At 46.0% G+C, this 144,179-nt stretch overlaps 2 protein-coding genes and 2 long non-coding RNA genes across 16 annotated transcripts in view; 1 reads left to right on the top strand and 3 right to left on the bottom strand.

Annotated features, from left to right (window-relative positions):
* Positions 1 to 16,277, bottom strand: part of SLC4A7 (solute carrier family 4 member 7) — a 194,608-nt gene extending 178,331 nt beyond the window's left edge. For 3 of the 10 annotated variants that reach the window (XM_075921993.1, XM_075921992.1, XM_075921994.1), the window contains exon 1: positions 15,951 to 16,277. In XM_075921993.1, coding sequence (XP_075778108.1) covers positions 15,951 to 16,112 — 162 coding nt within the window. In that variant the 5' untranslated portion in view covers positions 16,113 to 16,277. Of the gene's footprint in view, positions 1 to 15,737; positions 15,757 to 15,950 lie in introns of those variants that run through there. The other 7 variants (XM_075921995.1, XM_075921990.1, XM_075921991.1 and 4 more) reach the window with 4 other exon arrangements.
* A 15,048-nt stretch (positions 16,278 to 31,325) lies between these two features.
* On the top strand, positions 31,326 to 90,091 carry LOC112547623 (uncharacterized). The gene is made up of 5 exons (XR_012901958.1): positions 31,326 to 32,153; positions 36,199 to 36,256; positions 52,920 to 53,012; positions 63,804 to 64,008; positions 89,275 to 90,091. It is a non-coding gene; the product is annotated as an uncharacterized LOC112547623 (long non-coding RNA).
* On the bottom strand, positions 57,924 to 121,476 carry LOC102446248 (uncharacterized). 3 transcript variants are annotated; one of them, XR_012901959.1, is made up of 4 exons: positions 120,651 to 121,476; positions 117,561 to 117,655; positions 60,874 to 61,003; positions 57,924 to 58,122 (listed from the first exon to the last, which is right to left on the bottom strand). It is a non-coding gene; the product is annotated as an uncharacterized LOC102446248 (long non-coding RNA). The 3 variants fall into 3 exon arrangements; XR_003091380.2 differs by lacking the exons at positions 57,924 to 58,122; positions 60,874 to 61,003 and adding exons at positions 102,881 to 103,218; positions 116,120 to 116,203; XR_332801.4 differs by lacking the exons at positions 57,924 to 58,122; positions 60,874 to 61,003 and adding an exon at positions 102,881 to 103,218.
* A 3,534-nt stretch (positions 121,477 to 125,010) lies between these two features.
* Positions 125,011 to 131,146, bottom strand: EOMES (eomesodermin). Of its 2 annotated transcripts, none has more exons than XM_006134309.4 (6): positions 130,221 to 131,146; positions 129,273 to 129,427; positions 128,568 to 128,689; positions 127,976 to 128,134; positions 127,820 to 127,881; positions 125,011 to 127,150 (listed from the first exon to the last, which is right to left on the bottom strand). In XM_006134309.4, exons 1-6 carry the CDS (start codon positions 130,946 to 130,948, stop codon positions 126,472 to 126,474), a joined length of 1,905 nt encoding a protein of 634 aa, XP_006134371.2. In that variant the 5' UTR covers positions 130,949 to 131,146; the 3' UTR covers positions 125,011 to 126,471. The 2 variants fall into 2 exon arrangements, with proteins under 2 accessions (XP_006134371.2, XP_006134370.2); XM_006134308.4 differs by having other exon boundaries at positions 125,014 to 127,207; positions 130,221 to 131,145.
* Between the last annotated feature and the right edge of the window lie 13,033 nt (positions 131,147 to 144,179).

Here is a 144,179-nt window from a genome sequence, read left to right as displayed (position 1 = left end):
CCCAGCTGTTCTGCCTCAGGAGTCTTGATTCAGCCGCTGCTGAAACTGACCAGCAGCGGCTGAATCAGGACGCCTGGGGCAGAGCAGCTGGGGTGCTGCCGGGTTGGTCCAGTAGCGCCCAGAGCAGCGCTGCGGGACCAACCAGCAGCGCCCCAGCTGCTCTACCACAGGCGTCCGGAGAAAAGCCTGGACTGCTGGGGGGGGCGGGGGGGGAAACGTACTAGCTGCACCCCTCCTCCCCCCAGCAGACCAGGGAGACACGGGCAGGGGACCGAGACGCACCGCGGTCCCACCGCCTGGGTCCTCCGCGGCTTTGCTCCGCGTTTCCCTGGTCTGCTGGAGACCAGCAGACCAGGGAGATGGGGAGCAAAGCCGCGGAGCACGCCGGCAGCGGGACAGCCGCGGCGCGTCTGGGCTGTCCGCTGCCCGCGTGCTCCCCGGCTCCCTGGTCTGGGGAGACGTGGAGCAAAGCCGCGGAGCACACAGGCAGCGGACAGCCCAGACGCGCCGCGGCTGTCCCGCTGCCGGCGTCCTCAGGGGCTTTGCTTCCCGTCTCCCTGGTCTGCTGATCTCCAGCAGACCAGGGAGATGGGCAGCAAAGCCCCGTTTGTAACTCGGGGACTGCCTGTAATAGAATCTCAGAGTTATGAGCACATCAGGAATAGAGGTTGTTCATAACTCTGAGCAAAACATTATGGTTATTCTTGCAAAAGTTTACAACTGAACACTGATTTAATACAGCTTTGAAACTTTACTGTGCAAAAGAAATGTTGCTTTCTCTCTTTTTTTAGTAGTTTAACAAAGAATGGCATATGTTTTTTGGGGGGGGGGGAGGTCTCCACCTTTGCCCAATTGTGTACTTCCAGTTTCAAATGAGATGTGAGGCGGGTTATATCGTAACTCCGGGATTCTACTGTATTCTTCACAGAAGAGATTGCAGTTCTAGAAATAATCCCAAGTTAGTATACTAATTAACTGTAGCAGCAGCTACTGAATGCTAATTTATTATTTCTGTAGCATAAGCTAGTTGATGCTCATAATATGAAAGCTCTTTTTGGCAGTAATTTTGTTGGACATAGGGTTTTACAGTGGGAAAACGAAGTATATCTACATTGGTATGGTGTTTATGATGCTTCATCTTATCCATACCTATGGAATAGACCAAGTAGTAATGGGCTGTGTCTAGACTGGCCAGTTTTTCCGGAAAATCAGCTGCTTTTCCGGAAAAACTTGCCAGCTGTCTACACTGGCCGCTTGAATTTCCGCAAAAGCACTAACTTCCTACTGTAAGAAATCAGTGCTACTTGCGGAAATACTATGCTGCTCCCGTTCAGGCAAAAGCCCCTTTTTGCGCAAAAGTTTTGCGCAAAAGGGCCAGTGTAGACAGCTGAGATTTGTTTTGCGCAAAAAAGCCCCGATCACAAAAATGGCGATCTAGATTTTACGGAAAAGCGTCCGTGGCCAATCTAGATGCTCTTTTCCGAAAATGCTTTTAACGGAAAACTTTTCCGTTAAAAGCATTTCCGGAAAATCATGCCAGTCTAGATGTAGCCATGGAGTATGACCCAAAGGAAAAAAAAAGTTATTGAACTAAACGGAAAAAACTTTTTAAAAATTCAATTCACAAGTATGCATTGACATAAGTACCAAAATGGCTCCATCTAATGGATGAGACACCAGAATGCATATTTCAATATTTAAGACATCTGGATAGAGATATTATAAATTTACATAATCAGTAACGGATACTCAGATATAGTAACTACTGTATGTCTGTTACTGACTTTTTAAAATCTGAATATTTACTCGGTTGTTCATAATGCTTCCTTTACCCTCACAAGCCCATGAGACACATTCGATAGACTGCATAATATTTTAGGGGGCTTATTGCATCTGCACTGGAGATACTTTTTTTAAAAACTCCAGCAATAACAATGCTAGAATTGCAATGAGAGCACATAAACATTAACTGCAACAACAACTATACGTTGCTTTTGTAGGAAGAGTAAACGCTACCCAAGTACCCTCTTTAGCTTAATTTAATTGAGTAAGTCAGAAGCTTCAAGAAAAATGATAATGTATTCTGTTACATCCTAAGATGAAGCAAAGTACTAAACAGGCACAGACAGCAAGTAACTCAGCTGCAAAGTATGTCCCTCAAAATTAAGAGGGAAAGTACACAAACAGCAGAGTAGATTTGAGAATCTTGCATTATCACTGCTCATCTCTTCTGTAGGTTAATACAGAACTCCATCCCAGAGTCTGAAGCCTCCATCTAAACATTTAGGTCATCCTAGCTACATCTTCAGGGTTACAAAAAGAGAGTCATGTGCTGTACCATATAGTTAGGTCAATTTAATCCCCACTGTAGTCACATCTAGGTAAATGGAGTAATCCTCCTGTTGCCTTAGCTATGACCTCCCATGGTGGTGAATTTACTACAACCTGGAAAAAAAAATCCTTCTATCACTGTGCCAAGTGTGTAACTGCAGCACCACTGTACTGCCATGGTAGCACTTGCAGAGCGGACACACTAAGACAGTGGTTTTCAAATTTTCTCTCTTGTAACCCAGTTGAAGAAAACTGTTGATGCCTGTGATCCAGCAAAATTATATTTTTGACTGGAGAGCTGGCTCCAGGATGAGGCTGTGGGATGAACAGTTTGGGGGTGAGGGAGGGTGCAGGGGGCAAAGGCTATGACTGGAGGTGTGGCTCTGGGATGAGGCCAGAGATGAGGGGTTTGGGGTACAAGCTGGGGAGTGGGACAGAAGGATTCAATATGTGGGCAGGGATTTTGGCTAGAGCATAGGGGTGGTGTACAGACTCTGTCTGGAGGTGTATGCAGTGGGATGGGAAGAAGGTGTTTGGGATGCAGCAGGGGTTTCTGGGTTTGGGAGGGTTCAGGGATGGGACGGGGGATTGTTGGGGCACAGGCTTACTTCCAGTAGCTCCCAATCGGTGACACAGTGGAATGGTAGAGGCAGGCTTCCTGTCTGTCTTGGCACAGTGGACCATACTGCACCCCAGAAATCCATGGGTTTTCTCAACCTCAAGCTCCAGGCATTGCTGATAAAAAATGGATGGAGCTCATTTGGGGGCTTGTTTTGAAGTAGGACTGGCTTCATTTTTTAGCTTGTTTTGCATTTTTATCTTGTGAGAGTTGACTACTCGACTCCACTTAGAAGCCAGATCAGCTGCTGATTGCTTCCAGGGCACAATGTAGTCTGCAGTGCCAGGACAAGCAGGAAGTTGACCCCCACTGGTCACCTTGTCACTTAAAGCAAGGTGACCCAGTGCCTATCTTTCTGCAACCCAGTAGTGGGTCATGACTTGTACTTTGAAAATCATTGGTCTAAGCATCCAACAAATTTTGACAATTCACATTTAAGAAAATATGAGAAATTTTCCTTTTAGCTGCCGCTAAAGATGACCCAGACTTTCTAGATTCTGCCAAGTTAGGCAGAGGTAATATAAGGAGTATGGTTAGGTTTAAAATATACCAGAGAAATAAAGCAGCTCTTTCTATAAGAAATATTCACTTACAAATAAACACATTTTTTCATCTAAATCCTTGGATGGACAGTAACTCAAAGCAAAAAATGGATCAGCACATTGACAGCTGCAGACTCAGTTATTAAAGGTCCTATGCACACCAAAGCTCCAAGTCAAGCACTAGTTATGTGATTCATATGTTCACGCTACCAACCCACGTAGATCAGCAACTTTGCCTATTTGTAGTGCTTTTTTAAACCAACAGATTAATAGGAGCTTCATATGGATCAGGATGTTTAGACTTCATATTGCTATCTCAAAACATTAGCTTGAGTCCTATCTTATTTTGTAGAAGCTGATTAAAAAGTATTTCCACACTTATACAATAGGATGCACTAGCAGTGTATAGTTGCACAAGTATTTTTTTAAAGAGCTATTTAAATAACCACCTTTCATATCCCTAATCAGGGTAGCCAATGGGGCTGGAGCAGCTGCAGCCCAGCCAGAGTAGCCCGTTTGCAGCAGCGCCCCCCCACACCCATCCCTCTTTAATCATCAGTTAAAAATGTTTAACCGGTTAACCAATTAAACAGGATTTTACACCCCTAAGCCTGATAAACATCAAATAAAGCTATATATTTAGGCTGTACCAGTCACTTGTTTTGCATAGATACTAGGTATTTTGCAACAATAGATAACTATGTTGAAACTAAGCTAGAATTTGGTAACAGTTAAATAGCTCCCCCCCCAAAAAAAGCTACAACACACACACACACACCACCTTCGTTAACACAGAGGTAAGCCTCCCAGCCTGGGTAGGCAGATTCATGATAGATGGGCTCAAGCTAGAACACTATAAGAAGTTGAATGGTTATCACAGCTCTGCAGGAGACTCAGGCTAGCCAACAAAGCTCAAGTCCAAGAGGCCTTGAGCATGGGTGGCTAGCCCAACTCTCCACCAGAGAAACATCATCCACACTACTACTTTTAGTATGGTAGCTTGAGCTCTTTCAGTATTAATCTAACCAACCAGGCTGGGAGGCACACTCCCAGCTGCTGTGTAGACATACTATAGAATGAATCAAGCCTTATGTCATGAAATACCTTTTAGGGAGAAAATGACACTATATAATTAACACCTAACTAATAAAAATTATCAAGTAACAAGCCAAGACATTGTAGGTAGCCCATGAGGTAATATGGGACAAATTCTACAGGAGGGTAAGTAAATTACAGTAAATCAAGTCCAGAAGAGATCAAAGAATCTTTATTCTGACAAAATGAACAAGTCAATCACAACGTGTTAATTAGGGGGAATTTGAAAGCATTGACATATTTCTCAAGAAGCAGCAGGGAGTTTTTTTTTTTTTAAATCCAGGTCTCCCGTTTGGGTTGCCATCACCACAACCCAATTTAAACAAACCAAAATAAAAGCCACAAGTATATTCTTAGCATTTTGTTTCAAATAAGTGTTAGTTATCCAGTATGCATGGTAAGAAATCACTGTTTTGAAAATTATTCTGAAACCAAATTGAAATACATGGCAGCACATCAACAGTTTTGGAGGAGCCATTGTGAAACTATTTTATCACAATGATACTGTACTTCTTTACTATGAACTGATTTCATTAGTATTTCCATTTATACACACATAGGAAACACTGCAAAGACAAACCAAGGTATAGAATAGATTTAGGGCTTCTAAACCAAGATTTTAAACCCATGAACATCAGATTAAGCACCCCAATAGATAAATACCAGTTTCAATTACATTGTAACACCAGAAATTAATTGTATCAAGGGGCTTGTCTATGTGGAGCAGGGATGTGATTTCTAAAGCACACTAATCTACTGCATATGAATTGGTCTATGCAAACCCACCGGTGCACAATGAAGGCTCACTACTGCACAAAGTACTACTGTTTGAAACAGCAAAGTGCGCTAAAGCAGTGTTTCTCAACCAGTGATGAGTACCCTTAGGGGTACTCAAGAGAAGTCTGGGGTATGTCAACACAACTGAAATTAGGAGAAAACTGAATTTTTGTTTTACAGCGCTTTATTATTTTTGCACTTTTTACACCCAAAAATTCCATTGCCCGCCCAGTTACAATTAAGTTGTTTAAACAAGTGTGTTGCAATGGTAGCAAAACATTTGGGGTGTCTGAAAACTGCAGGTACTAAGGTTCGTTTTTTAAAAAAAAGGGGGGGTAACTTTATAAAAAAAGGTTGAAAAACACTGCACTAAAGCAGTAGCCCTCAGTGTGGGGTGAGCATGTGCCCCTGTAGAGGAGTGTGGAGGAATGTTTGGGGGACAAGCAGAAGGGCTGTTGCCAACCCCCACAGGAGGGCAAGGAGGGAGCTCCATGCTTTCAGCCCCACTCCACCTACAGATCAGCTCTGCTTCTAACCCCATTCAGCCCCCAGTCCTGCTCCACCCCTAAGGTAGCATTCCCTGTAAACTGTGCACTTGTGTGGCTGCTCAGAAGAAATTCAAGCATCACCCAGCTGATTAGCAGAGTGCCCATAGAAAGACTGCATTTTTATTGGTGGTGCACATTTGCCATGTCTTAGCACACACAAAAGTTTATTTTGCACAGGGATGGAAAAGATTAGAGGGAACACTGCCCCCAACCAGCCATTCCCTCACTTCCACTCCACATTGACCCCTGACCATCTCCAATCACAGCAACAGCTCCATTCTGCACCATGCTCTGGCCCCAACCCACCTCTGACCTCATTTCTTCTCTGCCCCAGACAAGCTCTGCCTCTAGCCCCAGCTCCACCACTGAGGAAGCGTTGGCCGTGCAGTAATAGAGGAACAGGGATGGATTTCACTGGGGAGGGGATCCACAGTGAATGGAAAAGGTAGATCTTCCTAGCCCCAAGAAATGTTAAAAAGATTACTTATGACTAAACAGTACTGTACTGTAACATACATTACTCACTACAGTATATACACGAAAGAGAAGGATCCCAAAACCCGATTTTTTGACCTCTGCATAGAACTCAAACCACCAAAACCAAATCCCTTCCCACCCAAAAAAAAATAAACCCCCAAAACCCCAACATTTAAATATCTGTTTCAGTAACTAATATAGCTCAAAAGTATGTATAAGAGCAATTGATACACAATACATACAAAGTTGCCAGAACTGTTTCAAAGTAAGATAACTCAGCTGAAAGCTTGAGTTTGATATTAGGTTTATTGGGATATGAGATTGAAGTCACTTTCCAAGAATAATTGACACTAACAAAAGTTACTTTCTAAAATAGACTAATGAAGATGATTGGGGAAACAGAACAAACATGGAAAGGAAGTATATCTGATTAGTTAAAACAATGAAATTAAGTAAGCCATTTCTTGCAAAGGACCAACATTAGGTAACATTTTGTCATCTATATATTGTATGTCAACTACCACCATTTTTCATTGTTACTTGATGACCTCCAAGCCCTTAAAATCTTTGTCACAGGCTTCAAGACTTGTAATCATAGTGATTTTCTCAAAAATATGTAAAGAAAACTAAAAAGAAGTCTTAAAAAGTATCAGTCTCTATTAAAGAGGCGACTGTCAGTGAAATAATCTATGAGCTGGTCCTAGCAACAGGATCCAACAGTGGAAAAGGACTCACTTACCATCCATGTCACCAACCATTCACTCATTACAGTAGATCTGCACACATGTACTCCAATAAAAGTCAGGTGAGATAAGACTTCAATATTTAAAATCAAGCAAACCAGCCAGAGACTCTTCAAACTCATTCAGTCCCACAAGAAGAACACTTTCAACCTCACCATCTTCCAACAGCAGGAGATGGGATGGGAACAGATTCTACAAAAACAAAAATAAGCTCAATAACTCTTACATGGAGCAGAAGAGGAAGAATGCCATTGGCCTGTACTCTTCCTCCCCTCCACCCCCCTCCCACACACACACACACACACTCACTCACTCTACAGCTTAAAAAGCCAAAGTCCTTAGAACACACAAGGGCATCCCCATTCCCCAACAATGCAGAAAGTAGTCAAATTCCCCCATAATGAAACCACACTACTGGTTAAGACATCACCTAAATAACTGCAAGCATTTTTAAGTAGAAAGTTACAGAGTTCATTTCCCCAACATTTGACTAAACATCAAAGCACATGAAACTTAAAAATGAATGGACTGCCTTGACCATGGGCCAGAGCAGAGTCAGCCCACGATCAAAAGTTACTGATATAGAAAAAACTCACCCCAACACAAAAAATGAAGCAGTGAATAGGTGCTAAGAAGAGCTTTTGTCTATTTAGATCAGCAAGATGCCCCTCAACTGATAGAAGTCCATGCAGATGAACTTGGGTCTCAAGTTTATTTAGCCACAGAAGGAATGTTTATTGGTAACTGCTGCCAAAAAAATGGGAAAATCCACACATCTGTGGTCAGTGATATCTGTTTGACTACCCAGAGAATCTAATAGTGTCTTCAACAAGGAGAGATTTGCTATTCCAGTACACAAAAGTATATAAGAAAGCTTGTACATAAAAATTAGGATACTGACTGGAACTCAAAGGCGAATTTTGCACTCTTAGGAGTATTCTTCTCAAGCACCTTAGGATAGGGATTTGGGATGTTAAATTTCGATTGACTAATTGAATAGTGGATGAAGTTTGCATCGACTATTCGATTAGTCAATAAAGACATCTCTGTCTTTCAAGTGTAGAAACAGCCCCAGGGGTATAGCTACACTTCAAAGGCGAAAGTACTGTGGGGAGCATGGTGCCAGCGGGGCAGTCCCCCACAGATGCCATACTCTTTGCGGCATTTCAAAGTGGCAGCGCCACATGAAGCCCAGGGTCAGTGGGGGCTTTGAAACACCATGTGCAGCCTGGGGACTCCCCAGCTGCAAGTGGGGAAGGAGCAGGGGACGGACAACTAGTCGACTACTGTGTAGACTACATGATAAGCATTTGCTTATTGGATAGTCGACTACTCTACTAGTCTATCACATCCCTAGTAGGGAAGCAATAGGGTAGTTGATTAACTGATAAGAAAAAGCTTATTGGTTAATGCTATAGGCTAGATGAATTCCCTCCCCACCACCACCCCGCCAGTAAATTTTTTAGCAGGCTGGCTAGCAGCCCAACTCAGTTCTGGCTTGTGTCAAGTCTGGGAGCTCAATGCTCCTCCCCTACCCCCCCCCTCCCGAAAGGGGCTGCTGCCTCCCTGCTCGGTATTAAGAGTCAGCAGCGTGAGGTGACAGGCAGCCAGTTCACAAAGGGAGATGGTTTTTAAAACTGGCTCCCCTCAGATCAGCTCCCATCTGACGCCCAGCGTGGTAGGAGGCTCCTCAGGGGTGGATCCAGAACGAACTGGCTGATAACCCCGCCCCCAAGGACTACAGAATAGTCAAGTAACCAACAAGAATTCATAAGGTTAATCGATTATTCAATTAACCAATATTTAACATCCCTACCTTAGAGAGCAATAGACAGCTCCTTTAGAAGGCAGTTACACTAAATAAAGGGGCAAGAATGCTCAAAGAGTGTTCTCCCTCCTTTCACAAATTCTCTTTGACACTCTCACCTGCCACTCTGACCTCAAACTATCAGACCTTACTCCTATCTTGCTAAGAGATTCTTCAGTAACAGTACATCTTACAAAATCTAACATCCCTACTTGTATTTTTAGTAGCCACAACAAGTTTTAACGATTACTAAAATGGTATCTGGGGTGGGGCCAGCATCCAGTGTGTTCCCAGCTGCCAGCCCCACTTCCAGAGAGCCCTTACCACCTCACACTGCTGCCTCTGATACAGAAGCAGCAATGCAGATCAGCAGTCTACTTGCAGACAGTGACTGCTCCAACACCCCATGAATCAGCCTGTCTGTGGCGAGCCTGGGCCCACCGCAGACAGAGGCTGCTCAGCAGCAGCCACCCCTGCTGCCCCTAATACAGAAGCAGCAGCATGAGGAGAGGGGAGGTAGGCAGCTCCGCAGAGCCACTGCTTGGGGGGAGCCAATGAGGGGGGTGGGAGGGGAGGCAGCTTCATGGGAACCAACACACATGGGGAACCAGCTTAAAGGCCAGCTCCTCCCTACCCCCTCCCTTGCTGCCTCTGAGCCAATGAGGGAGGTGGGGGGGGGGGGGGGGCGCGTTGCAGGCAGTTGTTTGGATTAACCAATAAACCCAGGATTACTGGCTACTGTTTAAATGTCTATACGCTTATACACTAACATTCCTACTTACAAGGAGTAAAGAAGATTGTGCATCAATTCTGAGATCTAATTCACCATCTGCACCTTCGCACATTCAGTTTTCCAGCTCAATCTCACTCAGCAGCCTCGGGAGGGGGGAGGGGAATCTAGGCATACTAGAATGCTGAAGGTATACCTCTCCAAGAGAACATTCTTCAGCAGTACATTTGCTAGTAAACAAAGGACAAAGTGTCCACCTTATGATAAATCTTCGTGACCTGAACTTTTATATAGCCAACAGTTTCTTAACTAGTAGATTACCTGTTTCTTTAAGATTCCCTATAGGAGAAAAGTATAACAAAAGGATGCCTACTTGACAGCTCAGACAAGTTTCTTTGGGAAACCACCTGTGTCAATTTAGACATGCTTCACTTTCTGCCATCACACAGAAAAACAAGGAAAACCTCACAACAGAAAAATGAATTACATTAGTAATTCTCAACCTTTTCCATACCATAACAGTATTTAATAATATTACTGTACAGCTTTATCATTTTGCACCCTGTGGAACAATTAGGTCAACTCAACGTCAGCTAAGCTGATGAAGAATTCTTCCACCAAACTTAGCTACCCTTTTCTCCCCACTCCTCAGAGAAATAGGTTAACTTTTTAATCAATGGAAAAACCCCCCCTCATTGAGGCAGGAAGTGTCTATACTAGGAACGTTAAATTTAGATTAATTGGCTAATTGAATAGTCGATGCAATTTGTATCAATTAGTCAATAAGGACACCTAACTTTAAAGTGTAGCAACAGCTCCAGGTCCGTTAAAACACTTCAAAGGTGAAAACGCCTTTGGGGAGCACGGGGCCAGCGGGGGATTCAAGCAGTCATCCACTGGCCCGGTGCTCCCCGCGGCGTTTCAAAATGGCAGTGCTGCATAGAGCCCAGGGCTCCATGCAATGCTGCCCCCAGGCTCCATGCAATGCTGCCTCTTTGAAATCCCACATGGAGCACAGGGTCTGGCCCTGAGCTCAATGCAGCGTTGTCGCTTTGAAGCGCTCCCTCCTCTTCCCCGGGTGAAAGCAGGCTCTTTGCTGGCCAGGCCTCTCGCACGTATTGCCATCCAAGCAAAAGGTCAACTTGCCCTTGATGAAAAACCTTACACTATGTAACTTAAAGATCAGCGAAGAACAGGAACCAAAACCAGACCTGAAAAGTTCATGTAAAGTTTGTGCTGGTTGTGCTGACTGTGCCATGCCCGATAAGGCAGAAAAAGAAAAACAGGAAACCATCTCACCCCCTTACTCCTGTCACTTAACAGACAGGGTCTGCTAGCCTATCACAAAAAGGCGCACAAAAGCTCTCTCTATAAAACAGCTACCCCTCCTCTATCAAATTGAGGAATCCTGAATAAACATTGGAAGGCAGAATACGAGCCAGGTCTGAGGACTAATCACCCGAGGGCCACCTCCCGCTCACCGAATCAAATGAGTTCCTGTAGAGCGTAACGTATACCAAACATAACGTACACCAAATATGTTGTTATTGTTGTAGTTTGTGTGTCTGTTAAATGTAAGTATTGTTATCTGAAATTGTTTAGAGGTATTGTTAAGTAGTAGTGTTAAGAGTTTTAGATAACTGATTAGTCTTAAGTAAGACTGATGTAAATGTAACTGTTAATAATCCCTGGTCCCTTGTTAACAACTATTGGGATTTAGAGAAACCTCAAGGAATTTTCTTTACTGTATTGCATTTTGCTTATTAGTCATTCTAATAATTGACAAAATAATAATTTATACGTAGAAATCCTTTAATAAAAGTTTAAAAGATATTTAGTAATAGTCCGCCTATTTCCGTGCCTCCCTGGAACTAGCCACATTTCCGAAACTTTTACTTTATTCCACACCCCCGACCTTTCCTGCCTCTTTCCAACACAGGTAGTGGCGCAGGGGCAGGGGACGACTAGTCATTCACCTCCCTAGTCTATACTACAATGTTATAGTGGCACAGTTCTAACACTACAGCTGTACTACTGTAGTGCAGACATGGTCACAGATGAAACGGGGGGGGGAGGGGGAAGAGAGGAAAGAAGAGTGCTTTTGGTGGTATAGCTTACATCATTTCATGGACTAAAATAATCTATATTAGCAAAAGTGTTTTTATACTGGCATTACGAAGTCTATACTATGATTTCGGCTAGTATACAATCATCATCCCAAGAAGAATCATATCCCTAACCAACCTTGCTATATCAGCAAAAGTTTCTAATTTACACCTGGCCTAAGAGCCACTTAGCTTGCCTGTGAACCAGCACTATACTATTCCCCTGCTCAAATCACTTATTCTACCACTGCTCCATGTTCTTGCCTTTACAGAAAGATATGATTTAGCTTTTGCCTCCTTTTTTGCTGGTCTTGTCATATACACTCTCCCAACCCTTTTTACTTTGCTTAACCTACACCGGGGTGGAGAACCTCTGGCCCATAGGCTGCATCCGGTCCCCAGCTTATCCGGATTTGGCCTCCAAGACTTAGGGCCACCTCCAGCAATGGGGAGCATGCGCTGGTGCACCCCCCCCCCCCCTGCTGCCTCACCACATGGCTGGAGCACACAAAATCTAGTAGGCTGGGCCCTCCCATCCTCTGATGTATGAGGGGAATGTGGAGAGTCTTTCTCCTTCTCAGTCAGTGGAAACGTCAGTGAGGGGTTTTTTTTCTTCACTTGTGTGCGGCCCACAATGATTTTTCTGTGGGTCAGCAGCCCCCAACCCTAAAAAGGTTTCCCACCCGACACCAACATCCTCTGCATACTCTTCTCTCCTGTACCCTCCACAACCCATATTTCTGAAACATCTTCTTTACCCTCTCTCACAGAAGGAAAAAGATACCCATCAGGCAGTCACCTTACTCAGAAATCCTCAAGTCTACTATGGCAAGCTCTGTGCGCAGGAAGCCCTATCTGTTTCTGCTTTCTCTCCAGATAACATTCACAAGCCCCTCTCCTGGTTTTCTGTTTTTAATAATATCATAGCTCAATACATTTGCAACTTAAGTTTCTCAAGCCACATGGTTTAGGGCAGTGTTTCTCAACCCGTGGTACGAGTACTCTTAGGGCCATGGTCACCAACGCGACGCCTCAACCAGTCGATCATGAGGCAGTCGGGCAACCCCACCCTCCATTCTCCCCCCACACCCGAGAAGCCACACTACCTACCTCTAGTGTAGTGCCGGCTTCCCGTGGGGTGGACAGAAGTCCTGTCTGAAGCATGCGTCACTTCCGGGGGTTCTGGAAGTGTGCAGGCTGCTCCCCTCCCACAGCTCTGTTGTGTGCTAGGGAAGGGGGTGTTGGCCCTGGAGGAGGAGTGCGGAGGCTTCCCTGCGCCACCAGCGCCGGACGGGTGAGTTGAGCGCAGGGGTTTCCCTGCACCGCGGAAGTGGAGGTTGGCCCCGGGGTTTGGCCGTGCTGCGGGAGGGGAGGGAGTTTGCTGGGCCAGGTCGCGCCACAGGAGGGGGGTTTGGCCCTGGGGCAGGTGCCTGCAGAGATTGGCCATACTGCAGGAGGGGGTTGGCCGTGCTGCGACACAGGAGGGTTGTTTGGCCCCGGGGCAGGTGCCCACGGGGGTTGGCCGCGTTGCAGGAGGAGAGGGATGGGCCGGGCCGCGCCATGGAAGGGAGGTTTGGCCCTGGGGCAGGCACCCACGGGGGTTTGGCCCTGCCGTGGGGGGGGGGGGGTTGGCCCCGTGGCAGGCACACGTGGGGTTTTCCTGTGCCGCCGAGGGAGGGGCAGGCCAGGAAGAGGCATGTGCTGGCTTCCCAATGGGGAAGTGGGGGGAGAGAATCCTGGAGGAGGCAGATGCAGGGGACTCTGCTGCCACTGGCACCCCGCCCCCTGTCCCCACTCCCCAGACCCCATTCCCCAGCTACAGAATTCTGTCCCTACTCCACAAACTGTCCCCACTCCCGTCCTCAGCTACAGAACTCTGTCCCCATTCCCATCCCCACTCCCCGAACTCTGTCCCCACTCCCCTGTCCCCAGCTACAGAGCTCTGTCCCCACTCCCTGAACTCTGTCCCCACTGGCACCCTGTCCCCTGCTGCAGAACCGTGTCCCCTGCCCTCTCAGCACCTTGTTCCCTCTCCCCTGTCCCCAGCTGCAGAACTCTGTCCCCACAAAATGTATAATTATAAATGCTTCATTTTAGATTTAAATAGCATGAATAAAAAAGACAATTTATTTCATAACTATAAACACGTGATTCTAATTTTATATATCGCATAATTTAAAAATAAACTGTTTATCAGAGTGTGAAAGTAAGGGCTGGGGATAGCAAGTGATGGACAGGAGAAGAATAGAGAGGGCGGGGATTCAAGGAAGGGGCAGGGCGGTAGATCTTCGCCTGTTCTGAGATTTAAAAAGTGATCTTCGTTGTAAAAAGGTTGGAGATCACTGCCTTTGGGGTACTGGAGAAAAATCTAAGGGGTATGTCAAAACCTGAAATTTGGAGAAAACTGAATTTTTGTTTTAAGTTTTACAGCACTATTATTTTTGTACTTTTTACACTCAAATTTTATAAGCCGCCTGACTACGATTAATTTGTTTAAACAAATGTGTAGAAATGGTAGAAAAAAAATGTCGTGGGTCTGCAAACTGTAGGTACTTTTTTTTTTTAAAGGGGTACTTAAAAAAAAAAAAGTTGAGAAACACTGGCTTAGGTCTAATCTGTGCCACTACAGAAATTGTCATGTACACCTTAATAAAAAGTATGTTTTTAACTCCTGTTGACTAACTTGCAGTGACTAATATGAAGTCAATGCCTACTGAAGGCAAAAATGGTTTGTAGTTTTAGTCAGTCTTGACCATATTACTAATTTTAAAAACTACAGAGTTTATTGCTCCAGAAGGCCATAGAAAAATTAGGCAAATTTCTTTACACTAAACTCTTAGGGAGAGAATATTATAACAATTCATTAAACTGAAACTAACCTAAAATATAAATGACAGGAATCTAGAGAAAAATACAACATTCATAGACTTCTAAATCACATCAAGTTATTGACACTGTTGTAATACCAGGAGAAATAGATAAGTATATTGACAGCAAGTTAGCACTTCACTGATTCCAATATTTGTTTTCACAGTGACTGTTACTTAAGTGGTAAGGACGATGACCTCAACTAGCTTGTGTAAAACCAAAATAAGATATACCAGTTTATTTCAGCTATCAGAATGTTACTTACACAGGTTGGAAACTACACATCCCTCCTCTTTTGATACTAAGAATGCATTGCTATGCAACCTGATTGGAGAAGGCATTAAAAGAGGACATCATAATAAGGAAAAAACTTGTTAATAAAACATTGACTTTGAGTCATCTAAAAGGAAGGGGGGGGGAGAAGAGGAAATTACAACTATTGAGCCACATGTATTTTTCAGTAGCGCAGGAAGTAAGGGAACACATGTCTGCCTCACTTCACCACCAACCGTGAAAGGAAATGAACCAAATCAATGTAGTTTTAGCCTTTCCCTCATAGCCTCACAGATATTGCTGAGACATCGGACTGGGAATCATACCCACCACCACCTGACCCGAGCATACGGCTGCGTGACATAAGAACATGAGGAGAAGTAAAATAATCTTTAATTCCCGTCTCTGAACACTTCTCCAACCGCTCTCTCCTCCCCCCCCCCCCCCCCCAACCGCCCGCAACTCGGCAAAGGGGCGGCAGCGGCAGCAGCTTTCCACTTTCCCTCTCTCACATACAAGGGCATGAGCCTGACGCCGGCATTAGAGACCAGGCTGGAACAAAGGAGCCAGCTCGCCCCGCTCAACCGCAGCCTCCCCCGTCCCACGCCGCCGTTTGCACAAAGCCCGGGCGGGGGGGGGGAGGGGGGAGCAGCCTGCCCACGCTCGGCGCACGGCGACGGGAAGAAAGGGGCCTAGAGCGCCCCCGCGCGCGTGCACACCCCAGGTGCGCCAGCAACGGCCGTGAGGGCACCTGGCGCGCGCGTGGCGCAGCCCCGGGGCGAGACACCTGTGCGCGAGGAGCCCTCACGCCGCCGCCGCTACCTGGGGGGAGCGAGTCTGCCGCCTCAGACACTCGGGTACCCGGTGGCGCCGCTTCCGTGTTCCTGCCGGGGGGGGGGGGGGGGCACATCCTCCCCGCCCGGCAGCCGTTGACAAAGGGCCGGGCCCGCGCCCCTTCCCAGCCGGCCGGCCGCTGCGCTCGCACAAAGCGGGCAGGGCTCGGCGAGTCCCAGCGCTCCCCCGGCGGCGCGTTACCGTGGTGAGTAGCGGTCTCATCTGCTCGCCGGCCCGCTCCTCCTCCATGGCGCCCCGGCGGCGAGGAGCGCAAGGACAGCCGAGGTTGCCGGTGGCTTTGCGCTGCGGGCGGCCGAGCGAGGCGAAGGAAGCGCCGCTGCCTAGCCCAGGACGAGGCTGCATTAACTCGCCACGCTCAGCGCCCCCTCACCCCCACCGGCGCCTCTCTCCAGCGGAGCCCCGCCCCCGAAGTCTGATAGGCAGCATCTCCAGCCAATCGGAGGGAAAGAGCAGATCCGCCCCGGTGCCGAAGCACGAGGAGGGAGCGCTGGCAGGCGGCAGGGGGCGCTGCGGGCGGGAAATCCCTCAGCCCCCGTGTCGGGCGCCTCCTCACCTCCCCTGATGAAACCCATTCACGTCATAGGGCTGCCAGCTGCCTAATGGCACAAAGCCTAAGATCCCTGCCTCTTTTAGGCCACACCCCTGTCATGCCCCTTTCCCAAGGCCCCGCCTCCCACTCACTCCCTTCCCCCTCCCTCAGTGGCTTGCTCTCCCCCACTCTCACTGGGCTGGGGCAGGGAGTTGGGCTACAGCAGGGGATGAAGGCTCTGGCCAAGCAGCGCTTACCTCAGGCAGCTACTGGAAGTGACCAACATGTGCAACTCCTAGGCTCACAGTGGGCGCTGGCCATCTGTGTGCAAGCACTGCCCCCCACAGCGCCCATTGGCAGTGGTTCCCAGCCAACAGGAACTACAGAATTACCACTCAGAATGGGGGCAGACCATGGAGAGACCCTGACAACCCCTGCACCCAGGAGCCAGACATGCCTGTTGCTTCCGGCAACCCAAAGTAGAGAGAGGCATATCCTGGGGCAACACAATGGCAGGACGGAGGGTGGGGCAAACATGAGTAGGAAGGTGACTCCTGCATAGCCAGGTCTTTGGGTGTCCCACTGGGAAGAAGCAGAAATTCCACCCCAGTCAGTTCTGGCTGAGAGCCCATGGAAGGCACCTAAACGCAACTACAAAGCACCCGGGGGCTTCTCTCCTGGACTACGGTACCACAATGCGCTTGAACAGTGCTCAGGAGCAGGGACAGGGCCTCTCCTCCTCCCCAAGGCATCTCTCCTCCTCAGACGCAATCAGCTGAGGGCTCCCAGCACTGATTGCCCCCCACCTCCTAACCACTCCTCCTACCCCCGCCCGGCTTCTGCATGCAACCAGAGGTTCCCTGGGCCAATCGCAGCCACCGCCTGCCAGCCTGGGAACACCCTCTGGTTGCGTGCAGGAGCCTGGCAGGGGTTGGGGGAGTGGCTGGGTGTCCCATCCACTCCCCCCGCCCCCACCAGGTTTTTGCACGCTACCACAGGCCCCGAGCCACTCCCCCTGCTCCCGCCAGGCTTCCATCTAGTGCCCAGCCAGAAAAACAAAATACCATTGCACATGTCCGGTATTTTCTGAATTTTTTTTACCAGACAGAGGGCACAAAAAATGGACTGTCCAGTAGAATGCTGGACACCTGGCAACCCTACATCTAGGTGGACCTAATACATTATACTGGAACATAACATTTCCACAGGCCACTGCTCCCCAATGAGAGCAACCAAAGCATGTCCACACTTCCTGTATGATCAATGCTGCCAGTTTATCTTCCAGGGTTCAATTTACTGGATCTAGTGAAGACCTACTAAATAAAACTCAGAGGGCACTCCCATCTGCACTAGTACTCCTGCTCCACAAGAGGAGTAAGAGAAGTCGATAGGAGCATTTGCTCCCATCAACCTCCCACTTTGTGGATGGAGATATATGGTACATTGACTCTAGCTACACAATTAACATAGCTGGAGTTGCATATCTTAAGCTGACCATCCGTTCTAATATAAACCAGGCCTAGGAAACTGTGTTGCAGAGCTGCATATGCTACAATTTTTGTTTTAGTTTATGTCCTGGAGCCCAAGGCTAGATACTTTTGGTGATGCAGTAACCTCCATCAAATAGAAAAAAACAACTATGTTATTTTGATAGACATTGTGACAGACCATCATTCCCATGCTTTATTAAATGGACTTATTGACACAAATATGCCTAACAAAGTTGCTTTGGATAAATTATCTCATATAACCTATCAATCTTCATGTCATAATCTGCTGGATCTCTATATCTTATATTTGGGCCCAGGAAGCTGGGCCCAAAACTGCATTCTCCTTGGCCCTGAAGAGTTTCAGTGTCTGTATTGCTTCTCCATGGGGCAGGGTGGAGCAGTGAGCAGCCCCAGAGAGCTTCTTTAACTTGTTCTTTTCCTATTTTAAGTTCTGAACTTACCCCATTTTCACTGGCATTCACTGTTAGGTGTCCAATCACCACCAACTTTGGTAAAAACTGACTCAAAGAAGTCATTAAGCACCTCTGCAGTTTCCATGTTTTCTTTTGTTGATTTTCATTGAGCAATGGTCCTACCCTGTCCTTGGTCTTCCTCTTCCTTCTAATATATTTGTAGAATGTTTTCTTGATACCTTTTATGTCTCTAGCTGATGTGAGCTCATTTTGTGCCTTGGCCTTTCTATTTTTGCCCTTACATACTTGTGTTATTTGTTTGTATTCATCCTGTGTAACTTGACTTAATTTCCACTTTTTGTAGGACTCCTTTTTGATATTTAGATCATGCAAGATCTCCTGGTTAAGCCAGGATGGTCTCTTACCATACTTCTTATCTTTCTTACATAGTGAAATAGTTTGCTCTTGTGCCCTTAATAATGTTTCTTTAAAAAACTGCCAACTGTCTTCAATCATTTTTCCCCTTAGGATTACTTCTTAACTACCAGCTCCCTGAGTTGAGTAAAGTCTGCCTTCTTGAAATCCATGGTCTTTATTAAGGATGTTAAGAGGTGGGTAATTGGCTAATCATGTAGTCCAGGGGTTGGCAACTCCCGGCATGCATGACACAGGTGGCATGCAAGCCAATTTTTACTAGCATGCAGGGTGGGAGCTCAGCCCCACCCCTCCACCCCCACACAGAGAGAGCCTGCACTGCTGCTTGAGCCCTTGGTCAGTGTGCAACCACAGATCCAGCTCCGGGGAGGTGGGGAGGCTGCTGATTGGGCAGTGGGAGTGGCCAGTGCACAGCCATAGCACCAGCTCCAGGGGGCAGGTGAGGGGGCTGTCAGAGTGGCTGGCGCGCAGCCACAGCACCAGCTCTGGGGGGCAGGCAGAGAGGCTGCAGATTGAGCTGTGTGCCAGGCAGAGGTCAGTGCTCTCCCTCTTCTTCACACACCCAACTCCATTATAGAAGTGATCTGATGAAAGCAGGTGGATGGCTAAGTACTATTCAAGGTACTTGCTAACTGTTAGCCTTCCAATCTTTCTCCTACATTGCTAGCTTAAAACTTTATTTTTGACTTTTTGGTGCACTTTTTTAACTATTTTTTAGTCTTTTGGTGCGCTTTTAGAAATATTGTCTTTTGAAAAAGTTTTTTATTTTTTTTATTTTTGTCTTTTTGGTCTTAAATCTAGTGTGTTTCAACTAATAATCCCAACATTTATTTTGATATGCTTATGTACTTTCAGCTAGACTGTTTTACAAAATATTTTTTGCACTAGGTATTTACATTTTTAATTAAAATCAATTGTGTTTAAGGCAAAGATAAAGTAATTGAGGTGATGGATCAATTGTTTTGTTGATTAAAAAGAGGAAGGCTTCGAAGACGCTATAATTTTTCTAAGGCATCTTTATGACAAACATTGTCACCCATTAATTTGCTTGGATCAATTTTGTCAATCTCAATGCCTTCCAAAGAACGGTATCAAATGAGCACAACAAATGGCTGAGCTGGCACAAAGTATTGAGAGCCAAGGTTCACAACTGCTCCATCCGCCATGGTCCCTTGTAGTTTGTGGACTGTGACTGCATAAGTGTGGATGATTGGAAGCATTCGCTGCTCCACCAAGCCATATCCAAAATTCGCTTGAAATTGACATGTGATTGGCATGATGATGTGCTTTGCGACATCACCTTTGAATTCAATTTCAACTTTAAGGGTATTGTTTTCATTAATTTGGTTGCAGCAGAAGTAGGGGCATATTATATTGGTGATGGTGCCAATTTTGCCATTGACTAAGCCTTTTGCTTGGTCAACATTGCACCGAAGCATGACTGTAGCGCCTAGATCTATGACAATTGTTGTTGGAATGCCTGCCGTTCGACTGATGTTTGTTGGGATAGTTTGATAAAGGAGTTGGGCACTCCTCTTTTCTGCTCAATGAGGGTATCTTGCACTTTGATGGTGAACATTTGGTGGTTTGTATTGTCTAAATTGGACAAAACTTGATTAGTGTGGTCATCTACCATTTTACAGGTTGGCATGATTCTCAAAGCTTTTCTGGGTGAAAAGTCCTCTTGTTGTTTGCTTTCCTCACATGTATGCAGTAAAATATTTAGTTGTTCTCGTATGAGTTTTTCCTCTCGAAGATTATTTAAAATTTGGATAAATGTTGTATACCCTCACTATCGCATGTTTTCAGTCAATTCACAAAAGCTAAAGAAGCACCAGAGCTGCACAGCAGGTCTCATTGAAACAGTTGCTTATAAATGGGATTGACTGATATTGGTGGAAGTTGAAGGAGATCACCAAAGAGCAAGATGTGCAAGCCTCCAAAAAGTTCATCAACATTGATCAAATATTTGTTTGCAGAAAATATTGCTACCCGTAGCTTCTTTCTCTGGATCTTCTTCTGGTGGATTTTCTGCTCCTTGTTTGTCTTCCTCTGGGGCTTCCTCAGGGTTTTGAACCTCTTCATTTCGCACTATGATAACTTTGTATTGAAGGTCAGGCTTTCTTGTATTAACATAAATGACTCTTCTCATGCTCCCTTTCATAGGCAGGCCACACAGACAGAAATCACACTCACAGGTGGAGACTTGGCGTTGATTTAACATTGCCATACGTATTTTAAACAACTTTTGAGAAATATTGCTTTCTTCCTCTCTGATTTGAGCAATAGTGTCTCTGAGGCGTCTTTCAAGAGTCATAGGTTCACATTGAGCGACGTGCTTGGCTATATAATAGGCGATGGCAATAGCAACTCCACATGGTTGAATGTCTATGTTTGCACTCCAGTGGCTTAAGATCGACCCTTCTTGAAGCCTCTGGAACCCATCCCAGTCAAATCGAACTTTCCAGAAGCCCTTCCAACCCTTGCAATACAAATACAATGCACACCCATACGTCTGTATACGTATATGCATGTGTGTGTGAAAGTTGAAAATCCCATGACAGACAGACAGACAAGAACGGTAGCTGTTTAATAAAAAGATTGTCTAATAATAACGGCTATGTTCTTGCTCCAATATTATCAAGCATCATGTCTGCAGCTGTTCTAGTAGATGCTCTCAGAGACTCTGCAATTTGCAAATGGGACTGCAGGACTGAAATCGGTCCTTGACCTCATCTCATCTCAGGACCCACAATAAATTATTGGAGTTCCTCCATTGAACTCAACTGGAGAGTACATCATCATCATCTTGCAGAAGATTATCACAAGTTGCAAAGAGGGCCTCATTAAATCCCTGTTAGCAAAATAAAGGTTTATAATAACTGCGTAGGTGACTTATTCACCATACTGCAAAAATTAGCAAGGTTTCTAAATTTGTGGTGTTCTTCCTGACAAGCTTTTCCTGGCTTTAGTTTGACAACCCTTGCCACACTGCTGCTTAAATCACACCCAACACTGTATTTACTGTTGGCAACATTTTTCATAGTTGTTGGCTGAGCTCAGTTGGTATGGTGTGGGTTGATATTAACCTGACTATATCTTTCACACCAGTACAAAACCAAAACTCTGAAGTTGTTTCCAGTAACATGTACACAGAGAACTGAAACATTAATGTCTGCAGACTACACCGCTACATGAGGGTATTCTTGTGAAGTATGTATAACAAAAAGTACAAGACAAGTATCTGCTTCATGCGATGACAATGGATGTTCTTGGTCTGTGACTCCATCTGAAGTGACAACACAAGCAACGAGGCCATCCATAAACCCACCTGCAATACCCAATTTCTGATATGGGCCAAGTAAAGTTTCTTCTATATCACACTATGATTTTGACAAAAAAAGAATGACCAGATGTGCTTTATTTGTGTAACTTCTAATTAACTTACTCCACTGAATTGGGATGGATGTTTTGAGACCATGGATTTTGATGTCATAACTTAGTAAGAATTGCCTTCATGCACACTCAAAAGCTTTAATTAAATCCTTGACATCCTATTGATCAAAGATAATATCTATTCTTTTGCTACTTTCATAGCTCTGTAGAGGCTGGCATACTATTTTGAAACACAGTTTAGCAAGTTCTGCAAATCTGGTTGCACCTCTTTGCCTGACCATCTGTTTAAGAGCCATGCCATCTATTGTCCATAATGTGATCATGTTGGATGCTGGAAGCTGATACACTGACTCTTTCTTTTTCTAATTCGGGCAAAAACTTATTCATTTTAGCTTCATTCAAGGTACCATCTGTAATCTAGGAACATATTCCGCAACTGATAGGCAGAAAAAAAGAAAGACACCTCACTGATGCAACTCGGGGTGCTAGGGTTCAGGGCTTCCCCCTGGCCTGGATTAACTCTTCTGGGAACCCAGGGCTAGTAGATTTTGTGGGGGCCCCTAGACTCTGAGGTGGCACCAAAAATGAGGGGTTCAGTGTATAAGAGTAGGCTGCCAGGGAGCAGGCTGGGGGAGGAGACATGGGGTCTAGATGGGTAGTATTGTGCAAGGTCTGGGCAGGAGGTAGGATGCAGGAGTGGACTGGGGCTAGGGGTCTTGTCAGAAGATAGGGTGCAGGAGTGGGCTGAGGATGCAGGTTCTGGGTGGGAGTGGTGTATAGGAGCAGGCTGGGGTGAATCTGGGCAGGAGGAGGTGCAGAAGAATTCTAGGGTGGGGGTGCTGGGTCTTGGAAGGAGGGGTGACAGATGGGGGTACCTACCTGGTGCAGCTCCCAAAGGGGTACAGGTGACTCTGAGCCACCCGGGCAGACAGTGAGTAGATGGTTCAAGTAGTTACAAGAGGCTGATTAGAACAATTAGCACCTCCGTTGGTTGGTTGGTTAAGTCATTAGGATGTGGAAGGTAGTATGTGAGCCAGCCAATGTCCCTGTTCATACCATTTGCATAAGAATTAAAATTTTAAATGAAGTTAAGTTCCAATTCTTCCCTGCGTACTTGGCTTGTGGAATTGGCCTGAAACAACACGGTGACTTGGAGATCCATTAATGTGTGTCCAGGCAGATTAAAGTGTTCTCCAACAGGTTTTTGTGTATTGCTTTTTCGGATATCTGATTTGAGTCCATTAATTCTTTCTCATAGAGACTATCCAGTTTGGCCAATATACATGGCAGTGGGGCATTACTGGCATTTGATGGCATAGATCACATTTGTGGATGTGCAGTTAAATGAGCCTCTGATGTGGTACTACAACAGTTTACTGCCTAAGTACCATGCCTCATGCAGACTCTGCTGAATTTATTTCTAGACCAACCCACTATCTATCTATTAGTCCTCTGGGCTCCTAATAGAGCATAAGGCCTCCACAATCATTCTCCATCTCTTACGATCCTTAGTGATAGTCTTGATTTGATCCCATGTTAAGCCAGCTGCTTTTACTTCATCCAGGCAGGTTCGTCGCCATGTTTGTTTGGGACATGTCAGACCCAGAAGACCAACCCACAGCACTATCTAACACACATACCTACTGGATGTGATGTACTGTCCCATGTAGTGGCACTTAGACCACTTACAAAGAGAAAGAATGAGTTTGCTCTACGGCCCTAGCTGACAGCTAGCTGGTTTTTAGATCAAGCTGTAGAGGCTCATGCACTAAGCTCCAAAGGTCCCAGGTTTGGTTCCATCTGCCAGTGTTACAATTGCACAAACTGTTCATGAATTACAAGGTCTTGGCTTATTGGTTAATCTAAACAACTATATGCAACCTTCCCCAATTTTCTGCCTCTATATCAGCAAGAGGAGAGAGGAGTGAGCCGGTGGCCATGGAGAGCCAGCTTTTAAGCCGGCTCCCCATGCATGCTGGTTCCCGAGGAGCCACCTCCCTCCACCCCGCTGCCTCTGATAGAGACACAGTAGTGTGGGGGCAGGCAGGAACTGGCTTCCCATGAGCACTGGATCCTGCAGAGCTGCCTTCCTTCCCATGCTGATGTCTCTGTATCAAGCAAGGGCCGATATGCATAGGAAACCAGTTTTTAATCTGGCTCTCCCCACGTGCTGGCTCCGCAGAGCCACCTCCCCTCCCTTGCTGCCTCCCACAGAGGTAGGGTTGTGGGGGAAGCAAGTTGGAGCCAGTGCCCTGGGGAGCTACCTGCTCCCCACCTCCCATGGGCAGCAGCATGGGGAGGGGGCTAGGCAGAATGCCAGCACAGCCTCCATCTGCGGGGAGCTTGGGCCACTCACAGACAGAGGCTGTTGCCCCCCTCACACACACACACACTGCTGCCTCTGTATCAGTGTGGGGAGCCGATTTTTAAACCAGCTCCCCTCGCGGACTGGCTTGTACAGAGGCAGCAGCTCTGTAAGGGAAAGGAGATAGTAAGGGGCTCCCCAGAAGTGGGAACAGGAGTCAGGTGTGCACTGGTTGCCAGATACACTCCCAAATTGTTGAAAATTGTTGAAAATTGCTGAAACTGCTGAAAATAGTTGTGGCTACACAATTACTAAAATACACAACATCTAGCATCCCTAGTCTATATCCATTTACAAAATCCCTATCACTGTCATATAGACAGACACTCTTTCACAAGTTTATGGGTCCACAATTGTATGAGTTGCCTTTAAATAGACTGTCCGATGTGTTGTTACCATACCCCTGCAACTTTCTGAAGATGTTTTCCAGAACACTTTGTTCATATTTCTTTCCAATTACAGCCAGGAAGTCTGTTCCACGTGGAAACCATTCGCAGGACTGTTTTTCACTGAATCTCTTTGGCCCAACAATAGATAGTCTGATCAAATGTCAAGATGCTGTAATCTTGGCTAAGTGTCTTAGATATTTTGCTGACATTTTTCATTACAATGAAATCTATTCAGTAGGTGATGCTGGCAGCATCGGACAGTATCCGACGAACAGTACTGTTTGTATGATGACAAAAATCATCACATTAAAAACAGTCCATCCTGATATCTGATGAGCATTCATCATTTCAAACTCAACCTCAAATAGCTTGGTTGGGCAGTGTCTTAACATTATCTATTGCAGATCAAGATTGGCAGCTTGTTGACAAGCCTGAACATCAAACTAAAATGAAAACACCTTTGTTCATGTTTTATAGCTTTTTTTTTTTTTAGAAATTATATCAGAAGCAAATGATACATTATAGATATAGACAAAACAACCAGCAGATAACATATTTCAAATATATTTGCCATAATGAAATCAATGTAGAATATAATCAATCTATAATTATACACCTATTAAAAAAGAGTCATTATTTTGACTTTTTCAAGAAATTTGTGAAGGCAATTTAACATGGATTTACAAAAGCATCCATAATTCTCAAATTTACCAATGCATAATATCCAACAAAAATCCATCTTAGAAGTTAAACCCTCATTAAAATGTGTTAAGCCTTTTCTGAAGTAGAGCTGCTACAAATTTCAAATTTAGACAGGGTTTTCCATTTGGCCAAAGACTATTAACCATCTTCAACAATTCTAATATTCCCTAGCTTTGTGATCCAAAATCCAAAGTGTGTGCACTTCAATTTTGAAATTTTCCTTTAAATATGATCCTCCTCAGACCCACTATAATTTGACATTTGCATTCGTTTGATAAGGGCAATAAAAATATTTGGAGGAATGCAAATGAGATAAGTTAGCATTCACAGCAGCATGCATTAAATTACTGACAGGAGATTATTTTAATTGGGTTGGTAGTTCTATATATTATTAAGATTTCTTGATCCCTTCCATTTTAATAATCTATTTTCTATTTTCAGTTGCTACAGGTCAGAGCTCCCTTGTCCAGCACCCTCAGGACCTGAGTAGTCCCAAACAATGGGGTTTGCCGGACGAGGGGAGGTCAAAGCTTCCTACCTGGCTATAGGCTCTGCTTCCAGATGGAGCTGCACGTCCTGCCACTGCCTCCAGCCCCCTGACCATGCCAGCCCTGATTGGGGCTCCATCCCCCACCATACCAACCCTAGACAGGGGCTGGCCCCACTGCCTCTAGTCCTGGCAGAGTCTGCGCCCTGCCCACCCCCCACCATGGTGCCAGTCCAGGCTGCACACCCAGCTCACTCCAGCCCTGGCCAGGGCTGAGCTCCCTGCCACTATCCCCAGCCAGGACTATGCTTCTCACGGCACCAGCCCTGACCAGGGCTGTGCTCCTAGGCACAGGCCCCGTAACTTCCAGCCCTGGCCAGGGCTGTGCTCCTTGCCACCAGCCCTGGCCAGGACTGTGCTCTCCCCACGCTGTCCCCACTGGGACTGAGGTTTGGAACGGATCTCATAAGAAGAGAGATTAAAAAGACTGACTTTTCAGCTTAGGAAAGAGGAGCCTAAGGGAGGGATGTAATAGAAATCTATAAAAACATGGCAGGTATGGAAAAACTGATTAATGAAAAGTTATTTACTTGTTTCCATAACATAAGAAATGAAATTAATAGATAGCAGATTTAAAACAAAAGGAAGTTTTTCTTCATGCAGTGCACAGTCAACCCGTGGAACTCCTTGCCAGAAGATGTTGTAAAGACCAGGACTTTAACAGGGTTAAAAAAGAACTAGATAAATTCATGAAGAAGAGGTTCATCAATGACTATTAGCCAGGATGGGTAGAAATGATGTCCCTTGTCTTTGTTTGTCAGAAGCCAGGAAAGGGTGACAGGAGAGGGATCACTTGATGATTACTTGTTCTGTTCATTTCCTCTGGAGCATCTGGCATTGCCCACTGTCAGAAGACAGGATACAGTGCTAGATGGACCTTCAGTCTGATCCAGTGTGGCCATTCTTATGTTCTCCCATTGTTTGGTGCAGAGACTTAAAAATGTGAGCAGGGCAGATATATGTGGGGTATTTATTTCCAAGAATGTGGCTTTTGCTGTCCCTATGAAAAAGGGCTCAAATTTGACCAACTAATAATCACTTGAAAAGTGGATGTTTACACATGATCAGCAGAGATTTCTTTCTAACTGTAACAGCGCTTTAATGTAAACTGTCATTTCTTTTTCTCCACTTGCTGGTTAGAATAACAGAAGTAGGACAGCTAAGTCTCAGTTCAAATAAGCATATGCTTAACTTTAAGCACAGGCTTAAGTGTTTTGCTGGGTCACAGTCTCAATTTAGCACCACTGACCACAAATTCATCAAAAGAAGTGACCCTCAAGTTTCTACTTTATGTGGCTGAGTCCTTCACTCTCATCCCAACCACTTAATGCTCTGTGTTCCCCATTGATTATACACATCTGCTATCCAATTAACATTTTAACCAAACATTTCCAGTGGCTTTCAGCTTTGGCTCTCTGTATGTAAATCATTAACCCTCTAAGATTACAGCTGTATCATAAAATTCAGGACAAGTTATTTAACTCTTTTTATGTCTCAATATGATCATCTGTAAAATAGGAATAATAAATCTTAACTCAATTTGTAAAGTGTTTGCAGATCCATAAAAGAAAGATACAGAGTATCTGAAAGGAATCGTGCAATTTGGGATTCTAATCCTTTCCAATAAGGCTGTTTTGGCAGATCATGTTCTTCCCACACAGTGTCCTTCCCTTACCCCAGGGAGTTAGAGCACACCCTGTTGCTGCAAAGCCAACCTCTAAATGTGTTTGGTCACCCTCTGGGCTCATTGCCAAACTCCCAATTAAGTATGTGCCAATTTTCTAAATGCAAAAAAAAAAAAATGCCTTCAGAGTTAGTATTTCCAAGGGAGTTAACCTCTGATGGTTTCCAGCACACAATTAGAACTCAATTCTATAACAGTCATAATCTCATTTTCATTAATTTCACTCTCAGTTGTTCAGTATCAATATAAATGCTTAAGATACTATCACAAACTTCATAGCAGGTGGATAATTCCTTCATTCACAATACTTTTAATTTTTTAAAATAAATAAAAATATTTAGAAATAGACATTGTTCTTGTACATTCCCTATGTTTCCAAATTAAGTATCTTTTTTAAAAATAACAAAGGCACCAATTTGCAATAGGTACTAAGATCTTTATTTTCAATACCCTAAAATGGGGACTTTGGCCATTAAGGTTAAAGCTAAAAAACACATGCTTCACTTCAAAAATCTATTCTTATGTGTTTGAAAAATGTCCGTCTTTGAAAAGTGTGAGAGGGGCAGGAGATTTGTATTAACACTACCTTGATTATACTCTTTAACCATACAAGACTCAAATTGGCCAAAAATCCTAAATTATTATTTAGTAGCTTCGGGGGGTAGCCGAGTTAGTCTGTACAGGTAAACTGAAAAAACAACAAATAGTCTGGTAGCACTTTATAGACTAACAAAACATGTAGAAGGTACCAGATGAAGAAGGGTCATCTGAAGAAGTGGGCTGTGCCCACGAAAGCTCATGATACCATCTACATGCTTTGTTAGTCTATAAAGTGCTACCAGACTATTTGTTGTTTTATTATTTAGTGACAGGTTAAATATTGTTTTTTTTATGGCTTACCAAGTCCATTATACATCGCCTTCTCTGTAGATTGGCACTCTGCATTTGAAAGAATTAGGAAATTTCTAAAGAAAATTTAGAAAAGTGTGTGAAAGAGGAACTGACAAATGTATCAGGAAATGTATCAGGAAGGCAGCTCCTTAGCTTGAGGCCAGTTCCCAGGAAACTGGTTTGAATGTTGTTTCCTGATGAGTACAGAATGAATAATTAAAAATTTGCCTGCAAATGAAGCTTCTATTGTGGCATCTAAGGGTGCATCTACACAGCACCATAACTCAAAATAAGATATGCAATTTGAGATATACAAACTGCATATCTTATTTCAATGCTATTTTGAAATAGTTTTTTTCATCATTCGGTGCTGTCTACACAGTGCCAAATTTCAAACTAAAGCTCTATTCTGAAATTTCCCTTACTCCTCATAGAAAAAGGTTTACAAGGATGTCAGAATAGTGAGCATGAAAATAACAGGCTTGCTGTGAAGACACGGGATAGCTATCTTGGGATACTCCGAAATCCCAAAAAAGCATTGCAGTGTAGACGTACCCAAAATGTCATGTACACCCACTTTTATGATCACCACTCTAAAAAACTTAGTTCCACTACTCTTACATTCCTAGTTCTGTTCTTTTCCACTCATGCCGAAGATTCTTCTCCCAGTATAAATCCATCATATGTTCTCTAATAAGAAAAAGCAAGACTGAAAGCGGGAACATTCAGAATGAAATTTCTTCACCCACTCCAAAATGCGCTCACAAAAGGAGAGACCTCAATCAACTTAATCTTTCTCCCATACTGAGAGTCTAGAAAGACATTCTGCCTCTTTCCTTTCCTTTGTAGGCATTAAAATCTCCAAGGACAGTGGAAACTGTATGGTTAGATTAGGTGGGTAGGGTCGCCAGGTGTCCGGTATTTGGACTTTGTGTCCAGTAAACAAATTGAGAAAATACTGGACATATAAATGTCCGGTGTTTTCTAATTACGTTTTTCTGCTTTTCCTGGGCCCAGCTCAGCGCCTGACAGAAGCCTGCTCGCTTGGAACATGAGGCAATTAAAGGGGCCACGGCCGCATTTCGGGCTGACCTCCTGAATCCCCTTTCTCCCCCGCCCCCAGGTCACTCCTGGGGGTTTTTGTTTCTCAACAAATTTTTATCAAATATTTGTCCAGGATTTATTTTAAACCATCTGGCAACCCTATAGAGGTGAGAAGCAAAGTATGGAAATGCTGGGCAGATGGATTTTACATATCCCACATTCCACAAAATATTATTCCATGTTTATAAGTCTCAGAGGGTTGCTGTGTTAGTCTGTAACTTTAAAAACAACTTTTCAATAACAAAACTTTTCACAAACATGCCTGGGCACTCATTAATGGATCTCAAAAGTCACCATATTGTTTCAGGCCAATTCCACAAGCCAACTCCACAGGGAAACCTTAGAACTTAACTTCATTTACAAGTTTGATTCCAAACAGAGGTATGAATAAAGATATTGGCTGGATGGCCCACTACATTCCACTTCCTAATGATATAAAACCAAACAATGGGTACTTAACAATTAGTACCTACTCTATCAACTTGATGTAGCATGGTCACTCTTATTGACTATTTCTTTCTCCTTTTTTCTATTTTTTTCCCTTCTCCCCCACTTTCCCTATGTATTTAGAAACTGGAACTTTAATAACTGCATTCCTCTGAGGAAGTGGGTTGAGCCCACGAAAGTTCATGATGCCATCTACATGTTTTGTTAGACTCTAAGGTGCTGCAAGACTATTGATTGTTTTTTAAGTTTTTCCAGTTACAGACTAACTTGGCTACCCCCTGAAGTTTTCAAAAACAAGCAGTCCTGTGGCACCTTAGGGTATGTCTACACAGCAAAGTTATTTCGAAATAACAGCTGTTATTTCAAAATAATTATACTAGCATCTACATAAGCCAACCGCTATTTTGAAATTAAATCAAAATAGTGGAGGGCTTATTTCAAACTTGGTTAACCTCATTCCACGAGGAATAGCACCTATTTCGAAATTGCTATTTCGAAATAAGTGCTGTGTAGACGTGGAATAGGGGCTATTTCGAAATAGGGGGCCTCCAGCCCTTCCCAGGGTGCCTTGCTGGCCACTCTGGCCCCAACCAGGAAAGCTCCTCTCCTCCCCCACTCCCCGGAGCCCTTAAAGGGGTAGAGTCTAGCCACAGTGCCTGTGCCAGCTCCACGCTTGCCAGCCCAGAGCCAGTACTCGCTGCCCCTGACCCAGTGGCCCCAACATGAGCCAGCAAGCCACTGCCACCCAGCCCTCCACTGCTCTCTAGGACCAGTCTGCCAGCTCCCAGGAGTCTACCAGGGGCCGGAAAAGGTGGGCTCCTTCCTGGTCCAGTGCGGAGATCAGGGTCCTCATGGAGGTTTGGGGGAATGCCTCCAACGTCCATGATCTTCACACTAGATGGAGGAAGGTGGCTGTTTACATCTGGATGGCTGCCAGCCTGGCCACCAAAGGCCACATCCGAACCCAGGAGCAGGTTCGAATGAAAATTAAGGAGCTGCAGCAGGTGTATGCCAGAGCCACAGGGGGCAGCTTCCAAAGAGGGGCGGACCCAGACACCTGCCTGTTTTGATGCCCTGGACAGTACCTGGGAGGCGGGACAGTCCGTGCCCCCCAGGTGGTCATTGACCTTGGGGGGGAGGGCCATGATCAGGGCCCGGGGGGGGAGGGCCATGATCAGGGCCCGGAGGAGGAGGGCCAGGAGCCGCGGGAGCCCGGAGGAAGCATGCTGCACAGCCAGGATCCCTGAGCCATCCCAGCAAGCCTATCACTGGTGTCATCTGAGGCCGGGGAGGCAACAACATGTGAGTGCCATCACTGTCCCCTTATGTGGGGGGGCGCGAGGGGAGGGAGACCAGAGACTGCACACGTGGGCCTTGTTGACCATGGATCAAGCAGCAACCTGTGCATGTGCTGTGCCACCCTTGGGCATGTGGCCCCAGCTGGCTGCCACACAGGGGCCTTGGCCTGTTACCCACACGCATGTATGTATGAAGGCACATGATGTACTCCTGATCACAGGGTGGGACACAGCAGAATGCCCTGCCTTCACAAGCCCCTTCTACACAGAGGCAGGGGACGTCTCCCCACCACCACACACAGACCCACACCACATACAGCACAGGGGCATGGATGCACTCCCAGGCCAGCTCCCACTGCCGGGAATAGCAGGACATCCCGAACATGGCTTCTGTGCTAGCACATCAGCTCTGATGGTGCGGAGACCTGTCATCCTCGCCTTGCAGAGGGGGATTGGGCTTCACCCACTGTGTCCCCAGGGATAACTGACCACTTCTCTTGTTCGTCCACAGCCGCACTAGCTGCCAGTGCAGGGCGCACCACCCTGCCTGGGACATCCTCCCACACCTGGGCACTGCAGGCTGGCCCATGCCCAAGAGGACTACCAGTGGCAGCACTGGGGGATACTGCGAGGCATGCACCGCACCCTCGACCACTGGGTGCACAAAGACCTGCAGCTCCGGCGGGAGAGCTGGTGAGAGCTACTTGCCGAAGGCTGTGCAATCTGCGACCACCTGCAGACCCTAGTGCAGAGATTGCTGCCTCCTGCTGCTCCAGCCCCTGCTGCCTCCCCAGCTATTACTCCTCCTCCCACTCCTGCTCCCCCTTCCGCTTCTTCCTCCCCACCCTTCATGCCCTCCCCTCTCTTCCCCAGGACGCCAAGGCCCCCGAAGCCACAGTGCTGGGAGACAGGTGGGCCGGCAAGACCCTGAACTTCTCCCCCCCTTGTCTCCCCCTTCCAGCTCCCTCCTCCCAGGTTTACCCCTCCCCTCTCCTACTCTTCCTCCTCCCCTCTCCCACCTTCTTTCCCCCGTCTCATCTGAGTTTCATTCCCCCACCCACCCACCTCAGTTTTGTTCAATAAAGAGAGTTTATTTTCTTGAACACGTGTCTTTATTGTACATCAGAAAGGGGGATTAGGGAGGAGTAAGTGGAAGGACGTGAGGGTGGAATGAAGCACAAGCACCCAGTGGGGCAGATCAGGGAGACTGTTAGTCCTCCTCCAGGTGGAAGCTCTTCTGGAGGGCCTCCCGGACAGCGGCGGATATAGGGCAGGGCGAGCAGGGTGGCTGCCCTAGGCCCCATGCTTCAATAGGCCCTGCACCCCAGTTCAAAGCCAGGACCTAATTTCTTTTTATAGTCACTGAATACCATAAGGTATATTAGAGAAATAATGGAAATCATAACAATTTCATTTTGTGTATCTCAGAGCCAACAAGAAATATAAATTAGAAGGTAGCTTTTGGCAGTCTTAATTATTAGTGACAACATATCTTAAATATTGCCAATAACCACTTGCTAAGTATAACCTACAGGGGACTAAGTCCCCAACTAATGGCTTTGTACAAGTGGCATTTATCATAGTCCATAGGCCATCAGAATTGATAAACAAAGGTTCTCATTAATTACTATCAGGTTTTATGATAATAACCAGAGGTATTATTTTCAAAGCTGCATAAATTATCCTATTGAATTAGGCTTGAATGCATCTGTGTGAATGCTTGAACTTACTCTACAGATAGCCCATGTTCTCAGAAGGCTGCCATAAGGACAAGTGTCCAAGAAGGAATATAAGTGGCAGTGAATATGTAATGCAGACCCCCTCAGGTGGGTCAGCAGCAATAGAGCTCAAAACTTTGACCTCTGAATTTTAATGCATGAGCCTCTACTGCCTGAGCTAAAAGGCCTCTCTTAGTCCAATCTATGACACACTCACCAAGCTCTAGTGGGCCAAACCTTCACTAGAGAGGGACAAAGTATCACACTGAGTGCATTTAAATACATTCACAATTTCATCCAATCCATAAAGAAATTGTACACCAATACATATTTAAAACAGAGGAACAAATTTATGTATGTTAAAAATGAGCTTGAAGGAGAGCTAGTTTAAGTCTATCCACCCTTAAGGACAACATGGAGACCGCCTGGGATATAAATCTGCCTTTGTTCTAGAGGTTAATATCAGAGGGTATGTCTACACTACAGCACTAATTCGAACTAACTTAGTTCAAATTAGTTAATTCGAACTAAGCTAATTCGAATTAGCGCATCTAGACTTAAAAACTAGTTTGAATTAGCATTAGTGGACCCTGAACTGAGGTTAAGGATGGCCGGAAGCAATGCCGGCAGGGCATCAGATTAGGACTTAGAGTGTGGAGCTGCTGCCTCAGGCTAGCCGAGGGCTGTGCTTAAAGGGACCCGACCCACACCCCGGACAGACAGTTCTCAGGGGTTCCCCGCTTGCAAAGCAGTCCTGGCTTGGAGTGCCCTGAGTGCCTACACTCGGCACATCACAGCACTCGGCCATCAGCCCGGCTGCACTTGCCGCAGGCTGCCATCCGGAGGGGGGGGTCAATAGAGGGGCTTTAGAAGAGTTTCCACCCCGAGGAGCCCGCAGAGCCAGCCCAGTCCACCCCAGCAGGGGCTTGTACCCCATTCCTCCCTCACCTCCTTCCACTTACCCCTCCCTAGCCCCCCTTCCTGATGTACAAAATAAAGGACACGTGTTCAAAAATAGAAACTCTCTTTATTGAACAAAACTCGGGGAGACTGGGAAAAGGAGGTGGGAGAGGGGAAGACAGAGGGTGGGAGAGGGGAGGGCAACTAAAATGATCAGGGGTTTGGAACAGGTCCCATATGAAGAGAGGCTAAAGAGACTGGGACTTCTCAGCTTAGAAAAGAGGAGACTGAGGGGGGATATGATAGAGGTCTATAAAAGCATGAGTGGTGTGGAAAGAGTGCATAAAGAAAAGTTCTTCATTAGTTCCCATAATAGAAGGACTAAAGGACACCAAATGAAATGAATGGGTAGCAGGCTTCAAACTAACAACAGATAGTTCTTCTTCACAAAGCAAATAGTCAACCTGTGGAACTCCTTGCTGCAGGAGGCTGTGAAGGCTACAACTAGAACAGAGTTTAAAGAGAAGTTAGATCAAGTCATGGAGGTTGGGTCCATGGAGTGGTATTAGCCAGGGGGTAGGAGTGGTGTCCCTGGCCTCTGTTTGTGGAAGGCTGGAGATGGATGACACGAGACAAATGGCTTGGTCATTGTCTTCGGGCCATCCCCTCCAGGGTACCTAGTGTTGGCCGCTGTTGGCAGACAGGCTACTGGGCTAGATGGACCTTTGGTCTGACCCAGTACAGCCATTCTAAGCTCAGGGCTCAGGGTCGGGGGTCTCAGTGAACCCCCTTGATTTTTATGCCAACCTGCTCCTGGGTGGCCAGGCTGACAGCTATCCTGCCCTAGACGGCCACTTTCCTGTGCCTAGTGCGGAGGTCGTGGATGAGGTCCACGATCTCTGCACTAGACCAGGTGGGCACCCGCCTCTTGCGGACCTGGGCAGGCTCCCGGGAACCGCTAGCCTGGTCCCGGGAAGAGCGGAGGGCTGGGTGGCAGTGGGTGGCTGGCTCGTGCCGGGCCAGGTGCAGGGTCTGCTGGCTGGGTGCTGGCAGGCTTGCACCTGGCACGGGCACCATAGCCAGCCCGTGCCCCTTTAAGGGCTCCGGGGCCGGGAGGGGGGCAGAAGAGTTTCCCTGGTGGTGCCCAGAGTGGCCACCAGGGAAATCTGGGGAGGGCTAGCCTCCCACTAGTTCGAATTAAGTGGCTACACAGCCCTTAATTCGAACTAGTTAATTTGAACTAGGCGTTAGTCCTCATAGAATGAGGTTTACCTAGTTCGAATTAAGCACTCCGCTAGTTCGAATTAAGTTTGAACTAGTGGTTTGCATGTGTAGCGCCTATCAAAGTTAATTCGAACTAACGTCTGTTAGTTCGAATTAACTTTGTAGTGTAGACATACCCAAAGAGAGGACCAGTAGGGAGGCTGGGAGGCTGAGAAAATGTAGCATTGGCAGAAAAGCATCGGTGAGTTACTTATTTAAAACTCATAGATGACTACCCCAAGTTTTGTCATATTATAATTAAACTTAGGAAGAAAGCACCTCTAATGAGCTGCCCATATTCCCTGAAGAAAGTCAGGCTAGGAATTACTGATGCTATCACCTCTTCACAAGGGGACTGTTGTTGTCAAAATCCCTTATTACTTCTAGAAAGTTTAAGACTTCCATTTGAGACTTGTTATAAGCAGAGCAAATACCACAAAGTGACATACGTGCAACGATAATCTAACATGTGGAAGACAGAAGGGACTATTACTGAATACTCACTCACAAGACAGAAGGGACTATTACTGAATCAACTCCTTGCCAGAGGATGTGGTGAAGGCTAGGACTTTAACAAGGTTCAAAAAAGAGCTAGATAGATTCATGGAGGTTAGGTCCATCAATGGCTATTAGCCAGCATGGGTAGGAGTGGTGTCCCTAGCTTCTTTTTCTCTGGAGGTGGATGACAGGGGAGAGATCACATGAGGATTACCTGTTGTGTTCCCTCCCTCTGGGGCATCTAGTATTGGCCACTGTCGGCAGACAGAATACTGGGCTGGATGGACCATTGGTCTGACCCATTATGGCCTATCTTATGTTCTTATCTTAGTGTCTGAAGTGTTATTTTTTGGTTACAGGCTTGAATCTTTCCTAAAATACTCAATGGAAATCTATGCGGAGCAATGACGTTTTCATGTGAGTGAGTCTCCTACCTACTCGCTGTAGGCCTGAAATAATTAAAAACAGCAATGAATGAAGAATTGATTAGAGTTTTTTCTGAGAATGCAGGAAGTCTCCTAAATATCAACAGGAACCAGATCTTAACCAGACTGTTAAGATAAACTTCCCGAGTCCATTATCAAAATGTATCATTTCAGTAACAATATACCCATATATATGTCTTTGTTCCAGTAGTGGCTCTCTAACTCCCAGCCATCCAAATGTGGAACTAACCTTACCTATTTACCTATTTAGAAATTGTTATGGACAAAGGTGGGGGTGAAGGGAACAGCAGAAATGGAAATGGCTAGCTAACAAGAGGAAAGGTCAGGTATAGTATGCATTCTCTAATTTGGTTTCCTGAACCAACCATGTTCTAGTTCAAGGAAGTTACATGTTCAACTGACAGTTTGCTTACAAGTGATAAGCCCACTCTATCCTGGTGAAAATTAAAACTGTTATCTACACTTTCTTCATAAGTATTATAATTCTTTAAATATTTATGAGTCAGTTGCTAACCCATAATTAAATGTTACCCAGAACAAACTTTCTGTCAACAAATTGAATATGAACACTTCTTCTTCGAGTGGTCCCCGTGGGTGCTCCACTCAAGGTGTCGGGTCCATCCTGGCACCACTGGTTGGAAGATTTTAGAGCCGTAGTCGGCCGGACCACACATGCGCGGCAGCGCTGTGTAGCATTCACGCCCTTTCTAATGTTGCATGGCCTACCTGCCAGTTCCTCTCAACCGTCCTCGGTTGCTGGCGGAGCTCCATATCTCTCCTCAGAGATATAGCCGTCCTGTGAAAAAAAGAGTTAAAATTCATTATCCCTTCTTCTCTTAGTTGATTAGTTAGCTTGTTAATTGTTAGTTAGTGTTGTTGTCATTGTTGTTAAAAAAAAAAGAAATTCCTTCGTTATTTAGTTAGAGTTAGTTAGATTATTAGGTTGTTTGGATTAGATTCCCAGCCAGTGGGATCTAATATGCCTGGATCACCAGGATTTAAACAGTGTTCCCAGTGTAAGGAAGCGATGCCGGCATCTGACGGTAACACTGCATGCATTCGTTGCCTGGGGGACTTGCATGTCCCGCAGAAGTGTATCCACTGTGCCAAGTTAATACCGAGGACACACAGGGATAGGGACATACGCTTAAAGCTCCTACTATGTGATAAGGCACTGCAGCCTTCAGACACTTCCCGCCAGGGAACACTCATGGGGCAAAAAAGAAGGGCGTCATCTCCTGCGGTGTTGGCATCGGAGAAGAAAAAAGCCTCCCCCATACGCTCCCTACCCGCCGTTCCCCTGTCTCGAGTTAGTCAAGGAAACAGGCCGGGTGCATCGGGAGTTATTCGGCAGCCCACTAAGACAGCTACACGAGCCATACCTGAGACAACTGCACCACCAATGCGAACACAGGTGGAGCATGATGGCGTCTCAACCGAGGCAATTGGCACCACAAGTGGCACTGCCAAAGCCACTTGAATCGGCACCGCCCCGAGAGCCACAGAATACGCTTGCACCAGAATCGGCACCGATGAGCTGCCAAGAGCCGGCACCGGAGCCGGCACCAGCGAGGGGCTCAGTTGTGGTGCCAGAGGGAACACAATGGACCTGGGAGGGCAGCGTTCCGCAGGGTACCGGGATGGCACCAAGAACGGAGTTAACACCAACGATCCCATGCTAGTTCGGCACCGTCTGCGGTGCCACGTAATCCCCAGCATACAGCATCACAAGCACAATGCCGCTGGGCTAGGGATAAATCGGCACCGGCGAGGGAAAGAGGGTCTCCACCTTCCTCTGCATCACAATCCGCCTTTTCAGGGGAGGATGACTATAACCAGACTGCAACAAGGGCCCACCATGGGCGATCAGGCAAGAACCTCTTCAGTCCCTACAAAGGCCACCAGAAAATCAACCAAGACTCCATTCCATCTCTCCATCACCAGGATTCTCGCTGGAACCTTCTCCATCACCATGCCGCTCACCAGAGACCAAAGATTATGCAGCTCCTTACAGGTGTACCCCTCAGTCACTGTGGCAGCGATCAAGATCTCGCCATTCTGATCGTTATAGGCGATATTCACTCTACCATCACGTATCATCTCACAGATCTCGCTCTCCAAGCTATTCTCCTCCAAGGTCCTACCATAGGAGGCATGGGAGTAGATACTCCTCTAGATGTTCGTCCCCTGACTACACCAAATGCTATCATGGGAGCTATCATTCCTCTTATAGGCATGGAAGATCACAGTCTCACTCCAATTCATGCTGCTGTCATTCTTCTTACTACAGATGGCAATCACCACCTGTCCAAACCCAACAGAAGGTCCAGTTTCCGAGACCCGCTCCGGAGACCCCTTCGGTCCCAATACAACTTTCTGAACCTGAAGAAGGGGAGATCTCTGATACAGAAGATCAACCGCATGACATTTCTCCAGAGGATATCTCATCATCCTCTCCAGATGACGCTGTCTTTGCTGGAGATACCTCACCCCCTGATGATGTGCGGGAGTTCCAAGATCTCTTTAGAAGGGTTGCACAATCGCAGGAAGTCCAATTAACGGAGGTGCAAGCAAAGCAATATAAGTTGTGGAAAAACCTGCATCCAAGACAGCAATCTAAGGTGGCTCTCCCAATTGATGAGACGATTTTGCAGGCAGCAGCAGAAATCTGGCACACTCCGGCCTCAACCACTCCAATGTTGAAGCCGGCTGAGAAACAATACTTTGTATCGTCTAAAGACTCAGAATTCCTCTTCACCCACCCCTAATGTAATTCGTGGACACAGCTTTACAAAGATAAAAAATACAGGAGAGGACAAGTAGGTGAAAAAACTTGACATATTTGGTCGAAAGGTGTACTCATCGTCCACGCTCCTCCTCTGTATTGCAAATTATGCGGCTCTGCTCGCAAATCACAGTTTCAACAACATCGCTAAGCTCACGGAACTGGCACAAAGAACTTCAGAGTCTGATAAGCTGCTGCTATGGGAAATACTAAAGGAGGGCTACACATGTTCTTGGGCAAACCTGCAGATAGCCATGGATGTGGTGGACATGGCGGCACGAGGCGTCGCAACAGCAGTGTCCATGAGACGGTCTTCATGGCTCGCCACAGTGGCTGTACCCAAAGAACTACAATCCAAGGTCGAGGATCTTCCTTTCGACAGAATTAAATTGTTCACAGAAAAAATGGACGACATGCTCCATACTGGGAAGGACTCAAGAACAACATTGCGCACACTCAGTATGTACGTCCCACCCTTCCAGCGTTGACGTTATTTTCCAATAAGACAGTATGATTACCAATTTCACAGACAGCAAAATTGTCTGTTTGATCAAACCCACTCCAAGCAGCAACCACAACGGAGGCGCCTCCAGACACGTAGAACAAACAACCCGTCGACATCCAAACAGCAAGTTTGACTCCCCTGTCGAGGGCATGCTAAATACACAGTTGTTGTTGCACACACCAATCCCATTTTTCACCACCAGCTGCGACCCTCTTACCATCAATGAGTCACAATAACATCAGACAAATGGGTATTGGAGGTAATAAGGTCGGGATTCACCATTCCTTTTACGTCTCTCCCCACCACCACCCCACCAACCCTGTCCCTTTTCAGGGACCCTTCTCACGAGGATCTTTTACAACAAGAAGCCTATCACCTCCTCACCAACAGAGCGATAGAGAGGGTCCCAGATCAGTTCAAAGGAAAAGGGTTTTATTCACATTACTTCCTAACGCAAAAGAAAACAGAGGGCTGGAGGCCCATTCTCGATCTACACCAGCTGAATCGCCATCTTCAAAAACAGTGCTTCAAAATGGTAACTGTCAACACAATAATTCCATCACTCGACAACGATTGGTTTGCTGCCCTCGACCTACAAGATGCTTTCTTCCACATAGCCATACATCCCGGGCACAGACGATTCCTGCGCTTTGTAATAAAAAACAAACATTTTCAATATCGAGTTCTACCATTCAGTCTGGCATCAGCTCCCAGGGTTTTTTCGAAGACCCTTGCAATCGTTGCAGCGCACCTCTGTCAGCTACGAGTCATCATATTCCCCTACCTCAACGATTGTTTGATAAAAGGTGCAACAAAACAAGAAACCACCCAGATGATGGCTGTGGTCAGACAAACGTTTGACTCCCTCTGGCTCCTACTGAATGAACGGAAATCAACTCTGACTCCAACGCAAACTATAAAGTTCATAGGGGCAATTCTGGATTCCCTTACAGCAAGGGCATACCTACCATTGGAAAGATTCCAGGCAATCAAAGACCTGATCAGCGTACTTGACAGGAATATGGCAATTTCTGTACACACCTGCCTCCTTCTCCTAGGTCACATAGCTGCTACCACCGTCGTGGTTCCCCATGCACAACTTCATTTAAGAAACCTCCAGCACTGGCTGACAACTGTATACGTCCCCACAAACCACGACATACACAGAATAGTATCTCTTCCACCACATGTCCGAATGTCCTTGTGCTGGTGGACAAGCATACAAAACCTTTTGATGGGAGTTCCGTTTTGTCGGCAGCAGCCATCCGTTCAAATAACGACGGATGCCTCGCTCATCGGATGGGGCGCTCACATGGACGAGAAACGTATACAGGGAAAATGGTCTCCCAATGGGAGATGCCTTCACATAACCTCTTAGAGCTCCTAGCCATTTTTTATGCATGCAAGTATTTTCTCCCGCACCTCAAAGGCATGACAGTCAGAATATTGATGGACAATACAGCAGCAATGTATTACGTAAAAGGGCAGGGAGGAGCAAGATGCGCCAAAGTGGTATGGTGCTGGAATTGGAGCATATGGAACAACATCACAATAATAGCATCTTACTTACCTGGCATTGTCAATGTCATTGCGGACTCTCTCAGCCCACGTTTTCCCACGAATCACGAGTGGGAAATAAGAATGGACATACTACAGACAGTTTTTTGGAAATGGGGAACACCTCTAGTGGATCTATTCACAACGACCAACAACAAGAAGTGTTGCCTCTTTTGCTCCAGAGCGGGGATCGGCAAGGGCTCCCTCGGAGATGCACTTCTAACCAACTGGAAGAAGACACTCCTTTACGCTTTTCCCCCAATGGTCTTCATTTCCAGGATGTTGGAAAAAATCACAACAGAGGTGGCAACTGTCATCTTAATAGACCGAGCCTGGCCCAGGCAAGCATGGTATCCGTTTTTACACAGAATGTCACTACGGCCACCGTGGCCTCTGCCTCTTCACCGAGATCTTCTCTCACAGGAACAAGGCTCTCTCCTACATCCCAGGCTCGATGCATTACATCTGATGGCATGGCTACTGACTGGCTCAGACAAGAGGAAAACCTTTGTTCTGAGCAAGTCAAAACAATACTGATACACAGTAGAAAGACATCTACACGTAATACTTACCTTGCAAAGTGATGTAGATACTCTCAGTGGTGTCTCCATAACAACGTCCAACCCTTCATTCTCCCTTGCACCAGGTCCTCAATTATATCCTTTATCTGCAGAACTTGGGTCTCTCATTGTCGTCCCTGAAAGTACATTTAGCAGGTATCAGTGCTTTCCATTACCCCATAGATGTTTCCTCACTGTTCTCTCATCAAACCACTAAGAGGTTCCTGAAAGGCCTGATGAACTTATAACCTCCACAAAGGGCACCTCCCCGTCTTGGAACCTAGATCTAGTCTTGGACACTATTCTGTATCCTCCTTTTGAGCCACTAGATATGCATCACTGCAGATGTTAACTATGAAGACTGTTTTCCTACTCGCGATTACATCAGCACGCAGAGTCAGTGAACTGGGGGCATTAATGGCAACTCCTCCTTTCACCTCTTTCTCCAAGGACACGGTAACATTACGACTACATCCTGCCTTTATTCCCAAGGTCTGTTCACCTTTTCACATCAATGAACCCATCGTTCTCACGGCATTCTATCCCAAGCCCCACTCCTCAAATAAGGATTCCTTGCTTCACACGCTCAATGTACAGCGCACACTATCCTTTTATATAGAGAGGACCTGTCAATGGTTGTGAACAGTCAGACTGTTTGTGTCAACAGCACAATGCTCCAAGGGCAATGCGCTTTCCAACCAACGCATTGCCAGACTTATTACGCTATGTATTGCCACATGCCATTCCATCCGCAGTAGACTCCTACCTTCTATACCTCGGGTGCACTTCACGAAAGCAGTCGCAACCTGCATGGCATTCGCCAGGGAGGGTTCCCCTCAGTGATATCTGTTGCGCGGCCACCTGGACTTCTAGCATTTCTTTCACATGGCACTATGCCATAGTACGAAGGTGGGCTGCGGACGCCACAGTAGCCTCTGAGGTTCTATCTACTGCAGAAAATAACTGACCCAGAGCGCATTCTTGGACTACTGCTTTGTAGTCACCTTGAGTGGAGCACCCACGGGAACCACTCGAAGAAGAAGAGGTTACTCACCATCGTGTAGTAACTGTGGTTCTTCAAGATGTGTCCCCGTGGGTGCTCCACATCCCGCCCTCCTCTCCACTCCGGGTCTTTTCTTCTTCTCTTTTTCAGAGACCGAGCAGTGAGAGGAACTGGCATGGGAGCTGGACCACGTGATGTTAGAAAAGGCGCGAACGCCACGCAGCGCTGCTGCGTATGCGTGGTCTGGCCGACTATGGCTCTAAAATCTTCTGACCAGTGGCGCCAGGATGGACCTGACACCTTGAGTGGAGCACCTACGGGGACACATCTCGAAGAACCACAGTTACTACATGAAGGTGAGTAATCTCTTCTTTTGCTGCTTCTGTAAAATACATTTCTATCATGGAGCCAGATTATAACCAAATGAGGAGCTATGTTTTCCCTTGCAACTTCACAACTAACCGAGTTCTTTGTGACAGTTTTGAGGTGATACCAATAGCTGTGCCCCAACGGAAAGCTGCATACCATAATTTGCATGGCCCTTCAGTTATGGAAAAATTACCTTTAAGAGCTTAAAATTTTACTCATGAACTCTATCTTAAAGCAGATTACAAAGCAGTTTACCCATGAAATGACAGATTAATCAGGGGGTTAAAATGCTGACAAAACTGCAGTAAAAGTTATATGTTAGTAAAAGTTAGTTAAGTCCTAAAGTCAGAACACATGGATCTTATTTTAAAAGATAGTACAACTTTTCAGTTAAGTTGCTGTCAAGGCTTTTTCCCTACTCTGGCACAATGAATGCAGAAGTGGGGACCCGCAAAAGTACCCCAAAACCTTATCTTTCCAGGTTTTGGTATAAAGCTTTCCCCCAAAATCTTAAAAACCTAGATTTTGGGGATAAAAAAGCTGCTGCCACCACCCAAGTAATAATAAAGAAACCAGTGAGAGACCACTTGGGAAATCTCAGCCCCAAAAGTAAAACCAGGACACAAAAATTAACCAATACCAGGTTAATAAAAAGAAAAGACAAAGAACTTTTATTATCACCACAATATTCCTGTTGCAAGCATAATGACTAGATGGAAAATGGATTTATCTAAACTTTAACCTACTTTCAGATAGTGAAGAGTCTTTTCTTGGAGGTAGACATATTGTCTGTCCCCCTCAGTAGCTGGAGAGAAACTGCCCGGGGACAAAGGAGGGAAAACCCCAAAATTCCTTTGACACAGTTTGAAAATCCTACCTACATTTCTATTGGCTGCTTGGTATCTGGTTAGGTAAGGGACATAGTCAACCCCTTAGTATCCAGGCTGCTGGCTAACCCTCATGATCATGACAGTTGCATAGACTTGGTTTGTCTACATTACTGCATAAGTGGATGTAAGTTACATAGCTCCATGATCAAATGCATCGAGTCCATTGCTAGACACGGGGGGGAGGGGGGAGGGGTCAAGTGTTCTTGCATATACTTGAAATTTCATCTTTTAGCCAAATCTAGCACCAGTATCCTACATAGGTGGGGAGGAGCAAGTTTTTATTTCCTGCCTTTAAACAGAGAAAGCCAAAGACAATATTTTTAATCCTGGACCAGGAAAAGAAAAAAGATGCGTCTTTCTGATGCTTGAACTAGGCAAAAACCAGAAATTATCAGAAGAGTTCTTAATTTAATACATCTTATTTAAATATTATTAAATAGGATAGAAGGATATTAGCTAAGAGTGGAATTTGCGAAGTGCCAAAATGCTTCAGAAACACAAGTCTCACTGAATTTCAATGGGATGGCTCTTTTGAATTCATCTGTATCTACAATTAATATTTTCTATAGTTTACTTTAGCTAAAACATTTGAATGTGATACACTTACAATTTACTAATTTATAATAATGAATAACAGCTATCTGTAACAGTCGGAATGGCTTTGTGGGACTTATTTTACAGTTTGGTCCAAAGTCTGCATGCACACCAAACTAACTCTAGAGACATCAGCGGAGTTGCTCCAGATTTACACAGGTATAAACTAAAAGCAGAATTTGTCCCTCTGTTTTTACATCAAATTCTCATAGCTACAAGAGTTCTACCTACAAAAATACTATTTTGGCTCTTAACTTTAAATTTCATCCATGCACCTTTTTTGTTGGGCTTTACAGACTAAGTCCTAGAAGCATCTAAAGAACATGGGAATAATTAGATAATCCCTAGTCAGCAATCTTAAAAATCTGGCTCAGAGTCTAATAATTGGCATTAAGAAAAGATGCCTCTGGTTGGTGTTACTTTGGCAGGAATGAAAGCATGCTCTCATTTACCTCCCTAACTTACATTGCAAAACTACCATATCCTCATCATGTCACATAACAGTCATCCCACAGACAGAAAATGAGCTGAGCCAAGTAATACTTTTAGTGTGAAAGACAGCAGGTAAAAGGATACACATCTTCTATTCTACAAAGAAAACACATCACATTCAAACACCACTGTCCAAAACAAACAGGCATCCCTCTGTTTCCATTCTCCTAAGTAATTTCTACTGTAAATCAGTCATCAGACACTAATGTCAACGTTTTCAAAAGTTGCTAAGTAATTTAGGAGCCTACGTCCCATTTTTAAAAGCACCTAGGTCACTTGTGCTCAGATTCTGAAATGTATTTATGCATCTAACTCCCTTCTACACGTAGGGGAGTTAGGCATCTCAAAACCTTTGAAGATCTGGCCTTGAAGGCATAAATTCCATTGCAAGTCAGGTGACTTAGCCTAAGTTTACCCCCTAGCAAACAACATTCTGGCTTCAGCCATCTTTAGGGCTGTGTAATTCACACCCAGATTCAATCCTGGTTTACTCTGGCTTCTGCTGGAGTAAAGGAAGACAAAAGACAGAGCTCTTGGTGGCATAACATCTAGAGGGGGAGACCATGGGCAGCGTCAAATAGGTGACCAGCCTAACTCTGTCTGGAATTGAGCTGCCAATGCCTCTCTGAAAGGAGTTTATAGCATATGGTGAGAACACACAGGAATTTAGGCTGATTATGTCAGCATCAGTTCTCTCCAGTGTTTCTCTGTATGTTTCACAGGAGATGATGCTGAGTAGTACGGACACTGAATGGTAAAACCTCCTACCCATGGTACCCCAAGTGTGTCATGCTTGTTTACGGGGTCTTTTGGGGAGTCAAAAGGGGAAAGATGACATAATATTCATTCACTTTATTTTGCACCATTTTAGTAGGTTTTCTGTCTTTTTTTTCACCCCTACTGTATCCCCAAAGTAGAGCGGAGAAGAGAGCTTGTTGTATCTAATTATTGTTGGTTAAGACATCTATGTTTACACTGTAATTAAAAAGCCAGAACTGATCTGTGCCAACTAACTTGGGCTCACAGAACTTGGGCTATGGCTTTGTTTCATTTGCAATATAGATGTTTGGGCTACATCTGGAGGCAGGGTTCTAGGGTCCTTTTGGGTAGGAGCACAGGCACAGATATCCCCACTAGCCAGGGGGTGCTTGATCCGCCCCCAGCCACAACCCCATTCTACCTCTTCCCCAAAGCCTCCACCCCGTCTCACCTCTTCCCTTTCCTACTCTGCCCTACACCACCCCTATTCCACCCTTTCTCTCAACCTCCACCTCCACTCTCTCTAACTCCTGTTCCATCCCAACTCCTCCCCCAAAACACGCCCCATCCCTGCTCCGCCCACTCCCTGCCTGAGCATCCAAACTCTGTAAAAGAGTTATTTTGCAGTGGGCAGGAGGAACTGGGAGGAAGGGGAAGGAGTTGGTCAGTGGAGCTGCTGGGGGTGAGAAGCACAGGTTGCTAGGGAGAACTTGGTTTCTGTTGGGTTCTGAACACTCACTATTTTTTCCCCAGAGCACCCAGGGATTCATCACCTATCCGTACAAGAGTCCTGTAGGCTGAGCCTAAACATGTACACAGCAATTAAATGGTCCCTTAACCATGGGTGTTGAGTGAATCTTTGAGTTATGGAGCCCTCCAGCCCTACCCCTTCTGGGCCCACGAGAGCCTAGCCCCCACTATGGCTGCTGGTGCCTGTGCAGAGCTCCTAGTCCCCCTCTTGCCTGTGGCCATTAGCCTCTGCCCCCAGGATAGCCCCCCCCCACACCTCTCCTCACCCCACAGCACAGGGAGGTGCATCCCCAGCCACTCCAGGCTACACCACCCAGCTTGATCCCCAGCCAGCCTGGCCCCCTGTGGATGAAGGTCCCTTGCCAGCCCCAGTGCTGGGCAGGTGGCACAGCTGGAGCAGGCCCAGAGCCAGAAGGACTGGCTGTGTGGGTGGCACAGCCCCCAACGTGCCTGACCTAGCCTCTGAAAAGGAACAGCAGGCAGGAGGGAGCATGGAGGTGGTGCATTGGCAAAAACACATCAGGCCATTTGGGAAGGCAGAACCTTGCCAGGCCTCTACAATATCCATTTCCAGGTTTACGATGGTGCCAGTGGGGCCATGGACTTGGGCCCATGTTCAGAACAGGCGTTGGCCTGCTCTGCTTACAGTGCACTCTGAGGGTATGTCTACACTACAAAGTTAGTTCGAACTAACGGACGTTAGTTCGAACTAACTTTAATAGGTGCTACACTAGCGCTCCGCTAGTTCGAATTTGAATCGAACTAGCGGAGCGCTTAGTTCGAACTAGGTAAACCTCATTTTACGAGGACTAACGCCTAGTTCGAACTAGCTAGTTCGAACTAAGGGCTGTGTAGCCCTTTAGTTCGAACTAGTGGGAGGCTAGCCCTCCCCAGGTTTCCCTGGTGGCCACTCTGGCCAACACCAGGGAAACTCTATGCCCCCCTCCCGGCCCCGGACCCCTTAAAGGGGCACGGGCTGGCTACGGTGCCCGTGCCAGGTGCAAGCCTGCCAGCACCCAGCTAGCAGACCCTGCACCTGGCACGGCACAGAGCCACCCACCCGATGCCCCCCAGCCCACCCCCTCTTGCCGGGACCAGGCTGGCGGCTCCCGGGAGCTTGCCCTGGACCGCAAGAGGCGGGCACCTTCCTGGGCTAGTGCGGACATCGTGGACCTCGTCCACGATCTCCGCACTAGGCACAGGAAAGTGGCCGTCTAGGGCAGGAGAGCTGCCAGCCTGACCACCCAGGACCAGGTGTGCATGAAAAGCAAGGGGGTCCACTGAGACCCCCGACACTGAGCCCTGAGCTTACAATGGCCGTACTGGGTCAGACCAAAGGTCCATCTAGCCCAGTAGCCTGTCTGCCAACAGCGGCCAACCCTAGGGACCCTGGAGGGGATGGACCGAAGACAATGACCAAGCCATTTGTCTCGTGCCATCCCTCTCCAGCCTTCCACAAACTTTGGGCAGGGACACCACTCCTACCCTCTGGCTAATAGGACTCCATGGACCCAACCTCCATCACTTTATCTCACTTCCCTTTAAACTCTGTTCTAGTTGTAGCCTTCACAGCCTCCTGCAGCAAGGAGTTCCACAGGTTAACTATTTGCTTTGTCAAGAAGAACAACTTTCTCTTACTAGTTTCAAGCCTGCTACCCAGTCCTTTCCTTTGGTGTCCTCTAGTCCTTCTTTATGGGAACTCAGGAAGAACTTTTATGAATGCACCCTCTCCACCCAACCCCTGCTTTTAGAGACCTCTATCCTGTCCCCCCTCCGTCTCCTCTTTTCTAAGCTGAACAGTCCCAGTCTCTGTAGCCTTTCTTCATCTGGGACCTGTTCCCAACCCCTGATCATGTTAGTTGCCCTCCCCTCTCCCAGCCTTTCTCTTCCCCTCTCCCACCTCCTTTTCCCAGTCTCCCCCAGTTTTTTTCAATAAAGACAGAGTCAATGTTGGAAGAAACGTTAGCTTTATTTTGTACATCAATAAGAAGGGGGGCTAGGGAAGGGTAAGTGGAAGGAGGTGAGGGAGGAATGGGGTACGAGCCCCCGATGGGGAGGACTGGGCTGGCTCTGCGGGCTTCTGGGGGTGGAAGCTCTCCTGCAGCCCCCCAATTACTCCCTCTCCCCAGATGGCAGCCTGCGGCAAGTGCAGCCGGGCTGATGGCCGAGTGGTGTGATGTGCCCAGTGTGGGCACTCAGGGCACTCCAAGCCAGAACTTCTTTGCAAGCGGGGCACCCCTTAGAACTGTGTGTCCGGGGTGGGGGTCGGGACCCTTTAAGCGCAGCCCTCGGCTAGCCTGAGACAGCATCTCCATGCTCTAAGTCCTCCTTTTATGCCCTGCCGGCACTGCTTCCGGCCATCCTTAAGCCCTGTTCAGAGTCCACTCAATGTGGACTTGCTAGTTCGAACTAGCAAAACGCTAGTTCGAACTAGTTTTTAGTTCTAGATGCGTAGTTCGAACTAGCTTAGTTCGAATTAACTAATTCGAACTAAGTTAGTTCGAACTAGTGCTGTAGTGTAGACGTACCCTGAGACCTCACAAGCCTGATGGCTCCATCCAATCCCATCCACCACTTGCTCCTCTCGACCTGCCTGCCAGCCAGCCAACCAAAAGCTTCTCTCCATGCCTTGGTCCCACCCACCAGCTTTTCTCTGCCTTCTGGCTGGACCCCCTGCACATTTATCTTTGGGCAGTCTCTGGTTCCCACCACTTGTGGAGCCCCACCTATTTTCCTGGGACTGAGTCATCTGGGTCTTGTGCAGAAGCCTGGCCTGTTGGGGGTGGCTGAAGCCCCCTCGGCAAGTGTGCCCTGAGGAAACTTGGCCAGGGTAAGCCCTGGCCTGGATGATCACACCATTCCCTAGGGGCCAGGGCGATTCCCCAAGCTAGGACCAACCCTGGCTGCAGTGGCAGCTCAGCCCAGCAGATACTGTCACCTCCCAAAGGGCTGATGAGTGTGGCTGGGAGGTAGGATGTGAGGGAGTGGGTCTCTGGAGGGCCTGAGTGAGGGTATTGGGCTGTGAGGGGCTGGAAAAATCTCTGTGTTAGGACACTAGGTGTTCTGTGTGGGGTGCTGGGCAGTGGTGAGACTATGGGCAAGAGGGTGCTGGACAAGGGTGGTGGTGTGAAAGATGCTGTGCATTTGTGGCAGGTCTGGAGGCGCACTGAGCATAGCAGATCCAAGGGCTCTGGCCATAGGCAATCTGGGGCGGGGTTCCCAGTGTTCAGCAGGGAAGATGTATGGCGCAGCATGGGCACCCCCAAGGGGAAGGGGCATACTGACAGCACAAGGCCGGCCACATCATTAAGTGTCTGATAGTGCCCTTGGACTGGGCTGGCTGGAACAAGGCCAATCTTGCCATGCCACTGGCTGGCCCGTTGCTCCAGGAACTGACCTTCCATTCCATGCTCCAGTGCCCCAGTGGGGGCCCACAAATATGGCAGCAGGCCCAGAAAAAGATAATTCGGGCCTGGCTCCCCACATCCTTAACCCAAGCTCCACAAGACTGAGCTGGCATGGTCCAGCAGTAGGTATCTAACTGCAGTGTAACCATATCTTTAGGCAACATCAACACTACACACTACTGGCAGTGATAGTGTACAGTGAAATGCAGATTGTATCTACACTGTATAATGTAGCTACATGTGTCACTGAGGTTACATCTAGACTATAGCCTCTTTCGAAAGAGGCTTTTTCAAAAGAATCTTTCGAAAAAGCCTTTTTTGAAAGAGAGCCTCTAGACTGCACCCACTTCTTTCGAGAAAGCAAGCCACTTTCTTGAAAGAGAGCACGCAGGTAGTCTGGATGCTCTCTTTCGAAAAAGCCCTGTTTGCATTCAAGAATGCCTTTTTTTGAAAAAGCAATTTCGAAAAAAGGCATTCTTCCTCATAAAATGAGGTTTACTGAGGTTGAAAAAACCGCCGCGTTCTTTCGATTTAATTTCAAAAGAACGTGGCAGCAGTCTAGACGCAGGGGAAGTTTTTTCGAAAAAAGTTTTTTTGAAAAACCACTGTAGTCTAGACACACCCTGAAAGACTCTGGCGCCAGGGAAAGGCGTTAGCCACTTTCCACTGCAGGAGCCTTTCACTGTGGGGAAGAAAGGTTCTGGCAAGGGCCAAGCTGTTTAGGGAACCTCCCTGCCAGCACCTTTCCCCAGGATGCTGTAGTACTAAAAATACCAGAGTAACGGGGGATGCATGACTTGAACAAGTAGAAGAGATGTAGCAGGATATGTACTTGTGTACATACCCACAACCTTTAGGTGTGTCTTTGCCCTATTTGCCTAAGGCATGCCTCCCTGGCTATGCTGGTATTTATACCCACGATGATGGGGGGTGGGATAACCACCTATGTATGCTACATGCCACCAAAAGAGGTATGCAGTCACACTTTCAGATACTTTGAGCACTGTATACAGAAACTTAATAAAAACTACTGAATCATTCCTCACCACAAGAGATTAAAATCTGAATACTCCACTGGCCTATCCAATATATTCTTTTTAACCTTGGCTAGCTGTTAAAGTCTAGGAAAATCTTCACTAGAAAACCAATTAGCTGCCAGATGTCATTCAGCTGCTTCAGATTTAATCTTAAGCCTTCCATTCTTTTTTTGGAAGCATGAGAACCACAATTAGTGACCTCTGTGATTAATCCAATATACTGAGCATACAGGAGGTAATCAACACAGAGAATCTCTCTCAATGAGGTCAGTGACACTAGTTTAAGAATATAATTTAGTTCAATCATTTTGGGCATCAAAACGTAATAGTATCTACTCTTTAAAAAAAAAACAATTCATGCTGAGAAAACATTCTTTTTAACTCTGTCAAAATCTGTAATATTTTCTCTTAGCAGGAAATCTTTTGCATGCATGTTACACTTTGTTTCTGAACAAGAATAAACCATATGCCTATTTTCCTACATCTGCTACCGTAAACTGCTTTTTAAAAATTAGCAAATGCCTACACCTCTCACAGCTGAAACCCGGTACAGAGAGAGCAATATATCTTAAAAATTACTTAAGTAAACTCAGGATACTTTTGCTTATTAGTCAAGGCCTTCAAAAGACAAAAATCACACTGACAGTTTTAAACAATGCAGCCCAACTGTCAGTATTTCTTGCACAAGAAAGACTCCATACTGGAACAGTAAGATTTTGTATTTTTATGTACTGATCATTAGAGTTGGGATGCAGAATTTTGCACAGTCTTGCCTGCATGCACTTGGCTTTAATCCTATACTATGAATCCATCATTCACAGGAGCATTAAAACAGCCTTACAAATTTAACCCACATCCAAAACGATATTCATACCAGAAAAATGTAAAATAATTCAAATTTTAGGGAATGATTTTCAGAATTGTCCCAGATCCTGGCTCTTATTCCATTTGTGTCTCCTCAGAAGTACAAAGTACTGTAGACAGAAAACCAGTTTAATCAGCTGATTGGGGATTCTCTGGACATAATGGGTATGGCCAGGAAATGGGGGGCATCGCCAGAGCGCAGCTGTATTTCAGCTACCCAAGACTGCGGAAATAGCCTTATGAGGCTGTGATTTGCTGATGGCTCTTTAGAACAGCTCTATTGCTGCTGTAAGTTGTGCCAGGAACCAACTCAGCCTCTGGTCAGTCTGAGGACGGCATATTCTTTGCCTCTTTGCCAACTCTATACTAAGGATTGTCCAGCCAAATCTGACAACCGGGCTGTTATTTTGTACATTATCAGTATGTCAAAGGCAGTTATGATAACTGAGCATATAAATAGAGTTTTTTGCAAAATTATTGCAATTATGAGCTAACATACTTAGAGACGAAAAAGCTATGTAAGTGCAAACCTCTGTTGTTATTAATAAACACTAGTCAGACTCTACTCCCAGTCGCACTGGTGCAACTCCACTGACTTCAGCCGTGTAACTCCTGTGGAGGCAGGAAAAGGGAATAAGGGAATTTGTGTGCAGCCATCTTGGTCTTGTTAACAAGAGAACAAGAGTCAGGCTAAGTCTGTGGCCTGACAACGTGAGATCTGTAATTAGACGCTGCCTTTGCCTCTCGCCTCCATACAGAGGTAAGGCTAGAATGCTGACTCTGGCAGGTACCTTGAGATAAGGAGCATCTGGGTGGAACTAAAATAACTGTTAGCCATTGGTGTTTGTAATGGGAAGGAGACTAATTGTTATTGTTATTATATCTAATGGACAGTATATAAACTGCTTCATAATTGCTTGTATTCGAAGATCTGCCTCGGGGGCGGGAGGGCTTCCCCCTCCTGTCCGAACCAGTTTTTCCCTTGCTGCAGCTCGTAATAAAACTGCCTCTGGCTACTTGTTGCTTACAAACTCAGAGTGAGGACAATGTTTTCTTCCACAGTTTGGTGCCGTGACTCGGATGGCAACGCCCAATTGAAGACAGTGACAGCGGCTGCAGACCATCCCCCTTCGCCCCCAGGGTGCCAAACGAGAGGTAAGAGACCTTTTGAAATCTCTACTGGGGTGTGGAAGAGGACTGCCTGGGGGGTCATCTGCCTCTCTGGGCTCACACCATCCAAACTTCTTGAATCTGCAACAAGGTCAGACGCAAAGCGGTTCCGGGAAGGTTGTTTTGTTACCCCCGAGTAGGCCTAAGTTTATGCAGTGCTGGGAACTGCTGTGGTTTTGGTGGTGCCGCCCCAGGTACGGGAAGAAAATTGTATTGCGTCCGGACATAAAGCACCTAGGTTTATGCAGTGCTGGGAACTGCTGTGGTTCTGGGGGGAAACGTGTTGTTTGCCGCTTCTGGGGGGAACAGTGTTGTTTGCCGCCCCAAATATGGACGAGGTCTTCCACACTCCTGAGAGTTGAATTTGGCTCACTGTAGACAGAGATGTTCTTGAAAGCAATCCAATTTTTCCCATAGTGTGAAGTTTGCCTTAGTCAAAATCATTACTGGAACAGCTAAATGAATAAAGAGAGGGAAACGTCCCACTTAGAGGTAGATAACGTTATTTTTCTTCTCACAAGGCCTACGTCATTATTTCCTGAATGCTTCCATTAACTTGTATTTATGAGTGTACTGACTAGATAACTCACTAAGCTGAAACTACACCTATAGCCTCTCCATCAAAAAAAACTGATAAATCATAGATATAACTAAAAGGAAATACTAACTCTGTACCAGAAAAGAAAAAAAGGAAAAAATCCTTTCAGATATTAGTTAGCTCAGTCATCTCTGATTTTGCAATAACAAAAATGAATTTCAAAGGTGTGTCTGCCTTCCAAAGCACGTAGCAAATTACTCAGTACTTGTAACATTTAGAAGCATGTAGTATATCAGCATTAAATTGCTCAATAATGCTTAGCAATAGCCAGCACAATATAACATGCAAAGGCAGTGAATATTAGAGTAAATCCGAATAAATTATGGCACTGTCTCTACAAAGCAATAGGGCAACAAGGCAAGAAAAAAATCCAATCTCCCACATATAAAGCTCTTTGTCTAAAGACAGGAGAATATGTTTCACTGTCTTCAGTAATATGATCATGCACTGTAATTAAATGCTAAAAAGATAGACCTGTAAATAATCCAAGGTTTATAATCATGACTCCAGTTTGTTGAAATCAGCATATTTATTCTGAATATATTTAGGTTTTAGGGTGTTAGCTTTCCAAGTTGTCTGTAACCATTCATTCTGAAGAGAACAAGTTCAAAGCTGAATTTATTCTTGTCAGTAGTTAGATATAGACCTCTTCATTAATCAGTACCTTGTATACCTTTACTAAGGCAATGAGCATCTAGAGAAATCGAGAGAATCTTACTTGAAAATAATTTTACTTCACATACAATTATATTAGGCAAAAAGATAATCCAGATAAATAAGGCTGCATATAATTAAACCAGTTAAACACATAAAAATAAATTATCCTGAAAGCTGGGAGCCTATCCATAGGAGAAGTCTCTTTCATTTCCACTTATGTGAGTAAGGCTATTCATAGCCAGGCAGAATGTGACGGTCCAAAACATAGATTTCTTAACGTTTTGCTTTCTACACTGTACAGAAGAACTATGTGGTAAGAATAACTCCCTGCCTAACTGTGTGTGCATTATATAGCACTTTCTGTATCAGTCCTTCCCTTTCCCCCATTCTCAGTCACCACTGTTTAAACACCACTATCCTCTCAGGCTATGTCTCAACTAGGAAAACAGGTCATGGTCATAAAACGTGTTAGCTATCATGTTTTAACACAGTTTTGTCATGAGTGTAGACATGGCTTAACTGAGGGGTGGGCAGAGGGGCCAGATCCGGACCGTCAAGCCAATGGATCCAGCCCGCAGCCACCCTGCCACTCCCTAGCCCCCAGGCCAATCGAGGCCTGGAGACGGGGGAGCACGAAAAATTCCCTCTCCCCGGCAAGAGCGTGCGGCAGCTAGAGAGAAACACCAGAGGATTTTAAACAGCCAGTGGCTCTCTCTAGCCTTCGCACGCCCCTGGCAAGGTGGGGTAGGGCAAGGGACTTCACGTGCTCCCCCCCACCCACAGGCCCTGGTTGGCCTGGAGGCGGTGGGGCCACATATGGTCTCCTCCTGCTGTGGCACCTAGAGAGCCACCCACTGTTTTAAAACAGCTGGCAATTCTCTGTAGGCACCGGGGTGGGGGGCAAAGTCTTCATGCGCTTCCCCACCCCCAGGCCAATCAGGGTTTTGGGGGGGGACATGAGTAGTCTCCTAGTCCTGCCCCTTCTGCCCAAGATCCCACCCCTTAAAAATTATTGTCCGTCCCTGTCTTAACTACAATATAAACATATTAATTGGTTATGGTGAATCACTGGCTCTTCACTAGGGTATTGATGACTCATATTCCTATGCAAGACACAGAGATGCCAACTCTCTAATAACATGAAACTGAACACTTCTGCCCGGCCCATCCACTTTTCAGAGACCCCCACCTCCTGTTCACACCATCCCTCCTTCCTCCATAACCCACTCTCCCCCACTCTCATTTTCACCAGGCTGGGGCAAGAGGTCGGGGTGCAGGAGTGGGATGAGGGCTCCAACTAAGGGTGTGTGGTCAGAGATGGGACTAAGGATGAGGGATATGGGATTTAGGAGGGAGCTCAGATCTGAGACAAAGGCTGTGGGAGGATGAGAGCTCTGGTTGAGTGTGTGGGCTCAGGAGTGGGACAGGCGGTTGGGCTGTGAGGAGGGCATGTTCCAGTAGAGTGTTTGGGTGAAGAAGAGGGCTCCGCGTTGAGACAGGTGGTTGGAGGGTGTGGGCTCTGTGAGGAAGGGGGTGGGAGGGGACTACAGGTTGGGAAGGGGGATAAGGTGTGGGAGGGTGCTCAGAGGCAGCGCCAGGTCCCTGTGGCCCCCAAGGTGCCTGGGCATCCAGGGAGGCTCTGCATGCTGCTCTCGAGCCCACAAGTGCCACTCTTGCACTGGTCACAAATCCCAACCAACGGGAGCTGAAGAGTCAGCACTCAGTATGGGTGCTGCATGCAAAGCCCCCCTGGCCGCCCACGTGGCTGAGGGCTGCAGGGACCTGATGGCTGCTTCTGGGAGTCATGCAAGCCAAGGCAGGTAGACAGCCAACCTTAGGCCCAGGCTGTACCACCAATCAGACTTTCAACAGCCTAGTCAGCAGCATCCGGAGCCATCAGAGTGCCTTTATGACTAGGCACTTAGCAAACCTTGCAAAGTCTATCTTTCAGACTTTTATCATGGGTGTCAGTTTTCGATGCAGCCATTTCTATGAAACTTCACATGGAGCCACATCCAAATCTTAACACTTTTTTTGTAATAATCTCTCCTAGATCCTATCTTTCCTTTCTATACAGATGTTCAAAAATCTCATCATTTCAATCATAACAAGTGCCTTGTCCTCTCCTTCAGTGCCATTCAAAACACAGCTGGCCAGTTATCTTCTTAGCTTGCCACTTGGAGCATGACACCTCCATAACTGAGTCCTTCCAATGGTTCCTCCTTCCCTACCTAATCATGTAGTATCGTCACTGTGCCTTGTCCTTAATCCTAAAGTTTTTCACAACCTTTGCGTGCTCTATCCATCAGGTCTACTAGTTTCTCACGCCATTGACTGCCACCTTTTCTCTTCCAACATTGTCAGGGTTTACCGCTTATTACTGCACTTTGTCAACGAGCGTCCATCCACTTAATCACTTATGCATAGCACCACTTCCACCATCTTATCCTTCTTCAGCTCTTGCCTTTAGACTCACTTTTCCTGAGCAGCCTACAGAACACTGCCAACAGATCATCTAGTGTACAGGCCATAGAACCTCACCCATCCATTCCTATAATAGATCCCTGAACACTGGCTGAATTATTGATGCCTTTAAATCATCATTTAAACATTTCAAGTTACAGAATCCAGTATTTTACACTAGTTTAAACCAGCAAGTGACCTGTGTCCTATGCTACAGAGGACAGAGAAAAACCCACCAGGATCAGTCTTGCATCTTCCTTTCCCAATCGCTCACATTTGTCTCAGCCAGCAGTTGCATCTTGTCATTAACCTAAACTGTAAGTTCTTTGGGATAGGTACTGTCTGTTTCCCTCAAGTTTATACATTGTCTGGTTGGAGTCTATTCTATAGGTACAAGTGTATTACAAATTAAGAATGGTTATAACAACAGACAGGTCTTTCTTGCTAGGCACAGACCAAGCAGAGTAGAGAGTTATTCTGAATAGTTCTGAACATCAGGTAAAGGGGCTAGATTTCATGTATCTTTTAATTTGCATTCATCTTCTTTTTAAAGAAAGTTGAATTGATTTGGTGCATTACCTAACATACGTTAATGCTGAACAGTGTTACTATAGGACAAATAATAAGGCCCAAAACTTGGAAAATGGAGCAAAATTTACATAACATATGATTTTGGCCACACAAAAACATCGTGAGCTAAAGGACAGAATTCTGAGCCCTAAATAATACCACAGCCAGGCTGTAGTCACTCATTCTTCAAGCATTTATGCATGTGCTTAGCTTGTTATCATGAGTAGTCTCTTTGTTTTCAATGAGATTATTCACAATAGTAGGGTTAAGCATGTAAATGCATGTTGGCAGGGCTGGGCATGGGATAAAGTAAAGGATGTAGCAGATGTTTCCCCATCTAAAGATTTTAGTCCAACGGCTCTATGAAATACATGTGCTCAGTTGACTTTGTATAGAATCTTCCACTCTGTGGCAGAAATCTTTATAGCACTGGTGGGGCAGAGTTCCACTATGGCTATGTCTACGCTGCAGAGAAAAGTCGGAAAAAGATATGCAAATTGCAAGCTGCAATTTGCATATCTTTTTCCACTTTTTTTCCAAAAGAGGCTTTTCCTAAATTTGGCAGTCTAGACATAGCCTCAGATTCTTCTTCGAGTAGTGTCCCAGTGGGTGCTCCACCAAAGGTGTTGGGCTCATCTCGGCACCGCAGCACAGACATTTTTCTGTAACAGTAGCCCCTGGCGGACCGTGCATGTGCAGAAGCCGTCTCGTGCCATTCGCGCCTTTTCTGCATCGCGTGGTCCAGCCCCCAGTTCCTCCTAACTGTCCACGGCCGCAGATGGAGTTGGATGAGCTCCTACCTCCACCCTGAGGAGAGAATTAGTATAGCACTTAGAATATGAAAATTTGTTTATTCACCGCATAGTTCCAGTTAGTTGTTTTGTTATATATATTAAAAAAAAAAAAAAGAAAAAGAAGAATGTTGAACATAGTTATCGGTCGGTTGACTAGTTCATTCAGGCCCAGTTTTCATGGCCTCATAGTCATCATGCCTGGTTCTCCAGGATTTAAGAAATGTGTGTCATGAAGAGACTCCATGCCAGCATTGGACGGCCATTCCCGATGTATAAGGTGCTTGCGGGAAGGCCATATCCCCCAGAAATGCACCCGTTATTCTAAACTAACAGCTCACGCGATACGGGACAGAGAAATACGGCTGAAAATGATGCTGTTTAACAGAGCATTACAGCCTCCATCTATGGGACACCCAGTGGACGGTGTTTCTGTGGCGCGTAAGTCCCATGAAGGGAAGAGTCCCGCTCCAGCCAGAAGTGTTAGTGCAGGGGAAGCACCCACCAACTCTGGATTGCTGCCCAGGCACACCACAGGCAAGACTTCTGACTCGTAGTACTTCTGCGCCTAGCCCTGCCGTGTCTTCCATACTGGTGCCGATGGCACAAACAGCACTGCGACCAGAATTGGCGCCAGCATCGCGAGCCAACGTGGCACTGAGAGCAGACACGGCACCGCAATCCAAGTGGCACCATGATCCGACATGGCACCACACAAAGCGGCACCGCGCAAAGCAGCACTGCGACCCAAACTGACACCAACAACAGCATCAGACAAGATGCGGGCCGTCCCGAGACCGACATCATTGGCACTGTCGTCCGCTTCTGTACGACCTGCACCAGGATCACCACCATCGGCATCAAGGACACCTCCTTGACACCGGGAGATGTCACAACCAGGTTCCCCTGGCCTCCACACTGGCTAGTCCAGCAATCATGATTCCAGTGAAGAAACAACGGAAGACTCGACGTGCTCACACCAACTCCCAGCCCCGACAAGGCTGCTTTCTCTCCAGAGCCTTCCCCTTAATCTCCCCGCCGCTCGGACAGACATGAGCACGACCAATATAGATCACCTGCACCGTGTTATTGGAGGTCCCCATGTTGATCCCGCACGTTGCCTCACTATTACTGGTTCTATCGTTCTTGCTCACCATTGCATTACACGGTGCGATCAAGATTGCCAGTGTCCCCAATCCATTCATATTACTCTAGACATAGGAGTACTCTTCTAGGCATTCCCCTTATGGGTATCACCATCACCACCAATACCATAGAGACTATTACCATGAACGTCCACACTCCTGCAGTGTAGTTCGCTCAACATCCAAGTCTCCGGGCCGTGCCCAATCACACTCTCCGCACCCCCCGACCCAGGATACTCTACCCCCAGGACAAGCTCCTCTAACACCCAAAAGCGATGCTCCCTCTACTTCTACCCAACAGGAGAGGGATGATACTCAGTCCCTCACCGGTGAAGAACAGTGCATGGACTCCCCCAACCGACCATTCGTCCCCATCACCGGATGACACGGTCTTTCAGGGTGACTCTTCTCCTTTTGACGATTACAAACAGTTTCAGGAGCTACTTAAAAGGGTAGCCCAGTCTCAGGAACTACACACGACTGACATTCCACAAAAACAACACCGTCTCTTAAAAAATCTACAACAGTCCCAAAAATCAAAGTTGGCGCTCCCCTTTGACGAAGCTATCCTTGAAATTGCCAATAGTATATGGCAAACACCATCTTTCATGCCACCCACGAACAAATGTACAGATAAAAAGTACTTTGTTGCCACTAAGGATACAGAGTTCTTATTCATGCATCCCCAACCTAACTCCATTGTGATGGATGCTGCGCAACAAAAGTCAAAGATGGCACAGAGCAGAAACGTGGGTCCTGACAAAGAGGTGAAACAATTGGACCTGCTGGGCAGACAGGTCTATTCTTCGGCCACAACTACCCTCTGGATGGCTAATTACACGGCTCAACTCACCAATCACGACTTTGGTAATTATTCAAAGCTCGTCCCCCTCATGGAGTTCTTACCTGAGACTAAGAAGCAAATTCTGAAGGCCGTGGTGCAGGAGGGCTACACAGCAGCCCATACAGCACTCCAAATCGCCTTTGACATCACAGACACTGCCTCCCGGACCACAGCAACTCTGGTGGTCATGCACCGTGCTTCTTGGCTCCACCTGGCATCTGTACTGAAGGACCTCCAACCAAAAGTGGAGGACTTACCCTTCGATCAGCAGTGCCTGTTTGCACAAAACAGGTCTTTCATTCCGACTAAGACTCTCGCACCACTCTGAGAACGCTCGGAATGTACCCCCCCTCCCATTCAAACACAAGAAATTCATCTCCTACAATAGACAAAGACCATTCTCATACGCTACGCCCCACTTCAGGCCTTATGATCAACAGAGCTGGAGACAACGGCCGCAGCGTCACTGTCAGCAACCCAGCAAAATATCTAATCAACAGCAAAATCGATAGCAGGTTTGACGTGCCAGTTGAGGGACTGCGTACTATTCCCCTTATAGAGGTTCCTCACAATGGGACCAAATTATTTCACCATTGATTGACACAGTACCACCTCCGCTAGTTCACCATCGCCGGGGGGGCTGGGTCAGAGAAATTGTCACCTCCAGCCTCACCATTCCCTTTTCTACCCAGCCCCCTTCCACCTCTCTTTTCCTGTCCCTTTTCAGGGAACCCTCTCACGAACCTCTACTGTAACAAGAGGTCTCACGACTACTTACCACTGGAGCAGTGGAGAGGGTACCCGATCAATTCAGAGGGAAAGGCTTCTATTCTTGGTACTTCCTCATGCAAAAGAAGTCTGGAGCATGGAGACCTATCCTGGACCTCTGCAAACTCTATTGCCAACTTCTAAAACAAAAATTCAAGATAGTCACATTAGCCTCTGTCATTCCAGTTCTAAATGAAGGGAACTGGTTCACGTCCTTCAATCTCCAGGACACGTATTTCCACGTAGCGATGCACCCATCCCACAGGAGATTTCTCTGTTTCACACCTGGCGATGAACATTATCAGTACACGATGCCGAGAGTGTTCTCCAAAACCCTAGGCATCGTAGCCACTTACCTCCGATGTTCCAGAATCACTATTTTTCCCTACTTCGACGACTGCCTTTTGAAGGCTCCCACTGCAAAGCTTTGATGGCGGTCAGAGTAACCAGAGACCCATTTGAAGCGCTAGGACTCATTATCAACCTCCCAAAATCTTCTTTGAACTCCTTCCCAGTCTCTCGAGTTCATAGAGATAAGACTGGATTCCACAACTGCTACCGCATACTTACCTCTTGACAGGTCTCAAATTATCCAAGACCTAGGGAATGTTATACTCACTGCCTCCAAGACATCCATACTCACCTGCCTCAAGCTCCTGGGACACATGGCGGCCACCACTTACGTGGTTCCCCATGCGAGACTCCATTTCAGGTGCCTTCAGCATTGGATTCTCACAGTTTATACACTGGGCACCCAGAGTACTCACAAACTTGTCGTTGTCCCCAAGCACATGAGAGACTCTTTACCATGGTGGCTCAACCCGAAGAATACCCTAGCGGGTGCCCCCTTTCATGGTCAGAAACCAACCGTGCAAATCACTATGGATGCATCCCTGGTCGGATGGGGAGCCCATATACGTCACTACCGAGCTCAGGGACTTTGAACACATTATGAGTCCCTCCTTCAGATAAACTTTTTGGAGCTGTGGGCGGTGTTCAATGCTTGCAAACATTTCCTGCACATAATAGCAGGACTCACTGTGCAAGTCCTCACTGACAACATCTGCACTGTCTACTACATCAACTGGCAGGGGGGAGCGAGATCCCAATCCCTTTGTGCCACGTCCATTCGTCTGTGGAATTGGGCTATCCGCCACGGAATCACACTCATGGCTGCATACCTCCCCGGCAGGACCAATACTATTGCCAATACTCTGAACAGGATTTTTCCTACACAACACAAGTGGGAACTGCTCGACGAAGTAGACCGTGGCCTATTTGAACACTGGGGATATCCCACTATGGACCTTTTTGCCACTTGGAACAACAAAAAGTGTCGCTTCTACTGCTCGAGAGCAGGAATCGGCACATCTTCCCAGGGAGAAGCTTTTCTCATAGATTGGGGAATCTACCACTTACTGTAGGCTTTCCCCCCAATTCCGCTCATTCCACGGGCCCTAGAGAAAAAAAATAAATTCAGATGGGGCAACAGTGATAATGATAGCACCGTTTTGGCCCCAACAGACATGGCTGACCCAGTTAATGCAGATGTCTGCATTGCAACCAGGACAACTGCCACAGTCACACAACTTACTGTCACAACAGCATGGCACGCTTCTTCACCCACACATCGATAGACTGCACCTGACGGCATGACTCCTAGTTGGCTCCAAGGCCCTGAAATGACCTGTTCCTGAGCAATCAAGGACATTCTTATTCACAGTAGGCGCCAAACCACCTAGAAGACCTACCTTCACAAGTGGCGCTGGTTTCAGGCCTGGTATGCGGGAAGAGGTGCTGACCCTCTATCTATATCCATCCAGCAAATTCTCAATTATATTCTCTGCCAGAAATCAGAAAACCTAGCGATGTCCTCACTTAAGGTCCTCACTTGGCAGGAATGTCCTTACTTGGCAGCAATTTCTGCCTTCTCCCCCCCCCCCCCCCCCCCCCCCGTCCCCATCAATGGTAGCTCAGTCTTCGCTCACCCATTGACCAAAAGGTTTTTCAAGGGGGTCGAAAATGTATACCCTCCACGCAAACCACCTCCAGAGCCTTGGGATCTGGGCCTGGTCCTGGACACACTGACTTGTTCATTGTTTAAACCACTGGCGACATGCTATCTGCATACTCTTCCTATGAAGGTGACATTTCTCCTTGCCATTACATCCGCACATCACATGAGCGAGATAGCAGCACTCTCAACGGATCCTCCCTATACATTATGCACCGAATGGGGAGTGACACTGCGTAGTCACCCAGCATTTCTACCAAAGATCAATTCGCCTTTTCATATAAACGAACCGATAACTTTACCTACCTTTTATCCAAAACCACATTTCACCGCAGAGGAGGTGCGTCTACACACACTGGACGTGAGAAGGGCGCTTGCATTTTATCTAGAGGACACGCTCCTTTCTAAAATCTCTTGCTATCTGTGGCAGACCATTCTAAAGGCCAACAACTTTCTTCACAGAGTATCTCCACGCTCATCGTAGCCAGCATAACTCGCTGCTACTCTCTACAGAATAAATCCTTACCTTGCAAACCGAAAGCTCATTCGACCAGAAGCATGTCTACTTCCATAGTCTCTCTCAAGGGTGTACCATTACGTGACATATGCTGTGCGGCTACCTGGTCCTCTACATTGACCTTTGCCAGACACTATGCCCTTGCTACCATGCTAGCTAGAGATGGAGCAGTGGCTCGAGCAGTACTCTCCACCGTACAAAGACCTTAATTCCGACGCACATTAGTCACGCTGAGCTACTGCTTTGTACTCACCTTTGGTGGAGCACCCTCGAGGACACTACTTGAAGAAGAAGAAAGAGTTACTCACCTGTGCAATAACATCTGTTCTTCGAGATGTGTGTCCCCATGAGTGCTCCATGACCTGCCCTCCTCCCTGCTTTGGAACTACTCTCTCTTTCTGTTTTTCAGATTGTTCCGGCTAGGAGGAACTGGGGGCCAGACCGTGCGATACAGAAAAGGCGCAAATGGCGTGAGACGGCTTCTGCGCATGCGCTGTCTGCCAGGGGCTACTGCTACAGAAAAATCTCTGTGCTGCAGCACTGGGACGAGCCCGAAACCTTTGTTGGAACACTCGTGGGGGGACACATCTCGAAGAACAGATGTTACTGCACAGGTGAGTAACTCTTTAGTCTTTGTTTTTGCTGCCCCAGCACCTGTGCAGCCAGCACACAGCTTTTAGGGCTTCCCTGGTTACGTGTAGCATGCTTGCATTTGGTACTCATAATAAATCTATTGACTTTTTGAAAGTCATTTGCTCAGTTCAGAGACACTAAATATTATGCTGTGTTTTCACCGACTATGAAAACATATACGCTGGGAATAAAATCACACAGGCTTTAACTAACTGTTTAACCCTTACAATACTGGTATTTTCTAGCCCTCCAGGGAAACAAACGGATAGGTCTGCAGTCTCTGAAGTGCTAGGCTCCAAACTGTGGGGCCTCTCCCATTCACAGGCTCTTTGTCAGAATTTATTAAGATCAGCTGTTGGTTTTCTTTATGCTTTTATAACATGAAGTGACTCATTGAATTCTAAAGGTGACTGAACCATATATTCCAAAACAGATTTCAGCCTGGGAAATTCAAAATAAATCTGACTGAGTACATGTTCTGTTCCTTAACTGCTGGACCTGAGGAGAAGTGAGCTAGTGGTTCAAGAGCAGAACTGGTATTGAGGAGATCTGGATTCTATTATTGACTCTGCTGCAAATATGCTGTGAGACCATGATGGATTAATTTGGCCTAAATGTTCAACAGTGATGGTGACAAGCTGAGGGTGATACCTACAGCTAAGAGACACTGTGCTACCCTCTCAGCCTCAGGAAAATAAAGCTTTACTCTTCCTAAGTTGCATGATAACTCCCTGACACACCAGCTTGTATGCCTTGCCAACAAACCCCTCAGGGCTCTCCCTGCCCAAAACTTGCCTACTGCAAAACCATCAATGTACTCCAGTCCCCAAGTTCCTCAGAGATGTATCTCTTCAATGCAAAGCCCCCTCACTGTGCATTCACAGCAGATATTAAGTTTGTTGCTCCTTCAAGAGGCAGACAGTTGATCTTGACTGGAGCTAACAATCACTTCGGCTATGTCTAGACTACATGGCTCCGTCGATGGCGCCATGTAAAATAGTTTATTCAGCACAGTCAAAGAAACGGCATAGTTTATTCGGCATAATCAAAGATTTAAATGATCCCCGCTTCATTAAGATAAAAATGGCTGCCGCGCTGTGCCGACAATCAGCTGATCCAGCACAGCGCGGCAGTCTAGATGCAGCGCAGTCAATAAGGGAAGCCTTTGTTGACCGCTCCGGTATGCCTCCAGCCTGGCTTTAACCAGTTACCCCAGTAAGCTTGCCAATAGGCAATGCTTACTAGTCAGCCAGTTAACTGGTTAAACCTTTACATTCCTAATTTAAATACATTTTAGTTGAAATTTCAGCACATCTCTATATCATCTTTTGTGAGTTATCCATACACACGTCACACCAGAATATTAATGATTAATGAGTTATTTGTTTTCCAATGACATATTATGTGACACCTTTTAAATACAGATTATAAAAATAGTGACTTGTGATACAGTGTGCTGGCCAGGCAAGATGAAACTAGAGTTGCCAATTTTGTGTGGCTGTATTCCTGGAGGTTTCATCACATGACGTAATCTTTAATTAAAAATTATTCTTGCATTCCTGGAAACTCCTGCACAGTTCTGGAAAGTTGGCAACTCTAGCTGAAATTCACTGCTAGAATCCAGGAAGCCCACTGCCTTCTGGCATTGGAATGCTCTTAGAGTGCCAGTGACTCATGATTTTGGGTGCCTAATTTACAGTGCCCTAAAAGGAGCTGTTTTTCAGAAATGTTTTTTAACTGAATCTTTAGTGTGGCACCCAACATGTGAGGCACTAAAAAAGTAACAGGTGACTTTCAAGGATGCAGACCTCAGTTTCCGCATCTGTAAGTCTGGAATACTGAGAAGTAGTGCTTCAGCAACACTCATTCGCTATGTCTATACTGCGCATTGTTGTGTAAGAAGATATGCAAATGAGGCACAGGGATGAATATTGCCACACCTCATTTGCATATCTAATGAGCCACCATATTTGCAGAAGGGGGTTTTGCGCAAGAAGGAGCTGTCTACACTGCCCCATCTTGTGCAAAAAGCCCCTCTTGAGCAGGAGCCGTTCTTCCTGAAAATTAGCGGTAGAACGGCTCCTATGCAAGAGAGGGTTTTTTGTGCAAGAAGGAGCAGTGTAAACAGCTCCTTCTTGCACAAAACCCCCTACCGCAAAAATGGCGGCTCATTAGGTATGCAAATGAGGCATGGCAATATTTATCCCCGCGCTTCATTTGCGCATCTTCTTGCACAACAATGCACAGTATAGACATAGACATATAGTGAGAGAGCTACAATTTTCGTGTTTAGACAAATCTATTACTGAGATTGGATAATATGATTCTCTTTTCTTTCTGCCCTCTCCTCCTAAGGAACTTTAGAGTGATTAATCAAAAGATCAGTGCTCAGCTAATGTACTTGTAAATGTAAAGGCTTTTCTACACAAAGTTAAACTGGTTAATTCAATTGGTAGTAAAACTGAGTGATGACCAATCCTATCAACCTCTAAGCAATCACAATTATAGGAATAGACTCTTTGCGCTGACAGGCATGTACATAATGTACCAGCTCAGTGCATTGTTAGGTAGAATTACACGGTCATACGATAATCTATTTGTATCACACACTTCATTTCAGAATAGAGAACTTATTTCAACCATCAGGACTTCAAGCTATTTGCTGTGTGGGAGCTCTGCAGACATGAGAAACTACAAAGCTTGTTTAAATTAATTACCATTCAATAATGCTAAGGTGTAACACACCAACAAAAGCCTGCTATTCTGTGAAGAAGGAAGTTCTGTTTTTAAGTGCCTGTTTTTAAGGCCTACCCCTCACTGCACAACTCACCTGAGTGACTGATGCTCAAGTGTGACCCCCTTGAGTTGGTCTGGCCTGCATAAGCCACTCTTTACATCATTCCCACCCATGCTGCTCTCAGTAGCACAAAGCCATAGGACATCTGGGAGCATAGATGATTCTTAGTACTACACAAAGCTGAGCTACCCTAGGAATTGTTTCCCAGTGTATTGTGAGAGAAACTTTTCTTTTTTTCTAGGCACATGTGCCAAAGTCATCTTAGAACACCAATTCATTAAAGTAACTCTTTCTGGCATGGCACATTCTTAATTGCTGTCAATGGCCTTTGTTTCAGTTGCCAGCAATAGGGTTGCCAAATGTCCGGTTTTCGCCCAGACAGTCTGATATCTGTGGCCCTGTCCGGTAAAAAAAACAGAAAATACCGGACATGTAAAATGTCTGGTATTTGTTGTTTTTCTCAGATGGAAGGCCGGCAGGGACATTCTTCCCCTGCCGCGTCTGGTGGGGGTAGGGAGAGTGGTGGGATTTAAAGGCGCAGTGACACCCCCTCCTTTTTTTTTTTGCTCAACAACTTTGGTGGTCCCTCCCTCTTTTTTTGTTGTTGTTGCTCAACCAATTTTTTTCCCTGCCATGTTCGGGATTTTTTGTGAAAGTATCTGGCAACTCTAAGTGGCAATCCATGAATCCACCTCAAAATAGTGACCTGTTCTAGTTGTTGGCATTAATGCTATTCTCGTTTTTACAGGAACAGAGGGCACATGACAAGGCAGAGGGCATTTTGGCATTGACTTGTTATCCTGAGATGGTGACAAGAGTAACTTGGTGAGGAGATTAATATGGGCTGCATGCAGGCATGGAATGGTGAAGAGAGGCTGAATCAGGCTATAATAGCTATGGATTCTGCTTATCCTGATCAGCAGTTCTGAAGCAGATCCACAAGTGCGCATTGATGGGACTACATTGTCATATGGGCTTGGGCTGGCCAGCAATGTGCCCAGGGCTTCCACATGAGGAAAGCCAAATTCCTGTGGGAGGATCTTGGCCCACCCTAGCAGCTTAGATTAGAGGTGCCATATTCAAGTGGGAACCTGAATTAACATAACAGTGAAGACAACCCTGAGATGGTGAATCAGCCTTAACATTAATTTCCAGGAGTTTTTCCACATCGATCTAATAAATGTAACAGTGCTAACCTGTCTAAGGGTACATCTACACAGCAGCATTATTTCGGAATAACTGATGTTATTCTGAAATAACATAGTCCATGTCTACACGACAAGCAGTTATTTCGACATAATGTCAAAATAATGTGGAGCTGGAGAACTTCTTACTCTGACTCCTGTAACTCTGATTTTATGAAGAATAAGGGAAGTTGGAGGAAGCGTGCTCTTTCTCAGACTTTCTGCTGTGTCGATAGTGCCAAAAGCCGAAATAAGCTCTTTCGACTTAAGCTACACAATTGGCATAACTCAAGTTGTGTTGCTTATTTTAGCTTTAGCCCTGCTGTGTAGACATGCCCTAAGTGTTTAAACGTGCCTAAGGCAGCTGTAAGCTCTATTAGCCACAAATCATTTGTTTACCCATATGGCAATGTTAAGCTTAAACAGCCTCCCTTGAATTGGTACAAGATGCAAGTCCATGGAGAATCTAGTCCACTCTGTTCAAATTAAAACAAACATTGGGAAAGATAAATCTGTAACAAATTTAGTGTATTGTAGAAGAGACAATTGGCTGTCATACAGCAAGAGCAATTTATATAGAGAGACATCTTAAATTATACTGTAAGCCAGAAATACAGATTAGCCAAGAGATGCTCTGTCTTGTCTAAAACATAGGAATGGATGTCAGGAGATGCAAGTTCTATGCCTGATTCTGACTTAATTTGCTATATAGCCTTAAACAAGCCTTGTTGTTCCTCAGTTTCCACACCTGAAAATGCTGCAGCCTTGCGCAGAGGTTAGGCACTTTAATTCATTAATGCTTACTGCTGCAGTGTCCAAAGACTCCAATGGTAGCCCTTTTATCTTGTGAGCTGTACAAACACTGATAAGTAAGACAGTCCCAGATCCTCAGATGAGGATCTGCAGAAAGGCAAAGTGTAATTGCTGTTATAATATACTAATAAACACAGACTCTGTATCAATGCAGTGTATTAGAAGGCTTTATCAGCCTCTCTCTTATGAAGAGAGTCTGAAAAGATTACGATTATTTGCTTTCGAGGGGAGATAAGTGAGAAGACATGATAAAAGTAAAATATTTATCAGCACAGAGAAGGCAGATCAAGAACTTCTGTCTCCCTGACTCACAACACAAGAGAAAAAGGGACACTGAATGAAACTGAAAGGTGACAAATTTGAAACTGATTAGAGGAAACTGTCCACGCAATACATTATCACTCTTTGAATATCATTGCCATAGGATGTGTGCAGTGTAGCTGTAGCCATGTCAGTTCCAAGATATTATAGGGGCAAGAATGGTGAGGTAATATCTTTTATTGGACCAACTTTTGTGAGGGAGAGAGATACTTTTAAGCCATATAGACACTGATTTGATCTGAAGACTGCTCAAAATCCCTGTGGCTAAAAATGTCTGGCAGAGGTGGCTTTGCCTCTTCCTGCACCAGCACTGCTACCCAATACCACCCTCTGGCGCCAGCCACCCAGCACAAGAGCAGACAGTAAGGCTACACCTACACCACAAATTTTCTCGGCAAAAAATATGCAAATACAGGACTCATTTGCATGAGTCGCAATCTCATTTGCATGAGTCGCAATCTCATTTGCATATTTTCTGCTGATCCATTTTTGCACAAGGGTTTTTGCGCAAAAACAAGCAATGTGGACATTTTCTTTTTGCGCAAAAACCTGTTTTTCCGCAAGATCGGTATGGGGCATAAGGATCTTGTGGAAAAAGGGGGTTTTACGCAAAAAGAAAACGTCCACACTGCTTGTTTTTGTACAAAAACGGATTGGCAGAAAATATGCAAATGAAATCGTGAGTCATGCAAATTAGTCCCTCATTAGCATATCTTTTGCCAAGAAAATTCATAGTGTAGACGTAGCCTAAGAGAGTACTGCAGGGAAAGTGTCATGTGGGGAGAGTGATTCTACTCTGCAAGATTAGCTTTTGGTCCCGTTGGCTACATCTACACTGCAGTGCTACTTCAGGACACCGGAGGTATGCCAAAATAGCTATTCCATGGCTTTTGAGCGTGCCCATTATTTCGAAATATAACGGGCTCACTATTCTGACGTCCCTGTAAACCTCATTCCACAAGGTGTAAGCGACATTTCAGAATAGCGATTTATTTCTAAATAAGCTATTTTGAAATTAACTTGAAATAAGCTACACAATTTGCATAGCTCAAATTACGTTGCTTATTTTGAGCTCCAGGTGCAGTGTAGATCCACCCTTTGACTCCTCATACCAGCACCACAAATCAAAAGTTGTCTTTCTCTAGGTCAGGCCAGGGCCAGGTGGCTGAGACTCAAGGAGCTACAATCGGTATCAACTCCTCCTCTCTTCTATACATGAGCTCTGCTCAAGCATAGCAGACAACCAAACCCCTAGCATTTATCATTGTTCTTCCACCATCTCTCCTTTCTTCTTTTCACATTGGACCACCTCCCTTTATTTTATGTGTTTAAATTTATGAAGAAGTTTATTAAAAACACATACTTTTATTTTGTACAGCACCAAGTACCTGGGCTGAGAAGTAGATTGAGGGAGAGTTTTTATCTATGCTGCTATAATGTTATTATATAAGCCTTTAGTGTATCTCTTTTCTCAGAAAAAAATATATGCATGTTCTGCAGTTAACAGTATTAGCATTATTATCTACTAGTGATAGTAGATATCATTAAGTAGTAATGGTTATTTCAATATTCTCAATTTTTTTTTAAAATACAAATAGGCCAAATTAGAGTTGCAGGTGTCTGGTATTCTACCAGACAGTCCGGTTTTTGCACCCTCTGTTCGGTAAAAAAATTCAGAAAATACCAGACATGTGCAATGTCCGGTATTTTCTGTTTTTCCAGCTGAGCACCGGATAGAAGGCTGGCGGGGGGAGTGGCTGCAAGTGGGAGTCCCAGACACTCATCCCACTCCCTCCAGGCTTCTGCACGCAACCAGAGGGAGTCCCAGGCTGGGAGGCAGGGCCACGATCGGCACTGGGAGACTCTGGTTGCATGCAGAACCTGGGCGGGGGCGGGCGGAGTGGCTGGGAGGCGGGGCGCAATTGGCTCTGGGAGCCCTCAGCTGATTGCGTCTGAGGAGGAGTGACTCCTTGGAGAGGAGGAGTGACTCCTTGGGGAGGAGGAGAAGCCCTGTCCCTGCTCCTGAGCGCTGTTCAAGCATGCTGTGGCACGGTAGTCCAGGAGAAAAGTCCCCAGGTGCTTTGTAGTTGCGTTTAGGCGCCTTCCATGGGCTCTCAGCCAGAACTGACTGGGGTGGAATTTCTGCTTCTTCCCACTGGGACACCCAAAGACCTGGCTATAGGGGAGTCACCTTCCTACCCCTGGTCGCCCACCCCTCCCTGCCACTGTGTTGCCCCGGGGTCTTCCTCTCTCTGCTTTGGGTAGCAGGCAGCTGCTTTGCAGAGCAGGCTCTGCTGCGTCCCCCTTTGTTCCCATCTTGGTGGCTCTTCGACGTGGGTGGGTTTTTTTTGTTTGTTTTTGTTGCTTGACAAATTTTTAGTCCGTATGTTCGGTATTTTTTGGGAGGCCATCTGGCAACCCTATAGGCCATGTAATTTACACCTACAAAATATTCTCATGTAATGCTATACATACACAAGTGCTCATTTTGCATGTGCAAATGCACTTTTACTCCTTTCAGTATATATTTGGAACATCTTCAACTTTAAAAAAAATGCTTCAGCTTTTTCCATGAATGTATTTTCCAGAATTCCTCTTAATTTTTCTCTGTGGCAGCCAAGAATTTGGCACAAGGGACAGAGAAAAAGACTCCAATCCTAAAGCTCTGGATTTAGGCATGCTGTGATTCAATGGTCTCTGTGCCAGCTTTAAAAAAAACAAGCAAAAAAGCAAACAAACAAAAAAACAGAAAAACACACTAAACTGGCTTGTGTGAATATGACAGTACCCTCTACTGGTTGAGTTAAGGATTTTCTTTAGGTCACAGGATAGAATCTTTTGCTTCTGAATTGAGAATCATCAAGTTAAAATTACATCCTTCCTTCTGAAGATACAGTACATATTTATAATCACAAAGTATTCCAAAACAAAAGCATTTCTTCTGTGGTTGGTGGGGCACCACACTGCACCTATGATCTGCTGTGCTGCAACTCTATTACCCTACTAGAAGACACAAGCCTCCTGACAGAAAACCACTGATGTCAAGGCACACTCTGTAGGCATAAGGCGGTGTGTTCTGAATTAAGACCTCAGGAACACTTTGCTGAACTTTTTTTTTTAATATGATCATGGAATAATATCTGCTTGTTGCATTTTTAGCAATACTTTTCATTGACTTAGATTCTGACTTCAGGATCCAATGGTTAGTCTGTTTTAGCATGTCCAGGTAGGAGTCTAAAATATATTCTATACTTTTCAAAGACTAAAAGTTAGATATGGCATGTTTTCAAACTGTTATGCTCCACTACCACTGCTAACAATGAGTTCTCAAGTCTGAGGATGTGTGTTATTTTGAAATGCACATTGACATTCACAAAGTTTCTGCACTGACCATACTTACGAAATGTGGTTTCAATGTACTTTGAGACTGAAAGCTGCTAGGACTAGATCCACAAAGGGATTTAGGTACATAGGTGCCTCAAGTGGCAGTTCAGTCCATCTGTTAAAATGCCACTGAGATTTTTAAAACCTTTGCTCAGTTGCCACCTAACCCTAGAGGCATCTCAGTTTCTGCTGGTAACGTTCCAGGGGCTTCTATATTTCTCTCAGTGGGCATGTGCAATACCATTTAAGTCCTCCTATTGCCAAGCCACTTGGCATCTGAGCTCATGCCTAAGCCCTGGTAAGATTTTCCAAGTAGGTCACCTGCAGAGCCTGACCAGTCAAGCATGTTCTGAGCATGCTTAACTTGTGCAACACACAGCCATAGGTGGCCACTCCCTGAGATGTGGGAGACCCGACTTCTAGTCCCTGCTTCAAATCACGCAGAGCAGGAATTTGAAAACAGGTCTCCTGTATCCCAGATGAGTCCTCCAACCATGGGGCTACTGGCTATGAGAAGGTGAAGGTGTCTGGGGAATCACTGTTTTTTTGTTTGGTTTGGTTTGGCTTTTTTGGTGACCTGGCTCAAGTGCCTAACTGCAGAAGAGAGTTCACATCTGTGAATCCTGAGCAGAATTAGGTGCCTATCTTTAAGGGCGGGGTGGGCAGGAGATAAGGTCCCGCTCCTCAGCATTTCCTATTGGCACATTAGATAGCTAGCCACTCAGCCTATCAAACGCTTCTAAGGCTCTGACTTAGGCCCCTTGACCACTGGTGATCTGCGTTTTAAGCTTTTCCTACCCTACAGTTACACACAATGAGAGACACTAATTCAACAGATAAACTCAATTACAAATATTTTCTGCCATAAACTCCCCGTGCTAGTAAACAGTTACATATAAAACATGCAGCAGAAAAACAAAAAGGCTGTGTCTACACTGGGCCACTTATTTCGGAAAAGCAGCCACTTTTCTGGAATAACTTGAAAGCTGTCTACACTGGCCGCTTGCTTTTCCGGAAAAGCAATGACGATCTAATGTAAAATCATCATTGTTTTTCCGGAAAAACTATGCTGCTCCCATTTGGGCAAAAGTCCTTTTCCGGAAAAACTGTTCCGGAAAAGGGCCAGTGTAGACAGCCCAGTAGTCTTTTCCGCAAAAAAGCCCTGATCGCGAAAATGACGATCGGGGCTTTTTTGCGGAAAAGCGCGTCTACATTGGCACGGACGCTTTTCCTGAAAAAGTGCTTTTCCGGAAAAGCATCCTGCCAATGTAGACGCGCTTTTTCCGGAAATACTTATAGCGGAAAACTGTTCCGTTTTAAGCATTTCCGGAAAAGGGTGCCAATGTAGACACAGCCAAAAGGTAATAACATTTATATAACCAGGGAAATGCATTCCCTTCCTTGCTTTTCACTCCCTTTTCTACCTCCCAGCCCTTTGGGCTTTGTAAATTCCCCCTTCTTTCCCATTGACAGGACTTCACTTCTTTTCTGCGTATTTCTCTCTCATTTGGTGAGGTGTTTTTATTTCTCCTCCTCATGTCCTCTGTCTGAAGGAACAAAACGTTCATGAAAACTTCATCAAAGGAAAATAAACATATCCCACCTCTACATCTTTGGGAAGTGATTGATAGAAATTGCCAGTCCTCTGAAAATTAGTATAGAGAAAGCAAGGGCCATTACTACAGGCAAGTTGTCAAGGGAACTGCTGGCACTTTGACAGTTCAGGAAAACAGCTATTGGAAAATCACTTGCTCCAGTACACTATAGGCCCAACTGTGGGGAGGCGGAGGTGCAGTGCCTGAAGGCACTATTGCCTTTGAAAGAAATAATGCCTCCCAGACGTAGCCGAAAAGCACCAGGATCTTGCTACACCTTCAGCGCAGACCTATGGTGCACAGCAAAGCAAGACTTATCTCACCCTTGGAGAAAAGTCTGATAGACGTGACTAGAGATTTAAAAATTGGTTTTCACTCTCTAGGCCCTTCTGTAGGTTTTTCAGTCCTACTAAATTCTACAACTACTCAGGGGATGGGACAGTGCCACAGACTGTACTAGTCAGCCCCCTTTCTTGCACACTGGCATTCTGAGAGGTTGTTTACTCCATGCATTAGGGCACTGAGAGCTAGAGTGTTTTGTTTCTCCTGGAGAAACTGCACACATAATTTAGTTCTATGACTGATCCCGAGAGCATCTTATTACTGTTACTATTGTTATTGGCACTTATATAGCACTTTTATCTTCAGGCCCCAAAACATATTCAGGCAAAGCTGGCAACCTGTACATAGCCATGCAGATGTTGTGCCATGGGGTTGAAGTGCCCCAAGCTCGCTGCCTGACCTTCTCTATTTCTGGACTCTGAACAGTAGTCATGAAACTGACAGAAGTGCCAACTTCAGTCAGCAGCTACTGACTGCATTCAGACAAGCAGCACTTGTACGTTCCTTGTAACTAAACATCACTGAATCACAGAAGATACCAGACTCCATCATCAATTTCTACTCCCAACTGAAACAAACTATGAGGCCCCTCACTTCCACTAGGAGTTGGCTAGACATTAATTACTAATGTTGCCATTTGTTTCCTCGCACAAGAGTTCTGCCAACACCAGGGACTGACTGAGAAGTGCATGCTTCCTCTAGCATGTGGACGCAACCAGAGGAGGCTGTGAAGGCTAGGACTATAATAGAGTTTAAAGAGAAGCTAAATACTTTCATGGAGGTTAGGTCCATAAAAGGCTATTAGCCAGGGGATAAAATGGTGTCCTTGGCCTCTGTCTGTCAGAGGCTGGAGAGGGATGGCAGGAGACAAATCGCGTGATCATTGTCTTCGGTCCACCCTCTCTGGGGCACCTGGTGCTGGCCACTGTCGGCAGACAGGATACTGGGCTAGATGGACCTTTGGTCTGACCCAGTACGGCCGTTCTTATGTTCTTATGTAAGAAGTTACTCCCACTCCCAATTCCCTTCATCTGATTGTGTGCAGATATGTGTGCATCCATACATGGCATATAAAAAGGCTAAAAGGGTAATTAGGTGCTGGGAGTGTCTTTTTTAAATTACTAGGTTCTCAGCTTGGCAGGGGAAGAAAGAGAGCAAGGCACTGTATATCAGAATTTGCAAAGACTTATTCCTCCAGGAGTCTGAACTGTGTTTGGCCTCCAGACTTCTAGCAAAAACCGCAAGAATTCATCATATTTATTAATGGTTGGTTAATGAGTACCCTGCATGCACAGCTGGCACAGACACTAGGCGCTGATTCCCTGGGTGCTCCAGGGTTGGTGCACCCATGGGGAAGATTAGCGGGTCTTAGTACCCACAGGCAGCCAAGCTCCCTCCCTCCACCCTCCCCCTGGCCCTTGCCTCCCTTTCCCTCTCCTCACGTCTCATCTCACCCACTGGCAGCCCTGCTAACTACTCCTTCCTCTCCCTTCCAGTGCTTCCTGCCACCACAAAACAACTATTTCACAGTGTTCAGAGGCTCTGGGAGTGAGGGGGAAGAATGGGGGAGAGGACAGAAAGAGGTGGGACAGGAGTGGAGGCTGGGGGAAAAGTGTGGAGTGGGGGCAGGGCAAGGGCAGAGTAGGTGCAGGAAGGGATGAGGTAGGAGTTTGGGGGAAGGGTTGGAGTGGGGAGGTCAAGTCTCCCTGGCTGGAGCAAAAATCAGCACCTATGATACAGACATGTCCCTGAGCCCTAGGAGTCAAATGCATTTAGCCAGATGCGTGGTTCCATTCTACGTCCTGCCACGAGGGCAGGGGACTGGTCTCGATGACCTCTTGAGGTCCCTTCCAGTCCTAGTATTCTATGATTCTACATTGCTCCTCCTATATTACCTCCCTCTCCTCACAAGGGGCAACCATTGTAGGAACCTCATTTATTACATCCTCTCTAGCCTTCTCTAACACAGCATCGGAGACTGGTTGTTTGGCTCTCATGGCCATAAGCTGAATGCCTAGCAAAGCTGCAAGCTTCCAAACATGTATTGGACAGTAAATAAGTGGAAAAACAAACTTGCTATTATGCAGAAGGAATCTTGGGAATCTGTCTGCATTGCCTACAAATGCCAACTCTCCACTGCTATGTGTATCCTCCATGGCTTCCTCTTCCTCCTCCGCTAAAGAAAGAGAACTTGAATAATGTGTCAGAGCTGGGACTTGGATGAACAGGCTGACAAAACTTCAGCAGGATGTGCAGCCCAGTCCTATAGCTAACACTGCTTAGATCAGGGGTGGGGAACCTAAGGCCTGGGGGCCAGATGCAGCCCCTAGCTTGCCTAGATCTGGCCTCCCGAGGCTCAGGGCTCCCCCACTGATTTGGGGAGCCTATACTGGCACTCCAGCCCCTCCGCTGCTACGCTGCAGGGCTGAAGCACACAAATCTACGAGCCTGGACCCCCTAGGCTTTGATGTGCAAGAGGAATATGGGGAGTGTCTTTCTGCTTCTCAGTCGAGGGCCCAGTGTAGGTTGTTTTTTTCTCTTCTCACTTGTGTGCAACCCTGTGACGGGGCGCCGGGCTCTGATGCAGCGGAGGCCTCGCCCCCCCCCCCCCCGCACTCTCTGACCTCCCGCGGGATAGGGAGGGGCGGAAGCGGAAGCCCCCTGCCAACTCCGAGTGGATCACGACGGGCCGACAGCGCCGAGCCACTGGCTGACGTCATCAGCCTGAGCCCCGGAGGTAAGGGGGCAGGGCTAGGGTTGGAGGGAGATTCAAAAGGCTGGGAGGCCGGTCTGCAAGGGAGGAGGGGAGCAGGGACGAAGGAGAACCCTGGGAAAGGAGCCGACTGGACCGCCGGAGGGATTAGCCAGCGGGGGGGGGGAGCCCTGGCCCGGGAAGAGAATGGCCTGTTCAGACAGGATCCCACGCTGGAACCGGGATAGAGGTAGTCACCGGATAGCGTCTGACCCCACTAGGGGGAGAACCGACAGACTAGTTGAGCCACCGGGCAACAAGGAGTGATACCCAGGGGACCAGGCGGCTGGAGACTGGGAATTAGGGAGCACAGGGGGGAACAAGGGGTGATTTTGGGGGTGGGATGATGAGGGGGAGCCCAAACCCTGACAAACCCCAACTGACTTTTCTGTAGATCAGTGGCTCCTGACCCAAAAAAGATTCCTCACCCATGGCCTAAATATCCTTAGTATTCGCAGTGATAGAAAGGAAGTATGATAGGCCACAGGACTGGGACATGGGAGATTTAGGTTCCATTTTCAGCTCTGCCATAGATTTCCTGTGGCCAAGTCACTTAGTCTCCCTGGGTATGTCTACATTACCCCCCTCTAGTTCGAAATAGGGGGGGTAATGTAGTCATACGGAGTTGCAAATGAAGCCCGGGATTTGAATTTGCATAAAGCCGGCTGGTGCCATTTTGAAATGCCGGCTAGGTCGGACTCCGTGCCGCGCGGCTACACGAGGCGTACAGCTAGTGGAACAAGGCGTACAGCTAGTTCGGATTAGGCTTCCTAATCCGAACTATAGCTGTACGCCTCGTTCCACTAGCTGTACGCCTCATGTAGCCGCGCGGCACGGAGTCCGACCTAGCCGGCATTTTAAAATGGCGCCAGCCGGCTTTATGCAAATGAAGCCTGGGAAATTCAAATCCCGGGCTTCATTTGCAACTCTGTATGACTACATTACCCCCCTAGTTCGAACTAGGGGGGTAGTGTAGACATATCCTCTGTTCTTCAGTTCCCTTTCTGTAAAATGGGGATAATGATTTTTCCTCTTTCATGAGTTCCACCCTTTGCCTGTTCTCTAACACAGGTTGAACCTCTCTGGTCCCGCAACATCCGTGGTCCAGTATGATTTTAGTTAGCCAGATGTCCACTTATCATGGGTGCAGCCAAGTTTCCCATAGTCCCATGAAATTTGTTTATAGCCACCAGTCCTGGCTCTCAGTGTCCTGTGCTGTTATTTAGCTCTAATTTAACCCTAAGAGTATGTCTAGACTACATGCCTCTGCCGACAGAGGCATGTAAATTAGACATACCGACATAGTCAATGAAGTGGGGATTGGCTGGCAAGGAAAGCTTTTGTCGACCGATCCCTTATGCCTCGTGAAATGAGGTTTACAGGATCGGTCAACAAAGGCTTTCCTTGCCGACCGATCCGCGTCTTGACTTCTGTTTTGTGCTGACAAACAGTGGAGCTGGCACAATGCGGCAGCCATTTTTATTCTAATGAAGCAGGGGATATTTAAATCTCTGCTTCATTGACTGTGTCGGTATGTCTAATTTACATGCCTCTGTCGGCAGAGTCATGTAGTCTAGACATACCCTAAATGTCTTCCAAGAACCCAGTAGTGTTGGAAGTGTTGGTAATGCTGCTAGACAGTATTGACCTCCCGTGGTCTGGCAAATTCTGTGGATCGGCACTGGTCAGGTCTCAAGTGGAGGGGGGGCAGGTCCACTGGTATTTAGATTAGAAGCTTCTTAGGGAGAGACAGTCTCTGACTCTACCTTTGTACAGTGTCCAGAACAATGGGGCTTTGATCTTGGCTGGGGACTATAGTCCCTATTAGAAACTGTAGTGGCTAATATTTTTACCTAGTGCCATAAATCTGCATGGTGCCTTGTCTCTCCTGGCCAGCAGAGGACAACAGGTACCGAGGGATTTGACAGTGTACTCTACAGAGTCTGAGAGACACTGAACCTCTTCCAGGCACATTGTCTCCTGGAGTTGCTAGTTCCAATGCTCGCCTACACCTCAGTGGTGCACTGGAGTTCCAAGCATGTTTTGCTTTCTCTACAGGGCCATTTTGGTACAGATTATCATGTACTGCTGGCTACAGCTGGCATGGGGCACCACTCAATTCACTCCAAGTATTTTTGCATGAAATAGGTGAGGTTTTAGCATACCACAGAGCACTAAAAAACAGTTTAGTAGATACTAAACTTCGAAGTAAAGCAGATCAGAGGCATTAATCTCTAATAAATCCATTAGTCAGCTGCAAAGCGTTCAAGGTTGTTTGTGTCCCCAGATGATAAATGAAACCAGAATGAGACATTAGCCTTATCTGACTCTCTTTAGAAACAGCTACTTTAATGGGATCAAAAGTTTAACCTCCATAGTTTCCTGTTTTACTTTTGCTAATTACTTCGATCTTGCAACTGAAAGAACATTTTTATGGCACAATAAAAAGGCAGTGGTTAATCTGACCTCCCTAAACATATTTACTTAACCTAAATTCTAATGTACATAGTGATTCAGGACAGCATAGCGTCATGTGTCAATATCACATGGATAGTATAGGCAAGCAGACCCAAATGACTAGTTTTGAAAGCTATGTCTACACTACACAGACTGCTGGTATAGCTGTGTGGGTCAGGGCTATGAAGAGATGTAATCAGTTTATCAACAGAAGTTCCTAGAGTAGATGAAGTTATACCAGAAAAATTGCACTTTTATTGGTACAGCTTGGTTTCATTCATGGGAGAAGGGGGAGTTTTCTCCACCAGTACAAAGCAGTTTTGAGGATATAACCATGATCACACTAGAAGTCCTTTGCCAATATATTAGTACCAGTACAGCTCACCTAGCATAGGCACGGCCTAAGAATTACTGTACATGGTGAACATTAGACAAAATCAAATGTTGCTGCCAAAAGTAAAAGAGCTGTAAGTGGAGAGTTCTGCAATTGTGTATAGGTCAGATCTGACCTCAGTTCACGTTATTGATGGATAGTTGTGTAAGCTCTGTTGTTATTTTATGTTTCATCTATGATATAAGTTTTAGAGTAACTGAAAAGGAATAGTACCTGAACATAGATCCTTTCACATCTAAATCACCAATTCAGCTCCAACTCAGATAAGTAGTGAAAATCACTGCCGTGAGTGGTTGTTCTATGGTCTACATCAAAATGTGTTTATATAATTTTTAAATGCATCCTTAATTTTTAGGAAAGAGAGTCAAGGAATGCTGAGGATTCTAGGTATTTATTGGTCTCTGTCCAGAGTTAAAGGTCTCTGTCTAGTTTTGCATAGTCCAGTATCAAGAAGAGTCCATTATGATAGCCAATCTTAACAATTATGTTCAAAAGCTTCAGAGGGGTAGCCAAGTTAGTATGTAACAGGAAAAACTTAAAAAACCACAAACAAGTCCTCTGGATTTCTAACACTCCTGTCATCTGAAGAAGTGGGTTGTGCCCACGAAAGCTCGTGATACCATCTACATGTTTTGTTAGTCTTTAAGGTACTACTAGACTATTTATTGTTTTTTAAGTTTTAACAATTATGATATGGTAGCAGCCATCTTAAGAAGGTCTCTCTGTAGAAAAAACAATAAAGGAGGAGTATTTGTTACTGCTCAGCATCTGGCCTTGTGCTCTTATTTACGCTAAGTCTGTTTAAGGTCCACATTTTACAGTTACTGCTCCAGATAGTCTGAGATTAAAACAACGCAAGAGCATCTCAGTATTCCCGCAGCAGCCGCCACCAACAGTTCACTCTAGTAAACCTCCCCCACCAAAAAAAGCTGATGATTACTGCCAAGAAGGTTTAAACAGCTCATTATGAAGAATGTGCAAAATAGCTTGAAATAGAAAGGTTAGAACAATTAGTAAACAAGTGCTTACTAGGAATGGAAAAAGTGATTCAAATAAATCTTCCCAGCTCCAAGATATTCACCCAAAATTAGAGTATCTGAAGCTGAAAGAAACCCTTTTAGAAGTTCAACAATGTTTTCTTAATTCATTTCCCCCTGGTTCTGCATATGCACTTCTGGACTTCATCTGAGGAAGTGGGTTTTGCCCACAAAAGCTCATAAACTATATATTTTTCGTTAGTCTCTAAGGTGCCACAGGACTACGTATTGATTTTAAAGTTACAGACTAACATGGCTACCCCTCTGAGATGTCTATAGAAAGAGTTGAAGATGCCATACAGTAATTACCCTCAAGGTGTCATTTTGGGTATAGTGCTGGTTAAAGCCTTTTTATTTGAGCCATTAGACCTTAATGAGGCTCTTTTGTGATGTATAGTTTAGATAAAATGAAGATTTGGGGGACAAGGTGGGTGCGGTAATACCTCCTATCAGACCAACTTCTGTTTGTGGGAGACACAAGCTTTTGTGCTGACCCACAGGTCTTCCTTAGGTCAAGATGACACCTTGTTACTGAGAGCTGTAATTCAAAATGGAAGGTGCCTATTTACAGTACTATACATCCCCTTTAGTCTTCCATTGTTTTCAATGGTGGGAAGGTCAAAGGTTGAGATTTTTCTTCTCCAGCAGAGATTCCCGAATCTGTTAAAATTGTTAAGCAGAAAAGCAGGGTAAAGAAATATGGATTCTATTTGTAAAGGATTTAAAAATGTTGGGGAAATAATAAAATGCAGCTTTCCAATGTGTCATACCCATATACCTATATATGCTTCCCCTGCTGTATGCCTTTATCTAAAACCAACTGAAATCAGTGAGAGCCCTTCCATTGTCCTCCCTGGGCTCTGAGTAAGACTTTGAATCAGTGTCTTGACTTTTTCTTATAAATGGGCAAACTGTCCTGTATTTTCTACCTCACCAATCAGTACTGGCCAGTCCTGCTGCTGACTTGGTCCCTGCTTGCCAGCTGCCTGCCCACCAGCAGTGAATAGGAGGGTGTCCTGTGACTGATGATGGGCGTGGGAGTGCAAGGCTGGTGGTGAGGTGAAAATGCAGTGTATAGGGCCAGCCACTCCCCATGCTGGTCCATGAGGGCATCCTGTGCTGTGTGTGGGCTCTTGGCCAGCAAGGCCCAACTCCACCCCACTGCGCATTTCCAGGCAGTACTGACTATGCACTGCAAGCCGCAGCAGCCGGTGACACATTACCTCTACTGCCCACCCACCAGCCCTTAACGTGCTCCCCCTCTTGCTGTCCTCTCCCTGCTTTGCCTCTTCAGGCCCCTCTTCCCAACCTTGCTGCTCCTCCATACTCTCCCTGTGCCTGGCAGGGAGCGTCCCACTTCCAGCGCTGTGCAGAGAGGCAGCTTGTGGTCAAAGTCCTTCCCCCACTGCCTCTGGCTGGGCCCATGCCCTGGGAAAGCCTAAGACCTTCTGACTGGGGTGCTAGCCAGAAAGAGCTGCACCCTGCATCGGCCAAAGCTCTGCAGAGCACTGGCTCCGGGAAGCCTCTCTTGTCCCTCCACTAAGATCTGGACTGAGGATGTAGGCGGAGTCATTTCCATCCTGTTCCTGCCATGAACCTACAAGGTCTACAGCAGCCCTATCCTGAGTCTTGCTCTCAGGGAGTGCAGGACTGATCCATCTCTTAAGCACCCTCCCCTGCTGAGCCACCTCTCTGGCCACCTTTGCTGAACCTCCTTCAGTCAGGCTCTCTGGGCGGTAGAGCACAACACATCCTTACGGCTTAACTCTTTCCTGTCTGTGCTGTACCTGGGGAACAGGAGGCCGCTGGGTTATGTTGGTGACTAGCAGCAGCCTGGAGATGTTAGTTGCCTTTCAATGCTGTATGAGAAGGGCAAGGGCAAGCTGCCTCCAGCCACACTGCGATGGGCGGCAGGAGGGAAGAGATGAGTTCTGCAAAGACACAAGCCAGGTCAGCCTTTCCTCCCCCTCCTCCCATGCGGCTGGAAGCAACTCCCATCCCTTCCCTCCCATGCAGTGCTGAAAGGCTGCTGGTGGCCATATTCTGGTGTGAACCATGGCAGACATCTGGGAAGGGTGGGCATATAACCCTGCGTGCCCCCTACATGCTGCTTTGAGTAGATACGGAACCAAGTGCCAGGTGAGGTGGGTCCATCCCAGGGGCACAGCAAAGCATATTGGGTAGAGCAGGGATCAGCAACCTTTCCGAAGCGGCGTGCCAAGATTTAACCCTCCTGCCCTGGCCCCGCCGCTCGCCTGGGAGGGAAGAGGGGGCTCTCTCCACCATGCACCCCACTCAGTCTCCTGCCCTGGGTTCTGCCCCGGATTTTCCGGTGGGGAGGGAAGGAGCAGCAAGTGCACACTTTCCTGCAAGTCGTATCCAGTGCAGAGCCTCAGGGCTTCCCCCCAGCAGGAAGCCAGTGCTGGCTCCAATTTTGAGGGGGGGCAGGCGCGATGCTGGATCACCAGCATGGGCTGGGATAAGGGTAGCTGGGGGGGGGGGGGGGAGGTTCAGGGAAATGGACAAGGCAGGGGAGGGGGATGAGTGACTCCGGGATGTCCAGCTCTGCTGGGGGAGGGGTCCCATGGGGGTCTGGTCCATGGTGCCCTCACCTTCCTGCCAGGGACCCAGGCGCCTAGGGGGCCAACATAGTTTTGGGGCAGAGGGATCCCCCCATGCATTTTCCTCTCCCCTCAGCCACTCCTACTGCTACCCAGCACTGGAGCTGTAGCCCGGGCTGGGTTGAGGCTGGGCGGTGCTGGTGGCTGGGAATGACTTCAGCATTATCTTTAGCCTGCCTGCCGGGGGCACCATGAGGCAGAAAGAGAAGTGAGTGGAGCAGGAAGCACCGAGGCTGCAGGGCTAGGGCTGCACAACAGGGCGGAGAGCAGAGGGCTAGAGGAGGCAGTGATGGGATTCCCAGGTGAAGGTGGCAGAAGGGCTGGAAGGTGGCTCCGTAGCTCTGCCTGTCCTCCTCTGAAGCAGGAAAACATGCTACAGAGCAAGCCCCGGCCCCCAGAGCAGTCCCACTCTTCCATACAGGCTGGCCTCCCCCCAAAACAGCCCTGACCCCCGAAGCAGCTGCCCACCACGCAGCCCCACCAGCTGGGCTGTCATGGAGCAGAAACCACGGCTGTGGTGAGGCTGCCCCAGCAGGGACAGTGTCACCACGAGTCATCTCCAGCCGTGGCACATGGGGCAGCTGCCCATCACAGCCTTGCCGGCTGAGCCACATGCCACTCAAAATGGGCTTGTGTGCTACTTATGGCACGCACGCCATACCTTGCTGACCCCTGGGGTAGAGGGTGCTGAGGTTGGGAGGGTTGGGTCAACTACTCAGCTCCCTCCCATGTGAGAGAGGTGTATCGGAGTGTCTGAGGGGAGGGAGGGAGTCATCCCTATCCTTTTTTAACCCTAAAGCTTGAGCGATAAAAATGTAAATAAAAAGAATCCAACTTAGTGTTATTTTTTTTAACAGGGGCTCAATCAACTTGATGTTAATCTGAATGTTTGTACTGAATAGTTCGGATTGATTGCCACTGAACTCGCTTGAATACAAGTAATTTTACCAGGTGTCCCATATTAAGCATAGGGAAATATGACCACTCTATTCAGGAAGCCCAAATGATGATGCTAAAAGTCATATCCCATCCACCACAGCTCATATCAAACAGCAGTCACATCACATCTCCAGGACGTGTGGAACTTCTCTCAAGTATACATTTTACACAGAATTTTCAATCCACTTTTGATTATTTTGGTGAAAGCTGACAAATGTTCCAGATGTTTGCAATAATATTTAGTTGAGCTGGCAGCTTTAAGCAGATGTTTCTAGCTTATTGTAACATATTGTATACCTCAGGGGCCAAATCCAAAGCCTATGTAAGTTAGTGAGATCCTTCCCTGTTGATTTTAATGGCTCATGTATAAAACCCCATACATCAGTCTTGGATGTCTCCCTCTTCTTGCCACTTAATTGGTCTTTCTTAGGTAACAGAAAGCCTGCTAAGTTTTTATCTTTAAAACATACTTTAAAAGCCTATTTCTCTACTCCATTGACAAATGAAAGGAGAGAAGTAACTAACACCAAATCCAAGATCACACTAGCGACAGATTGCAGAAACTGATGCCATGACTGTTGCCAGCAGACAGTTTGGCTACTTATGTCTTTGATGCACCCAACTCACTGGATGCCGTAGAAGATGTTGCAGTACCGAAAACAAATGACAGCTGCCCTTACCAAACCAAGCTATTGGTGAGACTTCAGCTAAAACACTGGCCCTGATTCTTCTTGCAACCAATTTTTACACAGGTCAAACTCCACAGACTGTCACACTGATTTATACAAGTAAAATGGGTGTGAATTAGAGCATTGGGCTAAACTTTAAAGCAGATTAACAGGATCTCAATTATGCTCCTCTCCATAAAAGCAAGTGTTTTGAATACACTGGAACTGTAAAATGTCATACACACATCAAATTCTTGATCATTATAAATGAGAGAGAACCCTCTTTTTGAGCTAGGCAATGATGATGTTTTTACAGCAGCCCGCTGCTTCTGAAAATCTGAATTCAGTTAAAAGCAAAATTAAAATGGAATTAATGACCTCAGCTGAGGCACTGGTAAATTTATCCGCATTACAAAATAATTACCAGGCAAAGTTTGACTGCAGCCTTTGATGTGGTCATAACAGAGACTGCTCTGACTTGAGCGATAATTATATATTAATTGTGTCTAACAGAGAATTCTCTGCCTCTGCTAATCACTTCATACCTTGGACCATGTAATTTTTCTTGAACAATGAAGGATTTACAGTAGGTCAGCTATTTAATATAGTTCTGGTCAGGCTTGAATCTTACTGGATCACAAGTACCCAAGTCAACATTTTCTACTAACGGAATCTAAAGTTAGATTCCTGAATTCATTTTAAGGCACCTAAATAAAAATAACCTGATTTGCAGAAATACTGAGCAACCACTGCTCCTACTGGCCTTATTGTATTATTCTAGCCCAAGCCGTATTAGCTCCATGTGGCAGAGTAATTATGCCCCGGGGTCTGATTCCTGAATTATGTGGCATGGTCTTCTCCACAAACCCTCTTATTCCCCTACCCTCATCTCAGCCCAATCAATAGTAGCCTTTATTTATAAACTAAACTCTATTTAATTTGCCTGCAAATGGTTGTTTCACCTGTTTTTGTATTGGCAGATGGTTAATACATAACAACACCGCTCACAGTATTGGGAGAAAGCTTGCAGCTTTCACAGCTGAGTAGGGAGCTGGGGCGTGTTATACTCGGGAATGAATCTGTTTTGGCAAAGAAGGAACAGTTGAGGCTTGGGGGAGTGGGGAAAGGACACAGCTTTTCTTCACCGTGCACTTTGGAGCAGGAATGGAACACCCAGGGTTTTTTTCCCTGTGTCATTAGTTACTTTGAAACTCAGAAAATGGAACCTGTATAGTTGTAAATGTTCCAGCTCCTCTTCATTCCCATGTATTTGGGAACATGATCTCGTCTATCATTGTGTTGCCCATTTGCCTAGATTCGTTCTATTCTTTCTTAGTGGCTTAAATAATTGTGTGCTGTCAACAATTTTTCTACTGTTTCTGATAACGAACATATCTACGATATATTTTAGAGAGTTTGTGAGTCTGTCTGTCTGTGTATCCATCCGTCTGTGAGTCCCTTTGTTTAAGAGCTCCTCCTAAACAGTAAGAGCCAGGACCACCACATTTAGAATGCAGCTTCCTCTTATCATATCTTAAAGCAAGGTCAGGGATTGGTTGTGCTAGGACAATGGGAAGTGCATGGAATGTGATTGTTTTGCATCCAACGGAAAGGGAGAGGTGTGAGAGTAGGGACAATTATACTCACAAATAACCACAGGGGGCAGCAAGTGCCCTGGCTTAGGGAGCAGTCGCAGGACAGCAGCATGGTCCCCACCACGCCAGCCTGCCCCAGGGAGCAGCTGCCGATGCCATGCAGCACCCATCACCTGGACTGCCTCCAAATCATCTTGGCACTGAGCCCCTACTGCCCCAGGCTACCCCCAGGAAGCAGCCACTGAGAGGGGCCCCAGGAAGAAGCTGGCAGGTGGCTTGCATGCTACCCCTCCACCACGCTCCAAGCTGACTCTGGGGTAAAGCCAGCAGGTGGCCTGCGCACCTTCCTCCCACTCCAGGCCAATCCTGAGGAAAAGGTACAGAGGGCAACCTCCTGTCCTGGGCTGGCCTGCACAGTCCCATTCTCCCGCCCTAGGTAGAAGCTGCTGCCCTGGACTTGGGAAACACCAAGTAAGTCTTCTAGTATATAATAAATAAAAGCCATGAGCTGTTCTAGTACACGCACTAAGGCACTCCTCTTTAGACGTCAAAATGATCAAATTTTCACACTTTGTTTTCTCTTAATCAGTTTCTGGTTTCAGGGCAGTCCTTTATAACCTCTCACTTTATAACTATGAATAGTCTCCTTTGAGGACACTGTCTAAAGTTTTTGAAACACAAACTTTAAGCAAAGCTGCTGTAGGGACATACACTGTGTCCAAAATTAAACAGAACAGAGATCAGGGCCCCAGCTGTGTGTATAACTCATTTTCTGTCACGTGTCTGAGCTACCCCCTGAGAAAAATACACAAAAATACAGTTGAGAAGTCTTTGGTAAAATACTGCAATAATTCTATAGTCTGTGCGTTGAGAAGACTGAGCAACAACCTGACTTGATTGAAAATAGGAAGTTTCTGTGAATGAAATGCTGGTTCCCAGCAGATCCTCCTTTGCCTAACTACATATTTAGGGTTCTGTTCTGCCATATTACTCATACTGAGTATTACTGTTATTCACTATTACTCACACTTTACCCTGTGAGTAATCCCATTAATTTCAGTGTGACTACTCCAATGTAGGATAAGTACTACATGGAACAGTGACAGAATCTGATAACTAAAATTACATAATCCAACCAGAAGACTGACTTGTTTTACTGATGAAGTTGATCCCAAAAGCTCAAGGCGGAGGGTTGAGATTATTAGCACTGTTATAGACATAGTAGATACATTTTCAAAATCATTTGGCTCCTGAGTGACTTGTGGGTTTTTGAAAATTGCATTTAGCTTCTAAGTGATTTAGGTGCCTTTGAAAATGTTGCCTACTGTAACTATTCACTCATTTGAGCAACTCTTGCAATTACTTTCCACAACAACATCTAAGGACAAACACTCTGGGTTGTGAAGTATGTTATGCCTGGAAAATGAAACCAGTCAGAGGCACCTGATACTCTGATACTTTCCTTCAGATATTTAAAGGAATTCCTACTGCCAAACCTTCCCTGCTTATGCTACCATAAACATTACTTTGAGAAATCAGTGAACAGCTCTATGGATTTAACTTCTCTTTCTCAATATTAAGGATGTTAGCTATCGATTAATTGAGTAATTGTGTAGCCGCAAAAAAAAACTTAGCAGTTACACAATTATTCAATAGTCCCCGGGTGCAGAGCCAGCAGTCACTGCACTCCCATACCCACTTCTAGGGAACTCCCTGACACCCCACGCTGTATCAGAGGCAGCAGCATGGGGGTGGCAGCAGCTCCTGTCCGCAGGGGGCCCAAGCTCCCCGTGGACAGACGCTGTGCCACAGATAGAGGCTGCTCCATGGCATCGTCCCTTGCCCCCCACCATGCACGGAGAGGCAAGTGACCCCACAGAGCCAGCATGCATGGAGCGCTGGCTTAAAAACCAGCTCCCCACAGGCACCAGTTCCCGCCTCCCCTCCCCCTTGCTGCCTCTGATACAGAGGCAGCAAGGTTGGAGAATGCATGTAGTCGATAAGATTAACTGATAAAACCAGGCTTATCAGTTAGTCATGTAATCGATTACATGTTGACATCCCTACTCAATATACATGCTACTCTAAACTACTTTTAGTGAAATTAACACCAGTTTAATTTTTTTTATAGTATGGCACTTGAGTAACATGTAATTTTTCATTTTAAAAAATGAAGGTAAAATCATTGATCCATTGAAGTCATTGCCATCATTCTTTGTTACTGATTCTTGCACACATCCTCATGATGACATGCTGTACCTCTTTGTAGCTATAAAATGCATAAGATTATCAGAGAGGACAACTATGTATGTTTTTAACTAACAGCAAATTTGTGGCTCCATTTTCAGATCAGTCCATTCGATACCACACGTGGAGATGAACTTCATGCACAGAGGAGGAAAAAGCTGAATGAACTGCGGGTGCAAAATTATGGTCATAAGCCACTCCTAGTGCAAAACCACCCACAGAAAATGAAGGCATCCTTTGGAAAAAAAAAAATCATACTTGACGTTTTTGCCTGATATAAAATACCAAAATAAACAATGGGCCAGATTATACCATTCAGTCATTAGCCCAAGCTGAGGGGCTACATCTACACTACGGAGTTTTTCTTGGATACCGAAGGTATCCCCTGGAAAAATGCCACCGCGTCCAAGGAATGCATCTGCTCTTCCGATTTTTTTTTCAGGTGAGCAGACACTCTTTCAGAAGCCCTGTAAACCTCATTTCATGAGGAAGAAGGGCTCTTCATATAGAGAAGGTTTTTCTGCAATTTGGCTGAGCGTAGACAGGCCAAATTTTGAAAAAGCCTCTTCCAAAAAAAGAATTGGAAAAAGGTACACAAACTGCAGAGTGCAATTTGCTACCTTTTTCTGAAAAAGCGGTGTAGTGTAAACATAGCCTGAGAGGAAGATCCAGAACCCAGTATCTCCCTGGCTATGTCTAGATTACAAGAAAAAAGTACACAAATTGCGCTCCACAATTTGCGTATCTTTTTCCAATAGTTTTGTCAGAAGAGGCTTTTCTGAAATTTGGCCTGTCTACACTGGGCCAAATTTCGGAAAATCCTCCTCTTTCGGAAGATCCCTTCTTTCTCGTGGAAGGAAGAAGACAGAGCTTCTGAAAGAGCGTGTCTGCTCTTCTGCAAAAAAAAAAAAAAAAAAAAAAAAAAAAAGTGGAAGAGCAGACGCGTTCCCTGGACACGGCAGAATTTTTTAAAATGCCATAGTCTAGACATAGCCCCTGGGCTCTCCTGAAGCACACAGTAGCAATGTGCACTGCACTTTCATTCTTCTAGAAAGTACAGTTTGATTCTTTCCCTTCCTCGTGGTTAGGTAGCACTTTTGGTCAGCACAAAGGACCAGAGCATCCTCAGGGGTGTTTTTTTGTCCCTGGGGGTGCTAAGAAGGTTCATCCCCTGCACTTCCTGAGGTGCAAAGACTATTGTTGTGCCAAACTCTTGTGCAGAAGCAAAAAAGGAGAGGGAAAGGTTCATTATATCTCCCCCACCATGCACCTACGCTAGGGACTAGCACAAGGTGGCCAGTCATCATTAGTCATGCACATTAACTTACATATAGTTCACTGTATCCAGATAGGTTTGTCTCACAACATAGGAGGAGGCATGGTGTTCTTTTCACATTTGCATATCTTATCTAACATTTTGATTGCTAAGGTGTGTTTCTAAACAGGGGCCAACATGAATTGCCATTGCAGACAGAATTTCCCTCACCCTGAGGGCTCCGTTATAATCCCAGATAAATCAGTGAAGACTGTCATATACTATAATTATAAAAGTTCTGCTGCTGAGCATGTGTAAACAAGTAACAGGCTAGAGTTGGTGAGGTTCAGGAATTCCCACAGTTCTGAAAAAGTCAGGCTGCTTGTTTTAGGAGTTTACGGAGCTATTGACTTATAAGCATTACTCCAGCCATCTAAGTCTGCAAATATTGGCTCAAATCTTTCTATTTCTCTGTAAAATGGGGGAATAAATATTTACCTACCTCACTGGAGTGTGGTAAAGATAAAACAGCCAGTGTTTGTGCAGTGAACATGTAAAGGTGGGGCATAAGTGCAAAGCTATATTAAGATCCAAAAGCCTTTCAAGATGAGCAGTGGTAAAAGCCATTCTCCTAATACTACATTTGCTGTATTTTACCTTATACTATGTATGATGAGTAAAATTCTATTTCTTCATTAAAAATGTTTTTCAACCACGTGGTCATCTCTCTTTTGATGAACTGGTCATAGGAAATTCAGGTCTAACCCTACTCCCATTAAAATAAATGGCAAAAACTCCATTGATTTCAGTGGAAGAATGACAGGCCCCCAGGGCAGCATGTTTTAAGTTATTGATATTCACAGGAACTTCCTCCAGGAGCACAAATGTCATCCCGTATCCGCCAGGCAAGAACAAAAGGATAACACTGCTACTAGTGCTGAATAATGGTTCATAACCTTTGCACTGTGCCCTATGGTGCAAATGTCACTATGGTTGTCAGGATATTTATTTTTCACTGTGTTTAAGGGTATGTACCACAGTGGGATTTTTTAAAAACTCTTACAGTGACCTTTGCAAAGCTTGCACTGCAAGATTACATGGTAGTAATGGGACAATCCAAAGGTCACAAAATATTATTCTGCCCTAGTAACTATCAGATATGTGATGGCAATCAGAAAAGCTATTTTTCTTTGGGGGCAGGTTTCCAAGTGGATTCATGCACTAGTCCTTCACCTTTGGAGAGCCGGGTTCAAAACTGGCCAACTCAGTTATATGTCAGAGTAGGGCTGCTTCCAGGAACAGGCAAGCATGGCTGAGCTTCCCTCTACCTCCTTACACTCCTGCCAAAGGTGTGCAAGGGTCCTTCTTGAAATTTGACCACCAAGTTGAAAGACACTTAAGGCAAGCTCCCTGATTTTGATTAAGTTCAGGCTTTCTCTGGATGCAACATAACATCAACCTGGACAGCGATGACTTATTGACTTTTATTATGTAGACTGGGGCAGTGCCCAATATTTGCTACACACTTTCCAAGTAGAGAGGGGGAGACTGTCCCTGCCCTGAAGAGTGACAATTTAAACAGACAAAGAGAGTCCCAAATGTGAAAGGAAGGGGGGGGGGGGGGAAGGCCAAAGGTTTTCGAGGGGGAGGGATCGGAGGATCAGCCACATTTGTGTCATCATTAATTAGTGGATTCACATCCTGAGAGGCAGGACTAAGGACAGCCAGGAGATAAATTAAGGGATACTTGGGCCTTATAAAAGGGCAGAGTGAAATGAGCTCAAGGGGCAGGGGAAGAACTACAAGGAGCAGGCAGGCTGTCTCCTCTGCAAGGCCCTGAGCCAAAGTGGACAAGCAATAGAGCACTTCAGGGGACCCAGGTTCTATCCTAGCGCTAGGAAGGACACGAAGCACAAAGCCCGGAATGGAGCTGGGCCCAGAGGCCAGGCTGAAGAGAAGCACTGAAGGCAAGAGGAACCTTTTTGTTTGTTTGGAATTTTTTAGTTTGGACTTTGGTACCCTGGGAAAGGTTGTGTTTGTTGTGACTTGGCTGAAGAATTAAGCCCCATCTCTAGCACAGAACAGTCTCCTTGGAAGCCATGGAAACCAGCCTTGAAGAGGGAAACTCTGGCACGGAATATTAGCTGTGCCATGTTTGGGCAACAGGGGGTATTAAGTGGCAGCCATACCCCCATGACAAGTGATATGTAATATACTCAGTCATGAAAAATGTCCCTCATGGAGTTATGGGGCAGTGATAAAATTTATCAGCTCCTCACTATACTCAGTGTATTTCTTTGTAATTATTAGAACACTAGACTATATTATAACTATTAGAGTACAGTAATATTGTATATTCTCGGCAATGAAGAGTGTGGGGTGCCAGTCAGGAAGTAGTCCTCAAGGGGAGCCAGTTTAAAAACCAGCTCCTCTTGCTGACCAGAGGCTTGTCACCCTCTGATAAAGGGGTGGCAGCAGTCCCTGTATGGGAGGTGGGTCTGAGCTCTCGGACCCGGTGTAAACTGGAACAGAGCTGGGCTGCCTGGCCATCTGGCTCCTACTTTGCCAATGAGACACTATCCAACGACTTGTGTATCTGCAAACCCCACTCCAGAGCCTCACAGCTGGGACATAACACCATCCAATATTGTCTGTTCAGAGTCATCCTGCCACCGCTGGAAGGTTGCCATGAACTCCACCATCCTTGGAACAGTCAACTGCAACCAGACATCATCACCACTAACGAGAACCAGAAGATCATCATAATGGACATCATGGGGCCCGCTGAGAACAGGACCCTGGAATTCTAGGACACACTATCTCAAAAGTTGGAGAAATATGTCCCTCTGTCTGCCACCTTCAGAGCTAGATGCTAAAAGATTCAAACTCACACCCTGATCATCAGAGCCCTGGTCACATGGGACCCCAGCAACAAGTGAGTTCTGAGAGAATGTGGAATTGGTCAACGCTATGTTAGGTTGATGCAACAACTAATGGTGTCGGGCCCCATCAGAGGGTCAAGGGAGATCTACCTAGAGCACATCACCGGATATCAGAAATGGAGGGATGAGCTAGAGTGTCAATGAGAAATGCTGCTGAAAAGGTAAACTCAAATACTTACCTCAGGGACAGCATTTTCTAATGGACAACCTGTCCTAAATTTTTAACTACTCGAGGTCAGTCTTGACTCATTGAAGTATCTTCTTTCCACAACCAACACTCTGTTTAACTTTTCATGAGTAAGGTGCCCAAGTAATTGGATTCTAATATCTAAACTGTTTTGTTAAATTTATTCACCTACATTTGAATTTGCTGATTATGTACTGGGGGGGTAGGCAGCTCCCTGCACGTACTGGCTCCTACTTACCCCTTTCCCGCACTGCTATTTATGTATCAGAGACATCAGCACAAGGGGGGGGGGCGGTGGCTCCTTATCCCTCCCGGGGGCAGGGGGGAGAGAGAGGGCTGCACGTAACAGTGACAGTTAACCAATGAGCCCAGGTTACAGGTACATGTTCATATCCCTATTATGTACTACGGATGTTAAATATTGGTTAACTGAATAGTTGAGTAACCTCATGAATTCTTATCGGGAGCGGGGCAGGCAGCAGTGTGGGATGCCAGTCAGGAGGTAGTCCTGCCAGTGTTTCTTAAACTTTTTAAGACCGAGGAACACCAAACAATAATTTTTTTTTTATGAGGAACACCAAGGATATTTTGTTGAGGGGGAAAAGAAAAGGGATCAGGGGGAAAGTTAAGTTATTGAGAAAAAAAAAGTTACCTGCCCTTTTAAGGGCAGCCATTTTGAACTCTGTTGTTCTCCGCGGCACATCTCCAACTGCCTCACGGCACACCAGTTTAAGAAACTTATTGACTACATTATTACATCCCTATTATGTATTATATATCGCTTTGACTTTCAACAAACTTTTTATTTCTGGATAAGCTAAGCATTATATCCAGATGTACAGACACTCTTTTTTAACCTGTGTATTATGTAAATTTTAACATTAACTTTAATATTTTCATAAAACATTTACACTGATCAAAGTCACGGTGTAAAAAGGAATATGGAGAAAAAGTCAAGCAAGCCTAAAATAGAAAAGAATGTTGAGCATACAAGAACAAATTGAATAGCAACAACTACTACTGTGTATATAGATGCCTGTAAGATATGAGCATTTCCATGAATAATCACATGGCCATGGGATGGGATGCAACAACTGAGAAATGAGCACTCAGAGGAGCTGAAGGAAGCTGTAACGAGGCACTAAAACAGTAAGTATATGCAGAAACTTGATGCCTGTTGGTTCCCATGCCATGACTCCTATATGAAATAGCCATAAGGGAAAAGATGGTTGTGAGTGATGACATGCAAATTAGCAAAGCATGCATCTTTGCTTCAGAATTCCCCCAGTCTGCACTGCCACAACACGTTGCTTTGGAACTAGGGGAGCATTTAAGCATCCAGATGATTTAGGCAAACATGGGCATGCAGCTCGTTGTGCCAGGGCTTGTCACCACAAAACAACAGCTTATGCTTTCCTTGCTTAGAGCATTTTGCATGACAAAACCATATTAAGCATTCCCTCACTTTTGGCCTTAATTATGTTTGGATTTCACTAGTGTAATTTTTTTAAATGCTCCCTATTTCATGTCTCTGCAACAGGAGCTATATCATTTGATTATCGTCAGCTGACAGGAGTGTGGAGAGCTTTTTGGATATTCCATTCAATACATGGGGTAAATCTTCAAACTATCTCCCAAGGAAACAATCCAATGGAGATTTTAAGAATCAGAAGAAAGAATTTGCATTTCTCGCTGGGTATGTCTACACTACAGAGGTTTTTTTCAGAAAAACGGCTGTTTTTCCAAAAAAACTTCAATTACATCCACACTGCAATCACGTTCTTTTGAAAGAAAATCAAAAGAACAGAGGGGGTTTTCCAACATTGGTAAACCTCCTTCTATGAGGAAGAAGCAAGTGTGGATGGGGAAGAGGGAGTTCTTTCGAAAGAAGAGGAAAGAGGAAAAAGCAAGAGAAAAAGCTATTCCTCCCATAGTAATCACAGCTCGCATGCGAGATAGCATGCAAGATAACATCCATTAAGTCTAGACACTATCTTTGAAAAAGCAAATCGCTTTTTCGATGTGCTTTGGCAGTGTGGACACTCTCGTTCAGAAGAAGTTTTTTCGGAAGATCTCTTCCAGAAAAGCTTCTTCCAAAAGAAGCCTGCAGTCTAGATGTAGCCTCTGTGCACAGCAGGCTAATCAAACCTTCTACAAGATGAGAAGTTGCTGCTGGGATTTTTGTTTGTTTTACTGTTAGTGTATGATCGTCTCTCTAATGTACTTTGTGAGGAAAATTGCCAAAGGAAGAGACTGATGTTCCAATAATGATTAAACAGACTGATGTACTTTAGAATTCAATTCTGATAAAATGAACAAATGGAAAGTTTATGAAACAAATCTGCCCTCTGCTGGAAATAAAAGGGAATACTAAATAGACAAAGGAATCTGAATATAGGCTAAGCTTTTTAAAAGGGGATTTTAAACTTCTATTTGTCATTAACATACATTAAAATATTTAATCATTTACATTATGGCTGCGTCCAGACTGGCATGATTTTGCAGAAATACTTTTAACTGAAAAGTTTTTCCATTAAAAGTATTTCCGCAAAAGAGCGTCTAGATTGGCACGGATGCTTTTGTGCAAAAAGTGCTTTTGCGCAAAAGCATCCGTGGCCAGTCTAGACGCGATTTTGCACAAGAAAGCCCCAATCACCATTTTAGCCATCGGGGCTTTTTTACACAAAACAGTTCTTCCCTGTCTACACTGGCCCTCTTGCGCAAGTATTCTTGCGCAAGAGGGCTTTTCCCCGAGCGGGAGCGTGAAAGTATTTACGCAAGGAGCACTGTTTTTTTATATTACAAAGTCAGTGCTCTTGCGCAAATTCAAGTGGCCAGTGTAGACAGCTGGCAAGTTTTTGCGCAAAATCTTGCCAGTCTAGACGCACCCTATATGTTCATCCTTCTTAATATTAATGCATTCACATTTTCACAAAATACTCATAACTCTCATAACTATAAAAGCAATTTTCATAGCTCTCCTACTAATGCCTAATTTAAATTTCAAAAAATCAAGAAGGCCTCAGATTTTTAAACAGCACCACACAAATACATAAGATGATAAGCACGGCTACACTGGGTCAGACCAATAGCACATATAACCCACTATCCTGTCTTATGGCAGTGGCCAACACCAGGTGTTTCAGAAGGAATGAACAGAACAGGTACAGGTGTTGCCAGATAGTTTCAACAAAAATACCGGACACACTTGACATTACATCACAATCTATAGTACATCTTATTTAGAAAATACCAGACAGTTATATTTTCTCATTTAGATTTTCTCAATTTGTTTCCCAAACAGAAAGCTCAAATACTGGACTGTCCGGTTCAAAACTGGACACCTGGCAATCCTAAACAGGTACTCATCAGGTGATGCATCCTCTGTGGCCCATTTCCAGCTTTTGAAAATACAAATTTACAAAGCCTTTCTAATCCATAAATACTGGCTTAGAAGGTCTGGTCAACAGGCGGCAACACCCATTGTCAAAACATAAATAGCTATTCCATTTCCTCTTCATGGTATTATACCCATATAACAGGTCTTCCAGAAGTTGTTCTCAACCTCTGTTGTTTTTAGCCTTATCTCTCTATAAGTAATAATTAGCTGCTATTCTGCTGTCTTTTCATCAAAACCATCCACCCAATTCCACTTGTGCCTACTTCCTTGTACTTATCACTTGTAAGAAACATTCAGGCTACTCTGGCATGATTTTCCGGAAATGCTTTTAACGGAAAAGTTTTCCGTTAAAAGCATTTTCGGAAAAGAGAGTCTAGATTGGCAGGACGCTTTTCCACAAAAGCACTTTTTGCGGAAAAGCATCCATGGCCAATCTAGACGCGCTTTTCCACAAAAAAGCCCTGATCACCATTTTCGCGATCAGGGCTTTTTTGTGGAAAACAAATCTCTGCTGTCTACACTGGCCCTTTTGCGCAAAAGTTTTTCGGAAAAAGACTTTTGCCCGAACGGGAGCAGCATAGTATTTCCACAAAAGCACTGACAATCTTACATGAGATCGTCAGTGCTTTTGCGGAAATTCAAGCGGCCAGTGTAGACAGCAGGGAAGTTTTTCCGGAAAAGCGGCTGATTTTCCGGAAAATTGGCCAGTCTAGACACAGTTTTATTATAGTGTTATTATATTTGTATATTTATTTCAGTCATACACCAGACATGGTAACCTTACATTACAAAAACTGCTTGCTCCTAGTGTAAGACTACCATCGTTTTTATCTCAAATATCTAAAAACAATTTATTTTTCTTGCAAGTAAAGATTTACAGGTTCATCAGATAAAACACACACAATCTATCATTGCTTTGGTGGGGCTTGAGGCTGCTTCTTGGCTGAAATCAATAGGAGCTGAAGGTCCTTAGAGCTTTTGCAAGACAGAACCCAGTGTTATCATCATAGTAACTAGATATCACATACTCATAAGAAAAGCAGATTTTTCCAGGAGTCCGCTCTCCACCTTTAATTTATGGCCCATTCTTAAAATCAGCTCCTCCAGTTTACTACCACAGAAAAATTGCCAAGCAAATTTGACATGGCTTTGATATATTTTATTAGTGCACAATACAAATATCATAGTTATTGGTAGGGACAGAGAGCAGGGAAAAAAGCAGGGAGAAAAGACAGAGATCAAGGCTCATCTGTTCTACGGCCCCAGTCCTGCAACCGTCTCTGTGCAAGCAGAACCCTGCACCCTCCCAGAAAGTCCCAGCAATCAGAGGGCATTGCACAGAGATACGCATCTTTCTGCATAGAGCAAGTTTCAGGCTTATTGCCTATAACTGTAATTGAGTCACTGAGCACAGTTCAATGTGGTTTGATCCCAGACACCACAAGACAACTTGTAACTATATTGGGAGAACACAATGCTGTAACCTGGTGCCGAGGCTCTTGGACACCTGTGGTGGCCTCATGGCAGACCTGTAAGTGGCCACTTACCTCTGTTTTTCTCTTGAATCCAGGGATGCGAACAGGTAACCCGTTACCTGGTAAGCATTACCCTTGACAAGTGATGTTTACTGGGCACTGATAAACCAGTGCCCAGGAGCAGTCCTCTGCCCACGGCCTGCCACAGGTGGAAGGCTGCCCCAGCACAGGCCGGGAGCCAGTGACAGCCAGAGCCAAGCTCCAGCCCCACCCCCAGACCACTTAACCTAACATTTAACCGGTTAACTGATTAATCCGTTTTTTTAATCCCTACTTGAATCCTCAATAATTTCAGAGAATCTTATCCTTTAGTTCAGGGGTTTTCAAACTCTGGGTCATAGCTTGTAAAGGGTAGCTGCTAGCTGGCCACGAGGCACTTTGTTTCTCTGCACCTCCACAGGCACGGGCAATCGTAGGAGCTGCATGAAGCAGTGTGGACTGGGACACTGCTTCCCATAACTCTCATTGGCCAGGAACGGTGATCCATGACCAACATCAGCTGCGATCCCTGCACCAGAAGAGGCACAGGTAAACAAGGTGTCTCATGCCCAGATAGTGGCTTGACCTTACAAGCCACAACCCAGAATTTGAAAACTCCTGCTCTAATCCACCAACAGCTTATGGACAAACATTGTACCAGTCAGCCATAACAAAAGTCCCAAAACCTGATCCATATCACCTCACTGCACATAGGCCTTGAAATTACATATTCTCTTTGGCATTAACATAATACCTCATTTTGGCTTCTTCTGCCACATCCAAACTCTGCTAGACCTCCACTTCTTGCTAGGACGACCACCTCAATCTGTCCTTCCGAGGTACAACCCTGCTTTCCCCAGCAGGAATTCTCATTGCTGGGAGCATCTTTGCCAGTGCAGCATCCTTGGCTCCCCCTGGCCCTTTCATGAGTCCTCTCTTCAGCAAGGAGACATCAGAAGGTAACTCTCTCTGCTGCTTTCTCTTCCGTAGCCCTTTCTGGGCCTTTGCTCCGGCTCTCGGACTGAGCGCCAGATGGCAACTCACTCTGGCTCAGGAACACCAGCCAGCAAACCCCACTAGCTTCTCTCCTACCTTTCAGCTCTCTGGCAGCTCCTTCCACTGCCCTTCTACTGATTGGCTCTGTTCTCAGCCTGGACTCCACCAAGCCTCAGCTAGCTCTGCCCGTGGTCCCCCACCCTCTTCATTGGCCCAACTAGCAGAGCCCGGACTGGACAGGAGTGCTCAGCCCAATTTCACTGAATGTGCCAGCTTCCCTATTACATTCCTTAACATGACAGTTTTACTGGTTTGCTGGGATTTTAAACATCAGTGGATCTAGAAGTTCGAAAATCACAGAGCTTTCTCTTTATCTCCCTCCCCCGCATAACATACACACACACATGATCTAGATTTTCAAATTATTGTAACCATAAATTAGCAATCTGAAAACTTGCTAAGCAAGCGACGCCTCAGAAATAATTAGCACTTTGAGAAATCTTAATTTACAAGTTTATCAGCGTCTACTTGAGTAGGAACATTCTGAAACTGGAAAAACTTCAACCTATTTCATTCATCTGAAGAAAAAAATATTCTTATCACCAAGACAACTTTTGGGGGGGCAACATTTCAGCACCTCAATCATTAGGAAGCAATATCAAACAAACCAGGTTTTATTATTGCATTTGAAGTTGAAATAAGGGAAGTTACTGTGCTTATGGCTAGAAAAGCTGCAGACCATATATCCTTGCATAGTGAATAAGGTGCAGTACTAACTTTTACCAGCATGCCCTCATGACCCCTTTTGAGTTTACTCTCTTTCAGCCGATATTCAGTCTCCCCATCCTCATCTGCAAGGCCCTACATAGATTCTGCTGCCAAGTAAGCTCTCACTTACATATGTGCGCCTAAGCATTTGTTTTCCAGGCAGGCCTCTCTTCAGTCTCCACCTATTCTTCAGGTAGGAGGTGCTACTAGACTATCTGTTGTTTTTTAAGTTTTTCCTACTCTTCAGTTCATTCCTATTTTCACGTGGCCTCCTACATTTGGAACAGCCTCACTTCTTGTGTGCTGAGTGAGCTACCTTCTCCTTTCATTCTTACTCTCTCTTCCACAGCTCATCTCCCCATCAGGACTGTCTATACTGTAGTAAAACCCATTGCTGCCCCCCGCTATTGATTCAGCCTCATAGGGCCAGGGTGCAGAGCTATAAAACTGCAGTGTAGACATTTGAGTTAGGGCTGGAGTCTAAGCACTGAGACCCTCCCGCATCCCAAAAGACAGGCTACAGTCTGAGCCAGAACATCTACACTCCAATTTTATAGACTCACAAGCTCAAGGCAGCTGGTATAAGCCAGTTGCAGGTGTTTTATTGCAGTGCAGACATAACCTAAATGATTTGGGCTCTGAGCCTACAAACAATTCAGTGGGACTATTCAAGTACTCACTGTTAAGCAAAGATATAGGTTTGGAGATGATCAGGGCCTTGTACGGGATCCATCTTGATCATTTTAAAGGGGTCTCTCCTTTGAAAAGTGACGCTATGAAAACAGTACTGAAGGATTCCATATTTGGTTTGCACAACATCCATACTATATTTTCATACTTTTTTTGTTTTTCTCTCCTCCCCCATTCCCAATAGCCAGAAAGTAGGAATTGTACAGAGGAATGCAGAATCTTCAATAGTGGTGATGATGAAGAAAGAACAAAAGAAACCAGCTTGGATCTCAGATCCTAATGCGTTTGCAGTTAGGGGAAAAAATATCTTTATAGCCTGAGTCCCTGCCCCTGCAACAAATGTAACAGATTTTGAGGCCTGCATTTGTAAACTGAACACATCTGCTGTGAAATAAGAGAGACACGATAAGCATGAAATCACATAATGTCATTTTTACACGTTCACTAGTTAAGTAATATACGTGAAGCACTGTGAGGTCCTCAGGTGAAAGATATGATAAAAGGGCAAATGAACGTAATGTAAAATATAAATAGTTACTTTAGTTTATCTGTCTAAATTATTTCACATCATTTCCCCCACTGATGGCATGGCAGGGCCCCTCCTTGACCTCTCCAGTCACAACAGTTCCCCTCTGGTGATGGAGACAGCTGCAAGTAAATCAGTCCCACTGTAGACAGGTTTTTTATTCCTCACTCAGGTTTTTTATTCCTCCATTTTTACAAGGCGGGCCTCAGGGATACTCTTAAGCCAAACAAAACAAGTTCATAACTCAAAAAGCTGAACACCTTTCCCTGCCTCCAACCTGGGCTGTTGCCTCACCATGCTGCCCCGTGGGTGCCACTCCTTCCCCCAAACAATCCATTAACAATGGCTGTTTCACAGGAAGGAGAACAGCATTCTAGGAGAATCCCCTTCCACGGCTTGTCTTCCTCCCCTCTCTCAGCACAAGAGAGGGTTTTAAAGGTCACTGGTAGCCCATAGCTGGCCTCAGGTGTGTCTAGCTAACCTGAACTAACCCTTTTTCAGCTCATAGGGAACAGGATTCTCACCATTCTAGAGCAGATAATCTGACCTCCCACATGATACATATCTATCAGCAGTACAGTTTGAACCTCTCTAGTCCGGCACCCTCAAGACCTGACCGGTGCCGAATCAAAAAATTTGCCAGATCATAGGAGATCGATATTGTTTAGCAACGTTAACAATACTTGCACTGCTTATTGGGCTCTTAGAAGACAATTAGGGGTAAATTAGAGATAAAAGCAGCACAGAACACTGAGAGCCAGGACCAGTAGCTGCAAACAAACCTTATGTGGGAAACTTGGCCACACCTATGATAAGTGGACATCCGGCTAACTAAAATCATGCCAGATCACAGATGTTGCTGGACCAAAGTGCCAGACTAGAGAGGTTCAACCTGTACTACATCTTTTATGCCTAATAAATTCACTCATGATTAGTGAATGAGTTAGATTTATGACACACTCTTCCATTCAGATGAAGAGCACTATTGGAAGTGAACTCTCTGTCTCAATATATGAGAGCACACAGTGAGTACAGTCTCAAATCCATTTCAGTTTCTTATTGCCCTAGCATAACGGCAGGTGTTGGTATTTACCGGTACAATCTGTGTGTTCAGCTGTACAACAAATGAGAGAATGAATATGGGACAAGCAAGAGGAACTGAAGGTGGGAACTGCTGGGTAGCTATATAAAGGCCAAATTCTTCTTCCAGTTACATCCAAGCAGTTCCTTTGTATTCTCTAGTTCACTGGTCCTGAACCAGGGGTAAATGTACCCAAGGGGGATGCAGAGGTTTGCCATGGCATGCATCACCTTATCTTAATATTTGCTTAATTTTAAGAAGCTAGATTAAAAGTACTAATGAAGTCAATACAAACTAAAATTTCATACACTGACTTGTTTGTACTCCTCTATATACTATACACTGAAATGTAAGTACAATATTTTTATTCCAATTGATTTATTTTATAATTACATGAACATGTGAAAGTCAGCAATTTTTCAGTCTTCATGTGCTGTGACACTTTTGTATTTTTAGGTCTGATTTTAAGTTTTTAAGTGAGGTGACACTTGGGGAACACAAGGCAAATCAGATCCCTGAAAGGGTTACAGTACTCTGGAAACGCTGAGAGCCAGCGATTGAGTTCAAAATCTTTCTTGACGCTCTGCTCCTCCTTCTCCCACTCTATTACACGCTGCCAGCTCTCTGCTCCCATTTTCATTTGATTCTTTTCTCTCTGCTCTTACTTTGTACCTTCCCAATTTCTTCTGCATGGAATACAAAGCAAACCACATTAGAACTGAACTTGCAACATTTATTTTATTAGGTTAGAGGAGAACTGATTTTTCAGAGATAACCTCCCACGGGCGGCATTGCGAATACACCTCTTAAAAATTGGGCCTTATGATCTTCTAACACAATGTGGTTTATTCTTCACTGGATGCTATTTGATCTCATGCTAAGAATTTACTGTGCGATTACTGTCTTGATTTTATTCTTGATGTTTCCAAGTTTCTGATACTCTCTAGAGTTTCACACACTTTGGGATTATACATGTTATTAATATAATTGTCATCTGCATTGCTCATCTTTTATAACCGCTCAATAATTTTCATCATACATTACACCCTCTGAAAGACTGTTATAATTTCTGGTGTGTGATGAATAGTCTAGGAAAATATTTCCTGATTTTTGGTTGTCACAGTTAAACACATGTTGCTTAAACATGGCATTTTTCTTGCCTTGCAATAAATCAAAACAGGATAATCGCTGCCCAATTTATCCACTTTGCCATTTTCTAAAGGTAACATGTCAAAAACTCCCTGGGCCTGGGTTACTCACTGGCTGTGTCTAGAGTGTCAAGTTTTTCGGCAAAATCATCTGCTTTTGCGGAAAAACTTGCCAGCTGTCTACACTGGCCGCTTGAATTTCCGCAAAAGCACTGACGATCTCATGTAAGATTGTCAGTGCTTTTGCGGAAATATTATGCTGCTCCCGTTCGGGCAAAAGTCTTTTTCCGAAAAACTTTTGCACAAAAGGGCCAGTGTAGACAGCAGAGATTTGTTTTGAGCAAAAAAGCCCCAATCGTGAAAATGGCGATTGGGGCTTTTTTGCAGAAAAGCGCGTCTAGATTGACCACGGATGCTTTTCCGCAAAAAGTGCTTTTGTGGAAAAGCGTCCTGCCAATCTAGACGCGCTTTTCTGAAAATGCTTTTAACAGAAAACTTTTCCGTTAAAAGCATTTCTGGAAAATCATGCCAGTGTAGAGGTAGCCACTTAGTTTTGATCCCGCTTTCCTCTGAAATTTTCCTCTCTTTCAGCAAGATGTATTTATTCAGCTTCTGTCATTTCTGTGGTGGATGAAGTACAGTTGACAAGATTCTTAGACCAAAACCATTTTCTTAGCTCTGCCAAGAGGCGACCAACTTTGGTGTTCTGATCTCCCTGTGCTTATGGCAGAAAGTCCTCAGTACAGTAAGAGTGATATCCTAGTGGTTGTGTACAGCACGTAGCACAGTGAGGGACACTAGTTAATATTAGTTCTCTGGGTCTATTACAATAGAAATATTCTCCCAGTTGATATCAGAATCACTAGGGATACTGAACACCAGACCAGTTTTAGATTGAAAGAGCCCCAAAGCAAAAACAGTCTCTGTATTTGCATCTTACAGAGAACCAGAAACATTGCTGGTGATTAAAACAAGCTGAAAATGACAGCACAGCAAGGAAAATTTCGCCCTCGGTTTCATTTCTGACTCTCAGGGCACAGCTACCCCAAAGCCAACTGTAGTGGCACAGTTGTAGTGCTGCAGCTGTGTCACAACAGCCTCTTTGGGGGTGGAATAACTAGAGCAGTGAAAAAACTTCTTCCATCAGTGTTGGCAAGATCTACACCGGGGTGAACAGTAAGTGGCCCACCAACAGCGAATGACGAGCCACAGCCAATAAGAGCTGAAAGCAACCGGATCTGTGGGAACGCTCGGGTAAATAAAGCATCTGGTGTCCCACTAGGGGCTCACCCTATCGTACTACATCTGATACACTGGCCACTTATTACCAAGCCCTGGTGTAGATGATGCCAAGACTGAGGGATGAGTTTTTTTCACTACTTTAGGTTTCCATCCCCAAAAGAGGTGGTAGCTAGGTCAGCAGAAGAATCCCATTATTGGGTTGTGTTGAGCTAACTACATTGCACAGGGCGTGACATGTTTCATGGCCCTCAGCAATGTAGCTAGGGCTATCTATTTTTAAGTTGTGACCAAATCTCAGCACTACTGTACTGACTCATCTGTGTCAGCCATCTTTATTCAGCTCTCTTTTACACAAGGTGGCAGCATAACGACATACATCGCCACAGTTTGCACAGAGCCCAGAAAGCTGCTCACTACAGAAGCCAACTCTGGAGAGCAATTTCCTTTTAGTAGGAGGCCTTGTGCTCGCCAACTAGTAACTGACAGAGTAGCCATGATGCTATCACTGAACTGGTACTGCTGGTGTTGGTGTTCTGCTCTGCTGTAATGAGTTACCAGAGCAGTTTACCCCAGCTCCAAGTGGCACAGGTGCAAGTCACAGCGATGTTAGGGTTGCCAGATGGTTTAAGAAAAAATACAAAAGGACCCCCAAGAGTTGTTAAGCAAAAAAACAAACAAAAACAGTGTGGCCCCTTTAAGAAATGTGAAACATGTAGCGAGACTTTTTGACCCTAACAGGCTGCCAGCAGCTGCCCGCCAACTTGCCTTCCCACACGGGTAAGCACTAGGGTTGCCAGGCTGTATTCAGCTGGACAGCCCAGGATTTTCGCCTCCTGGCCGGGAAAAAAAATCAAAAAGTACCGGACATTGTAGGTGTCTGGTATTTTCTGAACTTTTTTTACCTGACAGGAGGCAAAAATACTGGACACCTGGCAACCCTACACAGCATACACAGTTTTACTGTGTCTCTGCACCGGGGCTTACACTAGTGGGGCAGAACAGCCTCTGCCATCCCCCGTGTAGATAACATCACAGGAAGTTTGGGTTTATTGTGTGCCTGTGTTTGTGATGTGACAGAGTCCAAACATATCAGAAAACAAAGAACGCTGGCCATTCATAGGGCAACTAGAAAGCAGCTGATAGTCATTTGAGAGCAAAAAGTATAAAAATGCTTCTAGTCTACCATTCATAATTTGGCTCTCCACACTATGGCCACTTATTTTAGGAGACTATACATGGCTTTCTGTGCCTAACTTCAGGCACCTACATTCAAAAATGTTAGCTTTAGTTGAATTAAAAAATACTCATCTAGCCATGCAATTGCTCTTCTCCGTTGATTTTTCACATGACTGAACAAGCCAGAATTTGTTCAGTTACTCTGGATTTACACTGGCATGACTGAGTGCAGAATCCTGTCTCTATACCTTTACATTTTCTAGGGTTTGCTCTATCTTCTTCACTAGTGACCAGCTGTAAAGGGCTCTGCTCGCTGCAGGTGCACTTCCTGGTGACGAGGTCTGGGAATTTAGGCTTATCTTCACTACACAGTAAATCGATGCCAAGCAGACATGATACATCGATCTCCGAGCACTCTCCCATTGATTCAGGTACTCCACCTGGACGAGAAGAGAAACCAGAGTTGACAGGAGAGCTGCCCCGCCAACCTTACCACATAGAAGACACTGTGGTAAGTACACTGATTTATTTGTGTAGCTGAAGTTGCACAACTTAGATTGACAGGAGGAGGTACTATACACTAGGCCTTAGCTTTCACCCCAGCAGTACCCCGTGTCCTCATTGACTGATGCCATCTCTCTCTCTGTCTCTGTGACTTGGAGTGTTCCCTCTTCTTGTGTCGGCTGTGCAGTCTGGTCACTGTACAATTTCCCCCTTGTGGGGTAACAAAGTCCCACCAGACAAGATGTCCTCAGCTGCTTTTCTGTTCCACTTCTAGGCCCTGTGACACTTCCCAGAGATTGGTGGGGGAACCCAAACCTGTCCACAACTCTGGGTTGCACCCAGGGTCCCTCTAGTTATCAATCCACTTGCTTATTTGTGCTCCTCACCTTTATAGTACAAGCACCAGCACATTGTCTGTTCCACGGGGCTACTTCACCTCCTAGTCAGGAAAAGACCCCAAGGCTTAGTCTCCCCCCTGGGCATAGTTAAAGAGGCTATGGAGAGGCACTGGCCCTTCAAACAGTGGCAAGGCATTGGGGGGTGTCATATGCCACACCCCCTCCATTTCTGCAACTGCCTCGCTGCCCTGCAGAAACTGCTTTGGTCTGGGGCACCATGTCCTCCCTGCACTGCTCCCTCCCCGCTTCCCATTTCGGCTCATGGGAAATGGAGGCAGCAGCAGGATGGAACAGCTGTTCTCCTGTGCTCCCACCTCCTACTCCTAATGGCCATGTTTCCTGTACAACAGTGCGTGCCTGCAGAGAGGCAAGGCAGAGACAATGCTGCAGCAGCTGGTCCCAGAGTGGCTGTCAACAGCACCTAGGCTTCCCTATTAAGCTAGACCAGCATCACCCCAGCAGAGATGCCCATATACCACTACACACAGGGGGGGAGAGCCCAGCATGTGACATCCCAAGATAATTGCCCCCACCCCGAATACAGATGTCAAACTATGTTTATGCTCTCCCCCTGGATTTCCCAGATCAACTCCCTTTCCCTCTAGAGGGCAGCTACAAGCCCCTTCCCTGCAGTTTCCTCCTCCTTTCTTGCATCTGGACTTCCAACTCTCCAGTCATATGAAGAAGTGGGTTGTGGCCACAAAGCTCATGATACCATTTACATGTTTTGTTAGTCTATAAAGTGCTACCAGACCATTTGTTGTTATTTAAGTTTTTCCTGTCTTCATAATGTTAGCCCAGCTTCTTCTCCAGCTGCGCCTTGTCGGCAATTAGGCTGTATTGTGGCTTGTGTAATGTGAACACCCCATCACACCAGTTATTATAGCAAGTTTACTCCAAAAAAAGCCCCAGGTTTTTAATAATATAAGTCTGCATTGCTGGCATTAAATAATAAAATGATGCCCAGCTCACTGTAGCAAACACTGCACGCAGGTCTAGCAATACTGCTTATATGTAGTCAGTTCTAATATTTTGTCTCCATCAGAGGTAACAAAACAGCTATGGTAAATTAATTTTACCAAGACATTTTTTCATTAACCTCAGGAGCTTTACAGGTGCATTTGTAAAGCCAAGGGGCATAGCAGTAAAATGAAATAATCCCTTGTGATGTACAAAAGCAGTGTCTGATTTGCTTCTATCATCCACAGACATTTGCTTGTAGCTGTGCACTTCCTAAATCTAAGGTGTTAATGTACTAGCTTGACTCCAGAAATCTCAGGAGTTGTTAACCCCAGGCAACAGAAATGTATCTTTTGGGGGGCTGCTTCTGAATATCAACACAAAAAGCTCAAGCTGTTAAAGGAATGGGGCAGTGCCTCAGACAATGTCTGCTAGAGCAAATTCTAATTTTATCCACTTCTCAAGTGATTATTTTCTTATTAGTACTGTAAGAAAACTGAGCTAAAATATTGTCAGTGTCAGTGTGGCACTAGCCCAAGCCACTCATTTCACATCCATTTTAAAAGGCTAGATTTGTAGGTCAATAACCTACGGCCAGATTCAGCATCTTCTGATCATATTGACCTCCATAAGATACATGAATTAGTACTATTCAATGAAACCCCTTGCATGCATAAGTGCCACTCCGTGTGAAGGTTGCAACATCTGGCCCTTGCTAGTGGTCACTTACATCTTGTCAATGTGCTCTCTGGCTTGCTGTAGATTTGTAAAGCCACTTGGATTTTCTGTTTTAACAGCAGGAGATATTTAGCCCGTGACCACAAAACACCCAAGTTTATCTCCTAACACAGACTCCTTTAATCCCCTAGACCACATTTTATGTACATGATAGTACAATGTGTCAGTCATGTCATTAAGTGCCCTTTAATTCGGTGTAATTAGTAATGTGCTAGATAGTGCATAATCTCTATTACTTCAATTTACAGTCTAAGTATTATGTTTGCACCCAGAGCTGCTAGAGAAAGTGTTGCAACTCCAGAAAACAGATTTGCAAACTACCATAGGTTGCAACACTGAAGCTGAACATTGATGCTCCCTGGAATCTGTAAGTTTACAGAACCATAGCAAAAGGACTAGATTGCAGAATTTTCAATTGTCATAAGGAGCACTCAACATAGGATTAGCTGTGTATATAAGTGCTCTCCACATATAAAGGGCAGTACCGAGGGGACAATGTCAACCAAAGGTACCCAACTACAGCTGTAGATCGAATTGTTGCAGGATCTCCACTGTGGGGGGTTGACAGGATAAATTCTCCCATCAACTTGCCTTATGCTTCTCATTCCGGTGGAGTACCGGAATCGACAAGAGAACAATCAGTGGTCGATTTATTGGGTCTTTACTAGACCAGCTAAAACAATCCCAAGGGGGATGGATTGACACAGCACTGATGCCCTGGTAAGTGTAGACCAGTGGTCACCAACCAGTAGATCGGGATCTATTGATAGATCTTGGAGCCTCTGACAGGTGATCCTGACAGGGTTGGCCAAGAGGCTATCAAGTGCTGGTGCTTCAGCTGCCCCTCCCCCTACTGCTGTGCATTTCTTGCCCTCTGTGTTGGAGCTAACTCCCGCCAGCCCCGGGAGCCTCCTGCTTGCAGTGCAGGGCAGGGGAGGAAGAAGAGTGGCACTGATGTCAAGGTGCCCCCTCCCACTCTGTGTCCTATCTCCACAGAGCAGAGTGTGGGGCATAACAGGACTTAGGATGGAGTTTGCTGGCTGACTTTGGGAGTGGTGCAGGGCCAGGGCAAGGGTGAGCCTGCCTTAGCCTGACTGCACCACCACCAAAGAGCCACCTGAGGTAAGCAGTGCACAGTCAGAGATCACATCCCGAAACCCACCCCAGTCATGAACCCCCTCCTACACCCAAGCCCCTGCCTCAGCCCCGAGCACCCCTGCACGCAAACACCCTGCCCCTAGAATCCCTCCTGCACCCTGACTGCCTGTCCCAAGCTCAGCTTAGAGCCCCTCACACACTTGAGATCCCTTAATCCAAGACCAGAGCCTGCACCCCAACCCACTGCCCCTGCCTGATGAAAGTGAGGGAGGATGGGAGAGGGAAGGAGGATGGAGTGAACAGGGATAGGGCCTCAGAGAAGGGGCACAAAGGAGGCAGGGCAAGGGAATTTGGGTTTGAGATAGATCTCGGATTGCACCTTAAATTAAAAAAATGATCTTGTGCTTAAAAAGGTTGGAGACCCCTGGGCTGCGTCTACACTGGCATGATTTTGCACAAATACTTTTAACGGAAAAGATTTTCCGTTAAAGTATTTGCGCAAGAGAGTGTCTACATTGGCATGTGCTTTTGCGCAAAAGCATCCGTGCCAGTGTAGATGCTCTCTTGCACAGGAAAGCTCAGATGGCCATTTTAGCCATTGGGCTTTCTTGCGCAATAAATTAACGTTGCCTGTCTACACTGGCCTCTTGCGCAAGAGGGCTTATCCCTGAGCGGGAGCGTCAAGAGTATTTGTGCAAGAAGCACTGATGTCATACATTAGAACGTCAGTTGTCTTGCGCAAATACTCGCAGCCAGTGTAGACAAAGCCCTGGTGTAGACAAAATCTTGCCAATGTAGACAAAGCCCTGGTGTATACCTACCCTTAGGGATATACAGTCTGGCCCTAAATGTGCAGCCAGGAACTGTTAATTCCAAGGGTGTGTCTAGACTACATGGCTCCGTCAACAGAGCCATGTAGATGAGGCAGGATGACAAAGGGAAATGAAGCAGTGATTTAAATAATCGCCGCTTCATTTAAATCAAAATGGCCACTGTGCTGTGCCGATCAGCTGTTTGTCAGCACAGAGCGGCAGTCTAGATGGGGATCTGCCGACCCCAGAACCCAGGCTTACAGGATCTGCCGACAAAGGGTTCTGGGGTTGGCAGATCCCCGTCTAGACTGCTGTGCTGTGCCGACCAACAGCTGATCAGCACAGCATGGTGGCCATTTTTATTTAAATGAAGCGGCGATTATTTAAATTGCCGCTTCATTTCCCTTTGTCAGTAAACTAATCTACACGGCTCCGTCGATGGAGCCATGTAGCCTAGACATACCCTAAGAGTTTATTAAGTAGGTAAAATGTCTCTCTTTTGGAAAAATCATAAAAAGGCCTTAAAGTTCAGTTGCTAAACAATGTGGTTTAAAGCTGAGGAGAGCAGAGGACATCAGTGAGAGAATTTCCCTTCCAGGGGGCTGGAATATTGAGCAAAGAGTACAGTGAGAACAACACATTCTCTTCTCTGCACAAAAATAAAACTATAAAGCCAAGCTCTGGCTCTCGCTCAAGTCATTGGGAACTTTGGTATTAATGGTAGTGTTGCTGTTAATGGTTGTGCTGTTAGTGAGAACAGGACTGAACCCAGAAGACACATTACTTACTTGCACAGCCATGAGACAACATGCTAAATATGCTCTGAAATGGAGCACGCATGAAGTTAAGCATTTGGAAGCCTGAATATACTGCAATGAAACTAGACCCTATTAAAAACCTTCCCACTTGAAATGTTCTCTGCCCTACCCTTCTAGAAAAGTCAGAATAAATTTACCAGAGAATTAAAACATTTCCACTGAATTTTACTCCAACCTAAAGACTTTTGGAAGCAGGGCTATTCAACTGTATAGGATTCTATGAAATGCTTACAATTCCATACAAAGGTGGTCATTCACTATGAATTATATTGTATAACCTTTTAGAGCAACTGCAATAGAATTGTGTTAAATTTCCAGGGAAATTAAACTTACTAAGGGTAATAAAATAAAATATAGCAAGAAGTTTGTTTGTTCAATATAATGGTGCCTTTGGGGTTTTTTTTCACTAAAAGACATTCATTATTGCATATTGTTTTGCCTTCAAAATTGTATATGCTAATTAACTTTTTTTCCCCAAAAAAACATATCAGACATTGGCTTATAATAAACAATAAATCCTAGAGTGCCCCGTGGTGTTTCCCATCACACAGCCGCTGCACATTTTAGCTGAAAATGGAAAAACAAATGGCTAGTGCACCATGGTTATTACAAATGATAATGGCTTTGAAATTTCACAGCTCAGTAAAGAAACTTACTGATTGTGAACTTGATAAACAAGCGACCAAGGATTATGAAAGGGTTTGTATAAATTAACACCATTGGTGTTTAAAAATGAACATTGGGTATCTAAAGCTCCTTTGCACTGTGCTCTGGCTATGTAATTGAGACGCAATATAGTCTATAGCACCAGGAGTCAACCTGTGGCCCACAGACATCCTGTCTGGTTCCCTTCCCCCCCGTCACCTCTCATGCACTGGGGCATCGGAGCTCCACACATCCTACTGCTCCCTCTCCCTACCAGCACTTTCGGAGTACCACAAATCACCTGATTCATGCTCTGTCCCGGCTCCTCCCCCTCTCTCTCAGAGCTGGAACACCACACACTGGGGCATTGGAGCTGATTTGCGGCATTCAGGCTCTGGGAGGGTGGGGGAGCTGGGGAGGAGTGGGGACAGAGCATGAATCAGGCCATTTGTGGTGCTCTGAAGGTGCTGGGAGGGAAGGGCAGAAGTGTGGGGCTCCAGTACACCAGTGCATGAGAGGCATGTGAGGGGGCAGACCGGGGGTCTGCGGGCCAAGGTGGAACCCCAGTGAGCTGTGGGTTGCTGCAGACCACTGAGATGAAGGAAGGCCCCTCATGCAGCCCACTCACTGTTCTTGGTTGCCCACCCCTGATTTATAAGGGGTAAGGAGACCAGTCCCTTATTTATCCAGGCACTAGAGGCTCCATGCTACAAGGTGCTCGTCAGCACTCTGGGCCTGATTCAGCAACTCTCTGAAACTGTGCTCAGTTAAAAACACAAGAGTAGGCCCGTTGCCTTCTCCAAAACTACCCATGTTCCTAAAGTGCTTAAATGCTTTGTTGGACTGGGGCCATACTGCTCACCATCTTGCAGGATCAAGACCAGTGTTCCCTGCAAGCTCAGTGCTTGTGTGACCACTCAGAAGAAATTCAAATGCTGCCCAGCTGATTACCAGGGTGTCCACAATTAAAGTTTTGTTTCCACTGGTGGTGCACATCTACACATGCCTCAGGGCACATACAATTTATTCTGCACACTGATGGAAAAAATCTGCACTTGGATGGAGAAGATTAGAGGGAACATTGATTAAGACCTAACAGAGCTATAGAATAGGATCCACTGGCTATACTTTTCCAAAAGTGGAACAAGAACCACTTCCCAAGCCACCTCCCCCAGTACCACTGGAAGCTAGGCCTTTCAAAGACTACTTCCAGGCCTCATCACTCAGGCTTTGCACCATCTCCCTATGTGAAGGCACAATTTTGCCTTTAGCAGACGTAACTGCCGATGGTGCTTGATTTGCTAATAACCTCCTTATCTGAAAACCTGCATGGGCTGCAGTGAAGTACACAGCTGTGAATCAGGTTTTCCTTACTTCCATAGCAAACCCAGCATTTTTTGTAGTGGTCAAAATCTTGTCTCTCCATCTTGAGAAGAACAAACTTCTTCTGAAGTAGCAGCAGCTGAGTTGCTGCAGATTGTGCACAAATGCCAGTACAGTTTGACTGAAACCCTGCTGTTCTACAGGAGCTGAAAACATGTGTGGATGTTGCAGGCTCTGGATGTCTTTTCACAAAGAACATCAATAGTTTCAAAGTTTTCGCCTAGTGTACCTCTCACATTCTGCCTCAACGATGTGCAGAACCCAGCAAAGAACAAAGAAATGCTGATGCTTTTGAAAATTAGTGAGGGCAATATCCTTAACCTGTGACTATACAGATCAGATCATCTCTGCATTAAGAAAAATAATTTGATTGTAAATGAAATTATTTTACAGGCTATTCATCTGCTGCATAGCTTTTTTTTTTTTCAAAAACCAGTTCTCCCCTCTCATCAAAGCACTTTTCTTAGTATTATATTGTACCTGTGATGAGTTTTTGTTCTGCAAATAGTATGGTTTCATACTTTCGTCTCATTTCCCTCCATACCAAATGGCAGTATGTACATTAATTTGTCTTTTGACTTATTTGAACCAGCAATACCTTGACACATAGCCTGCGTCTAGACTGGCAAGTTTTTCCGCAAAAGCGCGTGCTTTTGCGGAAAAACTTGCCAGCTGTCTACACTGGCTGCTTGAATTTCCGCAAGAACACTGACAATCTCATGTAAGAAATCAGTGCTTCTTGTGGAAATACTATGCTGCTCCCGTTCGGGCAAAAGCCCTTTTGCGCAAAAGCTTTTGCACAAAAGGGCCAGTGTAGACGCTCTCTTCTGGAAGTTTTTGCAGAAGAACTCTTCCGCAAAAGAGTTTTTGCATGAGAATGTGCCAGTGTAGATGTAGCCTATGTAACCCAGAGGAACATCTATAAGTAGTGCAGATTTTACTACCTTAGAAAATGCATCTCTCCTCTTGTGATAAAAAGCAAGTTGAAATCAGCTAACCCTCCCCTGGATAGGTGTTCACTATAGAGATAACTTGAGGGATTGATGAACACTGAGGCTAGCCTATCATAACTGTGAGCATCCAGTCTGCAAAGCATACTGGAGTCGCACATCCTCACTGGGGCTGTGTTCCCCCAACTGTGTCACTAGGATTTCTGGGAGCTTGGTTCCTTGTACTGCTGCAAGCCGAGCCACTCTATTATTCTTTCCCGGCTGGACACATGAGGGAATTGTGAGTAGGCAATGGCATTGAGGACATTGAGCCGGTATCCTCAACACAAAGAGGAAGGTTCCCTACCCAAGAGGAAACTCAGACAGATAGAACTCCATGTTGTGTCGGCTAGCCTAGGCTGAAAGCACCACGACGCTTGGGTGAGAGAGTTTTGTGGGTGGTCAGGAGACAAAAGTTAGGGAAAGGGCAATCTGAGCAAGAGCCCATTTAATTCTGTAGGCAAGACATTCTGTAACTGCTCATACTCAAGGAAGCTGCCTCATCTGGCCTTGCCCTGGGCTGCTTTCCTCCCTTTCAACTGCTGTGCTAAAAAGGAACCTGAAAGCTTTTAAGGTTAGACAAAAGAAAGTGAATTTGTCCACATGTTCTGCTCACCCACCTTTTCTCTCTCATGCTAAAGAGGGAGGTAACAACCCACTCAGTCTCTTTAACCATCTCTGGGTGTGGTCGTAACATACCATCTATAACAGCTTCTATACATCAATACCTGCCCAGGAGCAGCCATTAGCAGCTCTCAGCATAACAATATTAATACCTCATTGAGGAGAAAGGAATGCAGTTCAAAACTCATTGAGGTGAAAGGAGAGAGAGCAAGTGCTCATCTGTTACTGCCAGATTGCCCCCCTTAGATTCATGCCTGCAAGAGACCCTCCTTGCACAGCTCTCTTTTCTCTCATGCAGAAGAGGGCTTTGCTGTCTCTGTGACTCACAAATGCTAGCAGCAGCTCCCTGATTGCTGACATTGCTACCCCCTGACAAGGATTGCAGGCTCAGCTGTGAGCAACTGAAGACTTTAAGGCTGCGTCTACACTGGCTGCGAGTTCTTGCACAAGTAAACTGATGTTCTAATGTATGAAATCAGTGCTTCTTGCGCAAGAACTCTGATGCTCCCGCTCAGCAATAAGCCCTCTTGTGCAACTGTTCTTGCGCAAGAGGCCAGTGTAGACAGGCAACATGGATTTCTTGCGCAAGAAAGCCCTATGGCTAAAATGGCCATTGGAGCTTTCTTGCACAAAAGAGTGTCTCTACACTGGCATGGATGCTCTTGCTCAAAAGCACATCTCTTGCGCAAACGCACATGCCAGTGTAGACGCTCTCTTCTGGAAGAGTTTTGCACAAGATCATGCCAGTGTAGACGTAGCCTTTCTGTTGGGGGATTACGAGAACCTCGGTAGTAACCACTGGGCTTGTGATGTAACTGGGAGAAGTAATAGGTGCAGGAAGCAAGGGGAAGCTTTACTGTATACAGTGAGCTGTGCTATGGAGGGAGGCTATCTGGAAAGCATCTGCTACAAGATGCCTGGGTTCTGTTATGTGTGTAAAAGAGCAGACGAAGAATAGGTACACGCGGTGGAAGGGACTGTTTTGCGGTGACAGAAACAGGCCAGACAGTGCAATGCACTGGGATAGGCTGGAAATACTCTGGAACACTCACCCTGACCTCTACTTACACCTCTGGAATCCTCCTGGAGGATAAACCATGGGCCTAGGGTCCATGCCCGCTGTCCCAGCTCTGGCCCTGTGGAAGTTAAGACTATAATAGCCATTCTGTACCAGACCAATGGTCTGTCTATCCCAGTCATCTGACAGCAGCCCATACCAGGTCACATCCTGACTGTTTTGGTTAATAGCCATTGATAGCATCAATACAAATTCTTCTAATTCTTTTTTTAGCCCTAATATGGCCTTATAAAATCCCAACAAGACGTTCTATAGGATGACTGGACATTGTGTGAAACAGTACTGCCTTCTGTCTTAAACCTGATGCCTGTTAATTTCACTGGGTGACCCCTAGCTCTTCTGTTATGTGAGAGAGTAAATAAATGGAAAAGCTGTACTCTCCCTGCCATCTTCTGCCCTCCTCACCCTCTCTCTCCCAGAAAATCTGCTGCAGCCTCACGCAGGAGCCATCTCCGGTAATGCAACTCCACTGATCACTAAATTAGAGCTAAATTCATATTCAGGCTATTGCACAAACTCTCAAACCATCCTGTTACATTTCTGTAACAGATGAAACAGAGGGAGATCTGTACATCATGCACATTTTTTTAAAACCTTAGAAAATACTTCTCTCCTCATGTGGTATTATGTAAGTTGAGCTCAACCAAGCAGTTGAGCTGTCTCTTGTAATAAAAGAGCAAAGGGTACTATATCTATTGAAGATACCCATTGCCCCAGTAGATGAGGAGTGCATCTTAAACTTTAGTTTAATGCATTTATCATCACAGCATCCCTGTGAGATTGGAAGAATATTGCTTCCCTTTCTCTCAAAGGTTCCTTCTATTAATTTCCCTGGACATTAGAAGCCTAAATACCTTTAATGGATCTCAATCTAGGTGATTTGCCCAAGATCACATAGGAAGTTGGTAGAACAAAGAACTGAACTAGGTGCCACACTACTGCCCAAACTATTGGGCCATCCTTCCTCTCCTGGCAGGTGTGGATTTTCATTGTTGCATTAAAAATACACTGTTGTATTAGGTTAGATGGACTGATAGAAAAGTTCAGATTTGAATGTGAGCTTTGTGGCTCAGATCTATCTGTTAAATTCAAGAAGAACTGGGGAAAAAATGAAAATATTAGTAGTTCCTGCTGTACTTGAAAATGGATCCATTCAACTGTCGCCGGTTTTAGCATGACTTTTCTAGCCATCTTTGTTTTGTAAGAAGATCATTCTAGTTAAATAGGACTTTGTCCTCTCTTTTCTCTCATTTGATCCTGCCACTGAGTAAAAATGCTAACTATGCAGTGGCACCAGAGCAGAAGTCAGACTCACTGCAGGATGGAAGTTAAGAGCAAAAAATATATATCTTCTTGAACAATAATCTTCAAAGGTAAAGAGGCTTTGAATTTTCCTGCGAGTCCATACAACCTACCCACATTCGGAAGTCACCAGCCTCCACTGCAAAAGTCCCTTTCGCTATGTTGCTCGCTAGAATAGGAATGTCCTCTTCAGCTTCTTAAATCTTTCCTGAGGCGGGGAGAGATGACGAGAGGAGAGGTTTGTAAGAATAAAATATTGTAACTGAGAATATGTATTTAGTTTACTTTGCTTAGATATGCCTAGGTGCTTGCCTGTCATCTCCCAAGGGGATTAGCAGATGGTTCACAGCACTGCTGCTTAACTGCACAAATCCACACTTCTTTTTTGTGAACTTTTTTAGTTTTGCATTGTTTCCAAGCAGACCAAATTATAACCCAGAGTGCTGGATATTTGTGAAAACGTCAAACAAATAAACCTAGGCTAAATATAAAGAGGGGTTATTTTTGCCTTCTGTGGATAATCAATAATTTCCTTTCTATCCACGCTATTAAAAACCAACAATGTTCAGGTTTTCAGTTGCCCTATGTCCACTGAAACCACACACATTATTAAAGCATGAATATAGAAAGCAGTGTTCAAATATGATTTTATTCTGAGAGACAAGTTCATTTTACACAGATCCCACAACATGCTCAATTTTAGTTTAGATAAGACATTAAGGACTACAAAGGTATTTAGGTTCCTAACTCTCATTGAAATCAATAGAAACTAAGAGCCTAATGGGAATTAAGAGCCTACGTAAATTTGAGGATTCTGGCTTGGGTCTGCTTTGCATAAACATAGCAGTGGGCATAGCTTACTAAACTTTGTAATAAAATAACTGTTTTGTTAACTTTACCAATTGAAGTCCTATTTGTATTACAAAATCAAAGTTTGCTGTAAGTAGGTCAGGGAATACACAGCTTGTAAATGGGTCCCCTTACCTCATATAAACATGATAATAATTGTAGCACAGATGACCCTTAAGTATACTTTATCAGGAAACTGGCACCTTACACAGTCATAAAAATTAATGTTTTTTTTTCATAATTTAGCCCAACAGAGTTCTTTCTGTGGAAGACAGTTCATTGTTTTTTACTCTTGCACAAACATCAACAGAGCTAATTTCCAATTATAAGGGACTGTTTTTCCCTCACTGACACCAGTGCAACTGAAAGTATAAAGAGGCATAGCAAGGGCAGAATTTGTCCTTCTGGATCTTTGTTACTGGTGAGGATCTATTAGTCAGAATCAATCCAGCTAGGCTGTCAAACCCCAGACTAGGTTTGATTTGGCAATTAGAAAGAGTGGCCCTATATTTTCAAGAGTGACTTGATTTGAGGAACTTCAGTTTTTGAGTGGCTAGCCTGAGACATTTTTAAGATGCCTGAATGCAGAAAATGTGGACAATCTGGCCACCTCAAAATGTGTCCGGTTGGCACCCAAAACCTGAGGCTCTGGAAGAACGTTACTTCTGAAAATAAAGATTATGCTTGTAAACTAAGCACACATGACATGGTGACTGAGAAACTGATGCTATTTGTAAGAAGTCATTTGTAACAGGATCACTTTTCAGAGAGCTACAGTGCTTTAAATCTCTGCCATTTTTGGTCAGATGCCAATATGGTGTACATATCTGGTGGCACAAGACTCTGTTTGCACTAGGAAAAGGCCTCCCTCAACTGGCCTTCTTATCATATGTGCAACATGCCTCAGGTGGCACATGACCAGAATCTATCACTGAATTTGGTCCACTGGTTAAAATCAGAATTATTAGCTTCCCTGGCTTCGGGAAGAATGAGGTTCTGACAAGGCATGGGAAGTGAACACTGATCCATGCCTCTCTTTCTCTCCCTCCCCTCAACTGTTGATGATAAAAAAAGAGGCTAGGAACTAGGTCAATAGGTCAAACCTGTTTTCAGCACCATTAGCAAAAGCATAAGCAAGGTCATGTTCCATCAGATATGGATCACACTTCCTGTAACTAAGTTAAAAATGAGTTGCCCCATCTACAGTAGCAGCTAAACCATTTTCATCATCTTTTGAAGTAGTTCAGGAAAAGACAGGGAAACAAAAGGATGCCAGATAACACTGGGTAATGCACTACTAAAAGACAGATAAATATGATGGTGACAAATACAGTATCAGAGCCTATACAGAAGAGAGCAAACCCAATGCTTATAATTGTTACAGGCAACAAATCATTTTCCTATTGCCACAGAAACTAAAGGGCATTTAATGGTGAGTCCTGTTTACATGGTTAGGGTTAAATTGACAGCTAGTTCATAATCAGAAAGGAACTTTCCTTCTGGTCCTACAGGGCCCAATCCTGTGAGTTTATAGGCAAATACTTATTTTTACTAATGTGAGGAGTCCCATTTAAGACAGCAGGATTAGTCACATGAGTAAAATTAGGCATTGGTGTAAGTAGAAGTTGCAGGATCAGGGCTGTAGCTTTTATTGCCTTCCTACACAGCACCCAGTGGGATTATCCATTAGTTTCAGGTGTTCAAATCACTCAGGCTCAATTTCCTTTGCTGAGAGGGAAGCAAGCACTGTGCCTTCTAGTTTCCTTCTCTTTTGTTGGGGGGGGGGAGAAGCCAGGTGGCATCTTTAGTTCCCCTCTCCAGATTAGGATTTAATTGTATTCCTGGTGAGTCTGTTCTGGTTGCACTCAGTCTTTCAGATGAATGTTTCATCAATATGATTAGGATCACATCCCTCAGTCTAGTCTATTTACACAATCTGTTGTGACAGCTCAGAGTCTAGTACTCCCCAAAGGAAATATTAGATACCACCCTATCACTTTATTCAAATCATATTTTGCACACCACTCTTTCAGCCTAATACTATGCTCCTCTGGATTGTATTTTGTGATCTCCAGCAGGCACTAAAAATCCTTCCTGAAAAAGGGAGATTAATATTTCTATTAGCCCTCAAATTGAGTGGCGGGTTTGTTGGGGAAAAGGAGGCAGAAAAGGTTTCCTTGTAGCCACAAATACCCTGCAGGAAAGGGAACACTGGCAAATCCTGCGATTCTCAAGAGGGTGGGAGGCAAATAACACCCCCCCCCCCCAAGCAATCCCCCCTCAGAAGAGCTGTGTGTAAACTCAACGCTTGTCTCTCGCCCACTTGGCCCCATGCAGGCTATTACCTCACCCACCTTGTCTCTCCCAAGGGACCAGCCAGGCCGCGCAGACGAACCCCTCCGGCCCCCACTGCGAGGCGGGGAGGGGAATGGCCCGCGTGTGCCGCAGGTACTGGGGGAGGGGGCGCTAATGTTGAGCCGCAGCCGGCACAAGGCTCGCTCCGTCTTGCCGGGCCCGGCTTCCAGCCCGCGGGGGAGGGGCAGGCGGGCACCAGGCGGCTGCAGCCGCTAGATGGAGCAAGGCCCCCGCCCCGGAGGAGAGAGCGGACTGGCGGCTTCGCGAGTGGTCAGCCCGCCAGCGCCTCCTCCCTGGGGCGGAGCCGCCCCCCGGGGCCGCCGCTTCCTGCCGAGGCTGGAGAGTTTCCTAGAGCCGGGGGAAGGGCCCCGCTGCCGCCTCCTTTCGCCGGGCGGGCCGGCCCGCGGCTCGGGCATCGCAGCGGGGCGCGCTTAGAGGCGGGCTGGTCCCCTGAGGACACCGCTTCTTTCCCAGCCGGGCGAGCCTTGTTCTGGGCCCCTCCGGCCGCAGCCGGGCTGCCTGGCGGAGCCGCCAACAGCGCAGGGCCCCTCCCCGTGCCTCGGCTGGCGCCCGGCGGGACAGAGGGTGGCGAAGCGGCGCCCCAAGCGTTGGCTTTCTAAGGGGCGCGGGCCTTGCCCGTAATCAAGGGCGGGGGGCGCTCGGGACGGGCATCAGCTCTGACGCCAGCAGAAAATGGGTGAGCCCCTGAGCCGCTTCTCTAAGGGCACGCACCGGGGAAAGCGGCAAAGGGGTGAAAACAAGCACGATCCATCCGTGCGCCTGTCTTGTTCCTGGGACAAGTAGCCCGGGAGCTTCCTGTCCGTTGACCGAGCTGGATTGGCTCCGTTGTAAGGCGTAGCGGAGGGGGTCGCTATTGGGCCTTTATTTACTGCGGGGTAACATCGACATCAACAAGGCTGCCCCGCTGCAACAAAGCCCCCTTTGCACAGAAAGTTCATTAAATCCGGAGCCGGGCTCGCTTGGCACATGACGCACGTGCCTTCCCCTTCGGGGGACGGGGGGAGCAAACAAATCACAACACAATCGAGTGATAAAAACAACCCCCTGGCTCGAGGGGCGCTTGGCATAATTCGCGTTTGCCTCGCTTGAGGAATAAAAGAAATTGAGGAGTTAAGAGTGAAACCTAAGCCCTTTGATACATTCACCTGCAGACTGGGGGGGGGGGGGGAGCCCCTGCAGTTCAATATTTAAAACGTTAGCGTGAGACCTGCTTTGTTGAGTCTAGCTCCTTTGGGCAGCGTTTTCCAGTCGAGGCGTTTTCAGGGGAGTTGAGCAGGGAGCTTCAAGTGTTTCAAAGGAAAATAAGGTCTGCTAAGAAATATACAGCAAGGACCCGACTCCTGAGATGCACTTGTAAGCTGCATCCTCTTCACACCCGCGGTAGATTTCTCTTGGCCCTATTCAGCTGGAGGAGGAGGGAAGCGGGCCAAGCAGAGGAAGGCGCTGAACTTCAGTATAGGAGCTGACAAACAATACTAGCGGCGTCACTTAGGTTCAGCGCCCAACAATAAATAAGTTTCGTTTTGATGCCAAAAGCCATCCCGCCCTGCTGCGAACGGGAGGACTGGCTCCTAGATGACTAAGGGACAAGCGCGCCCCTCTTGAGCGTCCCAGAAACGGCCACCACTCAACGGGGATGGGCGCTGCAGCTCCCACCCGGCTCCAGCCGTCTCTGGAAAGCCAGCCACAGGGACTCTGGTGTCCTTAAAACGTGATCCCTCTAGGGCTGGCGGCAGGCAGCTACCCTCCCCTTATGGGTGGCGGGAGAACAAAGTTAAACAGTGATGGGACCATAAAGCAAGCTTTGAAAGGGGCTACACAAACGGATCACTCGCTCTCCAGGGGGAGCCTGTTCTTTGACAAACGCTCGCCATCACTGGGGTGGGAAAAGGAAATGTCCCAATAATTGGCACAGACCGGATCATCTCTTTTTCAACACGGCAGCCGCTAGGAAGCGAAAGTTAATACCAGCAAACGAATTCAAACACTGAGCCACTGCAGTGTTTAACCAGAAATCCGATTCGGCGATCTCGCTACGGTCGAGCCTTTCCTTAATGCTCTATTTATTTAAGACGGGTTTAGAACTCCTCCTTCCTCTGTGCCTGAATAGATTCGAGTCTCGTCTCTTGCCCACAAAAGCGATTGAAACGTGCTAGGCACGGGCTGCATGTGTAGACTAATTCCATGGCTCCCCAGAATGTCAACAGAAAAGGGAAAATAAAGAGCTGTAGTCTTGTAAATCAAACCGTGGGTTCCGGATCCAACATAACTGTTGGCTTTCTAGCTGAGCCTACTTCGGTTTGGATCTCAGCGCACCTATGCCTCGGTCACTCTGGGACGCTTCTCAGAAGTTATATGAAAGGAAAAATAATCTTTGGGATTTTCAAAACCTGCAGTGAAGCTTTAGCCGCTCATTGTGTTTGTCTCTGCAAATCACATTAGGAAGCAAACACTGGTGTAGTTAACTTTTTATCTACTGCTAATGTAAACAAATAAGCAGCATCTAGCCCCTTGATCTTTATTTAAATATAGACTTGTTTATCGGTGTCAGCCTATGAAGATTAATTAGATACATTTATTCACAATTTCGTGTCTGGCACCCCATTTTAGGAATGCCTTATAATCACAAGGTGTTAATTGGGGCCAGCCAGGCACTTATGTTTCTATTAAACTGTGCGAGGACTTTTCACAAGTTCATTTTACTATGCAGTGCAAAAATATACAGATTTGAAACACACTGCAATCGAATCGTGCTCCTAAACTCGGTGGAATTGGCATTTTGCAACGGTGAGAAGGCAGCTTAGAAAAGCGATTTCGTTAAAATTCCATTACAGACCTAGTTCGTAACTAAAGAGGCAGAAATGCGGATGCAGTTTTAAGGGACTTAAAATTGAAACAAAAATCAGATAATTACTCCGCATTGATCATTTCTTCCAGATCTGCCCCAGCATCAAGATTTGGTAACCCTGGCCCGATCGGCTCTCCTCTCCCACCCCAGCTTCGGCTTGGCTGAAGTTCAAGCCCATTTGAGAGTTCGGGAGAAGTATGGGAGGACAAACGACTGCGTGTTTGTGCAAAGCGGAACGATTCATTGCAACACCGAAAACTCCAAACTAAACGAATCTCTCGAAATCCTAGATGATCCTTTTTTCTAGCCTGAAAGAGGCTCAGACTCAAGGTTTGATGGCAGCTGCTGGCCCCTCTTCAGAAGACTTACGGGAAACGTCCAGGCGTTTTGCATGCTAACATTTGCAAGGTCCGTGAAAAGGGGTTGATGCAAATGCGCCCTTGATTGCGTTAGCTCAGGCAGGGAGGTTCCCGTTTCTAAAGGTTTGATTTATTTGGTTTGCACTTGGGGCAGTGCTGGTAGCTTAATCCTATTACTAGCTGCATTTCAGTTCGTCCCTTTCCCCCCCATGCAAAACGTGCCTGCCTTTGGGATCTGAGCTAGGTCGCCTTGCTGAGCGCTCCCCCCCCCCAGTGCATTATTGCGGGAGAAATGAGTTTCTCCTAACACCAGCGAAACACATTTCTGGCTGGTCCCGCAAAAGAAACGGGGCAGCTTAAAAGCGGTGGCTCTAGCCTCGCTGGAAACTTAGCTGCTGCTCGAAATCACACCACAAACTCCTGCCTCCCCCGCCTCGAGAATACCCCCCTGCAGTCACCAGGCTGGGGAACTCCTGCCCCATCTCTCGCACCGCCTCGCTGCTGCAGCGCTTCTTGGCGGCGAAGCTCACTGGAGGCGATAAGTGAAATTCACAAGTCTCCCCGCAGCTGGGAGCCGGCCCGAGCGAATGCCTCGCCGCCCCCTCCGCAGCGGGGAGGGCCTGGCAGCGGTGCCGAGCAGAGCTTTGAAGGCAGCACGCACGGGGCTCGGGCTAGCTGGCTCCTGGGCCGGCCCCTACGCGTGTCACTTTGCAGGGAGAACGTGCAACCGCAGTGGGGTGAGTGCTGCTCAACCCCGGCCTGCAGCGGAGCGGGCTGGGTTGTAGCTGCTACCTACCGCAGACTAGCGAGACTGGGGGGAGGTGAAGGACCCAGCCATGCTCTGGGGAGATGTCTGCCCTCTGCACCTCATGTACAGAAGGGGAGACTAGACTCGACTCGACTCTCCCCCGCAGGAAAGACTCCTTGATTGTAGTTAAGCTACCCCGGCTGCAACCCGGGCAAGGACTAGCTCCGAAGCCCCCTACGGCGAGGCCTAGGGGAAGATGGGAGCCTCTAGTGCCCCTCTCACATATGTTGTCAATAAAACCCTAAAATTGCCCTGCCCAGTAGGGGAGGGGGGTAGAAACATCAGGACTCTAGCGACTCAGCCCCTGCTAACTGCAAAAGCCAGTAGAGTTAGAATACCCCCTCCCCCACGCTCCCATGAACTGCGGTGGTTAGCTATTTGTTCGTGCAGTTCGACCCTCTGACCATCACTGTGCGTTTGGAAGAGAGAAATTCGCTTCTTCCCCCCTAGCTCTTCCACGAGCGGCCCAATTATCCTTGGACAATTACCTCCTCCCGCCACTTAAGACCTTTAGTAAGACAATGAGGCACCTTTAGGAGCTTGGGAACTCCCCAAACAGTACCTACCCCATGCGAGGATCAGCTCTAGCTGCTAAGGAACAATTACACCCTGCATTTTTCAACAAAAGTCCCTCTACAGCAACGTTGGAAGGGAGGAGGAGAGAATGAAAAGATCTGTTCTAGCCCCAGCACACATCACATTTATTAAAAATTACTATTATGTACATAGAAAAATCCAAGAGAAAAAACGTTGAGACATTTGTGTGCCAGTGCTTCAGGGTTTGCATTATTTTGAAACATCTGAAATTAGTTGCAAGGAGAATGGATAAATTACATCACTTTCAAGTTAATACAGGGCAGCTGAAGAATCACTTTACCTACAAGTCAGTATAGATACCTTTGATATACTTTCAGCAATGCATTTTTAATGCTGCATTAAAAGTTTGCTGGAATAATCAAAAATGCTTTTATAACTCCAAAGCACCAGCTTCATATGATCCCAACCAGACCTCTAATATGTAGACTATTTATACAATGTATTCCACAGTACTCTACAGTGTACCTAAACAAATACTGCTGTACACTTTAATTTTTTTGGCCACACTGGTCAAGTTCACCCTCATAACACCCATTCGCCCCCCCTCCAGAATTAAGTTATTTTATCCCATCCAACCCTACAGAAAGCCAGATTTGGTCATCAAACCCATGGCCTGGGTAGTGGGGTTTTACGCAAAAAAATTTCATTAAAATTTTTTTAAAAAGGATCCTCCCTTCCTGTGTTATCTTCCGTCCAAGCAGTCCTCACTGAGCTGAGTTAGACACCGCTGATAGGGCAGATGATAGTGTTGATGAGGCCTACGCTATCTGAAGTGAAGTGTAGCATTTTCAGACACCTCTCAGAGACCTGGACACAGAGTTTAGGATACAAACCTATATCTCCTGTTTGGTAGTGCACAGCACTTACCTCTAGGCCACTGAGCCAGCCAAACTGTACACTTTAGTGTCTCCAATAAATAAGCTGCATTGTGAAAGACTTGATCCTGCTTACAACCCCTTACGGTTCCTTCCAAATTTAAGATCAAATTACAATACAAATTCCCTCCTCACCCAGTTACCTCCAGCAGTCAAAAAGCTTTGGCACCTTCTATAGAATTATACAAAACAATTCAAGGTGGAAGGCAAGAATCTTTTTGGCAACTTATTCAGAAACAAAACAACCCCAAACAAACAAACAAAACCCCAAAGCCACCCTGAAAGTTTAGCCAATGGGGATGAAATAATGCTTTAAGTAGTAGTATAGAAAGCGTAGTAGCCCATGCCTTTTGAAGTGTCTTTGCTATAGTCCTCAGCATTCATGTCTTCACATTTCATTGTTGGAGAATTTTCATTACTGGAAGTGCTAGGAGAGAGTCGTCTTCTCTTACAAGCACTAGTGTAGACACCAGAATCATTTGAATCTAGAGATTTTATGGAAGGTGGGGTCTCTATCCAAGATGAGCTGATTTCTTCTTTAACCTTCTCTTTGGGAAGCTGGTCTTCGGAGAAACCTGGAGGACTTGTTCGGGAGGTCCAAGTTAACCCAGTTGTCATTTTTCTCTGATAAGAACCTCTGCTTCCCCAGCCTGCCATGGAAGGGAACGTTGGATCAGGATAATATCCCAAGGCATGGGATGTCTGCAATGGAAGAGATTTAATGCCATAGGGGAGCAAGGTGCTAGGAGAATATTCAGTTTCATAAGAGTTCATGTCCAGTTTGTTGGTACCAGGCTGCTGCACCGGTGCAACAAACCATCTCTGTGGAGGATTGGCCACCTCTTCATTCTGCTGAGGAGAGAGTAGGCCGTTTGTCTGAGGTACAGTTCTCTCACCATTGTAAAATCTGGCGGGTGGCAAGTTGTTGACAAACTGTTCCTGGAAAAATGGTTGCACGCTGTACCGGGCTCCTGGGACAATCTGGTGGGATCTAGGAGAATCCGTGGGAGATGGAGTTAATCTGTCATTTTCTGAAGCTGTGTACATGCTACAATATAAAAGAGAAATGCTAAGTGTTGGTCTTTACAATTCCATGGACTATTCAAAATAAACAGGGACTCAACTACATGCCAACAATATAAATCTGGGATTTAGGGTACTTGATAGATTGTTCTTGCAAAGTCAAAGTCCAGTTTTACATTGGTCCACAATTCAGGGGTCACTTTCAAGTTTAAGAATTCTAAGTACAGCTCGTTTCTCAAAGCATAGGCATATACTATACTGAAAGTAACTTTTCACAAATCATTACTTTTAACATACCAAAAAAAGCGTGACCAGCATCTTTGAGTGGCATCCATAGGGTTTAAAAAAAAACAACCCACACACCTCAAGACAAAGTAAACCATGAACCTCTTTTGTACCACCACACAGTACCCTGGATCTTGTGAAAACTTTAAAACAAGAGGCTCTACTCCTATAGGGTGTTGCCAGCTCTGTTAGACAACATTTATGGTCACCCACCCAACAACAGAAAACCATGTTACACCATCTATTGTAGCTGCAGATATAACTTCCCTGAAATAAGTTTCTTTAAGGACAGGTCAAAACTATGCCTTCCAAACAGTTACATTATACTAAGGTAGGAGAAGTTTATACTTACGAATCATAGTTGTCCCTGAAGCCTTTTGCAAAAGGATTATGGTCAATTTTAAGTTGTGTGATCTAGGGAGAAAGTGAAATGGCATTAAATTTCTTAATTGCATCAGGCACCTCCTGCCATCGATTTTTACCACCTTTAAACCCCCTCCTGACTTACATCGGTATTTTGATATGCGGTCACTGCTATGAACTGAGTTTCCGGGAAAATAAATGTCTGCGTCTTTGAAGAGTCATTGAGATCTTCAACCCCATCTTCCGTCACTTCCACAATATGAAGTCGAGGTTGGTACTTGTGTAAAGACTGGAGTACTATCATCTAGAAGGAACAATACATAAAAGTATAGTCTAACATACTGTTCAGATAAAAAGTACCTACAAAGTGCTAACCACAGGGAAGGGGGGAAAAAGATATTTGGAAGGTGATCATTTAGTCTTCATACATAGAGATCTTAAATTGTAATCCTTAATTTCATTACAATAGTTTTTGAAGTACAACAGTGTACAAAAGTAAACCGCTTGAGAGAACTAGAGAGACCACATTATGCAGAGACTAAACAGAAGGAAGGGGAAGGTTTTTCACCTTTTATCATTCCATATCTGTTGAGAGCTCCATTTGACTTAGATGATCTTAATTTATTTTTAAAATTCAAGATATGCAAATCAAGGGAATACTGAACCCCCCTGCCCCCCCAGTTCATCACTATGTGATGTTAGCTTTATGGATTTAAGGGCACTATCATGTCATTTACCTGTGTATTATTATTGTTAGCACCTTTGTTATTGGTCAGCTTCAGTTTTCCAAAAGAGATCTCCTGCCTCATCCAGTGAGCCCCAGTGTTTGGGGACTCAGGGTGAACATACACCTTGTTGCCTATGAAAGAGGGAAAGTGTCAGGATTACAGGAAGAGTTCAGTACACACAATTTAGAGAACAGAAACTGGAATTCGTTTCATCTGAGGAAGTGGGTTTTACCCACGAAAGCTAATGATACCATCTACAAGTTTGGTTAGTCTTTAAGGTACTACCAAACTATTTGTTGCCAAGTTTCTCCAGAAACTGGAGTGACAGGGATCATCTCTAGCACCAGAAATCGGGCAAGGTGCAGCGAGGCAGATGCATAGAAGGTAATCAGTCCTTAGGGGCTGCTGGATTCGAGGAAGGACAAGCCTGCACCTTTGTATATGGAATTCTGTGGTTTCATTTAATGCCCCCGCTTGGCTTTGGGACAGCGCAGAGAAACCATCTTCCAGACCAGGGATTTCTCGCGCATTTGACACCCATCCCGCGCCTTGAAAGCTGGCTCCAGCATTTTGCGGGTTGCCCTGCACATGCCCCATGGGATGTGCCTCCGAACATGACTGGGGGGCAGCGGGTGAGGCGGGCTGGCTTGGGAAGGTTTTGCAGAGCAAGAAAGATCAGAGCCCAGGCCCCAGGAGCCTGCCCGCCGTTCGTACCTTGCATGTTGTTGTCCGCTTTCCCGCACGTCACCCACTTGCCCCCCTGGAAGCGCCAGTGGTTGGGATCGGCCAGCACTACCTCCACGAACACGTTGTAATGGGCCGTGGGGCTCAGGCCCGTGATGTTGAAGCTCAGGAAGGGAAACATCCGCCTGCGAGGAGAAAAACGCGGAGACCGAGCAGGTCACCGGCGCTCCCGGGAAGGGCTCAGGGGCGGCTGCAAAGGTGCCCGGCGCCGGGGAAAGGCGCAAAGCAGCGACGCTCGGAGCCTAACCAGGGAAACTGAGGCACGGACCGGGTTCTCTCCCCGCCTTTGATCGTGTCCTGCATTTGGAGGGGCACAGCCAGGCTCGCTCAGCGGCGCTGGGAGGGAGCAGCCCCGCCACCGCGCCACCCTTCCCACTCGGGAATCGCTGTTAACGGCTAGACGGCAACATCCCCGGGACGCCGCCCGCTCCCTTTGCCCCCGAGCCCCACCCGGACCCAGCGCGCCTGCCACAAGCCCCGGCCCGAGCCCCATTTCTGGCTCCTTCCCCGGAGAAGGGAACCTCCCCCAGTCCCACCAAGTCCCGCCGCTCCCCGGGCCGGCCGCCTTCCCTTGAGACACCCCAACGAGCCCCCGCTGGCACCGAGCAGGGGTGCAGGGCCAGCGCCGAGCCCGGGGAGCTTCGCTGCCCAGCAGCGCCCGGCCAGCCCCCCGCGCCAAGCCCCGGCAGGGTGTCCCACCGAACCGCAGCCCAAAGCGGCAGCCGGCCCACGCGAACCGGGCGCGGGGGCGCCGCTACCCGGGACAGCGGCTCGGCTCAGCCCTTCCCGGGGCCGGCAGCGCCAGCCGGGGCACAAGGCCACGATGCCCGCCCCGCTGCTCCCGTCGAGTTTTGCGGACTCAAGGGCGGGCCGGGCCCGAGACACGCTCCCGCCCCCCTCGCCCCGGCCCCTCCGTACCTGCCCTGCTTGGTGATGATCATCTCCGTCTGGTGCCGGTGGAACTTGAGCCAGAGCGGGCGGTTGCAAAGGAAAACCTGCGCCCGGAGCCCCGGCCCCGAGCCGGGCACTGCCAAGGCGCCCAGCGCGCCGCACGAGCCCGCCGCCGGGTAGGGGCTGTACAGGGGCCCCGCCGCCCCCTGGCCGTACTGGTAGCCGCCTCCGCCGCCCCCGAACTGCGCCCGGCCGCCCGGCGAGCACACTGCGGCCGAGAAGCCGCCCGGCGAGAGCATGGGGCCGTAGGGGTAGCGCGCCCCGCCGGGCGCTGGGTAGACGGAGCCGTGCTGCGCTGCGGGCGCGTAGGGGAAGAGCGAGCAGGGCCCGCCCAGCTCGGCGCCCTGCGGCCCGGGGGACTGCAGGTAGTAGCGCTCGGGGCTCAGGCTGTCCAGGGGGTAGCGCGCCGCGGCCGGGGGCAGCTCGGGCTCCCCGCAAGGGGCCGCCTTGCGCCCGTCCGGGCCGCCCTGCTTGGAGCCCGCGCCGGGGAAGGGGTCGCCGGCCTCCGCCTCGCTCAGCATGGCCGGCCCGGCGCTGCCGCACTTCTTCTGCCCCTTGTCCAAGTCCAGGCGCTGGGGGGAGCCCGAGGCGGGCTGGCTGCGGGGGCCGCCGCGCGCGCTGCTGCTCTCGGCCGGGTAGAAGGGCGGCCCGGCCAGGCTAGCGGCGCTGCCCAAGAGCTGCTCCCCCAACTGCATCCTCCCCAGCGCCAGCCGGGAGCGAGCCGGGAGCTGCAGTGCCGAGCCGCGGCCCCCCCTCCCGCAAAGTTACCCGGCAACTTTCCCAGCGCGTCGCGGTCGCGGCCCCGCCCCGGGCTCCAGCCCCCACTAGCCGCCGCCTGCCGTGGTCCCCCTCCAAGCATCCACAGCTGCCTCTGCCGGGGAATAAGCCCCACGCTATTTATATAGGCTCGCCGGGCTCCTCAGGCCGCCGGGGAGGGGCTTGGGGAGGTCTAGTTCGTGGCAGCCCCCCTCAGCCTGGCCGGCCCATTGGCTGGCTGGGGTGACACTAATTTAATTAGACAGCTACTAATTGGAACAAGTCACCTGTGACTCCACTTTCCCCCCTTCTAACTGGCTCCTGTGGGGAGAGCCGAGGCGCTTCGCGGGCGGGTTGGGACGGGCGAGGGGAGGCAGGAACGCGAAGGGGATCGCTGGGCGGCGGGGGGAAGCTCCCTGGGATGTCACCGCTCCGCGAGGCGCTGGCAAAGCGACGCTCGCCTGAGAAAGCGGAGGCAGGCCTCTGAGGGAAGCGCTGCTGGGGCAGAAAGGAAAGGAGCCTGCCTGGGCGGCGGGAAGGGGCGGGAAGCAACTTGCAGAGGGGGCAGAGAAGAGGGTTTGGGCGCCATTTCAGGGGCGCAGCCTGAACTCCGAGTGACTGCCCCCCTGGTGCGGCGGGGGGTTGCTCCCTCGCGCTTTGGGAGGTAACGCCGAGCATCTAACACGCCACAGCCGCGCCTCTCAGGGCCAGCTAAGAATCCAGGTCCCCGTTTCATTGCCATGTGATGGGCCAGATGAAAGTCCCGCCAGTGACACAATCCAGCCTGTTCCGCAGCCATGCCAGCTAGGGCAGGAACCCCTTTCTACAGAGCATCACGTACAGCAGCCTGGCCCAGGGCTCTTTACACCTTGTCAGTGGCTTCTCTTCCAAGCAACTGGAAGGGCGGCTTTGCTATTTCAATTCCACTCCCTCCCGCCCTTCCCTCCTCTCATGCCTCCAGAAGTCAGCGCTGCAAAGCAGAATTATATTTCATTGTAGGGGGCACTCCTCGCTCGGACAATTCCAGCCGCTGAATTTTATAACCGCCCTCCCCCCCCACGAATGCGGCTGGTCGTTGTTATTTAAGCCGGAAAGATGAAGAATTGGATTCATTTCTCATTTTTTTAATGATTGATGATTATCCCCGGGTAATCATTAAGGAACCCCTTCGGCCTCTTTTCCTGCAAGGACCCAAATCTGCGAGGCCTTCCACACAAGGACTATCCCCAACAGCTCATTTTAAAATCAGATTAGAAAACCGCAATATTTCGTTGCGGGAAAAAAAAGAAGGCGGCATACTCGCTTGAAATTAACAATGATTACTAGACAACCATTCAGACTGCCGTACCGCCTGAGCTGAGCGGCTCCCTTGCGACGCAGATACGGATGTGGCATGTCAGACTGACCAAGTCACCAGAAGCTAAGGGACCGAGCTTTTCTTTAGCCAAGCCCACGAGTCCCTGTGGAACAGAGTACATGTCTTCAGCTTCACAAAACTTTTACGGTGTCAGGGACTCCGATGCGGTGTCATGCCGGGTTTGTTCCTAGGCAAATGTTCGGTTCAAGGGCGGTAGGGAAAGAGTCCAGCCGATCAGTTTAAAGGGCAGCAGAGAGTCACTGATCGGGCGCGAACACCAGAACATTTCTTAAGCACTACATTTAAACCGCAGCGCAATAAAACGCGCGGGGAGCTAGCCGTCGAACAGGCTGATCCCAGCCTGCAGTTAGAGCTGTTCCCTTTCATCCCGATTCCTTCCGTCGCCCTCTTTTAAGAGTTGTGCCTCCTGTTCAACAGAAAAAGAAAAACTATTTGCAAAGGCAGAAGCAGCCCAAGCATCCAGCAAAGACCTGCCTGCTCTGTGTTCCTGAGCGCTTGGATCGGGTGGGGGGAGGGGAAGGGTGGTATTCCAGGGGAGAAGAATGGAGCAGATACAAACCATTCACTGCAGCTTTCTCAGTAATGGACTGCGAAGCGGTTCGCAGACCTCGCGTCATTTACTATTCAACAGCTAAGTGACCACTGTTCCTGAAAGGGGGACGTTAATGGGATCAAAATTCCTTCCGCATGTGGAACATACAACACTCCACACTGATTTTTAAAAACATCTAGCGATCAAAGGTTTGTATATAGCGCCTTTAAGCCCTGCGATCTAAACGCAGCCTAAGAGTATCGAGCACAAATATTTCAAATTCTCTTAAACCTACGTGAACTGATTTTAATTCTAAAAAGTGTTTCAAATGCTCATTACAAGAATATCAGTTTACATAACACGTAAACATTGCCATCGAAATATTTGCAGAATGTGTCCTCTTTTGCCTAGCTACCAAGACCTTCGTTCAGTCCAGTATTTCTCCTATCAAATCTGATAACATCACACCTCAGAGAGGCTAAGAGATATAGCTCCTTGAACTGCTTTAGGATCTATTTGCAGTTCCCGCTGATTTCATTTGGAGCCTTCAGTTAGTTTCAATGGGTTCCTGAAAGGGCTTTGTCCAGACATGGAGTTCTTGATTAATTGTATCTGATTACCTTCCAAAGTGTTAAATGCAAAAGCAAGAACAAGGCACTGTTATTCCAGAATATAGTGTGTCCACACCACGCCTAGAATTAATCAGGATCAGCTAATTAAGAACAACCCCCAACTCCATATCCCCTTAGGGATTTTTCTGTAGGGGAGACACAAGCTGGTGACAGATAAAATGTTTCAGTTTATTTTCATATATATTTGTTATGAAGATTACACCTGGAGTCTGCTAATGGTTTAAGATTTTGATCAGATTCCTTACATTTTCAGTATTATTTTTAAATGTCAGATCACTTTTAGAAAAACATTTGCTGGCTTCAATCTAGACATGGAACTCCACTAGCAATCCAAGGAGGGCATATATACACATAAGAGCAGTATATTGTTTTTTAGGGAACTGAGAAGCAGAGAGCTAGGAACTTGCTTCTTCATTATGGGCCAAATTCTGTGTTTACTCAGGCAAAATTATGTGCTTTTGGACATATGAAAAAAAGCTGCAGGATTTGTGTAAAATTGTAGCAGTTCAGTCCTAGCTACCCAGCAAGGCTGAGCCATGTTGTGTATTGGATAACATTTATGGGATTGTAACTGGTTCCTTGAACTCTTCAAATACGATTACAGTAAGAGCAGACTTTCCAAAAAGAAACTGCGTCAAATAAGTATAACTACTAAAATAATCCACAAACCACAAAATTGTTCCATGGGGAAAATCTGAGGTTTCAGAGGGTTTCATAGAATTGTTCAACTTAGTTCAAATATCTGAGTGTCATTGAATCAAAAGTGATATTTATTCAAGGATTCCCTGTTTATGCAGTTTTATTTACAGTAAGGTGTAATTAATGTACATTACACTTGTTGCTGTCTGGGTAAAATTAAGTGTAATAATCTTACTCAGATTACCTCTTTCATATGAGATCTTTATTTCAAAATAAGGCCCCCAGTTCAGCAAAGTCCTTTAGCCTAAGTGCTTTGCTGAACAGCATTTCCTAAAGACAAGCCTTTATGATCCAGTATGTCTTTTTCATGTGTATTTTCCATGATTCTGCTTCATGTACACTCCAGTGGATCCAGAAAGCTTTTACTTTCATCCATGCTAAGGGAATGCTATCCAATCACCATGTTGGTCAGACACTGTTCATTTTCTGCTGCCAGTCCTGCAGAAACATCTCCAGATTTAGAGGTCATTGTGGGTTCTTTTGAATCGCCGATAAATATGAGATGCTACATACAAACAAACTAGCTGTCTCTTGGACTAATTATTTTGGGATTTATTTTTTCTTCAAATGTATATCGGGCTCTCCTTTTTAGACCCCTGTTGCCTAGTTGGCATAGATGTGAGGCCTCTCTCAAAGACTGGGAGGCTTTTATATACACTACATAATTGAAATGGGAAGTTGTAGGTGCTCTATTCATCCACTTTGTCCTTTTTATTAAAAACTAACAAAAATGACCTGGTCAAAGGAGGCAGAGATGCTCTTGTAGTTCATGCCTGGGTGCTTCACGGCAGGAGTTCTAAGTTCTATTTTTGTTTCTATATTTAAACTTTCTACTTGACATTTGCCAAATCATGAAGCCCAAATCAAGTTTTCCAGAAGTGGCTACTGATTTGAGTGCCTCAGTTTACATGTGCCCAGCTTCAGACAGCTTCTTCCTTATTTTTAAAATTAATAAGCAGCTAGTCCTTGCCCTGCAGTAAAGGAAGCCATGGGCTCTCAACATCCCTGAGAATCAGGCCCAGTTATTTCAGGTTGGGCACTAAAAATCAGTGGCTATTTTTAAAGTTTACTGCATGCCTCTCTATGCCTCTATTTCCTCATCTATCAAAGGGGGATGATAGTAGTCACCTACTTTGTAAAATTCTTTGAGCGCTCCAGAGGGAAAGAAGTGCAAAATGATGTTATGTGGCTATGATAATCAACACTGCCCCTGTCAGATTAAACAATATTCTCAATGGTCATTTGTCATATGCATTTTTTAAAACTGACATATATCAGTTTAAAATCTTCATTCCTAGTGAGCTAAAAGGTGAAGCTGAACATAATCAGAAATAGGATATATCTTTTTAAAGAGAAGCAAATAATACTCCTAAAAAGTGATGTTCTTTTATCTTAAACATTCATTACACTGTTATTTCATTTATCTTTTTATAATTACTGAAATAAAATTGGACACAGGAATAGGCCATTTAGTTCTTTAAATCAGAGGTTAAAACATGAACATTTTAAATGGCAGAAGCCAGGCCTTAAATATTAAACAAAACCATACATGCTTACCTGAAAATTTAACAACAGACTGGACAAATGAGCCACCAACAGGAATAACACAAATGAAAGAACAAACATGCAAAATGTAACTAATGAAGAGCTGGAATAGTAGATGTCAGTATCTGAGAATAAAATAATCTCCTGAACATCTTTAAAATAATTGCAATAATTCACTCTCCCTTCTCCCCCACCTACAGGATTATAGGGAAAACATCAACTATATTTCTTTGATTATCAGAGTCTGATCCCATATGTTTCTCTGGGAACAAAAACATCTCCAGTTTTACAGGTCATCATGGGGACATCTGGGTGTAAGCAAGGGCAAAACATGTTGGGTGTAATGGGTATTAGGTTGGAGAGAAAACTAAATTCAGGGTTCATCTGACTCTCCAAGTTTGGCTCCATCTGTACAGGCTAAGCCAAATTTTGTTAGCTTACCTTCAGCTGTAAAACCAGACACAAAATATCGTAGTGGCAGAAAATGTAAGGTTTTGCAAGTAGGACACCAGTATAATTTCAAAAAGGGTCTGGGGAAATTGAGAGTATTGGAAGTATTAATAACAGAATTAAGCTTAATTAGCATTTTGGTGGCTCTTTTCTCCAGAGGGAATTTTAGAAGTTGAAAGGAAGAGAGTGAAAAGACTAGAGTAAGGACTGAATAACCACAGAGCAAACATCAACCACAAACAATGCAAATCTCATTTTTTTGGTATTATACACCTACTGTGATTCCCAAAATAGTAATCCTTCAAGTACTTGTTTTCCCCCTACCCCCAATAACTTTAACTGACTGAGTCCAGACTACTTGGAGAACCTTTTTTAAAAGCAATCTTAATCGCTACATAGGTTTTTCTACATTTCCAGTTTAGCTATAAAATGAGATATTGTGCTACAGAATGATCACTGATAACTAAACAAATCCATATCCCAATTTGCCATTAGAGGGATAAGCTATAGTATTACTCTGATTTCAATATGTTAACCAACTCATTGTTATATGCTTAGATTGTGATAACAGAAACAGCTCAGTTTTGTCACTGACTTTGTTCCATCAGCAGTTGTCAGTTTAAATTTTGTAAATGTTTTTGTTTTTAATACTAGCACTTTAAAAAGTAAACTCTCATCATGATGGCTTTGATAAAACTCAAGCTGAGTTGCTTGCATATCTGGAGTTTATGTCAGAGCTATAAAAGATTTCCTGAAATATTACATTTGATATTTTTGTTCCAGGTAGATTCAAATTGAGATTTTTAGGGTGGAAAACAATTAACCCTGTGGGTGGAAACAATAGTTAGCAGTGAGATACAGTAATATCAGCAGTAGTATCACTTCACCTAGTAGCACTTACAAAATTAGAACCAAAGCTAGGTACATAGTACAGGACCACTTCCAATAATAGATAGATGCGTCAGCCCCACTGGATTTTGGCCCCTGTTCATACCAGCCCTTCCTTTTGCACTTCCTACATTATTACCCTCAGTGGTAGCAACGGGCTAAGACAAATAAGGGGCTAGCATTTCATCATTTAGTCTAGACATGCTTGGAGAAGGGTATTAGAAGCAGTCCCCATTATAAGTTGAGCCCTACAAGTCTGCGGATATCTGTTTTATAGCCGTAGGTATCAACGTCTGTGGATGTCTATGTGGATATCCACAGCTAATTTTTGCGGATACAGATACACATTTTGTATCTGCGCAGGGCTCTAATAAGACCAGTGGCAGCCTACTTAGATGATCATGAAGGTGGTCACCGTTGAAAAGCCTCAGAGAAAACACTGAGGGTGAAATCAATGGGGCTAGACTGGCATGATTTTCCGGAAATGCTTTTAACGGAAAAGTTTTCCGTTAAAAGCATTTTTGGAAAAGAGCGTCTAGATTGGCACAGATGCTTTTCCGCAAAAGCACTTTTTGCAGAAAAGCGTCCGTGGCCAATCTAGACGCGCTTTTCTGCAAAAAAGCCCCAATCGCCATTTTCGCGATCGGGGCTTTTTTGCGGAAAACAAATCTCAGCTGTCTACACTGGCTCTTTTGCGCAAAAGTTTTGCCCGAACGAGAGCAGCATAGTATTTCCGCAAAAAGCGCTGATTTCTTACAGTAGGAAGTCAGTGCTTTTGCAGAAATTCATGCAGCCAGTGTGGTCAGCTGGCAAGTTTTTCCGGAAAAGCAGATGATTTTCTGGAAAAACTGGACAGTCTAGACACAGCCTGGGAGTTTACCATTGACTTCAATGGGGTCAGGATTTCACCGTGTTAGGCCTTTGCCGGCACCACCTGAGTACAGCTTATGGGGGAGCCAAAATGAGGCTTAGAGCTGTAAGGGGGGGGCTCAGTTCACCAGTAGCCCTAAAGCACCTGGCCAGCCGGAGGGGCGGCCGGGCGGCCTGTGGAATCCCTTAGCCCCAGACTGCCCCGTGGGAACTCGGTGGCCCACGGGGGAGAAAAGCCGCTGTCACATCGGGGCTCAGCCCGCCCTACTGGCCAGGTGAGCTGGGCAGCCAGCCAGCGGGCGCGAGGGGAACGAGGCCCGCCTCCCGCACAGACAGCGGCTCCACAGGCTGGGCGCGGCTGCCCGATACAGGGCCCCGGCAGGACTGGTGCTCGAGCCACGCAGCGCTGCCTATGAGGAGAGCTCGGGCGGGCGTGGGCGCTGCTCACCCCCGCCAGGGTAACAGGAGCCGCTCCACCCACTGCGGAAGAAACGCCCCTTGGGCTGCCGCCTGCCAGCGCCGCCCTGCTCTCCCTGCCGCAGCGCCCGCTCTTTTCCTCCGGGCCGCCGCCCTTCCCCCCAGCCCAAGCGGCCAGCGCCGCCCGCCGGCGGCCAAGCCTCCCTTCCCTTGGCTGCCTGCTCCTCAGCCACACACGTGCCCAAAGTTTCCAGACGAAGGGCCCGAGCCTGTCCCGCTTCCTCGGGCACAACCCCCACTCACGGGAGTGGTGATCCGAAAAGAGAGGGCAGGGCTGCGCCCATCACCCTCTGCCACCCACCCAGGCGGCGGCCATAGCCCCTGCCTGCGCGCCTCCGCTCGTCGCCCTACAGCCCTTGTGACCGCCCCTGCAGCACAGCGTGAGTGTTGCACACGGATACGTGATGGCCCCGCATTGCCACGTTCAGCTCCACAGCCTCGCGCACAGGAGCGCTACTGTCCGTGTAGGGCGCAGATGGCATCTGAGAGAACATTGTTACAGCCGCACACTTGAGCTCTCCGTGCGCGCGTAGTATTATCGACTCGCTTCAGAAGACCAGCTAATATTCACTGCGGAAGGCTTACAATAGTCTGCTGCCCGTCAGATCATGCAGGCAGGGTCCCTCTTCAAAGCGTCTTATTCTATTTTAGGTTGTACCTACCACTGATGAACAATATGCTTGGAGGACTGAGCTGTCCAACACCGAAATCAATGTAGTTTACACATCGCAAACTGGTTCATGATCTGAAAGATTTACGCCGAGACACACGTTTACTTCTCAGGGATGACACACGTTAGGGACCATTATTTTACCTCAGGCTACTGCATTGTCATCTGAGTTAAAGGACGGGGGGAAGCTGCACTGAGGCGTTGGTGTTAGCCTCAGGAAAGAGCATTTCTTGTAAATCAGCTGATAAAAGGGAGCTCTTTGCTAAACTTCAGCAGAGATCTGAGTGGGTTTCAGATTGAAGGATGGAAATTTCTGATCTGTATGACACATTGGAGAGGCGGGTGGTTCCTCGTGTGTAGGTTTCCCCATTGTTTACAATCCAGTAGATGCACTCAGAAAATATTACCAGTTGGTAGACAGAATGGACAGGGCACAGATCAGGAAATCTGTAGCTCATACCAGCTGAGCAATGCTTTTGTTCTGTCTTAAAGGAGATATTATGCAAATTAGTAACAATGCTTATTGGCATTGAAAGAGTCTGAGATCATGCAGAAGAAAATGAGAGCCAGACAAATGAACCTTTACAATAATCCATTTACAATGTTTACTGATACTAGTTAAAATATTAAATAATTGCTGGAAAGATTCCTATTGACCTGGTCAGAACTCAATGTTAGTGTGGTTAGAGAAGCTCTAATTCTAATTTCGAGAAACTCATTAATGTCAATGGACTTTGGATCAGCCCCCCTAACATTAGCCTCTATTAGAATTTGTATCTAAGAACGGCCATACTGGGTCAGAACAAAGGTGCATCTAGCCTAGTATCCTGTCATCCAACAGTGACCCATGTCAAAGAGAATGAACACAACAGGCAATCAAGTGATTGACCCTCTGTCTGATAACCAGCTTTCGGCAAACAGAAGCTAGGGACATATCCCTGCTCTTCCTGGCTAATAGCCACTGATGGATTTATCCTCCATGAATTTATCTAGCTCTTTTTAAACTCTTTTATAGGCTTGTCTTTCCCTTTGGCAAACAGATCCACAGGTTGACTGTTGTATGGAGAAATCCTTATTTGTTTTAAACCTGCTGCCCATTAATTTCATTTGGTGACCGCTAGTTCTTGTGTTATGAGGAATAACTAACAGTTCCTTCTTTACTTTCTCTAAACCACTCAGGATTTTATAGCCCTCTATCATATCCTCATTTCTTTTCCAAGATAAAAAGTCCATCTTATTAATCTTTCCTCATATAGAAGCTGTTTCATATCCTTAATCATTTTTGTTGTCTTTTTCTTCACCTTTTCCTATTTTAATACATTTTTGAGATGGGGAGGCCACATTTACATACAGTATTCAAGATGTGGGCATACCATGGATTTATATAGAGGCAGTGTGGTATTTTCTGTCTTATTCTCTATCCCTTTTTTGACTTCAGCTGCACAGGCCCGCTGACGGGGGCAGGGAGGAAATAGGGCAACTGCTCCTGGACCTGGGGTTCCCGGCTGATGCTGCAATTTTGACAGTGGCAATACAGGTTAACCTACAGGTTAACACTTCAATATATATATTACGTTAATGTAATATATGCCATCATGTGCCAACAATGCCCCACTGCTATATACATCGGCCAAACTGGACAGTCCCTACGTAAAAGAATCAATGGACACAAATCAGATATTAGGAATGTCAACATACAAAAACCTGTAGGGGAACACTTCAATCTCCCTAGACACACAATTGCAGATCTAAAGGTAGCCATCGTGCAGCAAAAAAACTTCAGGACCAGACTTCAAAGAGAAACTGCTGAGCGACAGTTCATCTTCAAATTTGACACAATCAACTCAGGATTAAACAAAGACTGTGAACGGCTAGCTAACTGCAAAAGCAGCTTCTCCTCTCTTGGAATTCACATCTTCAGATCAGCTACTAGAAGTGGGCCTCATCCTCCCTGATTGGATCCAGCCTGATTCTGGCCTGCATATTTATACCTACCTCTGAAAATTTCCACTACATGCATCTGATGAAGTGGGTCTTTGCCCACGAAAGCTTATGCTCCAACACACTTTGGTTAGTCTATAAGGTGCCACAGGACTCCTTGCCGCTTTTGCAGATTCAGACTAACATGGCTACCCCTCTGATACTTATCATTTATATATAGCTTAGATCTACTTATCAAAGGGTCCACACTGCTCTCAGTCGATGGGAAAAACTCTCCCATTAGCTCTCCTCATTCAGGTGGGCTACGTCTAGACTGGCATGATTTTCCGCAAATGCTTTTAACGGAAAAGTTTTTCCATTAAAAGCATTTGCGGAAAAGAGCGCCTAGATTGGCATGGACGCTTTTCCGCAAAAGCACTTTTTGCGGAAAAGCGTCCGTGCCAATCTAGATGCGGTTTTGCACAAGAAAGCCCCGATCGCCATTTTCGCGATCGGGGCTTTTTTGCGCAAAGCAATACCACGTTGTCTACACTGGCCGTCTTGCGCAAAAGCATTTGCGCAAGAGGGCTTTTGTCCGAACGGGAGTAGCATAGTATTTCCACAAGAGGGCTTTTGCCTGAACGGGAGTAGCATAGTATTTCCGCAAGAACACTGACAATCTTACATGAGATCGTCAGTGTTCTTGCGGAAATTCAAGCGGCCAGTGTAGACAGCTGGCAAGTTTTTCCGCAAAAGCAAGTGCTTTTGCGGAAAAACTTGCCAGTCTAGACGCAGCCCTGGAGTACCAGAATCAATGTCCAAGTGATCAGTGGATGATTTCGTGGGTCTTCTAACCTTGCTAAATTGAACCTAGGCAGATTGATTGTCACAGGATTAATTCAACTGATAGTGGAGACAAGCCCTCAAAACCTACCATTTATTCCTACTATTGTTTTCTGTCTTTTACTCAAGGTAAAGGAAAAACTATGTAGCACTTTAAAGACTAACAAGATGGTTTAATAGGTGATGAGCTTTCCTGGGCCAGAAAAGGTCTGAGGAAGTGGGTCTGGCCCACGAAAGCTCATCACCTATTAAACCATCTTGTTAGTCTTTGAAGTGCTACATAGTTTTTCCTTTTGTTTTCGCAAGATCAGACTAACACGTCTACCTCTCTATTATTTGTCTTTTACTCAGTTACTGATCTATGAGAGGATCTTCCCTATTATCCCATGACAGTTTATTTTGCTTAAGAGCCTTTGGTGAAGGACCCTGTCAAGGGCTTTCTGAAAATCCATGGGATCCCTCTCATTCACATGCTTATTGATCCCCTCAGAGAAGTCTAGTAGATTGGGGAGGCATGATTTCCCTTTACAAAAAACATTGATTGTTCTCCAACAAGTTATGTTCACCTGTGCATGTGACAATTCTGTCCTTCACTATAGTTTCAGCCAGTTTGCCCTGTATTGTAGTCGGCTTTCTGGCATGTAGTTGCCAGGATCACCTCTGGAGCCCCTTTTTAAAATTAGGTTGTGAAACAGGTGGTGATTCACCATCATGACACCTCCCTGCTGGTCACTCAGGGCATCAGCTGTCCAGCCTCAGAGCACCTTCTACTGGCCAGTGTCTCACCATTACCTGTCTCCTGGATTGTGGGGTCCTGCCCTCCCAGGGAACCCCAATCTCCTATACCCACCTTTGCCTCAGTGACCAAATGCCAGTCATCATCTCATCCCTGCTTCGGGGCAAACCGCAGTCTGAAATGGCCACTCATCATTGGCAAGGGTGTGGACCTGCTGTCTTCTCCTGCCCTGGCTGCCTCCCTGCAGTCCTACTATTCTCAGGTCTTGAGCAAAACCTCAACCTGGGAGTTTGCCTGGCCAGAGCTTCATCATCTCTGCCCACCTTTCTCTGTCTCCTGGGCAAGTAGATTACATGATTTATCTACTGATGGTCATCTGGTGGTCAGTAGTACATCCCTACTGCTATACTCCTGTTATGTGAGCATGGATTTATTGTCCATAGTGAGTCTATAGTAAAGTTTGGTTCATTAACATTTTTCCTTCATTTGATTCTATATTGTCTTACACATATGGGCTGTGTCTACATTGGCCCCTACTTTCAAGTAGGAATAAGAGATCCTCCGGAAAAGAGCTTATTTTCTGGAGGATCGCGTCCAGACTGGCGCTTTTCTCCGGCTTATCTACAAGCCGGAAAAAAGCGGCAGCCATGTTAATGCAAATGCCGCGGGGGATATTTAAATCCCCCGCGGATTTGCCTATTCCCAAGTGCTACATTAGCATCCCTATTACGGAATAGGGGCCAATGTAGACACAGCCATAGTGTCAGTCCCTCTCCAGCATGAGCTGTTCTGGCCTTCTGATATATTTTGTCCCTGGTATTACTGTGTCCCATTGATTAATATTATACACTAGTTCACCCATTTCATTATTTAGACTTCTAGCATTTGCATATAAGCACTCAAAAATTGTCACTTGTTAGCTGTCTGCCATTATATGATGTAATTGAATAGAACTCTTTCATTTGAGTGTTTCTCATCAGATTCTAGCTGTATTTTATCATCTTCCCTCATCTCCTTACTAGGACATAGAGAATCTCTATGAATTGATAACCATATTCAACAGCTGTATTACATAAGGATTACATTCATTATTCTGTATACAGGCAGTCCCCGGGTTACGTACAAGATAGGGACTGTAGGTTTGTTCTTAAGTTGAATTTGTATGTAAGTCGGAACTGGCTCCAGATTCAGCCGCTGCTGAAACTGACCAGCGGCTGACTACAGGAAGCCCGAGGCAGAGTTGCTCTGCCCTGGGCTGCCTGGAATCAGCCGCTGATCAGTTTCAACAGCAGCTGAATCTGGACGCCTAGGACAGAGCAGCTGGGGCACTGCCGGGTAGGTCCCCGCAGGGGCGGTGCTGCGGGGACCAACCGGGCAGCACCCCAGCTGCTCTGCCCCAGGTGTCCCCAAGTCAGCCGCTGCTGAAACTGATCAGCGGCTGATTCCAGGAAGCCCGGGGCAGAGCAACTCTGCCTCGGGCTTCCTGTAGTCAGCCGCTGATCAGTTTAAGCAGTGGCTGACTTGGGGACA

Source organism: Pelodiscus sinensis, chromosome 2 (genome assembly GCF_049634645.1).
Source record: "Pelodiscus sinensis isolate JC-2024 chromosome 2, ASM4963464v1, whole genome shotgun sequence".
NCBI classification, from domain to species: domain Eukaryota; kingdom Metazoa; phylum Chordata; order Testudines; family Trionychidae; genus Pelodiscus; species Pelodiscus sinensis.
The sequence above is the reverse complement of the archived record's forward strand: the minus strand, read 5'-3'. Positions and strand labels throughout refer to the sequence as shown.

Coding starts and splice junctions, on each gene's coding strand:
- EOMES (XM_006134308.4), bottom strand. CDS start 130,948: ATGCAGTTGGGGGAGCAGCTCTTGGGCAGCGCCGCTAGCCTGGCCGGG. Junction 129,428..130,220: donor ATCATCACCAAGCAGGGCAG/GTACGGAGGGGC, acceptor TTCTCCTCGCAG/GCGGATGTTTCCCTTCCTGA. Junction 128,135..128,567: donor CTAACAATAATAATACACAG/GTAAATGACATG, acceptor TGTTCCTTCTAG/ATGATAGTACTCCAGTCTTT.